The 122068-nt window shown below is 43.0% G+C and overlaps 2 protein-coding genes across 3 annotated transcripts in view; both read left to right on the top strand.

Annotated features, from left to right (window-relative positions):
• The first annotated feature begins 21333 nt into the window (after positions 1-21333).
• LOC147889138 (uncharacterized) lies at positions 21334-96244 on the top strand. Of its 2 annotated transcripts, none has more exons than XM_087391699.1 (12): positions 21334-21580; positions 31176-31408; positions 51258-51303; positions 71240-71433; positions 71531-71714; positions 71838-71978; positions 72237-72316; positions 81174-81246; positions 81424-81506; positions 81677-81721; positions 81822-81890; positions 94861-96244. In XM_087391699.1, exons 1-12 carry the CDS (start codon positions 21526-21528, stop codon positions 95851-95853), a joined length of 2196 nt encoding a protein of 731 aa, XP_087247825.1. In that variant the 5' UTR covers positions 21334-21525; the 3' UTR covers positions 95854-96244. The 2 variants fall into 2 exon arrangements, with proteins under 2 accessions (XP_087247825.1, XP_087247824.1); XM_087391698.1 differs by having other exon boundaries at positions 71838-71985; positions 72220-72316; positions 81439-81506.
• A 23260-nt stretch (positions 96245-119504) lies between these two features.
• LOC147889137 (protein TORNADO 2-like) overlaps positions 119505-122068 on the top strand; it is a 6741-nt gene continuing 4177 nt past the window's right edge. Inside the window, exon 1 of the mRNA XM_087391555.1 lies at positions 119505-120316. Within this exon, the coding sequence (XP_087247681.1) occupies positions 119828-120316 (489 nt within the window). The 5' untranslated portion in view covers positions 119505-119827. The remainder of the gene's footprint in view (positions 120317-122068) is intronic.

The following is a 122068-nucleotide window of genomic DNA, read 5'->3' as shown; positions in this document are numbered from 1 at the left end:
GTTAAAAGTATGGCTAATGGCTAAGAGCCTATATACTATATTTCTCGTTTGAAAATTCAGATTAATATGTTTAGGGAGATCCTTTGAGCCTTTGCTTTAGAGCCTTTCATTTTTATTCGCTTAAAGGGAGAGGGGTATACATTAATCTTTCAAGTGTAGAATAGTGTTTGACCTGAGACTCACTTTCTTTCACACATGAGCCTTACCACTAGCAGAAGAGCATTATGTTGATCCTAATCGTGCCTACATTGGTTACATTTGAAAACATTACATGGGAACCTTCTTCAATGGTCCCCACTTCTCTTCCCTACTTAATAGCCTTCACCCTCTCTTAATCCTTCTCCCCCTCCTCTCCCACTCATTATAAGATATAGCCCCTCATCATTATAGCATTCACCCTCTCTTAATCCCCCTCCCCCTCCTTTTCTCTTTTGCCCACTCATTATAAGCTATAGCCCCTCCTCCCATTTCTAGAAATCTCCCCCATTATTACTTTAATGCCCCCCCCCCCTCATTGATCCCCCCTCCCCTCTGTTCACATTGGATTAATTGATCCCTCCTCTCACTCTCTTCACCCCCCTATGTCAAATTATGTCCTTTCATGTATCTCAATGTGTACTACATGTGTGAGAAAAGTGCAACACTTGGAAAGTTCATTACACCTTAAAAGAACTTGATAAACCATTGCATGGTAGTCTCTATAATAAAATGGTTTCTCTTGCTTTGGTCGATCATCATTACCATATTCCAGACACCCTATCTACATCATTATGCAAGCTTTATAGAGGTTATGCAGGTATTTAAAAACTTACACTTGTGAGGCATGATGAAATGTCGCCTATGCCTTGCAAAACGAATTCATATTGATAGTTAGGGAGGGTTATACCCACTTGAGTTTCTACATCATTACCCGTTATCAGCTCATATTGAGAGACGGGATTATAACTAAAAAATTAGGTCATGTTGTAGCTATAGGATGGAGTTGAGATATAATGGAAAGGAATGTTGCTTGGTTTTACGATAAATTCCAATGATGTTGCATGTATTTTTGCTTTGAGATTACTGATTAGGATGGATAACCATTTTTGTAATGTTTATATAAGTCTCTGCTTTAAGCTCAGTTCTTACACAACTTATCCTGCAACGATTCGTGTTTAGCATTTTTATGCTTCATGGTATGAAAGCAAGTGTGATCCTCTAATCTTGTTTGGCATTTCCAAGTTTGTTTTGTTCACATCAACATGGAAGCTAAGAAGAGTACAACAATGATGGAGGATTGTGAAACTAGTTGTAATAAGTGCATCGACAAAGGTTGATATCACCAAACCTTTGCATTATTGCATGGTTTGTTGAAAATTTTTTATAAATTAGTGGTGATGCTACATACACACACACACACACACACACACACACACACACGCATACATGCATACATACATGCATACATACACATGTGTACACACACACACACACACATACATGCATACATACGCACACACACACACACACACATATAGGAAATTGAAAGGAAAACATCAATCTTGATGATGTATGTGCAAAAACCACAGAGGAGGAGATGAGGAAAAATTGTAGTGCATCAAAAGGAGATATGTTGATGTACACTGTATTGGAAAAGTGAGTGTTAAACTATGGATTTAGTTAATTAATCCATCCTTGCGGTGATTTTAGGTTTTTTTGAAACTATGTATTTAGTTGATTAATTCACCTTGGGTGATTTGAGGTTATGATTATTAAAAGATCAAATCAAACTTCACGTCCTGGCTTAGGGCACCTACGATTTCATATTATTGGTAGGTGGTTAGAGACGTTTAAGGGGTCACATGAAGTGGCATTCCCCACATGTATCCATTGTATCATTGATCGAATTGATGTGGCTAAACACGTTCCTTGGTAGGTGGTTAGGGAGTTTGAAGGGGCCATATGAGGTGGCATACCCCCACATGCATCCACCACGGATGGAGGGGATGCCTGTCATGTGGCACCATATCTTTAGTCTAATTGGTGTGGATTTGCCAACATGCAACTGCATACCACCTTACAAACTCTAGGGTTGTATTACGTGTGTTTTTTAAAGGATTTTCATTGGATATACTATGTTAATGCCACATGGGAAGCTTGAGCTTTACCCTTCTAAGAGATCAAAGGGTGGCTTCTCTCTCCATTTTAATTGTGCAATGCATGGGTCCATTGTGTGTTTGCAATTATTTGTTGCATTTTCAGTTGCATCTTGTAGCCAATGATTGGCATTTCCATTTGTAGCAATTCAGTCAATGTGTGTGCATGATTCATCCTACTATGTGTGGGGGGAAATATGTCTAGCATACCTCCCTTGATTTGTTTCATTTATTAGAGCCAACTGATATGAAGGTTCAAATATTGGGCAACCTTGTAGTGCATGCACACATGAAAAGCTTTGGGCAATCTTCTAGTTCATGCACACATGAAAAGTTTTAAGGGACTATGAAACCATGGAGTAAGTGTTTTCACCCTCACAAGTGAGTTTGGGCATTGGAGCCCTGTCAAGGGTTCCCTATCAACTTAAAATAAAACCTATAGTAGGAAGAGTATGTTATACAAAGGCAATGTAAAACATGTACTCTTAAAGAACAGGGTCTAACACACCTATGAAAGATTGTAGGAAATATCCAGCAAATAATATTTGTAGAAATAAGAAGGTCACGTGATAGAAAGGTCCTTTACAAAAAGGGCAAATAATAGATGGCACAACCTATAAAGCAATGGAAATTGCCAATCATAATCATAAGCAAATCTTAGTAAGCAACTGACCCTTTGATAAATTCAAGGTAAAAACATAAAGTAGTTGAGGAAGTGAATAAATCAGGCAAGCATACATCATTAGCATTGATTCAAAGCTCAAAAGCTTGGGGTATAGTGGAAGGGACATAATTACAACCAAAAGAGAAGTCAGAAGTGGAAAACACTTCAAATTTAGAAGGTACAACATATATGTATATAAATATAATCCTTATATTATCAAAGTACAAATCGTGCCAAATTTGTACCTAGACCTGCAACAAACTTCGAGATAGCCTACTTGGTGCTCTCACTAATTTGTGGCACATCTACATCAAGGTAGAATAGCAATTAGTGTGGCATTGAAGGAGGAGCATTGAAGGCAATTAGTGTGGCATTGAAGGAGGAGCATATAATCTCAACCTTTGTAGCTAGGGACCCCTATTCTCTTCATACTTAGAGATGATCTACAAGATGTGCACTAATGAATGGACGGAACCCCAAATGGTAGCTACTTAAAAGGAGATGGAGATCGACTTAGATAGGCCTAACTGACCCACCTAGTAGACAACTTAGTGGCCCACTTTCAATATCACTAAGTCTATGTCTTGCTTTCTTCCCCAACCTATTGCAGCTGACCAAATCCATAGCCAATCATTGGTTGGCCAAAACAAGCCAATTAGGCTACCTTTGAGGCCTATAAATTGGCTACTAGCACCATTCTCTCCCATATGAGGGTCTATACCTATTGGAAAATTCAAGTATGTACCTCTAGTTTAGATACCATGTTAGAATCAATGGGGACTCTTATTGTTGAGCCAAGCTCTACCAATGCACAATAAAAGATTTCCCAAAAATACTCACACAGTGCTTTATCATATCACACTCTGACTTTATGTGCACATAAGAAGTAGAATAAAATTCAAGTTTGGAGAAAGTACACAAATATACAACCAAATAGAATATATAATATATATCAAATCCAAGTACAAGACTTGTCAAATCCTATAGCATACAATTGTGGAGGTATGGCACCAAACTGGCTTTGTATGCTAAATCTCTTGATGTAAACACTTCCTAGACCAAACACAAGGTGAGTCCACATGCTCCAACGTGAGGAAGACAACTAGATGGACTTGTTGGTGCTTGGGTATCTCAAAGACTTTGGCATATTCGAGACTTGGATGGACAATGCCAATAGCTGGTGTTGCTGGAATGGTACCATTGTCCCAAACTAGATTCAATTGTACATGTGCAATGTGAAGTAGTTTTGGAGGCACTGAGGGTGCAAGCTCATGGACCTTCTTCAAAGCTTTTGAATGGAAGAGGGAGCATCTCTTTGACAAAGTGTGTATCAAACCATGGTGGCTTGAGAGGGAGTATTGGTAAGTAAGGGTCAACTCTCCACTGGTGAGCCTCGGCCCCCATATGAGGGGAATAAGGGGGAGTGAGACCAAAGTTGATAGGCTAGCACATGGGCAAAAATAGTCTTAGTTTTTGGATAGCCCATGGGACCACCCTAGTCAACCAAGTGTACTTAGTGACCAATATCTATGTGCTCTACCCCAATCCTTTAACCCTATCCATGGGATCTTCCCACAATCAAAACTTAATCAGGGCAAACAATCTACCTCAAATGATGACATGAGTAGCCCATTTGGCTACCTTAAGGCTTGGTTCACACCACCCATCGGTCATCCTCCAAAAGGTGGCTTGAAATGTTATTGTCTGAGTTGGCCTAATAGTAGGGACGGGCCTAGACATTATTTGTGTCTACTGACCCGTGATGTCCATCCACTCCATGGCCATCCTCCAAATGCTAGATGATTGGCGCATTTTATCTCCTTGACCCTTTACACCAATCACATGGTGGTGGCATAAATGTACAACCTAATGACCGTCGACTAGTGTGAACCACCACACTCAAGGGCCATCCTCCAATTCTATTTCCTCATCCATAGTGGCCGTGGTCTGAACCCACCACTCTAAAACGACATTAAGAGGCATCTCTTTCTATTGTCCTTGTAGCAACCATCATGTTGTCACATGGTAGCCTCATCCATTCCCCTACTAATGCATCTACCCAATGAAATTATATCATGATACTTTGGGTTCTCCTTTTCTTTGATTATGGCTTACGAGGTCTTAAGGCATTATTTTCAAATTTTCAATGGTGGTCCATCAGTGAAGAGTGAATGAATCCCATACATAAGTTTCTAGAAATATGCATTAGTAGGCTCATGCTTGAAGTGGTGGTATTCAATCACGACCAAACTTTGTAGATGCATTCATTTGAGTGAGTTCATGTACTTGCAAATTTTGATGTCATTTGTATGGTAAAGCATACATATTTCTTCATTTAAGGCCATGCATGTGTGGTGCATGGATGTATAAAAATGTGCATTTGTATGCTCATACCATATGTATCTATATTTCATGGGGAAAAAACTTTGTAAATCACTTCATTTGAGTAGTTGCATGTACTTTCAACGTTTGCTATGGGTTTTACATCATTTGTATGATTGGACATGTGTATTTTCTCATATTGGTCCATATATGGTGCATACGTGTTAAGAAAATGCACATCGATAGGCTTATAACATAGTATGTATATTTGATGGAGATGTAGAGGCATTCATTTGAGTACGGTCCATACACTTTCAAGCTTTGTTATTTTTGGGCATCATTTGTATGGCCTTTCATGTGCATTTCCTTATTTTTGTCTATGTATGGTGCATGAGTGCCATCTCAACATGTGCATCAATAGGCTTATGCCATGTGTGTGTGTGTGTGTGCATGCATGCACACACACATGCACACACACACATATGACGATAAAGGCTTTCATTTGAGTCATTTCTATGTACTTGTAAATTTTGATATAGGTCATGTATCCTTTGTTTGGCTAGACATGCGATTTCCTCATTCTGGACCATGCATGGCGCAGAAGTGTCTAAAGATGTACATTGGTATGATTATACCATATGTATTCTATTTGATGGGATTGCAAGACAATCTATTCTTTTACCCTTTCACCCATTGTCACCCATTGTATGTAAGGACGTATGAAATGGTGGGAGAAAGGTTTGTATAAGGTCAATTTACCATGGGAATCTTTTAATCTTTAAAACTATCCCTTTCTAGATTTCTCGCGCCTTACCAAGCATTTAATAAATGGTCAGCTTGGAGTGAATTATTGGGATGACTAGGGCTTGGGTAATTGAAGGATAAAGGTAGTATGTGATAAAATTGTTTTCAAGGAAAAATGATGGAAATCTTATAGTTGCCCCCTAATCTCGATGAAAATGGCTCTTTTTTAGTTTTCACAATATATCGAGTAGTTGTCCAGAAAGAGTTGGCTAATAGAGTGTAGTTGGCCCATTGGTGTGCAAGGCCCCTTGGAGTCCATTTGGCCCTTAATCCCTATTAAATGTCCCTTTTATGTAGTTTTCACTCCACACCAAACATGTTTTCATAACAGTTAGTGGGTTAATGGGTCTATTTTTTGGAATACAAGGAGTCAAAGGAGATTTTGTACTAGGAATAAAAGTACAAGTTTATGATTTTATGATAATCTGAGCATCAGACGATGAATGTCAAAATGTGAGGTTCGGTCAGCTGTAAGTAGGGATGAAAGTTGAAGTGTAGCAACCTATGGTATGGTACAGACCAAGAGCAAAATATGGACGATAACATGTTTGATAATGTATGAGAAAATAAATGTTCATAATGTCTTGAAAAAAAATGCTAAGAAAATCAAGAAGTATATGGGCACAATATGTATGTTGGAAGAGGAAGAAAATATTAGAGTACTGCATAGGATAAATACAAGAGTTTGAATGCTTTCCAAGAAGGAAGTGGAAGGGTATAATAACATAACTATATAGACCCCTAAAGCAATAGTACAACATAAAGATTATGTAGCTTCTCGTTCACTTTAACTTTAAGAACATGGTGTTCCCATGTTAATTCCATGAACTTGTATGTATAGTTTGCATAAGGAGAAGATTGCTTATTGACTTGTTAACATCAAATGTTGATAGGGATATGTTTTGTAGTTCAAGGATTACATAAAATTTGGATACATGACTTTTTATGTTTTAAGTATTTATAATTAAAATTTTAAAATTGGAGTGCAATTTCTCCATTTTTTTGAATCATCATGATTTCATAATGTCAATTGAAGTACTAGGATTCCACTTGATATTTGCTCTTAGTGCTCTTCCTACAGATTGCATCAAGCTACATGGTTACATGGTTGTTTGGTAGGGATGGGGCGGTGATCCCCACATGATCCACCCTTACCTCCCTTTGCTAGCTCTGAATAAATTTATGGCATGTATAGGCACTGGTTAATGTTGATAATATAAAATTTTACATTGTTCTCCTTTGGATGGGGGTCTCAATTGATGCTTCATGGCTTCTTACTGATGTTGCTTGTCTTGTGTTGAGATGATCCTTAATGATGGGATTGCTTGCTCTCTCTCCCACGTTGTTCTGCCTTCATTAATCATGGCATGATGTGACAGGCCACTAAGAAATATGTAAGATAGCACGTGCAATCAACAAAAGGGGTTTTATATTTTTATGGAGTTATAGAAAATATACATACATAAGGGGTTTTTTAATTCAAAAAGCAAAAATTTCCATACATAAGGGATACTTTAATTATCTCAAAATTTACGGAAAGGGTGTATATAGGTTTGTAAAAATCTGTAAGAAGGGGTTCTTTTAAATACCCCTTGATCGCACCTGCTCTATGGGGTTTTAACATAGTGGCCCTCTCATGGGTTTGTATCCATTTCTTTGCTTCTGGCTCATTGGTGGGTCTTACATTATCTTTCTCTTTCACTTTCTCTTATTTCCCCCATAGTATATGATTGATTGCCTATAATGATTGGCTTCTTATAATGTGTCTCCTTTTCCATGGTTCCAAACAATAATGATTCCAAAATGGATAGTATTGCTTATGTTTTCACTCATAGAGGTCTTGTTATGAGTAGTCATTCCAAAATAATAGACTTGAGAACTTTTAATCTTGACTAGCTCCAACCCAGTAGCTGATGTAGTGCTTTGGTAAACTTATGTTGAGCACAGTTGGCAACACTCTAATCCTATCTCCTATATTGTGTAACCGTGTCTCTACATTTGTAGAATACTAATGAAATCTTTGCATTTGTTTGTTGCATGATTTCTTGATTGGATCCATCATGATAGCTAACCCTTGGATATCTGATGAATTGGTTCTCTAATTTTACCATTATTTTTTAAATGGCACGTCCTTATGACATCCCCTTCCTACCTTGTGTGGGATTTTTCATTTTAATATATTAAGAGCTTGCTTAAGAGTTTGTTGTCTCACCCTTGTAAGCTCAACTTCATACCATGATCAACTTTATTTTTTCAAAAATTAGTATGATATAATTCTCATTTTCTTCAAGTGCTCTATAGTTATTTTTTAAGATTAATGTGTGTGCTTCATATTTCTTTTGTGTATTACTAATATAAATGTGTTTTAGTGAATCTTTGACTGACCTTGAATGGTGGGCTATATCACAACTAGTGGTTTACACATTCTAGGACATAGATGATATTGTGTTACATGCTTTTGATTTCAATAATCATTGATGGAAATGTATCTCATGATTAAATTCTAGTTGTATGGATGTTCAGAATTTAGCACATTAGTAAGACTACTTGTGATATCACAAAAGGTATAATTATAGGATCACTTTTTGACTGGTGGTATTATTGATTTGCTAACAGCTCCTTTCATTGTGTTATTGTTAACTTATAATTTGAGTTTTAGGCCTGCCGCCCCCCCATTAGCAAAGTTGCCAAACTGATCCCTCTGGGCTGGATAAAACTGTGGTCTGATCTATATGTCACACTCTACCCACTCGTCCAACCACCCTGATCCTCTACCACTCTATATTCTCTAAGGCTATCAGCTCCTCTACCTTTCTCTCTGACTCATCCTGAAGAAAGCGACCTGGTCCCACACTATAAAACCTACGTAGGATGAATCCCAGGTGCTCTCTGGAAAATGGGCCCTGAGAGGTCCTCTCATCCATGAGAACTGCCCATCCCAGCAGTGAGGAGTCTAGGGGCTACATAGCCCCTCCCACCACGACTCAGGGATCGATGTGTCGAACATGTGCATGCCTATGCCTCGCCGGTGAGCAAGTGGCTCTGATCTAGCCTCTGTATCCCTGGGGAGCTAGCTTTAGGACCTAAAGATATCATTTGGCCGCTATGCCCAACTGATGTGTGTCCTCTGTCTGAGCATCCTACCATCGGCATCTCTAACCTCATGGTGCCAGAGAATAGGCTGTCTCTTGAACTCCTCTCTGCACGATGGGCTGGTTTGGGTGAGCCCTCCTGACACTGTGCACCACACCCTAATCAAACTCCTCATGAAGGGGGATCCTCTCCTTGTGAGTAGTCCCTTTGAGACAATCCACCTATAGAACTACTACCACTGACCACCTGTCCGATGGGTGTTCCTGAGAAGTCTCCTCTATAGGAGGAGCTTCCAGGGCTCAGTGCCCAATGTGAGCCCGTGGACCACTAGCTTGCTTAGGAGGGGCCAGATCTGCATCCTTGAGTCTATAATTCCCAAACCCACCCAAGCCAGTGGAAGGATCATTGTCTGCATACATTGCTCTAGCCTTGGTATTTTGTGTGCCATCCGAGCCCCCCCAAAGAAAATTACCCACCAGTCGTCTTCCCATGTAGCCCCTATGAAAGCACTAGCAAGATGTAATGTATCAGGACGTCATGAGTAAAACTTGCTTGAAAACAACGAGGGCACTGCCTAGTAGGGAGAGTTTGACTGAGCTCTAATATAGAAGCTTGCACTAAAGGCTCTCTAGATCCAAGGCGTCAATCTACTGCTCTACCGTGATATCTAACCCCACCCGATAACCTAGGTACCTCGTAGTCTATTTGTGTGGGACCCACCTAAAACCAAGAATTACCTCCCAGTCGCGGATCTCTTAGACCTCCTCCATGCCCATGAAGAAGCCTATAGATTTGGTCCAATTGATCTGTGCCATGGAAGCCTCGTAATAGATGGCCAAAGCCCCCTTGACTGCTGTCTTTAGGCTCGCCACTGACCCCTCCACATACAACATTGTGTCGTCTGCAAACTCTGAGTCGAATAACTCATCCTCTTGTCAAATTGGGAGCCTCATGCCTGAAAGACCAGTAGCCTAAGAGTGTAGGAAATTACCCATGGCCTCTGCCATGAAAAGGAAGAAGAAAGGCGCAAGAGGGCAACCATGTCAAACCAATTGGGATAAAGGAATTGCCTCCTCTGTGTGGCCACCAATTGCCACCTGGCTAGAATTCCCTACATAAAGTGCTGAGACCCCCGAAGCCACTACTCTGAGAAACCCAATCTTCTCATCATTCCCTCAAGGAAGGACCACTCCACTCTATCATGCGCCTTCTCAAAATCTAAGAGAAGGATAGCGAGGGGCTCAGTTTCCTCTCTAGCCCAATCCACTGCCTCCCACAGATTATATCTAGCTAGTGCGGTAGGGACACACAAACATAGTAGAGGAGGTACCTTTCTTTTCTTATACGACCCACATTGATAGACATATCCAGTTGGAGGTAGCGACATGGATCCCATCAAGGGAGTGACATTGGTTGGAGTAGGAGGTTCACAAGGAGGTGGTTAGCCAATTTTGGCCACGTCTATGGTCTAGCCTACATCCATAAAAGATCTCCTATTTCTTTTAGATGGTGGCTCACGAGGGCTTACCTATAGGTCCCTTGCTAGAGCTAATGAGGGTAGATGGCAGGTGTGCTAGATGCATGGAGGGTGAGCTAGAGACTATCCCTCACTGTCTATGCAGCTGTTCTATGGCACATAGCATTTGGAAGGTAGCACTTCGAATTGTGGCTAGGACACAGAGGATGCAGATGGACTTTAGGGGGGGATTGTGTCATGGAGAGGGACATCATGCTTTAGGTGTTGATCCCCTATCATCGACACAATATTCATGGTGATCAAGTTTCCTGGATGGACCTCCTTGATTTAGTACCACCATTCCTCACTTGCCCATAGCCATTATCAATGGATAGCATGTGAGAGACAGTGGCCAGCATCACTGCCGGGAACATCTGTGTTGCCTGTCGTAGTCAAGTGATGGGGAGGTAGTAGGTTGCATTGGTGTCTACACTCGGTGTTGTAGCCATTTGGCAGGACATCATATTCACTGTGCACGCCTACTAGGAGCACGGGGTCATAGGCTCATGAGGTACCACCAAGTGATGAGAGCATTTTGCATGGCCTGGCCAGCATGCATATTCTACACCTTCTCAATAAGAGATATTCGATGGATATATAAGCCTCCTTCCTGGCTGCTAGCCCTTGTTTTGGATAGTCCCTAGGCAATGGGCCGGGATTACCAGCCGACTAGTCTAAGTCAATTAGTTTTCTCTCTTGTATTGACCATCACAAGCCCTATTTTTGGTAGCTAATTTGTATGGGGGTTTTCAAGCATTAATAGAAGTTTTATTTCTTTGCAAAATAGAAATAAATAATAAGTTTTAACTCTTTAATGCTAGTAACATGAAGAATTATTAGTTCATGCTTTGGGCAATCAGAGTTGTTCGATTTATTAAGATTAATATAGCTCATGGTATTTCCAATCTCTTACTAGCTTTGTATTGTAATCATTTGTAGATGTAATAGAATTATTGGTTGGTTCCAAAAGGTTATGATAGCTTCTTAAACTTACATATGGCAAAAAAAATTACTTAAATTTTTTTAGCATGTTCACCTAGCTTAAATCCATTTTCAATTATCTTCTCCAATTTCTTAACCCAATTTGTGATTGTAAAGGATGGAGTAATTATTGAGTGGCCTCTTTTAAAATCAGCTAACACATAAAAATAGCCAGCATTAAACTTACAATCATTTCTCCCTGTATGTCACATGGTGCATCTCACATGATATGTGTCATGATCATTCTCCTATACATCACATGATCTGTCTCATGCTGAATGCTCTTAACATAGGGTGATTTCATTTGAAAACATGCTTACAAAATATTGATATCTAGAAAGGTAGGTATAAATATCTTTATAGCTTGGAAATCTCTTTGTGAGTAGCTTATGACATGAACTTGAGATCATCATGTATGTAGTTTCCTAAAATTATTGACCTTTCCCTTGGGTTGTTATTAATTTGCTAACTATTCACTAACCAATTCAACATAATTTTCTTAAGGATATCTATTGTGATACGCCTTGTTGCACTTATTAAGTTTTTATACTTATGTTCTTCACCACAGCTCCAACAAAGGATGATATATGCAAACTAGCATAATTCACAATATGGGTGGTCTTGATTTCTATCTAATGTTTCCCTCCTTTTCCAAAGAATACCTAGCTCTAGTTCTTTTGGTAGGTTGCTTGAGTGTACTTCTTATTGTGACAAAAAGTAGTCAAGATTAATAACTCTTACATTGCAATGTTATGAGATCTTCGTGTTTTAACATTTGGATGTATACAAGTAACAAACCTTGTATGCTTTTGGAGCACTAATAAAAAGATATTTCTCTCACACTTGACCATATCGTCCCCATTTAATCCTTAAAAATCCATTTTAATATATATTATTATAATGACCTCTTGATGGAATCTCCTTTAGTTCATAAAAATATCAAATTTGTACACAAGAGTCTTTTTCTAAACATTGAAACAACACACACACACACAGGTATGCGAGCATGCATGCACATGCACACACACACATATTGATGCGCATGAGTACTCACCTGCACACACACACACATTAATTTACTTATAATTTGATTTGTATGAGCTTGGATTCACACTGAAGAAAAGATGCTTGCACATATAATGAGATTAATTTTGAAAGAAGAAGGATACTTGCTCCCGAGGTTTGGCTCTACTTGTTTCAGGTTCGTAGGTTTTGGGCTTTGGTTTATTTGCACTTGTTTTGAGTTCACGTGTATCTAGTTTTGGGTTTTGACTTCACTTATTTCTGGTTCACTTATTTTCATGCCAGTTTGACATGGTTCCCTTGTTCCAAGTTTTGAGCTCTTGGTTTTGGGTTCATTCATTTCAATTTTTGGGTTTACATATTCTAAGTTCTTGGTTTACTTGTTTCAAGTTTTGGGTTCATAGGCTCTAGGCCTGATTTAGGTTCACTTATGTATTTTACTAAGTTGATATGATATAATATGTATCTCATTTTCCCTACCAAGAAAAAGAAAAGAAAAGCACCACTATCATCACAAATTATGACTAATACCTAAGCATTGAAAACCTAGGTACAAACTATGAGAGCAACATTTAATAACTATTAGACCTCCCTAAATACACATCATGATACTATGATTCCATCATATGATTAGGCACATTACATACTATAATGATGGGAAGTATAGAGAGGCGATGACCTCCAAATAAGGGAGAAATCTTCAAAAAGTAGCTAGGATGCATTGTTAGAATAGCATTAAAAATATGGAAGGATGCTCATATCAACCACCACGATAAAATGAGACCTCTATAGGATTCTATATCTCCAATGAACTTTACAAAAAATTTGATCTAGTTATGATTCCACTAAATGAAGTAGAGTAGAAAGAGAGCAATGGAGGACAAGGAAAGTCCTTAAACTTAGAATCCAAGTTAACCGGCCAATGCAACAAGCTTCTTAGGCAAAGTTAAGCTAAGAAATGATGGCAGCAACATCAATAACCTACCCTATGCTTTGAACAAAAACTAGCTACCCTATTTACATGATGTTACTTGCTAAACATATGCAACACAATCTTGAACGAGCAATCTCGATTAAAAAAAGGACAATCTAAGATGTAAGGACATCAAATTTTCAATTCTTCCTTATATTAGATAAACATTGATGAGTCTAGTAGAATTATTCATTTAAATGTATTTATAACAATTTGAGTCTCAAAGAGCAACTAGGGTGGCCCTTTACAAATAGCTTTGCAACAATAGTACATATTGACCATAGAGTTTTTTGTTCTTTGGTAAGTTTCAAATACTGCTCCATGGAAGTGGTTGCAATCTTGCAAAATCCTTTATAGACTATCTTTATATTTTTGATGGTGCATAAAGGTGCTATTTGAGTCTCTCCAAATCTTGATATCAAGACAATAATTCATAAATCCAAGATCTTTCATGTCGAAATTTGCAAATAAGTCTTGTTTTAGCATGATGATGAAGCTAATCTGAATTGTACTTGACCCATTTGTTTGCAATTTCTCTCTTTCCTAGTGGCAAGTTACATAAATCCCAAGTGTTCTTATACAATGCATCCTTGATCATGACGAACATTTTATAAAGACATGATTTTGAGCTTTACAAAGATGCATGGATGACACATGGCATCCTAAAGTAGAAACTCTCTATTTTTCTTGAAAGGATTTGATAGGAAGATAATTGGATGAAGAAGAGAGAAGGGACTTTATGATGTAGGCACTAGGTTGAGAAGGATGAAATTTGTGCACGTCCATCAAATGCCCTTACACATTTCTTGTAATAATAACTAATATGATAAGAATCCCAAAAGCAATTGTAAGCAAGTAATCAACTAGATCAATGATGATTCATTGCAAAAATACATGACATCCCTCCTTGAGAATGGTTTGCTTGAACTAAAAGGGACTTCCCCGCATGTTAAGCAACGGTTTACTTTCACTAATAAAGAAACCTCTAGGAAATATAGATAGAAAATCGACTTTTGATTTGAAGTTTGACAATTTACTTTCACTATTAAAGGAAACTCTATATAATATAGACAAAAGATTGATTTTAAATCTTAGAACAATAACATCAATAATTATTTTTGCAATATCTTATAATTCTATGTTTTATAGAATTACCAAAATTAGAAAATAACATACATACTAGAAAGATATCTCTGATATTGCCACCGATACAAAGAACAAGATGTAACACCAATGGTTCCTTTGCATCAAAAGTTGTTACGTAGACTCTTGATCTAATGGGAGGCTCATTGATTACTATTATCATTAGCATATTTATACAAATGGAGGAGCATGTATATCTACATGTGCATCATATAAATGTATGACGTCATTTCTAGTCGTGAGTATGAACTCTGTCGATAATGAACTACCATGAGTTTACAAGAATACAGGATAACATGAATACTTATATGATATCCACTCAAAATGAACCATATGACATAGTCATCGATAAATGACGTTAACACATGTTGATCAACAAATACTGGGGATCCAAAGAAAAATATGTTGGTCCCCAATATTGCCCTCCAAACAACTTAAATTAGATAGAAACAATGGTACAAAATTGGCTTTGTGTATGCGTATTATGTATACATGTGCATTTACATGCCCTCATGTGCATGTTTAAATCTTAAGAGTCAATGGGAAACTCTAGATAATGATGTTGCAAAAAGGAAAGGAGCGTTGAGTATTTGAGACTATCCCATTGCTACATGTCAACAAAAGCATGGTCAAACATCCAGAGCCTTCCTCACAAGTGAGTATATATATATAGAGAGAGAGAGAGAGAGAGAGAACTATATACAAATTCGAAGAGAGAGAGAGAGGGACAGAGGGACAGAGGGGGAGAGAGAGAGAGAGAGAGAGAGAGAGAGAGAGAGAGAGAGAGAGAGAGAGAGAGAAAGAGATTATCAAACAAAGAGTAATGATTCCATTTTGTACTCTTTTACAACAAACATTTAGACCCCCTTTAGAAGGGCCAACCAAAGTCATGGCTTTCTCCAAAGCCTCTAACATAAGGGCATTGTAGTGTGAATGTCTAAATACTAACCCTCGATTTCAAAGGGATCCAAATGCAAAGATGAAAAGATGAAAGTCAAACCTCTTAGCACATAATGCTGTGAAATGGGACCCTACAAGTAGCATCATTAATGATAGAGAGAAGGCCATAAATGTGAAGCACAAACTCTCGACCACCATGAGTATGAATTTACCCTATCTTCCATACATAACCTCCATACGCTATCCCTATAGTGGTAGCATGTTTGTATGCAAATATCTTTCTCCTACATGAAAACATAGATGTACTGAGCTTAGTATATGTGCTTCACCTATTTTTCATCACTAATTGATGGACCAATTACTAAAGCACATAGTGAAATTAAGGTAAGATACAAAAGAAACAACTTTAAAGCCCACTATAGAGACAGGCAACATATAGTATGAAATTCTATGTTTTTTATTGTACAACAGAAAGGATCCCCTTCCTTCTGTATGTTTTGAGACTCATACCCGTCTCTCCATGAATAGCCCAAATCAGATGCAATAGTAACATTTTTGCTCACCAACCAACAATACAAAAGATGCCATCAAATATGAGATTTACATTATAATACCTATGTGCTTGTGAACTCTCATATGATTCTATTGCTTGTTCGAATGTTGTTTTACAATGTACTTCATTCATTCAAAACTAATAAAGGTAGCTTATCAATATCCTTCAAGAGATTATTCAGCCCATGTTCCATACAAGGGGTGAAGGTAAGGTGAGGGTACTTCTCTTCAATAATGTCCATGTGGCCGTCTTGGAGTTCTCACCATCAGAAACAAACTAAATAATGTTATCTGCCCCCCCCCACGTACTAAATGTTATCTTGGCTGAATTTTCCTCCTTTGAATTATTGGTAGCTTTAATGAAAAAGCTGATACCTCTAGAGTATGCAATGATGCCCTGAATAGAGTGGCTCACTGTGTCACTCCATCCATCTCTTGTTAATATGGCACCACATTTCATCCATGTGTCTTTAATGGGAGTCAAAGCCTACTCTATGGTGATGGTATTTGTTGCCAAAATTGTGGTGTGTAGGGCCTCATATGAGGGAGGAGTGTAAGATATTCCACAGGCTACAATCTCCTTCACCATATCAAGGATTGTAGGTTTTTACACTGGGTACATCTACACCATAAAAGAATCAGCACATTACTACATGTACCTGTGCCCTCCTCCTAAGATTGACATAAGGCCACAAGGCTAGATTGGATAGCTCTCGAGGTTGATGAAGTGGGAGTCCCATCTGCATGTGTGGATGAAGCGCCACTCATAAAGGAGGAGGTAGAAATGGAAGCAAAGGTAGAAGTAGTTGTGCTACCACACATGGAAGCTATTGCACACATAGGGCGGGCGATGCTAGACCTTGAGGATCAAGAATGATAGGTCGTGATGCCACACTATCCAATCTCTCTACACGTGCTCGAAAATGTGCGATGAACTAAAGGGAAATGCTGATGCCTTTCTATTGTATTTCCAATAAATGAGCTCGTCCTTAGTCTACGCTTCCACTTTTGGGTGCTTTACAAATTTGACAAACCACTTACGTGCTTCTTCTTTTGCATTATCATACAAGGCTTGCGGATTCACCCCATTGCACCACAAAGGTCTGTGGTCCATCTCAATGCCACGTGAAGGAGCCAGTGAGTGAAGGGGGGGCTTAGAGAAGGGGGAGACATAACTTCTGTGAGCATCCTTTTTTTGTATAGGTGTTTGTTTTCTGAACGTGTCTACACTCCAAATTTGTCTCCAATCTCTAGTGGACCTGTGACCTAAGCCACATACAGTTTAGACTACGTGTGGTTGTCCATGAAGATGCCATCTACCCCGTTGACTATACCGTCGACTATGTTCATGTTTCCGAAAAAGATCTCTACGATCATGCTCGCTTTGAGGTGCAATTAACCGTGCAGATCGGCCATCATCCTAGAGTCCACTGGTGTTTTGATGGACTTGTTGCATGATTTGTCTTGTGTCTTTCGCCTTAAGGATGTGGGCAGGTGTTTGCAACCTGTTGAATACGTACTCGTTGCGACTACCCTTAGAAGCGTTTAAGTAAAACATGTGGGGGATTTTTTCTTTATGCTGTGGTTCTTTGAGGCATAGCTTATTGAGGAATCAAAGATCCTCATTGGATTGCACCTAGGTCTTGATCCTGTTGAGGATGGCAAGGAAGGTTCCATTTTCTTGTCGCATTGGTTGGCATAGCTCGTAGTACAACAACTTTGAGGAACACCCAAGAGTCTTTGGTAGGGCCTACTTGGCAAAGGTCTTCACATAGCAGGACATCTACGCCGCCGAATGGTTGGCTGTGGTTATGTTTTATCTCACGCAAACGGGAGTTCGCTGCAACAAAGGTGTTTAGCCCAACGAGGGAGATCTCTTCTATCACCAACAGTTGGACCTCCTTGTACCTTTCAAATAGAGTCTGTAGTTTCTCTGCAGATAGCGATGTGTAAGTCAACGTGTAAGTCAACGAGAGCTGAGTGCTGAGTGCAAAGTCATGCACTGACCGCGTGTGCAGCTCTCCTTGTGTAGGCGAGCAACATCTGAAGTTTCCATGTGCGTGTAAAAGCATAGCAACACTTGCACCAGTAGCATAAGCATGAAAGTTTTCCCTATCCCTGCTTCCGAAAAGGAGAAGATGGAACGGTGTTTGAGGCGCCTTAACTTTTTTGAGCATGATGTCTTCTAGTGTTACACACTACTTGTAGTTCATTTCCCGGAGCAACCCATAGTATTTGTTGTTTGGCATGATTGCGTCGTGCTACTGTTGTTGCTTGCGGCTTGGCTTGTTTCTCTGGTGCATGTTCATGTCCAAGCCTAAGTCGAAGCTTTGTCTTTGCATAGGAGTAGCAGGTCCGGTGCTACGATTGGTGGTTGAGGTGGACAAAGAGTTGTCGAGCAGCACTGGGCAGGAGTAGTTTTTGTCAAATAGAGCACGGTTTGTCTCAATCTCTTCAATGTGGAAGCAGTACATGTTGTACCACGTGAAGATGTCAGTGGAGAGGAAATGCTCTTTGTCCATGAAGGGTAGGTACAACAAGCATAGCTCCCTGTAATGATTCTCGGGGTCCTTCACCTCACTGTAGTTATTGAATCGAATAATTCTCTCTCGTCTCCTTGCACGGTTTTGTCGGTTATCATGTACTCACTTTCGCGAAGCACGCCAGGCAAATGTGTTCACATGACAAGTCTTGGTCCATGTACTTCTTGATTATATCACCCAAAAAAAAAGTTTGTGCTCCTTGGCTCCAGCTTCTCTAGGTGCATCCTTCTCTTGAGTAGTAGCATCCGCTCTTTTGCTAGGCTTGTGTTGATGTAGGTGAAATCCATGCTTGCATTTGTCAAGGGTAAGGATAGGCAAAGGTAAACGGCTTGTTGCGCGTTGATGTGCTATGTGTTCAGGATTGCATTTTTGATGTTGCGCAAGCGCTCATTCGCGCAAGGGAGACATTGCTCAAACTCCCGGGGCAAGAGTGCTTCACAGCCTGAGTAGTCTCTTTATCCACTTTTGTCATGTACGATGTGCAGTAAGTTGCAGCCGCATGTGGGTTCAAGACAGATTTAATATCTATGTTGGCTCCCCAAAGTTTCGATATAGTCGAGTTAAAGTTGTTGGTGTACAAATCCTTAGGATCTCTTTTAATAAATATTGTGGGCCGAGAGATGCTGCTTTGCACGGCAGTAATGTAATCGGGCAGTGACATTTTGATCTACTTGAAGAACATGTCAAAATTAAGTGTCACTGTACTTGTCTCCTCCAGGGTCTATGAAATTTTCTTGAGGCTCTTCCTAGTGCCACGACTCAGTATTATTAGGTAGTGGATGTAGTATCTGGGTTTTGGTCATTGGGGCCGACCCTGCAACCTTTCCCCCACCTTCTTTTGCATGTTTTGTATTTCTTTTTCCAAAAGGTTAAAGAGACAGAGGTCTGGCATGATGTGTCAGTCAATATATGTTGCAATGGCATCGTCTGTCTCAATCCCAAAAGCTAGTGCACCTTTGCAGCATAGCAACCCTGGTCATGCTACGTGCCCTTATTTGGAACTCCATCATGAAGAAATAGTCTAGCGGGGGGACCCAGTATGGAGTGGTTGTTTAACAAACATTTGAGCACTTGGAACATGTGGACATAGTAACGGGGTCAGAATGGATCAAATTCATGAGTTGTTAATGGCTTTGCGCTTAACAGGTTGCATCTTCCTGTTAGTGCAATGCATGAACTGAGAGTTCTTGCCTTTATCTCAATATGTACCTCCTTTCTGTGGAAACATGGAGCAGAATGGATGCAGGATGCAAGGAAAATGAAAAGACCAGGATTTGTGGAGATTGGTGATGATACTGCATATCCTATTGTGTAGATTGGTAAAATTCCTTTGTCTATGCAGGATGGGAAAAAGAAATACCTGTATGATGTATTTCATGTTCCGAATATCACTGGACACCAATACTTCAGGTCACTCGTGAGTTCCAGATTGGAAATAACAACTTGGACATGGTCTCACGAATGCAATTCCCCCTGCAACTTGCAGTTGCCTGAACCGTCCACCATCGATCGCAGGGACTGACAATGGAAGCGCTTGCATTCGATCCAGCCAACATACAGGCACATGGGCTAGTCTACACTGCTCTCTCACATGTCCTGTGACCCTTCCAAGCTCTTCCTCATGTATAAGTTAGAACATAAACACGTCAAAGTCGACCCAAGGATGCAACAAGACATTTCCAGATTAAGGTCTTCTTGTTCGTGGGTGTTCGAAGAAAACAACTCCTCAAGCGCATGCGAAGAATGTCATACCTTGCAAAGCTTGAACACACGCTCATTGGCTCATTCGATGCAAGACGTAGAAAGCTCAACCACTATACCCGATGCAACCATACTATGCCTTCAAGAAACACGCACTCACGAAAATAATGGGGATGAACTACCGATACTACTCACCATCGCAAGGACATCGGCGTTGGGATTGCGACGTACTACAAGAGACATACAACTTCTTTACCATCAACAAACTTACAATGCTGGTTCCCAATGCCTCCTCACCATATTCTACCATGAAGACATTGATGAGGTCGCAATAATAAACTTGTACACCATCCTCCAAAACTCAACAGCTCCATCATATGTTGTAGCTCTTGCCGCCATCAACGCCGACGTACGCACTGGGACATCAACTTCCACCATCGCTCTCCGGACATTTATGCTCCATCATAATATGAGACAGCTCGTCGATGCACCGATAGCAATCTACGGGTCCACGATAGACCACATCTGGACCAACTCAAATGCATGCATAGCACATGCAATAGTAAGGTTCGTGTGGTGGTCCTGACATACAAACTCCAACAAACGCTCTTGAGCAGGCCCAATGAATGGAATTCACCTTGTTTTTGGCCTGCCCTCATAGGGGAAGGTCATAGTAACGAATCCACTCCTACGAATTGAAATTGGGTAGTTGTTTTATTTAATTACCATTTTATTGTGTGCCATCCGACCATTGGTTATTAGTGGAGATTTGGGTCAAGTGTGCATGTGAAGTGCTGTTGTGAATTGCAGTTTCTGCACGGCCCATATTCGTTTCTGCACGGCCCATATTCGTCAAGACTGAGTTAGAGTCCACGCACATCAATTTAATTCGAGAGAGATCCTTACATATCTTCAAAAGGGCAGGCCCAATGAATGGAATTCACCTTGTTTTTAAACTAGTCTTTCACTCTAGTCTATTCCATTTATGGAAGTCCTGTTAAAGTGTTCTTTTCTTTTATATGTATCTTGAGATTAACGCATATGCCTCGCACGAAAAAGAAGGGATAACTTACAATGGAGAAAGTTCACTTCTCGGGTGCTTGATTTGCACACCTTAGAGAACACGTTGAAGCTCATTTCGGTTGGCTTCCGGATGGCGGAATAGCAGGTCAGCTATGGCAGAAACAAGCACCCCTCACCAACTCATACAGCCTGTTTCAGGTGCTGTTCGTTTGTCAGCTCAGCGTCTTCCAAATCTGCACTTCTGATTGCATGTCCATGGAATTGATTTAGCAGCGTCGCTAAATTTATCGCACATTGCGAATTTGTTTTGAGTGAGATGATCTTTTAAGTTATTGCCGGTCTACACAAATTAGCTTTCGATGTTTTTTGGTGTGCCCATCTCAACATGTGGATGTGAATCACAAGTGCGTGATGTGCGTGCTTGCCTTTCTATACCTTTCAAATTTGGATCGACACTCGGATACTATGTCGTGGCGTTGTTGAAGTATTTGAACTTTTCTCTTAACTAAGATGTTCCTTGAGATTAAGCAATATCGTCTTGAGATTGTCAGGATCATTATGCTGAGTTGATGCTTTCTTATCAGGTTCGTAGTGAAGTTAGGCCCAATACATGCGGACTGTAGTAACGGTACTTAGAAAGAATTGGATTACGTCAAAGGAAATTCTGTTTTTTTACAGAAAAAAAGCGTTCCTCGTATGGTTGAGGATCTTACCTGTAGGCTAGGTTTCACAGAAATGTGCATGACGCTCAAATGGTCTTTTGGAGACAACCTCGCTCAAGGCAGATATGTTAGGTTGCGATGCTGGCCGTTGTCTTCTAGACATCATCTTGGGGTGTAGATGGGTGCTACCTGGGAGCGGAGTGCCCTGCATCTATTGAGTTCCACTCACTGAATAGGCCAGAAGGCATAAACTGAGATTTTATCGCTACTATGACACAACATAACTCGGGAGATGGTAGCTTGAGGGATGCATGCGAAATAGTTCAAGGTTACTCCTAGTGGGCAGTGACATCTTTCTATTTGCTCTAGCCATGAGCCGATAGGGAGAGAATAGATTGGTCCTAGGATTAGTAGTGTTAGTAGGCTTGCATAGGGTTTGCCACGTGGCAACTCTGCTGCCAATCGTGTGCTGCCCCACTTTCCTAGACTTATAAAAGGGGGCACAGCTGTACCTTGCAATTCATTCAAGGTCGTTACACTTCAGATTCCATTCTATGATTGTTTGGTACTTTCAAGCATCAGCCTTAGAGCTGCACATGCAAGAGGTTGAAGCTATCGGATCACTGGAGGATTCACAATGCTTTCCATGTGAGTCTCTTTAAACCTTTCAAGGGTGATGTGCCAGAGGATTTGCTTGATGAGATGCAACCAGAGGTTGAGGAATTGGATGAGATCCTAGTTCCAGAACAGATTTTGGCACATAAGGAAAAGAAGATCAGAGGTAGAGTTTCCCGCCGCTACTTGGTAAAATTCGTTGCTATCCTAGGTTATGAACAATCATATATGCTGTCTTTAATGGTAATACATGCTTTCATGATGGTATATTCCCATGTATTTCAGTTACTACATATCCTTATAACATCCAAATGCAATCGAGGTTGCTTGCCATGTTTCAAGTTAGGGGTATGTCACGAGGGCATGAGTTTTGATACTCGTTTGTAGCCTCGACCCCAGGAATCAAGTGGAGGTCACGGGATGAGGGTGTGCAAGTTCCCCTCTAGGAAATTGCACCTTGGGGGCAAATGAAAGGTCTAGGGCCAAGAGGGCCAAGAAGTTGCTGCTAGAGTGGTTCAGCCTTGGCTGTTGAAGCTGTACGACAGTACGGACTATTCCGTACAAACAGTACGGACGTTGCACGGAAGCTGTACGGCCTGACTGCGCGGGAGCTGTACGGATGGCAGACAGTGCTGATGAATGAGATGTACCGTCGGGTACGGTGCACGCTGTACGGTTGGGTACGGTGCATGGACGGGGGCCAATGTATGGAAATCCACGTGCTGCCCGTACGGCCATGTACGGGCTGTGGTACAGAGCACCTGCAGCCTCAAGTACGGATTGCTCACGGGTGAGTAAATGCATGGGAGAGCTCATTATTATAAATAGATGAGTAAGGGTAGGCTGGTTGTTCCTTTGGGCAGCTTGCAGGAACGAGGTGGATAAGCTGGTTGTTGCCTCGGGCTGTGTACTCATGGTTGGGCGGAAATAAATGCCAACTACCCAGGAGTGAGCAAAGCAATGACCAGCATAGTATATGCCTGGTAAAAGGAATGCACATAGAGGTTATGATTGGGGGGTCATGTTGGTCAATGAGCAGTGGGCTGTGTTTTTGAAGAGGCTTGCTCGGCAGGGTGAACACGATGAATGCTTGCAAAGATTGTTTGTGCTCATGAGCACCGGGGGTGGCTCAGTTATGCTTTCACTCATTGTTGGGTATTCCAGTGATCAGTGAACACTTGGGATTTTCTGGGGGAGCGTGTGGCCTTGCTTGGGCTGAAGATAATAGCTCCCCATGTTAAATGCATGTGTTTGCACTGAGTATGGATGCCTATGGTCACATGGGTGTGATAGCAGAGCCTCGCAGGGCTAATGGGTTGTGATACTGATGCCTACTGAGTGAAGGAAGAGCTGTGGTACTCTCAATTAATATAGCCCAGACCATGGCAGAAGGGTGGGGCCTGGTTGGGCTGGTCTAACCAGGCTGTTTTGTACCTGGAAAGGGGCTGACCCCACTCGGCTATTTTTAGCCTGGCTGTTCAGCCCTATAAAAGGGGCCATTTGAACCCCATTCCTCATCAGTTGGAGCAGCCCTCGGACAGCAGATAGGAGCAGCAGAAGGACCTACCTTGGCCAGGTGAAGGTGACCTAGAAGAAGCTGCAGACTAAGCAAGAGGTGCTTCCCACCTAGGCTGGCTATCCGAACAGCAAGGTGGAAGGGATCACCGGACAGAGAGTCTACAGAAGCTTAGAGGAGCACGTGGGCTCGGAGATCTGGAGGTGCCAGGCAGAGAGTAGGAGAACATTTTGGTAAGATCGGAGGACCACAGTTTGGTGGGACTCCACATCTCCTTTTGTATTGTGTCCAGTTTGTGGACAGACGGAAATATATAACTGTTGCTTCTATATTTGTCTATTCTGGCTTGCATATACACATCATTGATTGTGAAGTACAGATGTTATGAAGTTGAAACACTTCTGCGTGTAATTCCTGGGCTCATCTATCTGTCTTCTGCTGCAGGATACCCTCTAGTGGGATTTCCAATTTCTGACAAGAATAGTTCCAAAATTGTAGATTGCAGCCAAAAGCCCCAAGGAACCAAAGAGCCTATGAGGGGTAGAAATTTATAAAAGTGTACCTGGATTGCAAGTAATACCAGAATTTCTTGGTAGATTGCAGAACATAAAATCATCATCAAACTTTATCAGCTGCATCCAAGGAGCTGGGCAACCATGTGCACTCAAGCTGATGTATAATGGAATTGTAAATCTGTAAATTGTAGCAGTTCTTGAATTGCAGCCAGTCGAATCTGCTCAAATCTCCCTCATATTTAGGAGCAGCCTCTAGAGCTTAGGGCGACCAGGACAAGCTAAATAGGACATGATTCGGTGCATTCAAACAGTAGATCGTTGACTAACTACAGTCCACCTGCGTAAGACACAAGGCTACAATGTGGGGTCAAACCCTGATAATTTTGTGACTCCAACATATAGGGAGAATCTGAGAATCAAGCGCTCTCCATTCAAAATAGAGATGAAATTTGGCACACAGGTAGCCCTTGGGTTCAAAATATGATGCTCCAAATTTCAGAACAAATGGATCACAAAATCCCCTTGAAATCTGCTCTGATACAACTGAAACAAGACTTCTACTAAAGACTGCTAGCATTAACTAGTTTTAGGGAAAACTGAGGGACTGGATAGCAGGAATAGCAGAAATAGAAGGGAAAGAAAAGGATAAATCACTCTTACTAGGAAGAGGGCATGGGATGTGACAGCTCCCAGGATGTTGGCTGGCTTAATGCTAGATTTAGTCCTTGTAAGCTACATCACTTAGCTTCTCTGAAACGTGAAAAGGCCCATAATATCTCATGCTGAGTTTGGGAAACAACCGGTCTTTGCCCCTTTTCTTTTGCAGCTTTGCCTTTTCAAAGCACAAAAGAACCCAATCACCTTCATTAAATATCAATTCACGACGGCGACGATCAGCCTTCTTTTGCTTTGCGTGAGTCTTTAGGAGAGCCTGCTTCACTTATATGCCACATCCATGCTTTCAACATACCTATCAGCTTCAAAAATCTTATCCTTTGTAAGCAAGATAGGTGGAACTTTCCTGCGTCCTTCCGCTATTTCAAAAGGAGCTTTCCCAGTGGAAGTTTGCATAGTATTGTTAGCAAATTCTACTAAGGGCAGAAACTGCTCCCATTGTGTCTTATGCTCAGACACATAACATTTCAGCAAATCAAGAGCAGTCAAATTAGCCTCTTCGGACTGCCCATCTGACTGAGGATGAAAAGAAGATGAAAATCTCAACGTAGTGCCCATATTCTCAAAGAGCCCTCTCGAAAAGAGACTGGTCATGCGCGGATCTCTGTCACTTGCGATAGACTGAGGCATCCCGTGATATTTGAAAATGTTTTGTATGAACAACTTTGCCATATGATCCGCTGTAATTTTCTTCTTTACTGGAATGAAGTGTGCTGCTTACTGAACTGGCATATAATAGTCTAGAGACCATCATTCCCTGTAGGCGTCCTAGGAAGATCAAATATAAAATCCATGGCAATGCTCTCCCACGGTCTATCTAGGATTGGAATGGCTGCAACAATTCAGGTGTCTTTTGACTGTTAAACTTGACCTTTTGGCAGATGATGCATGTTCTGACAAAGGCATCCACATTCTGTCTCAAAGCTGGCCAATAGAAAAAGTGTTCCACTGCCTTAACCGTAGCATTAATGCCTCTTTGTCCTGCATACAGTGGAGCATGACTTTCTATCAGAACCTTTGACCTTAGTTGTTTTGTGACACAAAGGCATCCATGCATCATAATGAAGCCATCTCTGAGAGTATAAGGTCATGCCGCTGATTATTAGACAGCTGGTCATAAATTTTTGAGAAATCCTCATCCCAAGCATACTGGTCCTTCATTGCATCCAACTCAATGTGGTAAGCAATGGATACTGCGGGAACCTGAGGCTTCCTTGACAATGCATCGGCCACTACATTCTTTTTACCTTCCACATGCACTATCTGGAAGTGAAATATGGATAAGAAATTAGCCCATCGCGTATTCTTCTCAGATAACTTCGTCTGAGTAAGGAAATATTTCAGAGACTGATGATTTGTCTGCACTGTGAAATCAGCCCCAAGCAAATAGTGCTTCCACGTGGCAAGGGCATGAATTACGCCAGCAATTCTTTCTTATAAATGCCCAGATGTCTCTCATCATTTTGCGAACTTCTACACTCATAGGCCACTACCCGCCCTTCCTGCACAATGACCGCTCCAAGGCATTCTTTCCACACGCATCAGCTTGGATGTGACAAGCTTTCCGAAAATCTGGTAACATCAGGACTGGGTCTTTTTCTTTTAGCATCTTAAATGCTGCAATTTGTTTTTCAGCCCACACGAAGGATGCTCCCTTCTTCTGCATAGCATAGAGTGGTGAAGCAATTTCAGCAAAATGGCGTATAAAGCGCCTGCAGTATGAGCATAAGCCCAAAAAGATTTATACTTCATGCAAATTCTTAAGCTATGGCCAGCTGCGAATTGCTTCAATCTTTGCAGGATCCATGCGCACTCCATCCTTAGAGATAATGTGCCCCAGAAAGTGAATCTCAAGCATAAAGAATTCACTTTTCTTTGCATTTACAATCAGCCTATGCTTGCTGAGTTCTGCAAACGCAATTGCCAGATGCTTCCCGTGCTGTGCCTCATCTTTTGAGTACACAATCATGTCATCGAAGAAAGTGCCCACAAAAGCCCTATGCTCACGGAAGATTTTGTCCATCATCCGATTAAAAGTGGCAGGAGCATGTGTAAGCCCAAATGGCATAACTAAGAACTCCCGAAGGCTGTCTTGGACACATCCTTTGGACGAATGCGTATCTAATGATACCCACTCTTGAGATCTATGCGACTAAAAATGCCTACCCTTCCAATCTATCCAAGATATCCTCAATCCTTGGAATTGGAAGTCTGTTTTTAATGGTTATCTTGTTGAGTGCACGATAAGAAATGCACATTCTCGAAGAACCATTGCTCTTTTGCACCAACAGAACCAGTGAAAAATAAGGGGAAGAATTGGGCTGAATCAGCCCCTTATCCAAAAGGTCCTTCACCTGGCTCATGATTTCTTCTTGTTGGGCTGCACTCACCCTATAAGATGACCTATTTGGTGGACTACTGCTTGGCACTATATCAATTGCATGATCCTCAGGCCTCTCAGGTGGAAGTTCATCCGGCAACGAGTCAGAAAAACACTCTCCAAATTGATTAAGAAAACTTGTGCAATAGCAAAAAGTCAAATGAAGGGCAAAGAAGGATTACCAGCACACTTGAAGGTCGCCCACGGCAGCAACTATCTTGTTTATCCGGAGACGTATGTGCAGAACCTGGTGGTGGTGGACGTAAGGAAGGTGAGGTGTTGAATGTGCAACTCAAAATATTGTGTATTGTGTTCACTGAGCAGGGGCATTCTAGCCTCCCTATTGTTGTTGTCGAAGTTCATTTCTAAGCTTTATTAGTTGGTTGAATTGATTGCAGCTTGCATTGTGGCTATTTGTGAGGTTTATGACTGAGTAGACGAGGTTTATTGCCCTTTAGTTTCTTGAAGGCTGGTCACACCGTCCATCCCCATCACAGGTCTAGCAATTTTGCATACATATGCATGCTTCCTCTATGATGTCCTGGGTCAGACACCACCTGAACCCGCACAAAATATACGAGCCGTCCTTCGGCTTCATAACTAGAGATCACCAGATCATGAGGGACTATGCATTGAGCACTTTGCACATGGGCAGGAGGTCTGGACCTTGGTTCTAGCGCAGCTGTTCAATCATGCTTTATGCCATGGCTTCCGGCCTACCTGGAGCACTACCACCACAGTACCGATACACATCCCATGGACACTGGGAACTACTGTACTCTTATGATTGGACATACTCTGGCTAAGATATATGGTTCAGTACTTAAATCATATCTTCACTTTGAGGGCTATCATTGAGGAGGCGAGATCTCGACACCAGAAGGTCTATACATTTTCTAGACTTTCAGAAGGCTTTTGACACTATCCCACGATCCTGCATGATTAATAGACTACAAGAGCTGCAGATTCCAGAGACACTGATATGGGGGATGATGAGCCTATCAGAGGCAGAGTTCATGCCCCGGGTGGTCTATTTGATTGTGTCAGGAGTATGATCGGAGTGAAGCCAGGCTGCCCCCTCTCATCGGCCCTTTTCGGGCTTTACATTGATGAGATCGCTTCCTTCATCGATCGCCTAGGAGCAAAGGATCATGACTGGTCGATCTCATGATACAGATATTGCTATATGCTGATGACATAGTCCTTATCTTATCCTCAACGGAGGGGCTGCAGAGACATTTGGAGGCCTTGGAGGTTTTCTACAGAGAGAGAGAGACCTGATAATCAACCTTGGGAAGACCAAGGTTATTGTCTTCAATACCTCACATGCAGTGCTTCATCGACTCAGCTTCACCTATCGAGACGAGCCATTGGAGATGGTGCAGTCCTACACATATTTGGGAGCAATCTTACAAGACCTCTTTTCACTATGACACACGCAGCCCATGCATGACTCACGTGCTCTGGCATGATTGGAGAGAGACAGTGCTTCCAGGCACACTTTCAAGATCCACCTACTAAGTGATGGCTCTTCGATACGCTAGTGCGACCGACTGCCATGTATGCAGCACCCTTTTAGGGTTGTGATCTACTAATAGCAAAGTGGAGGAGATTTGAGTGGCTACAGGTGACAACGGGATCTAGGATGATTCGGAGCAAGCCCTCAGTCCCTCATGAGATAGTACATGTAGAGTGCGCCATGATACCGCTACAAACTGATGCCATCTTCCAGACCGTGACATTCATTCATAGAGTCTAGGACCTACCCTACTGGAGACTACCGAGGCTAGCTCTGGAGCCATCCAGAAGACTAGCTGAGAGCAGGGTGAACACATGGTATGCACGTATATCCACATGGTTTGCCAGACAAGGGATTTAGATGGACAGGCTCCCTCCCTTTCAGTATAGTATGGATGCACCCCCTGAGTCGATCCCGTGAGTTGAGATTAACCATATCATGTGGTTACAACTCCACACGTCTCAGACTTGGAAGGAGATCAAGAGCTACCCACCAAGACCCAATTCTACCGCGACCACTTCCTGAGCATCTCGAAGGAGGGATTCATCATGAGACTCCAGTATCTTGAGGACCGAGGAGTCTCACATGCACTGAGGATCGCTATTAGGCAGATGCGGGTTTCATCCCTTCAGTTGAGGAATGAGACTGGGAGAGCAACACGTATACCCAGAGAGCAGCAGATTCGCATGCTATGCACACTAGGAGTGATTGAGACAGAGGAGCACTTTCTCTGCGCCTGCCTAGCCTACTACGAGATCCGGGGGCAATACCACTGTCTTTATTAGGATGGGAGTGGCTTCGGTCTACTATCATGACGACTGATCCACTTCCATGACCAGGTATTGCATTGGGCTCTATTTGCTTGAGATGTGCTAGCACAGGGAGACCGTGCTACAACAAATCAGGGAGCAGCAAGAGGCGATCAGACCACAGGATACAGAGGCTGATTAGACGCAGCGGTGAGCATGAGAAGACATGAGGGCAGCATGGATCAACGAGAAGAGACGACGCTGAACAGTGGAGTGGCACCACAGAGGATGATCAAAGAGGTCCAGCCCATCGCTGCTCTACTCAGAGATCGACCACTCGAGGTGTCACTCTTCATGTGGCTCATCGTATACAGAGATCTCGGAGACCATGCCCCCCGCCATGGCGAGATATAGGTCGACAACTATATATACATGACATCTTTGCGTCTCATCTCATTGGGGGCATATCACGACTCCCGGATATGTCCTCAGAGCTTTCGCACTACTATTGGAGTATCTTGAGAGCTTCTGAGTGTGTGTTTAGAGTTTTTGAGATCATCAGCTTAGCTTAGCACTCAGCAAGGGTCTTAGTGAGCCCTTTGCTTCAGCTCAAGGTGGTGATTGCACTTTGTCTCATAGGCCCGTGATGCCTCCCGAAGACGTTAATACAACTCTCTCTCTCTCTCTCTCTCTCTCTCTCTCTCTGGCTCTCTTTGTGACACACACACACACACGCACGCGTATGCCTGCATGTTCCCCCCCCCCGGGCGGCCCTCCCCCTCCCCTTCCTGGTCCCTCCTCCCTCAATTAATAAAGTGGGAAAGGAAAAAATATGCATATGCCTTGATTTTGGATGTGTGGACATGGGTGCATGTGCGTGAGCATATTTTCATACAATGGCTTGCACCCCCTTTTGGAGGCTGAAAATATTGGTAGGGATATCTAAGTAGACAATGCCCTTATATGCGTGATGGGGCTGCTGGCTTTTAAATGTTTGGTATGCTTTTTACAAGGCTCAAAACTTCTCATGAAGCTGAGTGCGTCTGCCTTTGTTTTAAAGTTAAAAAAGGGCACAAGGAAAGCACATGGTGCACATAGTTTTCAGGTTTGCCAAATATTAAGTGCCAGCTGAGTTCAATTCTTATATTGATGATATGTGTCATTTTGAAAGATGATACAAAGCTAGATGGGAAGGGAGAAATGGAAGCGGAGGCACAAAAGGATGAAAGGAAGAATTGGGCATATGTTGAGTCACAAGCCTTGCGTGAGGATCAAGTGCTGAATGCAGTGAAATTTCTATCACATCCAAGTGTCAGGGGTTCTCCTATCGTGCATCGTCGCTCGTTCTTGGAGAAAAAAGGCTTGTCTAACAAGGAGATAGATGAAGCATTTCACCGAGTTCCGGTAACGTCTAGTGCATAATTTTGTGTAGATTTCAGCTCAAAAGTTTACTTAATGTTGGGGGACTAAGGCTTATTCAGAGTGAAGGCTTTGTAGTGTCTCTGTTTTTGAGGCTACGTTTGATAGATGATGTTGAGAGTTATGTATTAACTACAGTCAACATAGAGATTACAAGGTATATGTTCGCCAAATTGTAGAGTAATTGCATGCTAATTGGAAAGCCTTCTATTTTGTGTGTGCTTGGTGTATTTTCTCTCTTATGTTTTTGTGCAGAGGGTGTATAAAACAGCTGTCATTCTATAAGACTCTACTTGATGGTGATCGATAAACTCACAAGGATCTAGAACAAAATCCAAATCTTTATTTGTCAAACTCTAGTAACTCTAATCATTGGAGAAAATCTAAAATCATAAAGAATGCTTATGAGAAGGTTAGAACATGGAAGATGGGATTGACAAGATCATATCACGAGACCACAGATTATTGTAGAAAGAACGACTTGATTTGTATGATAAACACGATTCTCGTTTTGCTTTGTAGAGCTTCAAGCATGTTTTGACCAACACAGCAAGAATCTTAAACTGAACAATATATTTATATCTTTGGCAATCATATGCAATTAGTTGTGATAATCTGCCAAGCCACATCAGTGTAGACTTCCATTCAATATGTGAGCTTCACTCAAAGAGCAATCAATCTATGCTATTATACTTGGGCTGTTCATTTTGGACAAATTTATACACCGTACACACATGCATTGACAAAGCCTTTATATGGTTTTATATGACTATGTTGATAAGGTATGAAGAACAAAGGCTAAAGCTAAGAGTACAAAATGATATGTAGGTTTGAAGAACAATATAATTACAAAGTGATATGAATGTTGGAATGTGGACTCAAGGAATGCCAGGAGGTGCCAAGACTGGAGGGTGTTTTTGGGCCAGTTTCAACCTGTACATGCAGGGGCTTCAATGTCAGAGAATAGAGGTCTAAACAACTCAAACCTTACATGCAGCTGTAGAACTCTTTCCAAACACTCTAGATGCACTCACAAACTGAAAGCCTCACTCAAAGAATAGACAGCAAAGAGAAGAGAAGAAGAGAGAGAGAACTCAGACTTTATTCATCCATTGATGTGGGAGCACAAGACATCCCACGAAGGGGCTGGGCATAAAACAGTAATCAACGATGATTACACTGCTGAGTTCACAGAAGAGCTCTCTACACAATCTCAAGTCGACATTGCTAGTAGAAATGGCTTCAGTGCTGCACAACATGGTGATAAGTTTTAAGCTTATTCTTGCATTACATATGAAACATTACTTCAAATGATGGTAGTGTACCTCGTGTTACTATTGCGGTCTCACATTGTTCCTAGATTACTTAATGCAATTCGAATCAGTCTGTCTTGTTATGCTCAAGCTGAGGTAACATGACCTTGGAAGGGTTAGTTGGAATTTTCCCTTTGGAGGACCAACAATTGTAAATAATCTGTATTGCGCTTTATGTGTAAGGTCAAAGGGATTTAATATATGGGCCGTTGGTAAGAGTGAATGGCACGGACTACAGGGGGTCTAAGATCCAAGACCAAGCTGCTTTTAATCATGGAAATGTGCCTAGGGAGGAATGAATTAGTTGTTCATCCAAGTGGGGGTAGAAGAGTGCTTTAAGAGTGGTCTTAAATAATGTAATACATGGCATCTAGATCCCTCTAGGGAACTGTGGGTTCTGCAGCAAGCTTCGAAAAAAACCCAATGGATATGTATGTGGTTGTGCACTGTAGGAGTTGCTTTTTGTGTTTCATTTGATATCAGAGCGTCAGGTTCATGGAAGGATCTTATGTGGTTGCCTCTCAAAGCAGCAAACAATAGAGCAACGGGTGGATTTTCTGATTGGCCTGTTCGGATTGCTGGTCTTTGGCCATGCCGCCTTCTTAACTATCAATGATGTCAAAGCATAACAACCTGTACGAGTTTGGCGATTTCCAATGCTTTGACGGGTTATGAGCATCGGCTAAAAAGTGAGGGAAGACGGTGGTCACGACCTGCATGTGATGGTTGAAGTGTTTGCTTCAGGCATGGTGATTTTGTATTTACGTGGGATTTAATAGGCTGCCGTTTTGGTCTCCAGGCTTGTTGTTGTTTGAGAAAAGGTATCGTTTTTTGGGAGCTGCTACCAGGCACATTGATTTCATTCTCCTTCAAGGCCTTGACCTCAATATGCAGCGTAGTTCTGCCATTATACCCAACTTTTGGTGAGGATCACGCTGCGGGGAGACTTGGGAAAGAAAAAAAAACGTGTCTATTTTGTGGTGAATCGATCATTGCACACTCAGGTTTGGCTGCATATATGGCGTGAGCTTTGTACATACATGTGGTAGGACCCTAGAAAACCGGGGGGTAGGGCCTTGGGATGTGTGTGTGCAAGTTTTTCCCCTAGGGGTTAGTGCCTTGGGGGTGAACTAGTGAATAAGTTCAAAGAGGTGGCAAAGTACCCTTAGGACCCAAGTTGGCCATTGGTTTGGCCCCACTAGAAGGGGCAAGGGGCAGATTAAAATTTAAGTTGGTCATTGGTTTGATCCCATAGGGCATAGGGACAAATTAAAGACCTTGGGGGAAATCCAAAACGTGGGCTGCCACATAATTGGTAAGGAACTCCATGGAAGGACTTGGGCTGGTTGACGGGCGTACGAGGGAGGGGGAGAGCTCTGGGGCAGAGTCATTATGCACGGGAGTAAAGGTGCAGGTCGACTGTGTGTACGGATGATGCATGGAGCTTGTGCAGTAGTAGTACGGCCGCCATGCGGATTTGAGCGTGTGGGTTGTGTATGGATTGGCGCACGGAGGAGAGCAGGTTGGCGCTGTACGGATGGAGCAGTAGACTGGTTGTACACAGTCGTTTAATTGCACTTGTATGGCCTGTATGGAAGGGTTTGGCTGATGCTGCATCGGCTCTTTGATGAGCATGGACTGTGGGGTTTTGTAAGGTCGTATGGGGTTGTACGGCTCTTATCCAGTGCATTTGTACGGGCTCTGAGTGAGAAGGTTTCAGCTTGGCAGGGTGTGCATTAGCTCCTGGATGAGCTTGGCTGAGCTTCGGACTGGTGAAGAGATCACACAGGCCTTGATGTGATTGCTATTTGCTGTGAGCTGTGTTGGAGAGACTTGCTTGGCAGGGTGATACACAATGAATGCTTGCAGAGCAAGTTCATACTTCTAAGGATTGTGGGTAGGCTAACTATGCTTTCACCCATTGCTTGGGTATTCCAGTGAGTCAGTGGACACTTGTGGCAGTTTGGGGAGTTGTGTGACCCCGTATGGGCTGCTAGCTACAGCTCCTTGGTCATTGGTTTGACCCCATAGGGCATAGGGGCAAATCAAAGACCTTGGGGGCAATCCAAAACGTGGGCTGCCACGTGGCATGCTAAATTGGCAAGGAACCCCATGGAAGGACTTGGGCTGGTTGACAGGCATAGGACGAGAGCGTTGGGGCAGAGTCATTACGCACGGGAGTAAAGGCATAGGTTGGCTCTGTATACAAACGACGGATGGAGCTTGTGCACTAGCAGTACAGCCACCGTATGGATCTGAGCGTGTAGGCTGTTTGTATGGACTGGCGCACGGAGGAGAGCAGGCTGGTGATGTACGGAGGGAGCAGTACGGACTGTACGGATAGTCCGTACAGTCATTCAATTACACCTGTACGGGCTGTACAGAAGGGTTTGGCTGATGCTGTACATGCTGGGCTGTGAGATTATGTAGCTGTATGGCTCTTATCCCGCACTTGTACGGGCTGCTGCCAGTGTGGATGAGTGAGAAGGTTTCAGCTTGGCAAGGTGTGCATTAGCTCTTGGATGAGCTTGGCTGAGCTCCAGGTTGGTGAAGAGATTACGCGGCCTTGATGTGATTGCTATTTGCTGTGAGTTGTGTTGGAGAGACTTGCTTGGCAGGGTGATACACAGTGAATGCTTGCCGAGCAACTTCATGCTTCTAAGGATTGTGGGCAGGCTAACTATGCTTTCACCCATTGCTTGGGTGCTCCAGTGAGTCAGTGGACACTTGTGGCAGTTTGGGGAGTTGTGTGACCCCGTATGGGCTGCTAGCAACAGCTCCAAGGTATTATGCAAGTGTTTGCACTGAAATGGATGCCTATTGTCATTTGGGTGTGAGAGCTAGGCCCAACAGGGCTCATCTTTGGGATACTGATGCCTATTGAGAGTGGGAAGAGCACTGAATGCAAGTGAGATTGAACTCATTGTGTAATCTATTTGCTGGACTCTCTAATTATGAAGAAATACCGGAAGGGGCGCCAAGAGTTAAGGGCCAATCTGTGTGCTTGTTATTGAGCAGGAGCACTTTAGCTCCCCCAATAAGTGTTTGAGTTACTTGCTGAATATTCTTGTGTGAAGTCTTTTGCTGGTTAGTTGTCTTTACCGTCCTCTTGTTGGTCTTGAGGCTGGTTTCGGCGCCCTTTTAACATAGCTAGACCTTTGCCAGGTCTCATGTTCATTTGCATCCTCACTAATACACACGTTAGTGAAGGTGTGGTTTCTAAACTGTTTATTGGCATGCCCCATGGGAAGGTCTAATTAGAGGTTCCAATTTTAAAAATGTTGATTTTTAGAAATTTGCATTTGGATTTTTATGATTGGGCTAAGTTACGCTTGCTATTTGTATCCCTGGATCCTCCATCTTTTTCTCCCCCTTTTTCTTTTGTTGTTGTTGTTGTTCTTCTTCTTCTCTCTCGCTTTCTCTCTCTCTCTCGCTCTTTCTAAGCCCCCTTTTCTGAGCAGAAAAGGGGTGATAAGGACCTGAAGTATAGCCTCATCTGGACGAAGGCAGAGAAAATAGAAGACCCGAGCGCCAAGGCTTGCATATGAACACTATGTAAGATGCAAGACACAAAAATTGAATGCCTACGCAAGAAGCTAAGAGAGACCAGAGAAGATGAGCTCTCAAACCTCCGAGTTCAAATGCAAGATGAAATGAAGAATGGCAAGAGGAGATGCAAAACAAATGGACATGTGAGAAAGGTAAAATCATGCAGGACATGACTCGTGCTCTAGATGAAAAAAACAGTAATTTGATCTCAAAAATTGAGACATTGGGAGCCCATGTTGCTGCCCTCCAAAGTGAGAATGACAAACTGAAGGCAAGTGCACATTTGGAAGAAGGGGAGTTTCAGCCACCTTTTAATGAGGAGTTGAACACCATTAAAGAGCAAATGCAGCAGCTCAAAAATGCAAAGGGGACGTCAGAGGAATGGTGCAAGATCATTGATATGCTGACATCAGAGAATGAACAACTCAAAAAGGAAATGGCAGCTTCGCAAACCACGGTACAAGGGAAACATGCCGAGTTCACACAACAAATCACGAAGGGGAAAGCAGATATGCTTGCATGGAAAGATGTCCTAAAGGAACAGGGAGCTCATTTCTGAAACAATTGAGGAAGAAAAACAACGGGGCAGCAAGAGTTTGAATGTGCTGGTCAGAGGCCTAACAATAGATGATAGCCCCATGTCAGATGCCAAAATCCCTCTTTGACAAGATGGGAGTAAACCTCAATTGTGAATCAGCCTGGAGAGTGGGTAAAACAGATGCACCAACAAGGCCTTTGGTTGTAAAGCTGCGAACAGCCACAGATCCACCCTTATGAGTACACGGGCAGCACTGAAGGGGACCAAGATCTTTCTAGATGAAGATCTCACACTCCTACAGCAGGAACATAGAAGGGCAGGAATGGTACGGGTGATGGCTGCAAGACGAGGGGAAATGGGCAGTTTACAGAGATGGTAGGGTGATCATTCGAGAGAGGGTAGAAAAAGAAGTACGAGATGCAGCAGGAGAAGGGGACAGCACATGACGGTGTCTGAATGATGGGGTGAGTATGCAAAACAAATTGAGAATGGCAGTGTGGAATTGTAATGGCACCCTATGGTCTGACCCAGGGGAGTTCTTGGAGACACACCATAACAAAGATGTGATCTTCTACATTGAGACACATGAGAGCCCAGAGAGAGGGCTACCCACAGTGACAGGATACACATCGGAGTGTGCCCATAGGAGGGAACTGAGGAGAGATAGTGGGGTACGAGGATTCGGAGGTGTGGCTGTTCTCTTCATATCACATCTGAGGCCACTCCTCTCTACAATATGGAGGGAGGAGCATGCACAACACGTGGATTTGGGTCCAGTTACTAGACACACAACTGACCTTCATTGCAGTATGTTACTTTACCCTAGACACATCATCCTATTCGCGAGAGGTCACCACTGAGGGGCACAACTCATATGAGACTATTCATGATGATATCACGGAGTTCTCCAGACACGGGGACACTCTACTCCTTGGTGACTTCAATGCACGTATTGGGAACAAATAGGTGGGCATGTTCCGATATTAGCACAACTGTTCAACCATGTCGTATGCCATGGCTTCCCACCTACCTGGAGCACCACCACCATAGTTCCGATACACAAGGTAGGTGATCCCATGGACACTTGGAACTACCGTACTCTTATGATTGGCCACACTTTTGCTAGGTCGGTACTAGAGAGGGAGATCAGCAGCCACACAGAGGGTCACGGACAGCGGGCACTTGGGCAGGCAGGATCCGGAGACATCACTCCACCTTGGATCACATTTTCACCCTGAGGGCTATTATTGAGGAGGCGAAGTCGAGGCATTAGAAAGTCTACACTTGCTTCGCAGATTTTCTTAAGGCATTTAAAATTGTCCCACGCTCTCGATACTGATGTATGCCGATGACATAGTCCTCATATCATCCTCAGCAGAGGGGCTGCATAAACATCTAGAGGCTTTGGAGATGTTCTGTAGGGAGAGAGACTTGACAGTTAGCCTTGGAGAGACCAAGGTTATGAACTTCAACACCTTGCGAGCAGTGTCCCGTCACCATAGTTTCACATACCGTGGCGAGCTTGTGGAGATAGTGTAGTCCTACACATATTTGGGGATAGTGTTCATTGGACCAGGTTTCACGATGTTCCATGCGGGTACGGCACAACTCACACGAGGACGGGGGGCTCTGGCCCGACTAGAGAGGCGATGCTTCCAGGCACACTTTCAGGACCCCCCGACGAAGGGCTGGCTCTTTGACACGCTGGTGAGACCGACTGCCATGTACGCATCATCTTTTTGGGGGAGTGATATTTCAGCGACGGAGTGGAAGAGATTTGAGAGACTACACGTGACCATGGGATCCAGGATGATTCGGAGTAAACCCTCAGTCCCTCATCAGATTATACAGGCAGAGTTCACCATGACCCCTCTCCAGGTTGATGCTATCTTTCAGACGGTGACGTTCCTCCACAGAGTTTGGTCCTTACCCCAGTGGAGACTACCGACCCCCTTTTTTGCGCACCATCTCGGGCAGACACATGAATGAATTCCATTTTTCTCTTTTTGGATTTTGGGCAGGCCTTATGAATGATTGACTATAATTCACCTTGTTTATTTGGCGTGGAATCAAGAGGGTCTGAAGGGAGTAGTCTCTCCTATTTTGTGGAGTACAATTTTGGATATAGAGCTGAGCCCATGTGAGGCGTAGTGAATTGAGGGATGGTCACTCCAGGCAAGAAATAAAATTCAAAGACAGGCCCTTTTGTGGTGATCATTTACGTGCACAGATGGTATATAGCTAATGGATAGATTGGAGCTCATCTTATCAAGGCTGATGGGTTTTTGTATAGAAAAAAGGAACTTCCTGGTTGAAAGAAGATCAACCTGTTTCTAGAGAACCTAGCTCTAACAACTAGGGAGGAGGACTATACAATCATCGAATTTCTCGCAGCTTGAACATGTAAAAAGTGCCTGCAGGCAATGCCTTGTAGAACTGCTCCTGACTTTTGACAGTCGCTCTAGAATCAGATGTCGAGGAATTTCCTATTCTAATCACTAGTGGGGGCTTTCCAATGACCCACTCTCCCAAGTGGTGCGCAAGGTGTAGATGATATCCTGCTATATAGCGACCAGAGTGGCCACGGGTGGAACACAGTGCTCACACTTCACTAGGTTGTATTGTGCAACCCAGATGTTCCACACCATGATGCTGGCCACGGTCTTCCACATGCTGTCATGTGGAGAAGAAAGATAATGATGCCAAGCGGGTGGGGTCACCTCATGCAACTCGATACGGTGGATGCTCTGTCCATGTATCCTGTATGGTGGGGAAACCTCATCGATATGGAAGTCATGCCCCTCCTCTATCAACCAGGCCGCCATGCTCTAGGTGAAATCTCGTTGAATACTTTGCATTTGGGTCACAAGCTGAAGGGATCCTAGCTAGATCCTCTAGGTGCTAGGGCAATTCCGTAGGCAGTGTGGGATCGTCACCCAAACTCCATCCATGACTGTCATGTGCACGGATTGGTATCCGACGTGTATTGGGTACACAAGACTAGCTCAGGTAGCCTGGGGAGGCTTAGAGCTAGGCAGGCTTGATTCTTGGGTTGAGTGGCAAGGGTACGAACCAGTTTGAGGTCTTCGCTATTTTTGGCGCTTGGGGCCCGAGTCTATATAAGGGGCCCAGAGGTTCAGTTCTCAGGGAGCCGACGGGAGCAAGTTTCGTTCCCAGGTGCTAGGTCTGATCTTGGATTGAGTCGCGGACGCGCGCCTGCATCATAGCGTAGCCCAAGGCCCAGTAGCAGATCCCATGCTTCACAGCGTCACCTGGTGGTATGGGACACCAGGTTGGTTAGGATCTGGTTGGGAGTTCGTGCCAGTAGCTCAGCTTGTGGCTCGCAGGGGACATCTCATGATTCGGGATCACATCTCGTAGATGTCATGGTTGGGTGGTGAGCAGCCTGCTCAGTTTCCTCATGTTGGTGTGTTCTTGTGTTTGCTTGCAGATCAGAGGTTTTCAGGAGTGCTGGGGATGTGTCAATGACATGGTAGCAGTGCCCATCCAATCGCATCTGCTTTAGCCAAGGGCCTATGGGTGAAGCCTCGTGGGCAACCAATTAGAAGAAATACGACATCTTCCGTTGTCGAAGACTAGACCATAGTTGTGTCTAGAATCGAGATCTGGCCTTTTGGGCACATGTTGCTCGGTCCAGTGTCTCTCTCTCAAAGGTGTTCGTTGATGCCTCCATCTAGAGCCGCTGTCCTATCCGTATCGTGTAGGTGGTGTGGATTGAAATGAGGCAGGAGCCGTACTAGTGTGAAGTGACATCTTCTTGGCATAGAAGGAGAGAAGATTACAATATGCATGCCGCACAAAGAGAAAGAAAAGATGCAACGAGAGGTCACAACATTATCTCCCTCGAAGAGGGCCACTACTACATTTTGGAGTTTGCTACTACTACAGTTTCTTTTTCTATGAGTGCACATGTTCTTGAAGCTACAGCTCCTGCTGCATCTCATTCACCTCTCACGTGCATGTAGGCAAAGTACCCTTTACACTACATGGCACACGAAGGCACAGGTAGATGCAACTGTAGCCCCTCTTTTTTACTCAAATGGGATTAGTTTTGCTAGTGTGATCTGCTTATTTCACGGAGATGGTGTCTAGAATTACAGCATTTGGGCCACATTTACCCCTCCCAAGTGAGGAAAAGCTTCTAGATGATGAGGCGATGGCAATTAATGAAGCCATTCAACATGTGAAGGAGAAATGACGTAAGTATGGGGTGACTTTTGTTGCAGATGGTTGAAGTGATGCGGGAAGTCAATTACTTTAGGGCATTCAGGCATATTATAGAGGATCTACATCATAGTTACCAAGGAACGGCGTTCCGACATCCGGAACATCTGAAACGCCGTTCCAAGAAGTAGACCGGGAATGGCCCCGGAATGGCCCCCCCCCCAAAAAAAAAAAAAAAAAAACACTTTGAAAGTTTCAAATGGGTATTTTAGAACTTATGTAGAAAGTTTAAAGCTGTAAAATGTTAGTTTCTTTGATTTTCTAACATAGTTTTATGTCATATGATGATGTGTTGTGTATGACGTGGCGTCTCGATTCCTTTTCTCGCGTTCCCTCGTCTCGAAATATTCCCGTTCCGACACCCTGAATTTTCGGAACATTCCCGTTCCCTGGTAACTATGATCTATACACTCCATAGAGTGTGGAGTGCAGCAAACAACAACGAATGTTTCGGTGCAAGTGGGGGTAGATGCAATGGAATATGTGGGTTCATCCAATGTTGTACAGCTTGTTTTAGATGGTGAAAATACCAACAAGGCACCAAGTTCATTATTGGATTAGAGATATCGTCATATTCCGTGGAGTGCTTGTGCTGCACATTGTTTAAATAATTTATTGAAAGACATTGGCAAATTGGATTGGATGAAGAATGTTATTGAAAGTAAGAGAGATATGGTTGGACTTATCATATGCCATCATTTTTCTCTTTCGTTGTACCGCAAGTTTGCAAGGAAGGAGCTTTTGATGTATGTAGAGACAAGGTTTGCATACAATTTTTTGATGCTTTGAACACTTGTTCAAATGAGACTACACTCAAACACGTTGTGCCAAGCCCACAATGGAATGCAAGTCCCACTACTAAGTAGGCCCTTGGGATATATTGCTGTGACTTGTGTATAGGCAGCAATGATTTTTGGGGTGATGCATCACACACCTCATTGCTTTGTATAAGGGATTTGTGAAGTTGCTGAAAAAGGTTGATGGAGATATGCCTTTTATTGTTTGTAAGGTATATGAGGAGATGGATCGCATGATGGAAAACACCAAAGAAAGATCCTCAAAGGTGGAGAGACTTGGAAAAGTTGGCCGTGAGTAGGTGAAACCAATACTACTCTCCCATTTGTGCGGCTTTGTTTGTGTTGGACCTGTAGTTTCAACACAACGCACGTCCAGAGCACAGTGTTGCAGAGGTGGTCTGTGGTTGGAACGTCATTCTTCATAGGATGGTGCCAACTTCGGATGCTAGGCAGACAATGAAGTTCTAGCTTGCCAATTGTTACAATAAGGAGGGCATGTTTCGATGGCCAGATGCACAGCATGACATGTAATCTTAACTCATTCCAATTTTCAGATTTTAGTAGTACATAATTTATTACACATAGTAATAACTTCTAACTTCTAAGTGCAACGTACATTTGAAACTTATGAGTTTTGCAATTTCAGATTTTGAGTTGGGGCTGTTACATGGTGGGAGGATTATGGAACTGAGTCACTTGAGCTGCAATTGCTTGCCATTCCAATTAAGGCCTTGGTTGTAGTTCCTCTTCTAGTGAGCGCTTGTGGAGCAGCTTTGCCCACATCCATACAAAGAAGAGGAACCGTCTCAAAGCACAAAGGGCCAATGATCTTGTCTTCTTTAATGCAAACTTTAACTGGAGTATACCATGACAAATTATTGGTTCCTGAACTTATCATTCAGGGGGGGTGCAAATCCTCTCACTTTTCATGAGTTGATAGGACTTATGCTTCAGGAAGAGCAGACCAGGAAAAACTTGGCTTCACGTGCAGGTGAACAAGCTATGCTCTCAAAGTTCAAGTAAAAAACAAAGGGACAGGCAAAGACATCAGTAAATCAGCCTTCCAGTGGGTCAGGACAGCCTTCACAAAAGGCTAGAAATGATGCAAGTAAGCCCAAAAAGAAGGGTTTTTGTCATCACTGCAAAAAGCCAGGTCATCACATTGCAGAATGCAGGAAAAGGCTTGCAAAAGAGAAGAAAAACAGCTCCGGTATGGCTGTTTCAGATTCAGCTCCTCATGCGTCTGATAGTGGGGATGCTGCAGCCAACTTTGTTGGACAGGATTATGCCTTTTTATCCTGCATTTCAGATTCTAGGCTGGCTGTTCCAGATGCTCGGGATAGTACAGCCACTTGTAATGATGATACATATGCATTTTTGACTTGCAGTTATGACTCTTCTGCGGATGCATCTGCTTTCAGTGTCAATGAAACACTGAACACTTGGTATTTTGACAGCGGTGCATCCAAGCATATCACTTCTAGAAAGTGTCTCTTTACTTCCTTGCATCCACCTCCCGTTGGTAAGAAAGTCACTTGTGCCAATAACTCGTCATATTCAGTACGTGGCACAGGAGAAGTTGAGCTTACTGCCATTGATGGCTCAGTTTTCAGACTTTCAGATGTCTTATATGTGCCTGGTATTACCAAGAATCTTCTTTCAGTTTCCACTCTTAACAAGGCTGGATTTCAGGTCATCTTTGAGGATGACAAATGTGCTGTCTGAGACAGGAAAAGTGATTATGCCTTGAGATTATCTGGTACTCTGCTGCGTGGTCAGCTTGATCTTTTTGAGAAAAGAGCAGCCCATGCTCTTGTAGTTTCTACTCCTACTGCTGCCATGCAGAATGCAGAATTATGGCATGCCTGATATGGCCACATGCATTACGACAGCTTGATGACACTTCAGAAGCACTCTATGGTTGATGCATTGCCACCTCTTGAGATACCTCCTCCACATGCCTGTGAAGGTTGCATTTTAGGCAAGATGCATAGATTCCCCTTCAAAAAGGATGGTTCAGTTAAAGCTGTACGCAAATTACAGCTTATACACAGTGATGTCTGTGGTCCCATGAGGACTCCATCATTGGGTGGTCATCTCTACTTTGTTACTTTTATTGATGATTACTCCAATTTCACTTGGGTCTTTGGGCTGAAGCGCAAATCAGAAGTGTTCATGGTGTTTAAACACTTTTCAGCCATGGTTGAAAATGAAACCGGACTCAAGATACAGACATTGCGCACAGATAGAGGTGGGGAATACTTGTCTGTAGATTTTGATGCTTTTTTGAAAGGCAAGGGTATTGTGCATCAGCTCACAGTGAGGCTGATCCCTCAGCAAAATGGCAAAGCTGAGAGGAAAAATAGAACTCTTATGGAGATGGACAGATGTATGCTGAAAAGCAAACATATGCCTCACAAATTCTGGCTTGAAGGTTTGATGTGTGCCAACTACATTTTAAATCGGGCTCCCACTAAGGCTTTGAAAATGGAATGGGAGAAAGCCTTCAGTGGATCATTTCCGAGTCTTTGGATGCCTTGCATATGCTCATGTGCCAATTGAATTTAGGCACAAGTTGTCAGATAAGGCAATTAAGTGCATATTTGTTGGGTACAGTGCAGAAAGCAAGGGGTACCGTCTCTACAATCCTGCTACACGCAAGATCATTGTTAGTAGAGATGTGATATTTGCAGAAAATTCAGCTCACACTCAGGCTGAATTTCATATGCCTTCTTCTTCAGAGGATGTTTTTGAGGGGTTACTACCCATTGCTTTGGATTTCCCTGCTGATATTTCTGATGCAAATCAGAATTTACAGCCACCTCCCGATGCTCCAGTTCAGCCACAAGATGTCTTGCCACCTCCACAGGCAGTGGAACAGGTGGTTCAGCAAGAAATTGCAGACATACATGCAGCAAAAACAGTCCCAAACTGGCTGTTACAGGCTCTCAGAGAGAGTAAGATTGATGCTCCATTACCTGGCAGGACTCGCAGTGCAGCAAGGCACATGGAAGGTGCTAATTCAGTGGAATCAGCATATGCAGGTACTCTTCTCGATGAGGAGGAGCCTACAACATTCGAAGAAGCAAAGGACAATGTGCATTGGATGAATGCCATGCACGATGAGTTGCAGTCCATTAAGAAAAATCGGACTTGGGATGTTGTAGACTTGCCACCAAGTAAACATGCCATTGGCACACGATGGGTTTTCAAGGTGAAACGGAAGCCTTATGGCTCCATTGACAGATACAAGGCAAGGCGGGTTGCTAAAGGCTATGCTCAGAAAAAGGGCATAGATTATGAGGAGACTTTTGCTCCTACATCCCGGATGACCACCATCCGATCTGTTATTGCAATGGCTGCACATTTTGAGTGGAATGTTCATCAGTTGGACATAAAAACAGCCTTCTTAAATGGAGACTTGCTGGAAGAGATTTATGTGAAACAACCTCTAGGCTTTGAAATTACAGCAAATGCACTTCAGGTATGCAAGCTAAACAAAGCTTTGTATGGGCTGAAACAGGCCCCTCGTGCATGGTATGCAAAGATTCATCAGCAAGGGGCTGCACAATAGTCCTACTGAGAGCACCCTTTACATCAAGCTGGATGGGGGGGAAATTTTAGTCATCCTTCTTTATGTCGATGACTTATTGCTCACAGGGTCCAATGAAGATAATATTGCAGATTTCAAAGCTGATTTGCAGACCACCTTTGACATGTCAGATTTGGGGCTGCTTCACTTTTATTTGGGGATCCAGTTCTCTCAAGAGAGACGTGGCACTGTTATGTCTCAGTCCAAGTATGTGCAGAAACTCTTGGACAGATTTAACATGCATGATTGTAAGCCCATAGCCACTCCCATGGAGCCGGGGCTGAAACTCACAATGCATGATGCAGGAGAATCAGTCGATGCCACATCTTACAGTCAGGCTGTTGGATGCCTCATATATCTCTGCAACACTAGACTTGATATTCAGTTTGCAGTATCTCAGGTGAGCAAGTATATGCACAGCCCAAAAACTATGCATTGGCAGGCAGTTAAGCGCATCTTTCGTTATTTGCAGGGCACGAAGTCTGTTGGCTTGTTATTTCCCAGGGGGGTGACTTGCAGATGCATGCCTACAGTGATTCAGATTGGGCTGGTGATTATGACACTAGGCAGTCCACTAGTGGCAATTGTTTCTTTTTGGGTAAATCTTGCATTTCCTGGCTTAGCAAGAAACAATCACCATAAAGTCTGCACCCAAAAGATAATGCTTCCATGTATGGATGGAATGAATTACTCCCAACAACTCTTTCTCATAGATTCCAAAATATCATTCTGCATCCCGAAAGTCTCTTGCTCTCATAGGCCACTACATGACCATTCTGATGCAATGCACCCCCAACACACTCCCCACAGGCATCACAATCTACATCAAAATGCCTTATACAAATCTGCAATTATCAAAATTGGCTCTGTGGTTAGCTTCTCTTTGAATGCTTTTATCTGTAAAATACCCCATCTGAAAGCTGTACTTTGCTTGGTAAGATCGTGAATTGGAGCGGCTATATCCACAAAATGCCTGATAAATCTTTTGTAGTAAGAACACAAGCCTAGGACACTATGGACTTCATGCATAGTCTTGAGGTTTGGGCATTCCTGAATGGCTTGGATCTTTGCCCGATCCGTCCGTATCCTATTTTTGGATATTATAATGGATCTCTTCTAGAAAGAATTCACTATTCTTGCTATTTGCATAGAGTTGATGATGTTGCAGCTCTCAGAAAATTGTAGCAAGATGTTTCTTGTGCTCTGCCTCGAACTCAGAGAAAACAATGATGTCATCGAAGAAGGTTCCTATGAACTGTCTATAAGGTCGGAAGATACGAACCATCATTCTATTAAAAGTAGCTGAGGCATTTTTCAATCCAAAAGGCATCATAAGAACCCAAGGCTGATCACCTTGCAGAAATTGCAGCAACATTTTCCCCCTGTGGGCAAAAATATGCACACTGGCACGAGTTGTGATTGCAATACACCTCTTGTTGAGGTATTCTTCTCAGGAAAGAAAAGGCGGAGTGCATCAGTTGCATACACGGTGAAAACTCTTGTTTCACTTTGCTGTGACCCATCAGCTATAGTGGAGGGTATCCCTTTGTTCTGCCTTCCTTTTCACACAGCAGCGGGCTAATTGCTTTTTTATGAAGATCAACCTTGACCGTGACCCTTGGTCTAGCAAGAGGGGCTCAAATGGGAGCACATTCGACTCCCAATACTATTAAGGTTTTGCTCTCGCCAGAGGATAAGCAACAGGTTTAAAGTGCAGTGGAGGCTCTTCAAGACAGGGCCTTGGTAGTCCGGATTGTTGGGCTCACCCCCTCGAGGCAACAGATTCGGGATTGGCCTCAGGCGATTTTAGCCCTAGGGGATGACCACATCCAAGAGGTCACCATCTATGGGAGGGGGGTCTTCCTTCTCCAGCTCAGCTCTCTAGAGACCACCTTGTCACTTGTAAAGCAAAGCCCTATCTTTCTTGGTCCTCACATCTGGTCTTGGCTTCACGGTGGCGAACATGGACACGACTCACCACATACCTCGCTTCTCCAGTCTATCAGAGGATGTTTTGGTACAGTGTTGGAGTCTCCTCCTCCCTCAGTAGCCACAGTGGTCGCAAATGATGGGGTCCCCAGGCTCGGAGTGGTTGTGGACTCCCCCAAGATGCTTCCTGAGGAAATCCTTCTGCAGACCTTGGATGGAGGCGAACTACGTCCAAGAGTTGAGGTCTCTGGGCTTCCATACCAGTGCCTCTGATGCAGACAGATGGGACACTTAGCTCGGGACTCCATGAGAGGCCAGGGTAGGGATCCTCCTCAGCCTAGGCAGGAGCAGGAGGCTCCCTCTCAGCTCAGGCCGGAATAGAGGGCTCTTCAGCATCGTACCAGGCAGTCATATCGTCATCAGCAGCACTCGCAAACACCTTGGGTCGAGCCCTCTCAAGGAACTTGGACCAAGGTTGAACACAAGAAGCCTAGCAAGGCAGCGCTCAAGCGTCGCAGGTATCGGGCTAGGGTTAGAGAGCGAGAGAGAGCCCGATCGGCGATCCCCTAGCCTCAAGAGAAGCTAGCAGAGGTTGCCCCTATGGAACGAGAGGAGGAGACCTTCTTCGATCTCCCGAGTGAGCCATAGGCGCCAACAGAGCAGAGCGCCCAAGTCCCTTCGCAGCAGGAGCTTGGAGCCACCGCTAAGGAGGTCTCGCTGGACCCTCCATCGGGGCCGCCCCCCGCCTTCGCGCCCCCCCCCCCCCTCAATCCCCCCCCCCCCTGAACATGTAGTCACCCGTACCACCCGCCCCCTGAAAGTCTTGGAGAGAGAGAGAGAGCAAGAGAGTGAGCTTGAGAGCTGAAAGCTTGATAGCTTGGTTGCAATAGAAGAGTGTGAGAGTACAACTGAAAGAGTGAGAGATAAGGTTTTGTCCTAGTGACAAAACCTTAGTAGTCACTAACCATAGTTAGTGAACTAACTGCGGTTAGGGGAAAAAACCTCTTAAAGAGGGAAAAGTGCCCCTAACTAGCTTATTAAAATACATTGGTCACTGCTGAATTATATCTATAATTCTAACACCCCCCTGCAGTGCCAATGTCATGTACAAGGCTGATCAATCACCAAACGGATATAAGTTCAGGGCACTGCGAAATGCCTCAAACTTTTCACGTGGTAGTGCTTTGGTGAAAATATCTGCAACGTTGTCATGTGTGGACACAAAGATCATACTGATCTCTCCTGCTTGCAACTTCTCTCTAACGTAGTGATAGTGAACCTCAATGTGCTTCGTGCGAGCATGAAACACTAGATTCTTTGCCACTGCAATGGCACTCTAACTATCAGTGAGAATTGGAGAAGGACCCTCCAAAGACAGATGAAGATCAGCAAATAGACGTCGCAGCGAGACACATTCAACTGTCGCTGTGAAAGCTGCCTTGTACTCAGCTTCACATGATGAGGTAGCCACTGTAATAGATTGATCACCAAAGTGTGAGATATTTCTTGACTCAGACTAAGCTCTTTGAGAAGCACATGAAATGGACAAACATGCTGTCAATGTATCATTTTCAGATTGTCCATACTCCGGCAGCTCAGAATAGAGTGGCAAATGCCTTGTCTCGAAACCCCAGGTGAATAGTGTAACTATTGCTTATCATAGGGATCTGGAAGATATGAGGGAGCAATACGCTAATGATGTAGATTATGGTGAGATTTTACAGCAAGTGCAAGAGGGGCATTCCATTAGTAACTATTCTTTGAAAGATGGGTATCTAATGAAAGATGACTGCTTATGCATCACCCAGGAGATGAGAAAAAAGATTTTGGAGGAATGTTATGTATCTCCCTATGCTGGGCATAGAGGAATTACAGCAACAACTCAAGCACTAGAGAGGTATTTCTTTTGGCCAGCGATGCGGAAAGATATACATCAGTTTGTTAGAGAGTCAGAAGGTTAAATATGACAGACGGAAGGAGCCTGGCCTACCTATGCCTCTTCCCGTGCCTCAGGCACCATGGGAAAGTATCGCAATGGACTTCATTTTTGATTTGCCAAGGTCAAAGTCAGGGAATGATGGGATTTGGACTATCATTGATAGATTAGCAAGCAACCTCATTTCATCCCGGTACACAAAACTATAAAGGCAGATCATATGGCTAAACTTTTCATGGCACAAATCTTTAATCACCATGGTATGACCAAGTCCATTGTCAATGACTGTGATCCTAGAATGACCAGACTATTGTGGAGAGCTCTATTTGATAATATGGGGACGAATCTTATTTCTTCTTCTTCTTTCCATACCAGACAGATGGTTAAAGTGAGATAGCAAATTCTACAGTGTTAGATTTATTGAAATGCTATGTGGATGACCAAAGTTCAGACTGGGAAAAGAACCTACGACTGGTGGAGTTTGTATATAATAATATAGTTCACAGCTCCACAAGGAAAGTCCCCTTTGAGGTCATCTATGGGAAGGTGATTTTGCCACCTATCCTAAGGACCAAAGATGAAATATTTGCAGCTGCAATAAGCATAGGAGACATTTAGATCTCAAAAAAGGGGATTGGGTGCTTTTGAAGTCCGAGAAAGCTAGGCTCCGCAAGTTAAAGGGCAAGCAAAAGGTGTATGCAAAGTTCTCTCCCAGATAGTATGGCCCTTTCAGGGTTACTGAAGAGATTAATGAGGTTGCATACAGGTTGGCACTGCTAGAGCATTGGAGGATTCACAATGCCTTTCATGTGAGTCTTCTAAAAAAAATTCAGGGATCTGAGCCTACAGAGCTAGTAATAGAGGATCGACCAGAAGTGGATGAGCTGGAGGAGGTCCTTTAGCCAAAACAAATTGTGTATCATACTGTACGTAAAGGCTCTCAGGGCAAGGAATTTTACAGGTATCTTGTAAAGTTCAAAAACTATTTGGCATTGGATGCCAAGTCCATAGCTTTTGGATATTTACCAGGAAGCTTTTAAGTTGAGGTCAATTGAATAGAAGCCGAGGGGATGTCACCAAGCTGTAAATATTCTAAAGTCAAAGTTTCAGTTGACCATTTATTGACGACAATCAATGAGTTCTTCATTTATTTAATTATGTTCAAAAAGTTATATTTATTTGTTCAAAGTATTGACTTTGGTCAAAGATACTTAACTCCGGTTAAGTAAGCCTAACCCTGGTTAGGAAGACTTGGCTTAGGCCAAGATGGTTAACTATGGTTAACCAAAGAACCAAAGCGCTGACTTCGGTCATAGAGTGTTGACTTCGGTCAACGAGACTTGGCTTGTGCCAAGAGGGTTAACTTCAGTTAACCAAGATGTGCCAACCTTGGTTGGAGAGACTTGGCCATGATTAAGGCGCTTCGACTGATGTTCCTTTTGGAAGCCTTATCCAATTGGGCTATTTATATGAAGGTTTCTCTTGTTTATTCAATTTATATGAAGCCTTATTCAATTGGGCTATTTATATGATGGTTTCTCTTGTTTGCTGTCCTCAACATTCCCACACCTGTGCAAGTAAATTAGTTCCATCAGCTGACTTCTTCCGTCCATTCTCAATGTCCTCCACTGTTAGGTTGGAAGAGCAGGATGACAGAGCACTCGCGCTTATTGGTGTGAGGTTGGTCAACAAATTGCTTCATCAATATAGCTTTGCTCCCTAGGTTTTTAGCAAACGTGACTGTGTCTCCTCAACTCGCTTCCCCTTTTTGCATGAACATTCTGAAGACATTGCTTCGTTATTCTTAACAGTTGCGAGAGAGAGAGAGAGAGAGAGAGAGAGAGAGGCTTTCCAGCTGCATGTTTCTGTATGGGTATGTTGAATAACACAAAAGCTACAAGTGAGATAACGTTGATATTATCAATTTTGACTCAGGATCCTCCTTCGAAAAACTTTCCTGGTACTGTGGCAGCTACAGAAGGTGAGGATGTTTGTTTTTGGTCCTCAGCTACATGAGAATATGATTACTTCTGCAGTTTGGTGTTTGATTGGCCCAAGGCAGCCTTTGTGACACAGTTAGCATGTTAGAAACGCTGTTATTTGCAACTTAGCATGTATTGTGTTTCACCCTAAGAAAACTTGGTTCTGTTTCGGAGGGCAATATATAAGAGGGGTCCCTGTGTTAATAATTCAAAGGGACAGCGTCGCACTACTTACATCATAGTTTGATCTAAAGAGGTGATTGATGGACTGTTTTCTGATCAATTTCGGAGCCGAATGTTTTTAGGGGAACAACTAACACTAATAATTACTGAGAGATAGCTGTGAAACATTGCGATAATATGCAACAGCAGGTGACTACACAGATTAAAAAAGTACCCCTGCAATTGTTGAAACTGTAAACAGCGGAGGGTGGCTGTTATACTGGGTTCACATGTGGGATTTTCCAGACGTCTTGTACAGCTACAAGGGGTGATACACAGGTGTTTTTCAGGCTTTAGGTCGCCGGTGCATGAGATGCATAGTTTTGATTATCCTTATTAATTTATTTGCCTTGAACTTGAAAGATCCATAATATGGAAGCACATTTGTTTGGGGTGGTCTTAGGCTGGGAAGAAAACTGTATGTCATGATTTTGAAGTAGGCTGATTCAAATATGAGAGCATTAATTTGTCCTGAACAATGGATGAATTAACATATTGCACAAGTCGTTGAAAGGCTGACTTACCACACATTTTCAAGTTTAATAAGAGATTTGCAAGTTGGTTTTTCCTGCTAGCCTATCAAGCTTATTTTATCTATATGGGAGCCAACCTGGTACTGGAAAGCTAATCAGAGAAATGGTTAATACCTCTGTCTAGGTCTAATCCATGGAAAATGTTTGTTTTCGTACACACTTTTCTTTGCTTTGCTCCGGCACTATACTTGTTCTTGTGGGGATCCTCTTCAGAAACCAAATTGATTTCAAGCATGTGCATCATCATCTTTGCTCAAAATCTTCCAAAATTATCAATCAAAATGATTGTCTTTATTGTTCCCTCAATCATGCATTTCGTCTTATCTTCATGGATATTGCAACTGTCTTGTGATGCATGATTTTTACTGCAGGAGTACTCTGTCCTTTTCTTCCGGGAACAAGAGGGCTTGTCTGTCATCTGAAAGAAGGTTGAATATTATCACAATTGCATCAGAGGAATGGAGTACAGAATAATCACACAATCTCAATCAACATCCTCCTCCTCTTGAAAAAGAAATGTGGTCATGCCTTTAAAAAAGGGCCTATGTACGCCCTCCACCTTTTCTTGCAGTTGCTTTGCAGCTTATCTAGATGTATATCCTTTGTGGACTTACCTAGTTCCAGCATAGGGATTAGAACCGCCAAAGATCTAGGAGTACTTCGTTTGACTAACCATTTGTGAAGTACAAAGAATATGATTAGTGCACTGATCCAAAGAGTCTTCATAACTTTTTGCAGCAGCCAAGTTCCAACCCATAGGCTAGACCAAACATATTAACTTTAGGAGAGCTCCTTCAAGAATAGGGACACAAGCCATCCCATGGTGTTGAGGTATGGGGACACATATGTGTGATTCATTTATGAGGATAAAAGCAATTACGTTAGAGTTGGTTGGCTTACCAAAAGTTGATTTTGGGGTGTTTCAAATGGACATTAATAATTCTCTTGATTCCAGTTTAGAGCCCAGATCTAGCATGAAACTGGCAGCTGAGCCTGTTCTACTAGAGGATATGCATCATTGACTAGATTGGAAAGGCAGTGCTTCCAAGTTGAATCAGCAGGGCTATATCTGGGAGCCTTCTAAGGGGTAGATCTTAATTCTTAGAGTGGCTAATGAGTGGGTTGGATTAGAGCGTTTGTAGTTGATGATGCTATCACACGTGATTCGTGAAACCGGCCTTCAAGAAACTAAAGGGCAGTGAACCTCTGCTAAACTGTCAAATGCCTCAAATACAGCCACAATGCATGCCAGACACTTCCTTTACTTAAATTCATTTAGAAACAAACTGAATAACAACTGTGTGGAGGCTAGAATGCCCCTGCTCAATGAAAACAGTACAAAAGACACCCACTGGCCCCAAATGCCTTGGTGTCCCTTTTGGTATTTATCTTCTGAATGGAAATGCTTTACACGAGGGGGCTGACCCCTGCACTGTTTCTCTTGCAATTACTCTATCTTTTGGGCATCGATTCCATAGTGCACCACTAAGATCCAACTGGCAAGGCAATCTTAGGCATTCACTTCTGACTTGACCCAACTAAAAGCATCAAAGCATCCAAACCAATTGCAAATTGTGCTCAAAGTAGCCTCAAGGCTTTCACATGCATCAACACTGTCCTCTGGCCTTTCCCAGGCACACCCTTGCTTCTGAGTGCTTGCTTGAGCCTGTGGGAACCAAAAAGGACTCTGAACACAAGAAATGCATTGCAAATAGCTTCAAATCAAGAAATGGCAATCAAAAGGAAGACAAACACCAAATACCCGCTGTCCGTGGCAGAGGGGCGAGCTCTGTCCCATTTTGCTCTCTCTCTAATGATCACTTTCCCGTCTCTGTAGACAGCCCATTTATTTGCATCTCTTGCTGCCATAATACCCACCATTCCCTCTCTCCAATGCTCCTGTTGTAGCAATGTGAGGTCATCATTCAAGTATGTTCTTGTCCCTTTCAAGGTGAAAGGTTTCTGTCATGCTCATGAGGGTAGACCTGTCCATTGCTGTCCTGAGTTTCATTATGTGAGAGAGAGAGAGAGAGAGAGAGAGAGAGAGAGAGAGAGAGAGAGAGATGTATTAACGTCTGCAGGAGGCCGCGGGCCTAGGAGACAAAGTACAAAACCAAAAATGTAACTCATACAAGCCGCTATGGGCTGAAGCAAAGGGCTTACCTAAGGCCCTTGCTGAAAGCTAAAGTGCTAAACTACTGAGCAAAATAGCAGAAGAGTATTAGGTGCTCAGAGCTAGCGCTCCAAGTACACGCCCAGGTTCCATATATCTAGGTATCCTGGTGGCTTTCTGATGGGATGTGAGGAGCTCTCGTATCTGTGTCTATGGAGCTGTCTGTCGATGTGGTGGAGGGCGTGGTCTCCGTGATCTCTGTATCTGATGGGCTACATCAAGGGTGATGCCTCATCTCTGGCGGACTCATTTGAGGAGGGCTGAAATAGACCGGACCTCGATCGTGCGTGCTCTGGTCACTCTCCGTGTAGCATCTGAACTGCGTGCCTCTCGTCTGGCAGCATCGTGGCAGAGACTCTCACTACTAATCCATGATGCTTTCATCTCATCAAGCTCCTCTCCCTTAGCCTCCTCGGCAGTTGACTGAAATCTGTAACCCGTGTCTGTGCTCTGTTGATTTTGGTGACCTGTGGCATCGCTTTCGAGTCTCTCGCATCAGTATATCTCTCTGTCGTCACATCTTGATCAGATAGAGCCCAACACAAACTTGGTCAGCCGTGTAAGCCACGCCCCTCCTAAAAGAGTCAGTGATATTGCCCTCGGATCTCATAGTAGATTGGGCAGACACATAGACAGTGCTCCTTTGTCTCGACCTCCTCCATTCTGCATAGTGTGCAGATCCTCTGTTCTCTGGGTATGCTTGCAGCTCTCCTTGCCTCAATCCTTAGCTGATGTGACGAGACTCGCAACTGCCCGATGGCGATCCTCAATGCATGTGAGACTGTCCTATCCTCGAGGTACTGAGGTCTGAGAACGAGACCATGCTCTGAGACCCTCAGGAAGTGGTCATGGTAGAATTGGATCTTGGTGGGGAACTCCTCTCCCTCCCAAGCCCTAGACATATGGAATTGGAGGAGGTCCAACCTATATGATACGATTGAGTGGGATCATCTCGGGTGGTGCATCCATGCTGTATTGAAAGGGGGGAAGTCTGTCCATCTGAATGCTGTGACTACCAAACCATGTGGATACCCGTGCGTACCATGCTGTATCAACACCGCTCTTTGCCAGTTGTGTGGAAGACTCCAATGCTAGCGTCGGTAATGTCCTTTGTGGAGGAATGTCACTATCTGAAAGATGGCATCAATTGGGAGATGCTTGTATAATTTGATGGGGGTCCGAGGGCTTACTTCGAATGATAGAGAGTCACGAAAGACAAAAGGATGTATGAGACTGAAAAGAAACCAGATACCTAAGGGTGGGGGCCACTGAAATAGAAACCCTTGTCCAAGGCTGATGCTTGTTATGAGAAATGAAAGTAGTACATCGCACTATCGTTGTGAGAGAAACCCACAATGGGAGAAGCAAAGCACCAAGGAGAATCCCATGGTTGTCTATCAATTGATCACTTGGACCTAAATGGCTAGACCTATGTATGTTGTTTGTGGGACCCACACGATTGGATGACTGAGACAAGAGGAGCTCGTCTGACATGGCTCAAGATCTAGTGACGGCTGATGTTGAAAGAGAAAATCAGTGATAGAACTCTGCTGTCAGTTGGCCTGTCTGGGTTCATCACTCCCCCTCTGTAGTCTTCGTGATGTGGCCACCTGTTTGACAAGTGCTATCGTCACTCGAATGGTAAGTGTCTACTTAGGGTCGGATCTAGCGATTTGTCTCTTGATCTCTCTTGCATGCTATTCCTAGCTTGAGTCAGCGAAGAAGCATCCATGATCGTGCTTTGAATGGGCTCGATTGGTCGCGCAGGTGCTCTCCTCCGCTCATGTGCTCTCCTCATTGCTCGTATGAGCATTTACAAATAATAGCTTAGGGTTGTCATGGCCTTAATCCAAGCTCATCTACTACGGATGACACTGCTTGAGACCTAAACCTAAACTTAACCATTAATTCTTTTTATATGGAGACTTTCTATTAAGGTGTACAAGTCTCATATCTTAGCATATTGTATGGGAAAAGCATAATATGTAGTTGAGAATGTTCTTCGTAGAGAGTTTTGATTGCTTTCTTAGAGTAGAAGGAAGGAATTTTGAGCATTTTTCTATAACATTGTTGATAAGGAGAAGATTGAATGGTCTACAAGCTAGCAAAATATGTTGCAAAAATATAGTGCTTAAGGCTTGAAGAAGAGCATGTTTTTTTATGTGTACTAACTAATAGGTAGTTAATATTGACTTAAAAGTAGACCATCTAATAGAACCTTCCCCAAGTTACTGTGTCTTTGGGCCACCAACGGGTGATCTGGATGTGCTAGGAACTCTCTGAGTGGGCTGAAACCAGTTCTGAAAAGACAGTGATGCCGTCCATGGATCTCATAGCATACAGGGCATTAGTGATCCTTTGTCTTGGTCTCTTGTATATCACATAAAGTGCAGTTCCGTCTCTCGCGTGGGATTACCTCTGTCATTGTGTCTCAACCCGTAGCCTATGTAAAGATACTCGAAACTGAGCCATTGAGATCCTCAATGCATGTGGGAGATGAATCTGGGTGTAGCCCGACGGTTCGATGAACACCTCCTTTAAGATGCGTAAGCAATGATCTTTGTTGAAGCTGAGTTTCATCGAAAGCTCAGTAGGTGCTAACCAGGTCCTGAATGTGGAGAGTTGCAAGAGATCCTCTTTGATGACTTGGTTCACCTCCTGACAGGCAAGCATAATGGATGGAGCCTCAAGCTCAAGGCTATACTGAAACAGTGGCAACCTATCCATCTGTAGCCCAAGCCTACAAACCATTTGCATGTCCGAGCATACCAGCTCCTCTGATCCGCCTCCACCTCCAATGCTATAAATGAAGTCAGGGCTATCCATGGCAATCTGTGTTGTCTAGCTGTCATGGTACCAAAGTCCTTGACCCTGTGATCACGTGGAAGACTACATCACGCTATAGAGGGGTGGCCCCAAACTCTGCAAGTATGATCTGATGTGGGACCGATGGCTTACTGCGGATCCTCCGAGCGAGAAGTAGAACTTGAAGTTTCTTTATGTGGGAACATTTTGGGTCCGATATGTTTGTCCCTTAAAGCGGACTACTATACATCGTTGCCGGGCGGACCATTGAGTAAAAAAGAAGAGACTTGGTTTTGGGATCCTGAAAATGTGAGTAGAAGCACTGGTGCTTGTGTGTGACTAGTGCGGAATGTCGCTGCACAAACAGTTGTTACCAAATGTGTAATATTTCAAGCAGTCAATAAAGAAAATATATTTTGACTTCTGCCCAAGAGCATTGCATTGACCCCACTTAAAGAACCTTGGCCATGGTCAAGGAGGTTTGACCAAAGAATTAAGTAGCCTCGGTTAGAGACATTAGTCAAAGTGACTTGGCCTTGGTCAAGATGGTCTGACCACGGTCAAGCGGGGTTGACTGCGATCAAGCAGAGTACTTATTTATTTTTGCATTGATTTGCATGGCAGGGACAGAATGGGAATAGTCTAGAATATCTATTTGCATGCAAAAGGCTAACACTTAATGGGTGCATTTGTTGTGTTCCTTCACTTAAATGTTGTAGGATTTGGAGAGTGGTTTATTCTCCCTATTTTAAGGAGGGGCTACCATTACATTCGTGGAGGCGTGGCTCTTGGAAGTAGCCCTTGGTTTAAAATGTTCCAGAACTTGGTCAAAGGCACGAATTGTATTGGATTTTAGGGGAAGGGATGGGCAAACATAGCTACTATTTTTCGAGCAGCACATGATCCAATTCTGGTTGAGGCTTGTTCAGCCTAGAACCTAGAAAAGATGCCTGAAGCTCTGTAATCATTTTCCAAGTTTTTGTTGGAAGCTGTAATAAATTCCTTTGGGGGTTCCAGCCTTTTTTCTTGGCCCTTGTCTGGTGTATTGTGTGGACGATTAGTCTTTTCTCTCAGTCGTCTGTCAAGCTCGACCTGTATGTAAATTTGTCGTCTCCAACAATCCTAATCAACGAAAAAATTGTTGTGTAAGAAGGCTGTAATTTTACAACCGGCCTGCATAGCTGGTTGCATTATGAAAATCGGATTTGAAAAGAGGACACCTAGATATGTGCAGGATATCTCGCAGGCACATACATACATACATATGTGATGATTTTGATGCTTTATATTACACAGTAGCTTCCCTTGAATGAGGAGCTCAAAAGTACATCAGCAGAAGATCTCACTATATGACAAGTATACATTATACTCTATGTAATGAGTTTGCAGATAATCAAAGGAAGATTGCTGCAGAGATCGATAGAAAAAAGAGATAGTGGAAAAAGTAGGATCACCAAAGACTCTATGATTTCTATCCTCCCATAGAGTCCAAAGTGCCCACTAACGAACCCAAATGAAAACAACTCAAACCCCTTTTTGTGTGGGTGAATCCCAAAAAGCCAGAAATGCTTCCCAAAGGTAGCAGTAGGAAATCTAGTCCAAAGTGCCCAGTAACAAACCCAACTGAAAAACAACTCAAAACCCTTTCTACGTGGGTGAATCCCAAAAAGCCAGAAATGCTTCCCAAAGGTAGCAGTAGGAAATCTAGCTCTCAAACGCTGCTGAAGAAGACCCAAGTTGTAACCTGTATTCTCTGTCCTAGCCTCTATTGCAGATCACGGGAGTAGCACCTTTCGTTTCCACCCAGCCAAACTGCCAAAGCTTCAAGCATGAGAGAGAGAGCTGTATCAAAATCACGTAAATCCCATTCTTCCATTCTCTCACAAGCCTTGACAGACCCCAATTCCCTAGATAGATCTAGATGCCACATGTCATCCATATAGGGCCTTTCTAATGCAACATTTCACCCCTCTCTTGGGATGCATTTAATTCCTTGCCCCTAGGCACATTCTTTGCACTAGGCCCCTGGTCTCAGATCTATCTAGTCTGGTGCTATCAGCCCTCACCTAGGACCTTGACATTAATCCCTCCCGATCATTTACATAAAGCGCAAACACATATATTACAAAGATAGATCCTATAAGGAAAATGTCGACTGATTCTTCCGAGGTCATGCTACCTCGGCTAGAGCGTAACATTCCTTCCCTCTTCAGACATCAGCGTCCTCGATGATAAAGTCTGGGAACACTCTCCGCAACTGATATACGGATTCCCAGGTAGCTTCGGATAGAGGCTGACCATGCCATGCAACCAACACCGTGGGTATCTTCCGATTTCGTATTTGCATTGTTCCTCGGTCCAGGATTCTTGTTGGTTTGCGCCTTGCAATATCCTCTATCTCCTGAAACAAAACCACACCTTCGATTAGTGAGTCACCAGTATGTAAAAATTTCTTTAAACGTGAAACATGAAAAACCGGGTGCACCTTACACCCCTGTGGCAATTCTAATTTATAGGCTACACTGCCTATTCTCTTTAGAATTAACCACGGCCCACAGTATCGAGGTGATAACTTAGCACACTCTCCTGAAGTCAACGACTTCGAGTGCGAAGGAATTCTGAGAAAAACTTTTTCTCCTTCAAATACTCTTATAGACCGATTTTCATCCGCATACACCTTGGCTCTATCCATAGCCTGGCGGATGTTAGCTTTCGCAAGTGCTAGCATCTCCCGCATCTGAACTACAAAGTTCGCGGCACTAGGCACTTTCTGAGGTACTCCAACTATAGTTGGATTGGCTGGTCTATAACCATAGTTAAGCTCAAACGGACTGAACCCAGTAGATGAATGTTTCCTATCATTGTAGGCAAACTCCAACAATGGCAACCACTTGTCCCATGTATGTTGCCTCAATGACACATATGCTCTCAGCATATCCTCTAAAGTCTGGTTGACTCTCTCCGTCTGACCATCCGTCTCAGGATGATCCCCACTACTCATTCCCAACTCAGTCCTTAGTGTCTCAAATACCGCTGTCCAAAAGTGACCGGTAAACCTGACATCTCTGTCTGACACTATGGATCTAGGCAATCCATGCAGACGAAATATGTGTCTAATAAACAAATCCGCTACTTGCGGGGCACTAATAGACTCTCTAGTCGGAATGAAGTGAGCCATCTTGGTTAGACGATCAACCACCACAAGGATAGAATTATAGCCTCCTTGTGTTGCAGGTAGCCCTACAATAAAATCCATGGAAATGCTCTCCCACTTACTTAGTGGTATTTCCAAGGGCTGTAAAAGTCCGGGTGGCTTCACCCGCTCGGCCTTACTTACCTGACACGAGAAACACCGTGTCACATATTCATGAATATGCTTTTTCATCTTTGGCCAAAAAAAATCTCGCTTCACGAGATCATATGTCTTCTCGACCCCTGGATGTCCCGCACACGGGCTATCATGGCATTGTCGAATGACTCTCTGCCTGAGATCATTCTGACCAGGTACTACAACCTTGCCATTTCTAACTAGCATACCATCCCTTATGGTATATCTTGCATAAGTTTGGCCTTTTCTGGATGCCAGGTCATCCTTTTCACTTTCCCCGGGTTTTAACACATGAGCCTTAGGCCATAAGCTCTGGACAAACTCGTCCACCTTCTGAGTTTCTCTGATCTCGGTCATTAGAGCACTCTCTAATACCGTGAAACTCAGGTTGTGCATAATGCGAGACAACGCATCAGCTATCTTATTGTCTTTTCCTCTTCGGTACCGAATCGTTAAATTAAACTCCTGCATGAGCTCTGCCCACCTAGCTTGGCGGCCCCTCAAGTCAGGCTGTTTACAGAAATGTTTCAGAGTATCATGATCCACATCCACATAAAACTCTGAACCATACAGATAATGCCTCCATGTTTTCAAAGCATGGATAACTGCATACAACTCCAATTCATGAGTTGGCCAATTCCTTTGAGAGGGAGAAAGCTTCTTGCTTTCGAAGGCTACTGGCCTTCCCTCTTGAAGGAGGACTGCTCCTACCGCAATGCCACTTGCATCGGTTTCTAGGAACAACGGTTTCTGGGGATCAACTATCTTTAACACCGGTCCTGAGACCACAGCTTGTTTTATGGTGTTAAAACTTTCTTGTTGATTCTGTCCCCAAATAAAAGGTACTTTATCTGAGGTCAGATCAGTCAATGGCGATACTATTCCGGAATATCCTTTGATATGCCTTCTATAAAACTGGACAAATCCCAAGAATGATCGCAACGCGGTCAGACTCTGAGGGATTGGCCAAGTTAGTATCGCAGCCACTTTCTTCGGATCCATTTCTACCCCCTGTGGAGTAATTATGAACCCTAGATACTCAAGCCTAACCATACACAGTATAGTTTTCTTTTTATTCACATAAAGACTGGCTTTCCTCAAAGTACTGAACACTATCCTTAAGTGTTCACGATGTTCAGTAAGACTTTTACTGAATATCAAAATGTCGTCAATAAAATGTACTACGAACTTTCCGATATACGGACGTAGTAAATCGTTCATAAGCATGACGAAGGTCGCTGGAGCATTGGTAAGTCCGAAGGGCATTACCAAAAACTCATAATGACCAAACCTGCTCCTAAAAGCGGTTTTATGCACATCCTCGGCTCTAATCCGGATCTGATGATAGCCGCACTAAAGATCTATCTTGCTGAAAATCACGGCTCCATGTAATGCATCTAGCAAATCATCAATCCGAGCCATCGGATACCTGTGCTTGACAGTGATATTATTTAATGCTCTGTAATCTATACAGAGGCGAAACGTATCATCCTTTTTCCTCTTTAATATCACTGGCGAAGCAAAAGGTGAGAAACTTGGTTGAATCTGCCCCAACTTGAGGTATTCTTCCAGTTGCCTACGCACCTCCGCTTCCTCAGTAAAACTCATTCTATAGGGAGGTCTATTTACAGGCTCTGCCCCCGGGATCAGTTCAATCTTATGCTGAACTTTCCGCTCTGGAGGTAACCCATAAGGTAGTTCATCCCTAAAGCATTCAGAGAACTCCTCTGTTATAAGATTAGCCAGCTTGGCCATCTCATCACTTTGCGTAACATCAGTGCTAGTCGAAGAATCATTCACCGATTCTACCGATGCGGTGCAAAGGTATAAAAACTCTACTTGAGCCTTTCTGATTTCCATCACGGAAACCAACGGTCCCTGAGGTATATCTCTTTCACCTCGCAAGACATAAAGCACATCATTCATCTTGAATTGATATACGTGCTTTTTCCAATCAATGGCTGGATTCTTCCTAGAATGCCACGCCATTCCCAGGGCTATATCTGCATGAGCAAGCTTAGTCATTTCAAAATCAAGCTTCTCAGCATAGTCCTGAATCCGAAGCTCCAACTGGGTAACCCTTTGGTCCCATACTTCAGTTGAACTTCCATCTGCCATCCTGACTGTGTACGCATAGTCAGATGGACTTGTCTTTAATTTCAGCCTCTTCACGAGCTTGGAGTTAATCACATTGTGAGTTGACGCTGAGTCAAACAACACAATGACATCATGACTGGCCACTTGCCCTTTCATTTTAATTAACTCCGTATCATTGAAGGCTGTATACCCCGTTGCTGCGGGCTTAGATAGGATGTTATCAGGTGCACTCGTCACTAACTTAGTAACAGACACACAGAACAAACAAGGTACTAATCTCTGAGAAGATCCCGCTAGCTGAATCTGCATCTCTTCCGCTCTGGGACTTCCCTGCATCTCCACGTCGCACTCTGAGATCACCATCTCAGCCATCCGACGATCTTTATTACGTGGACAATCTCTCCACTGATGAGGTTGAAGGCAACCAAAGCATAAGCCTTCTCTCCTCGCTTTTTCCCTTTGTTCCGGGTTCAAGGGAGACTTAGACCAAGCCCGGGCTGCCATTGGAGTTACTTTTCTCTTCACTCCAATGGTGGTACTTGGTTTAGGAGTTTCAGCCGGTCTCGCCTGCTTGGCTTGACCACTCGGCTGCGAACCACTCCCTTTACTAGTCCACTTCTTTTTAAACCCAGATTTCTTCGGATACCCATACTGGGTTCCGACCTGTGCAAACCCACTTGGCTTGCTGCCCTTGGCATCCTCGTAGTTCAAGGCTATAGCTATTGCATCATCTAGCGTGTTCGCGTACTTAGCCCGAACTTCCATTTTTATTCGGTCATTCAATCCAAATATGAAATCTTTCACTTGGATTGATTGAGGCAGGGGTTCGTCAACCTTCATTACACTCTCTCGAAACTTATCAGTGTACTCTGCCACTGATAAATTTCTCTGACGCAGGTTCCTATATTGATCCCAAGCTCGGGATGCCTCGTCAGGAGGTAAGAAGTGTTTCCTAAACTCTCTTTTAAACCCCTCCCAGGTAGTGGATGCTATACCGTCTTTTTGTTGTTTAATCCACCACCGATCCGCCGCCTCACTAAACATATGGGTGGCCTCGCGGATCTTTTTGATGTCATTTCTGATCTCACAAATGGCGAACGCCTCGTCCCATTTGTGTAGCCAGGTCTCAATGACATCGGAGCTACGGTCGTTCATCCGACCAGAATACTTTTCCGGTCTGTAATTAGCAATATTTGGCACTTTAGCCTTCCTAGGCTCGACCGTATGGACACTAGACTCCGGTTCCATTGGAGCCTTTCCCTTCTCCTCTCGAGAAGGTCTGGCAGACATACTCTGAAGTGCTCTCCTAAGTTCGGATTGCCTTGCATTGGCTTGTAACTGCTGTGCTAACAACTGTTGCAAGGCATCTTCCAGTAATGCAATCCTGCCAGATAACGTATGAGCTACTGGGCGCGATCCCTGCTGGGTCGGCCGGACTCCTGATTCACCAGGGTCCCTCCTGGAAGCTCCTTCTTCTGCTTCCATTTGTTCAGTAGGTGTTTTGTTTTGGGGTTTTTTTTAAAAAAAAAAAAAAAAAAAAAACACCCTTAGAACACTGTAATCACAAACTGACACTCTGAACACAATTCCCTATACTAGGGAATTCCTGCAACCTGACATGCACACTAATTACGTATCTGACACAGGCATATATATTCAATCCCGCCTTTCCCTATACTAGGGAAATTTCTGCAAATAACTCAAGTATACCGGCATAGTCTCAAGCACAATCTGTCCTTGTTACAACATCATATTCTATGCACACTTGTCACTTTTCACGCAAACGGAGTATCAGCAAACCAAACCAGGGAAAAAAAACATAGAATCGACAGAAATGACAAAGAGCCTTCCTGGTCTATGAATTCTGATCCAAACCCAAAAGGGAAAATAGATAGAAGGCCCCCTGGAATTCGAATCCTGCTGCTTGCAGCCTGCACGTACGGCCTGCACGTACGGTCTGCTATCAACCTACGGGCTTGGTCTACCCTTTGTAGTCTGTAATTCACCGATCGGCGCCGTGCCTTCAGCGATGCCCACACCAATGTTACCCGAGCCAATCGTCAGCCACCACGTCTCCGTTAAATCCACGAAGGGCATCGTGATATGGGTCTGCGCTCCACGCCTTGTCTTCGTTTGGTCGGGAGACAAAGGTATTCTCGGAGGAGGATGGCGATGAAAATCCTCTCGTCTTAACCCAATGAAGGAATGAGAAAAGCAAGCAAGAGATGATCGCGATGATGATCGTCTCGCCTTAGAACTGAGATCTTCCGTGAGGGTATCCGGAGACTTACACTTCCAGACATTCACCCGTCACTTGCTTGCAGGCGTCGCCGAATCACCACCTACGGGACCCAGGCTAAGACTACTTGCTGGCAGGCGTCGCCGAATCACCACCTACGGGACCCAGGCTAAAACTTCAATTCCGAAAGCCTGCGTTCTCCAATTCGTAGGTCCACACGAACGCCACGATTGCTCCGTCACCACCAACGATCGTCGACAGGCCTTCCTACGGCCCCTGCTCCGTCACCACGCTTCAGCCCGTTAACTTGCGCTGCCCACGGGGCTTACGCTCCATGCCTTACCCCTACACAACCCGGTGCTCTGATACCAAATGTAACCTGTATTCTCTGTCCTAGCCTCTATTGCAGATCACGGGAGTAGCACCTTTCGTTTCCACCCAGCCAAACTGCCAAAGCTTCAAGCATGAGAGAGAGAGCTGTATCAAAATCACGTAAATCCCATTCTTCCATTCTCTCACAAGCCTTGACAGACCCCAATTCCCTAGATAGATCTAGATGCCACATGTCATCCATATAGGGCCTTTCTAATGCAACATTTCACCCCTCTCTTGGGATGCATTTAATTCCTTGCCCCTAGGCACATTCTTTGCACTAGGCCCCTGGTCTCAGATCTATCTAGTTTGGTGCTATCAGCCCTCACCTAGGACCTTGACATTAATCCCTCCCGATCATTTACATAAAGCGCAAACACATATATTACAAAGATAGATCCTATAAGGAAAATGTCGACTGATTCTTCCGAGGTCATGCTACCTCGGCTAGAGCGTAACACAAGTAGTCACGGGTGTGTGGACAGCGCCAAAGGAGATGAGTCATGGATTCCTATGGAGCCTATCACGAGGGCGTGATTATTGGCGCATGCATGTTGGCCTGCATGTGGTTAGGACCTTGGGAAAACAAGGAGCGTGGTCAAGGGTTCCTTGATGTGCAAGATTTTCCCTAGGGATTGGTGCCTTGGGGGTAAACTAGTGCTTTGGTAAACTATCATTTGATTACAAAGGTTTGTCCACGTGGGTGCGTTGGGAGCTGGTCTAGTCACAAGTAGTTGACTATGAGTCTCTCTGAAGAGCAAGTGCGCACGCAAGGTACCTTAGCCTGTTTGGGGGCTGCAATTGGTATGGGCTGTACGACAGCCTCCCATTTGCCTTTGAATATGGGCTGTTGCCAAACTAGCTGAGTGGGAGTGCCTTTTAGCTCGATAGGCAGGTATTGAGTCCATGAAGGTGTGCAAATAGCTCATGAATGAGCTTGATTGAGCTTCTGGTTGGTAAAAGGGTGCACTTATGCCTTTCTAGTGCTTGCATGTGAGAATTGGGCTATGTTTTTGAAGAGACTTGCTTTACAGTGAATGCTTGCAGACATTGTTTGTGCTTCTCAGCATCGGGTGCAGCTCAGTTATGCTTTCACCCATTGTTTGGGTATCCTAGTGGATCAGTGAACACTTGTGATTGATTGGGGAGCGTGTGGCCTTGCTTGGGCTGTAAATAATGGCTCCCATGTTAAATGTAGGTGTTTGCACTGAGTATGGATGCCTATGGTCACACAGGTGTGAGAGCAGAGCCCCATAGGGCTAATGTGTTGTAATACTGATGTCTATTGAGTGTGGGAAGAGCACTGAATGCGAGTGGGTTCAAATTCATTGTATATCCTACTTGCTGGCCTTGGCAAGTAGCATGTTCTGTGTGGGAATATGTTGTTAGTTTCTCTAGGAGATGGGTCACTTGCAGGCAGTGATTGCTAGGCAGACGGCACATCTTTGGTACAGCCTCGTTGCTGAGTAGGCAGGGGTCGGGAATCCATGCTTGGAATGGGAAGTATCCCTGGAACCTCGAGAGGGATGGTACAGTTGTGACTGCCATAGTGTTTGCTATATTGTGATGCTAGTTCAATTTTTGGGAAACAAGTTATTGTGTCAGGATATGGCGACCCATAGGGTGAGAGACTGTTGGTCATGGCAGTCTTGGACAGTGGAGAAAGCCCTTGTATGCTTTCTTTCTCTGCTTTGAGAATATGGATGACTAATTGGGCACTCGTGACAGCTGTGGGGAACTGAGTGGCTGAGTGGGCTGCTAGTAACAGTTCTGGGTTGTGTGCAAGCTTCCTGGACTAGGGATGGAGACCTATTGCCAGGAGTGGTGAGAGCAGTGAACAGTAAAGGCTTTGCAGGGTATGTGGATGCCCACTGGAATGTGGAATGGCCCAGTTGTAAGAAGGACTGTATCCTTTATGTAGCCTGGATCACTTAATTAAAGAAATACCGCAAGGGGCGCCAAGGTTTGGGGCCAATCCGTGTCTTTGTCTTGGTGCAGGGGCAGTCTAGCTCCCGGTCTGCTGGTAATACTTTTGCTGAATTGTTAATGTAACAGTGTTGACTGGTTACTTGTTAGTTGTACTGCCCTTTGATTTATTGAAGGCCGGTTTCAGAGCCAAACATTTGTAACAGACAGCTAGTGCAATATGTATGGGTGCCAAGAGCTGCCCAAACAGAAAAGCCCCAGCATCACCTGCCACAAAAAAACTTGCTGTCGAAGAGGAACTTTGGATCTCTAAAGCTGCCGCAATCTCTTCCTCCACCACTTTGCCAAGCGATTAGAGTTGATTTGCCTTATCTGAAACCCAAGGTGGGGGTAGCAAAACTTTATACAAGGAAGATACCGTAATGTGAGATAGCGTCAAAGAACGGGCTGATGAACCTAGGGAATGAAGAGTTTGGCAGAATGTGAGAAATGTTTTGCCACAAAGGGCGATGATGCATCCCTAGACCATACTGTCTGGTAGCCAAAGGAAAAGATATCATGGTACCATCATGATGAATCACATCAGCCACATAGCGGATCCCTTTGAAACTAATAAAGTTGGAACGTTTGGGTTCTTTCTGAGCCAAGGAGGGTCAAAGACCTTTAACCAATGTATACTTTCAGCCCTTAAAGAATTGCCCTGCAAAGAGTCGCGGCCATGACATTCCAATTGAGAAAGGATATGCTTTCAATCAAATAACATTTTGGAGACTAGCGGACAGGCTTTGATCTTGCCATCAATACAACCAAGCAAATAAAAATCCCACTGAGTTGGCTGCCAATAACCAAAAGCAGAAGTGGTGATTTGCAAAAGCAAATAGCGCATGATGGCAGCCCAAGGTGATCTCCTTGCATAAATTGCAGCATCATTGTGTCCTTATGAGCAAGGATATGCACGCGAATGTTGAGAATATTTAAACCCCCATGCATCTTTGGTGAATAGAGATGTTGCACTGAAAGTAATCTCAAACTTTTTCGGCCATGCTTAGAACGCCAAAAAAGTTTCCATAATGGTTGACATAAAGCTTGTAAGATCTCATTTGCCAAACATGATCAATGGCAGGTAAACTGAATGTATGCCACCAAAATAGATTGACTATCTTTGGGCGAACATGCAATGGCCAAGTTGCCAATTTCCAGTATTCAAGTTTTTTCTTTAATTTTGCAAGTACCCAGTCAGTTTGTTGACGATGACTAATCCTCTAGCTCCAAGGATAACCAAGATGGCGAACTAAATGAGTAGGCAAAACCATTTCCTGCGGCCATAAAAGACTATTCGAGTCTTTAGAATGCAATGGTAAGAGCTTGGACTTCTGAAAATTCACATGTAGACCAGCAGCCAGGCCATATAACGATAGAGCATGCATAAGGGAAGAAAGATCCCTCTCAGTATTTTTTGGAGTAAAAAATGAATCATCAGCATATGCTTGAGCAACCATAGTGCGACTTCCATGAATTTCCAATCCATGCAATATGCCTGCAGCCACAAGATGATCCATGCATTTGCATTGGATGTGTGGCTATCGCATATACAACAATGCACTAAGTGGGCATCCCTGGTGAACCGAACAACGGAGAGTCCAATTTTCAGAAATATCCCTAGACAATATACATGCAGCTTTACTTTCATTGTACAACCAGTAAATAATATGCTGCATTTTGTGCCAAAACCCAAAGCTTGCATGGTTTGCAAGACGAAATCCCATTGAACCGTGTCAAAAGCCTTGGCAATATCAACTTGCAGCAATGCCCGGTGTATTTTGCTTATTCTATCCGAGGCATTTGCCTGCATCACGGGTCTCATGGTGAAGATAGGTCCAGAGAAGATAACACCAAGGTATGTATATGACGAAACAATCTCAACAGGTGACCCGTCAAAGGTGAACTACTCCTGGCGCATAACGGCTCGAGATGTATTGAAGGTCATGACCTTGGTTTTACCAAGGTTGACCTTCAAATCATGCAAAGAGAGAGAGAGAGAGAGAGAGAGAGAGAGAGAGAGAGAGAGAGAGAGAGAGAGTCTACAAAAAGTGCACCCAAATTGTCATTTTGAGGCAAATACAGGGATATATATTGAATTCTCAAGACTGAACTATAGAATGATATGTTGTGATAATGTTATAAGAAATTTACACTGTAAAAATAAAAACTGGCACAGTTTTTATCACACAGTGAAAGCTATTGTGACGTGCCATGATGATGTGACATTTTGATCCGTATGTGTGTCATCTCCTAGATGGATGTGCATTGATATTCAAAACCTATCTACTTGTGTATGTCCAAGCATCTACCATGTACTTTGCATTGTGCTATGATGATGTGACATTTGATCGGTTATGCTTTCGTGATTTTCCAAATTTATACGAACATGTAAAACCTTGCCTTTGGGATTGCAGACAGGCGAGAATTATATGGAAGGGGATTGCAAGACTTTTCAGCACTTTTGTTCGCCTCCCCTTCTATATGACTTGGGGATTAGTGGCTTGGCTCACTCTTTCAGGGCCCCAGGTTTTCTTTGAGAGACATGACTCGTCTTGGGCTCTACACATCCGACGACACTTTATGGAGTCATGCTCTTTAGAGGATGTTCTGGCCACTCTCTTCAGGGCTGCTTATTCCTCGGTTGACTCTCCATGGGAGGTTTTAGCTAGCATTGCAACATGGCACATTTGGAGAGCCAGATGCACTGAGGCTATGGAGGGTTCTCAGGTTCACCCTTCTTAGATCTTGGCCAGTACTTAGACAGATACGGTACACACTCTGATGGCCATATGGACGACCATGCAGGGATTCTATCGAGCAGCCTCCTCCAGGAGAGTTACTTTTCTCATGGATTGGAGAGACTCTCCCTTCCTTGCTGAGACTTCTACAGGGTTGAGTTGGCATTTTCAGCTTCAGCCTTGGTTTCTTTCTACCTCATTTTTATGAGGTGTTTTTATTACATGCTTAGCATGATGTCTTTCCGCTCAGAGCTTGCTCTAGCGAGTTTCCTTCTTACTTAATAGAAGTCTCTTTTTTGAAAAAAAAAAAAACATGTAAAAACTTTAGAGGGTACTTGGGCAACTGATTGTTTAGAATTATGGATCATGCAGTTCATGGTGATCATAGTTGATGATATATTTTAGGTGCATGTGCACCTTAATTGTGAATATCATAGGGCTCCTTATCTGTGCAGTGGTCATTTAGGGGGACTGTATTGAGTGGCTCGGCCACTTAAAAAGTGGTGTATCCTGGAAGTGCACTAGACATGAGCAGGTGCAAGGATTGGAGGTAAACGAAGTAGAAAGAAGTCGCGACAGAGTTCAGGTTCCATTCCTTCATGTGAAGGATAGAGAAGCAATAATATTTGCAAGCTACTTGGTATTGAACTGCAAAGGGTTAAATGGTAGCTAGGTTCCTCTCATTGGTGTGCTTCTTTGTATCATAAATAGTGGGCACAATCAGTGCATCATGTTGGCTGATTTGACACGTCACATTACACCAGCTTGGTTGCATTTAGGTTGTGCTTCAGCTCTCAAATCATCTTGGTTGCAATCAGGTGGCAATTAGATTGTGCTTCAGCTCTCAAATCGTTCTACATTCGAAATTTCAGGGGAAGCTTGAGTATGTTCATAAGACCTTGAGCTTCGTTTTGGTTTCAGAGAGTATGCATTTTATAAAACAAAGGTCCCTATTCCTTCAGGCAAGATGCTCAGAGTATTGACATAAATAATATAGAGAAGCTGTGATAGAGTAGGCTTTTGGAAGTTGACGTGTCTTATGGGTCATACAAATGAAGCGTCAACTGATTTTACCATATTCTCTGCAGGAGTCTTTATGCTTACAGTTTGACTATGCCATAGTTCTGTCTATATATGATTTGCAGAACTCTTCCTTGATAAGAATACATCATTTTATCTTCCAATGCTGATGTAATTTTATAACTCTGAATTTTGGACCAGGATTCTTTCATATTAATATTTTGTTTTTCTTCTACAAATGCTAATTCAATTTTACATTAATCTGCATTTTTGGCCTCTTTTAAAAGGATGTGATAGGTTAGTGCAACTGTGGTGTGCCTTTAAAAGCTTCAAATTTCATTACGGCAGCTATAATATAATGTCTTCATATGATACTTGTACAAGCTTGTTTTGCAGTTCCAGTGCTCACAACTACGTTATGGTCTTTATCAACTGTTCAGAAAAGCCTTTCAGTCAAGGGCGACAAAATGTAACTGCTCCAACCTCAAGTGCAGCTGTCATTTCAACACAGCAACCAATGTCACAGCAGCTTGTGCCTCTTGTTAAAGCTCGGTCCCGTTCCTATTGGTCACAAATGGTTTTGGCATTGAGCTTTTTGGTGGCAGCTGGTACTGGCGCTGGATTTCTCATAAAGGTCTCTTCTTTGATTTGGCTATGCAACTGTGATTTGATTTTGATGTGTACTGCTTGATGAGAACAAAAGTAAAGGGTGAAAGTTTGGGTTGGTGCAGAGATTTCTTCTTCAGAAACTGAAATTATGGATACGGAGGGTGGTTCTTGAAGGTGATGCTGCTAGGATTCTCCTGCCTAGAAAGAACTCAACTGAAGAGGCTGCAATGGCAGCTCAAACTGCATCTGTTGCAGCCACTGAGATTGCCAGTGCAACTCGGGAAATGATGAAGCTACACACTCAGGGTATGATCATACTGTTGTCAAGTGGAATGGAATTTTCAGTACTATGAAGGAGGTTCTTTTGTCTTTCTTCCATGCCCCATTTTTCATGCTCACCCAAAAATCAACTTTTCATGTTTTGGGCAGAAAGGCATTATCTTAGCAGCATCATTGAGGCTCTGGAAGCGCACACTCTTGAGATCACAAAAGCTATGATAACAATGAAGTTGGCAATGGAGGCTGTAGATAAATCAAGGCAACAAGGACCTGCAGCAGGCGCACCATTAGGTGATGAGTCTTACACGGACCTCAACAATGATTCTATTACTTTCGAATAATAGTAGGGACCCCATCGTGTAGCTTTACAGAAGGATGAATATTAAGGACCATGAGCCAGTGAATATGCTCATTGATAATTTTGAATTAGTGCGCTATGCGCTGGTTTGCAGCCAGATGAATTGCCAAGTCCAGTCTTGTGTAAATTTTGATCAATTACAATTAATCCTGTCATTATTTTAAAATACGACAGAACCTTTTATTTTGCAGTCCAATCGAATTATAAATGGCGCAGTCCATCACCAATGGGACAGGAGAAGTCATTGGAAGACATCCAAACTGCAGTGAGGGTGGGCATCTTCATCTGAGCTTTGCCATTGATTTTGTATAGGCTGGGCAGTACAGAAGGCCATTATTTGGTCACATTAAAGTGTCAAAGTATGCTTTCAAATGAGACCTAGAAATCAAAGGCAGTCGCTATATTTTGTAACAAATGTGCTATCTGTACTGATGATATTGAAATATAACTTGTATATGCCGTTTTTCTCAGAAAATTGTGGGCATGCTAGGCAAAATTTGACAGTTCTGGAAGGTCTTATTTTGTGGGTACTTTCATGTTTTCATTCAGTTGTCAAATCATGTGGAGAAGTGTTAGACCTCTTATTAGATTTGTCTTGCCCCACCTCACACGGGAGTGGGCCTTGGGTCACCTGATGTCATTTGAGGCGTAGAGGATCTTTCGACAATTGACACGTCGTAAGAGGCGGGCCTTTGTTACACACAGGATGGATGAGATTGCTAGAACTTTTTGAGGAGAAGACCTGACCACTTGATTGTGGTTTTTATTGGAGGGGAAGCCACCTATCCCCATCATTGACCCAGGTGTGTGGCACACGTATGCATGTTCCCTCTAAGATGCCAAGATGCAGACACCACCGGACATGTCCTCCATGCACAGGCCCGCTTGTCACTTGTTTACCTCACAGAATGCACGGGCTGCACTCCGTCGACTACACAATTGGAGAGCACGGGATCATGAGGGCCTACGGACTGAGTGCTTTGCACATGGGCAAGAGGTCTTAGCTCCGATCCTAGCATAGATGTTCAACAAGGCTGAATCCCACGGCTTCTCACCCGCTTGGAGCACAACCACTATTATGCCGATACACAAAGCCGGGGACCCTCCTCATGATTGGCCAAGACTTATGAGTCGGTATTAGAGAGCAAGCTCAACAGTCATACAGAGGCACTGGGGCAGCGGACACTAGGATAGGCAGGATTCTGGAGGCAACATTCTACTCTAGATAACATCTTCACTCTGAGGGCTATCATTGAGGAGACGAGGTCTAGACACCAAAAAGTCTACACATGCTTTCTAAACTTTCGAAAGGCCTTCGACATTGTCTCACGTCCCGCATGATTAGGAGACTACAAGAGATGCGGATTCCAGAGACGCTGATCTAGGGTGTGATGAGCCTATATGAGTTGGTTAGAGTCGGAGTTCGTGCCCCAAGTGGTTTATCGGTTTGGGTCAAGAGCACGATCGAGGTGAAGCAGGGCTGACCACTCTTACCGAACCCTCTTTGGACTTTACATCGATGAGATCACATCCTTCATAGACCGCCTAGGAGGCGAGGGATCACTACTGGCTGACCTCATGATTCAGATATTGCTATACACTGATGACATAGTCCTTATATTATCTTCACCAAAGGGGTTGTAGAGACATCTGGAGGCCCTAGGGGTGTTTTGCAAAGAGAGAGACCTAACTGTCAACCTTCTTCAACACCTCACGCATAGTGCTTTGTCGACTCAGCTTCAGTTACCGTGATGAGCCAGTGGAGATAATGTAGTCCTACACATATTGGGGAGCAGTCTTTAGAGGGCCCATTTTCACGATGACCCATGCAGCCCAAGCACGACTCACACGGAGCGGAGCGCTTTGACTCGGCTAGAGAGACAGTGCTTCCAGGCACACTTCTAGGACCCAACGACGAAGGGTTGAGCGGTATAGGTGATTATGGGGTCCAAGATGATTCGGAGTAAGTCCTCAGTTCCACATGAGATAGTAGAGGCAGAGTTCGCCATGACACCTCTACAGGTTGATGTCATCTTTTTGAAAGTGACATTCATCCATGGAGTTTGGGACTTTACCTCGATCGAGACTACTGAGGCTGTGGCCTTGGAGTCATTCAGATGACTAGAAGAGAGTGGAGCAGACACGTGGTATGCACGTATATCCACATGGTTTGCCAGGCATGGTATTCAGATGGACAGCCTTCCCCCCTTTCAGTACAGCACGGATGCACCCCTTGAATTGATTATGCAAGATGAGATTAACTGTATCATACGGTTAGATCTCCTCCAGCTTCATATATCTCGGTCTTGGGAGGGGAATCATGAGCTCCGAACCAAGTCTCAGTTCTATCGTGACCACTTCTTGAGGGTATCGGAGGAGAGATTCATCCAATATCTGGAGGACAGAGGAGTCTTGCATGCACTGAGGATCGCCATTGGACAGATGTGTGTTTCATCCCATCAGTTGAGGATTCAGATGGGGAGAGCAGCTGGTATATCCAGAGAGCAGATTTGTATGCTATGCACATTGGGAGTGGTGTGGATAGAGGAACATTTTCTAGGTGCCTGCCCAGCTTTCTATGAGATTAGGAGACAATTGCCTCTACTAGGAGAGCAGCGGCTTCGGCCCACTCTCACGATTGATCCACTTCCATGACAAGGTTTGCATTGGCCTTTATCTGCTTGAGATGCGCCAACATAGGGAGACTCTACTATGATAGATTAGAGAGCAGCAGGAGGTGGCCGGACCATAGGATATAGAGGCTGACACGAGTAACGACATGTCACAGATCTTTATGCATTTGAGTCAGCTGCAGGACACAGCGTGGTGGATGAGGAGGAGCTAGCCGATATGCGAGCAGCCTGGATCACTGAGAGAGGGACGCAGGGACTACTTGCGGCACGGAGAACCTATCATTGTTTTCCTCAGGGAAGACTGCCCGAGACAAGGGGTTACTCTGAACATAGTCCAGCGGGTTCAGAGATCGAGGAGCCCTCCCCTGCCACCACAGCGTGAGACAACCCAACAGACGTAGATTCGAGATATTTTTTCCACTCATAGACGAGCCACCACGGTGCTGGGCTTTGGTTTATGAGTCCCAGGTCTTAGTCTACTTTAGTTAATTTCTGATTTATATTTGATTTTCCTTGAGCTATCGAGCTCTGCAGATTAGTTTAGCACTCAGCAAGGGCCCTAGCGTGGTTGAGGTTTGTATGAGTTTTTCCTTTTTGGTGTACTTTGTACTTCGTCCCATAGGCCTGCGAGGCCTTGTGCGGACGTTAATACATCTTTCTTTCTTTCTTTCTCAGGATACCCAGCCAGACTCCTCTCAGAGCATGATCACAGCTCTTCCAGTCAGATAGTACAGATTGTACCGATTAGCAGGACTTTCAGTAGGACTTATGGAGACGACGGGTAGGAGGGCCCAAGCCAGAGATACAATAGACTCGCCAACAGGTTGAGATGCAAATCGTATCGGGGGACCTTTCTTGTATGCTCACTACATTGGAGGTACAACCCACAAGCATGACAATAGCCCTTGTTTCTCTGTAAGGCCACGGCTAGGAGACCACAACTGGCCCCGCACATTGGTAGACGCCAACGCTCTATCACTGGTTTTATGTTACCACAGCAGCCTCACACAGTGATGCCCCCTTCCCGAGATTGACACCTCTTCTCAGAGAGCCTCTCTCTCTCTTTGGAGCACCACCACTATTGTACTGATATACAAAGCTAGTGACCCTATGGAGACTAGGAATTAGCGCACCCTCATGATTGGTCATACACTAGCCAAGATTTATGGATCGGTTCTAGAGAGGGAGCTCTCAGTAGTCATACGGAGACTTGAGTGCAGCGAGCACTAGGACAGGCAGGATTCCGAAGGCAACATTCTGCCTTAGACCACGTATTCACTTTGAGAGCTGTCATAAAGGAGGCGAGATCTAGACACCAAAAAGTCTGCTTTGTAGACTTTCGGAAGGCTTTTGACATGGTCCCGCGTTCCTGCATGGTCAGGAGACTACAGGAGATGAATATTCTAGAGACGCTGATTTGGGGTGTGGTGAGCTTATATGAGTCAGTCAGAGACAGAGTACGTGTCCTAGGCGGTCTATCGGACTAGGTCGAGAAAACGATTAGAGTGAAGCAGGGCTGTTCACTCTCACCGATTCTCTTCGTACTTTACATGATGAGATCACATCTTTCATGGATCGCCTAGAGGGTTCACTCTTGGGTGATGTCATGATACAAATATTCTTATACGCTGATGACATAGTGCTCATATCATCCTTAGTGGTGCCAAGGCATTGATCACCAAGATGAGTGTTAACTCCACCTTCGAAGGAGCATGGAGAGTAGGCAAGGATGACACACCATCGATACCTATGATTATGAGTTTCTGGATAGTGGCAGATAGGTCCATTTTATGAGCATGAGGGCGGCCTTGAAGGGGACAAGGACATATCTAGATGATGATCTCACTCTTTTGCAGCAAGAAAGGGATGGTTTGAGTTATGGCAGCAAAGCGAATTGGGATGTATATAGAGATGGCAAAGTCGTCATAAGAAGAAAGGGATGCAAGCAGCACATGACGGTGTCGGACTAATAGGATGAAGAGGAAAGATTGCTGTGTGGAACTGCAATGGAACTCTTTGGTCTGACCCAGGAGGGTGCTCAGAGACATACACTGATAGAGAGATGATTTTCTACACTGAGACACACGAGAGCCCATAGAAAGGGATGCCTACAGTAATAGGGTACACATGGGAGTCAGCTTATAGGAAAGCATTGATGAGACTCTCCGATTATGTGATTTCAATGCATGTACGGAAAGTAGACAAGTTAAACTGTTTGATTTCGGAATTGATCCCTTCAAAGTACCAGAGATTGACCCAATAGAGCTCGGAATAGTGAGGCACTTAGAGGATACACAACTCACTGGAGATGACAGACTCTTAGTTGAAATGGGAGCAATACATGATCTGATCATATATAACGGGCTTTTGAGAAGGCCGTCATTCGGAGGATTCATTTACTTCCCGCATGGAGGAGGGACGAGCACATTGGATTACTTGATGGGTTCCCCGGCCTTTGTGACACATGTACATGAACTCATGGTCCCTCCCCCCCCCCACTTGGTGCAAACCACTCCTATTTGGCATGTAGCATGTCGACCTCCATGCTTGCAGTAGGAGGGGACTGCCAAATTCCACCGGTACTTGGATACACTTTGACCATGCCCTGGATGCAGTACATATGAGCCATTTGTCTATGAGTTACCGCCCACCTTGGAGATGATGCAGACCTTGCCCATGCCTCATATACTTTGGTCTCAGTGGTCCGGGATGCCGCTACCAGGTCTTTTCCCACGACTCGCTCTATAGCCCGTTCTTCAACCGGGAGATGTCCCAGAGTCCATGGTTTGATGATGAGTGCCAGGGGATGAGATATTGTCTCATACGAGAGCAGACTCTGGGACACCTGGCAAAGCTAGAGGCGATCATTCCTTTCACGCAAGATGGATGAGGTTATAAGATCCTTTCGAGGAGGTGATTCCATCTTTGCATGGGGACTTTTGTCTGAGATGGAAATCACCTATTCCGATCACGGACCCTACATTTATGTGACACCCCAATGCAGATGCTGCCGCCCTTCCCAAACCCACTACTTGCAGTTTGTTCACAGCACTGAATGTGCGAGCTGCGTTATGCAAGCTTCACAATTGGAGAGTCCAGGATCATGAGGGGCCACACAATGACCATTTCACACATGGACAGGAGAGTTGGCCCCCATCCTATCACATATGTTTAATCATGCTATGTGCCACGGTTTCCCCCGCTTGGAGTATTATCACCATTGTGTCGATACACAAAGTAGGGGATTCCATGGATACCGAAAATTATCGCACACTCATGATTGGTCATACGCTAGCCAAGATCTATGGGTCAGTATTGGGGAGAGAGATCAGCTCCTATACAGGGCACATGGACAGCGGGCACTAGGTCAGGTGGCAGCATTCTGCTCTTGACCACATCTTCACGCTGCAGGTAGTCATTGAGGAGGCGAGATCGAGATCCCAGAAAGTCTATGCTTGTTTTGTAGACTTCCGAAAGGCCTTTGGCACAATTCCACGATCCCGCATGATCAAACGACTTTTTCAAGAGATGCAGATCCGAGGAGCCATGATCTGGGGGGTGGTGAGATTATGAGTTAGTCAGAGGGAGAGTATGAGCTCTTGGAGGTCTATCCGATTGGATCGAGAGCACAATAGGGGTGAAGCTGGGATGCCCTCTCTCACCGACACTATTTGTGCTATACATTGTGTGTGTGTGTGTGTGTAAGCTCCACACTTTAGGAGTATATGCTGGTCGTTTTCTACCCTCTATGGGATTTTGCAGGGGGATTTTGGGTCTTGCTCACCTGCCCCTCTTCACCTCTAGATCATTTGAACTTGTTCTAATTTTGCAGATTAGATGCCTTTTAAATATTGACATGTCTTTCCCGAGGTTTTTTTTGCTGTCCATTGAGTTAATTTCCTGTTTGTAAAACTGCCCCGGGTTTTGCCATAGCTTTTGTAGCATTTTGTGCGTCACTATCTTACTAGTTTCACATGCACCTTCTGGTACATCAGCACCTGTTATACCCCATGATTCCATCCTCTTCCTCCCCTCCCTATGCCATCTCATGCTTTGTGTAGCTTCTATCGCCTTTTGTGGTATCCTACTGGAGTCCATCTTCACAACTTTGTTGAGGTAAGCCATGAATTGACACATTGCCTCTCCTTCTAGAGGTATTATACCTGTTTCAGCCAGTAGGATGGGGTAGCGTCTCTGTGCTTTAACCCCTAACTCCTCTATTAGGAAACGTTCATGGAACATTTCTATTCTTCCCCAGTAGATCCTAGAGAGTCCAGGCCCAAGTTAGGTATCCGTAAAGGATTACTGTCTGCACAAGCATGGTGTATAAGGATTCTCATTTCCCAATTCCACAGATGTGATTTTCTGCATTTATTTTGGAAGCTATATAAGGCTTTCAAACCTCCTAGTAGTCTCCTCTCCACACATGCATTCTATTTGTAGTTGTCCATGAAATCCAGCCCTTGATATTTATATGTATTGACTGTTTCGAGGGACTCTCCTTTTAAGGTGACATCCACCTATTTTTGTTTTATCGATGTTGACCTGCATTTTTGAGTGTTTGCAAAATTCTCTCAATGCATCGAAATGTGCTTGCAAGTTCTCCTTGGTCTTTACGAAGAATACTACATTGTCTGCGTAGATAAGCATTATCAAAGCATATCCTGCAATCTGTACACCCTCCCTGCTATATGCATTTTCATCCATTTCTTATGACAGCTTTTCTCTTGGAGCATGATCCATCTACTAGTGGATGTGCTGGCTCTGCTCATAGAGTCGGTGTTACTTCTCTAAGCTCAAGAGTGAGTTGAAGTTTTTGCAGCCTTTCCCACAATTTCTTATGTGGGACTGTATCGAATGCTTTCTTGAAATCAAGAAAGCAACAATAGACAACCTCTTTCTTAGGTTTGTCTCCTTTTACTGCAGCTCTAATGGCCACTAAATGATCAACCGTCGAGTGTTTAGGACGAAACCTTGTTGAGGATTGTGCTTTGACTCCTTATTTCTCCGCCCATTTACTGATTTTTTGCTTAAGTATAGTGCCATGTACCTTTGCCATTAAACTACTCGGTAGGCATTTTGTTTGTCTTCTCGCCGCCCCATGTCAGTTTTTGCTACTAGCCCTTGCGTGTCTGGACCTTTCCTTTATTTAGCTTTTTTAGGCCTTTACCCATGCCCTCCTTAGTTATAATTGCATTGGATGCTTTGATAGTGTAATTGTATTTGATTTTTTCTTCCCCATCTTTTTTTAAAGGCTTTTGAAAACCATATCATTTCCTACCGAGGCTTATTGCCATGCAAAAAAGAACTTCCCGGGATTTTGTTTCAGCTTCTCAAAGCTCTCAAGCTGCTTGGTTTTGATTCCTGACTACCTATTTATATGTTCGTGCTTTGCCTTCTTTCTCTGCTGCTTTTGCTTGTTTTCCAGGCTCTATTTGCATCCTTACAATCCTGGTCATACCAGTGATTATATTGCATTCCTGCACGTATGCCTTGCTTTTAGTGAAGCACTTTTGGGCTGTTTTATGCATTTGTCTTGACATGTAGAAGGCATTTGTCCATGTGCCATTGCTGCCTCTATCTCCCTTTCGTAGATATGAGCCTTTAAGACATTCCCCCTTTCAATCGTGTGCGTTGTATGCAGGTTTGTGATCACATAGTTAACTACGCTTGATCCTCGCATCCACATAGTTTGAGGAATTGCCTTCTCGTATGGGTGATTTCCCAGGCATCGTTTGATGTTGTTTTCCGTCCTCTTCCACTTCCTCCATCTATATGGGGTCTCTCCCCTCCATTGTTATGATGCCTTGCATTGATCCTATTCATGCATTAAAATCTCCTGCAAGAATGATTGTATTATGTATAGAGAATCTATCTATATCCTCCCATAATTGATGAAAGGGTCCTCTCGCTATTATTTTTGTGGATGGGTGATTGTGGGGGTGTAAAATCGCATGCTGTCAATCTGATATTCCCTTGCCTTGCCATTATTTCTATCCACATATATTGTTTATGTGGGTCTTCTTTATATCTTCTGCTGTTTTCTCCCATGTCATGTACTGTTGCTGGTGCGCAGCACGGCCAATCTGTCCGGTCCCTCCCCTTCTCTGTAATCTCCATAAGGTAGCTCATCGTTTGAAAGTGCTACCATCACTCCAGTGGTCTGTCTCCCCACATCAAATAGCAGAGAGGAGATGTCTGTGGTCCTCATGTGTTTCCAGTGGCTCCTACGTTTCTATTCTGAAACCTTTTAAACAAGGAAAACAGTGTTAACGTTTAGATGCATAAATTCATGTTTGGGTGGAGTTTTACCTTCCCTTATCATGTATATACTAAGTCTGAGACAAGCTATTGATGTGCTCTTCCGTCCCCTTTGTTTTCTGAGTCCTAGGACATTTCGCTTTTTATCAAGGATGACATTTGAATGGCTTCCTTTTGTAACTTGTATTTTAAAGTATGATGGTACTGATGTTTTCCCTCTGTTTGTGCATATAGCTTTCAAATCAAACAGTGACTCCAACTGGGACTTATAGCTACATTGATGCAGTTGTGAGGAAAGAGGATACAGGTGCTTCTTAGTAGTTTATAAAGAACTGTATCTCAATTTCTGTGTGCTGATTGCAAATGTCTTGTTTTGCTGTAATTGGTTCTTATACACTGAGGAAAAGGTTGTGCTTCTGAATATTAGTACATTTTTCTTAGCTGGATGTCGGTAGATATTTGGGATTCTGCTGATCGAATGCAGGACTGGTCAGTGCAGTGCGACCTTTAGAGGTGCCTCCATCCAGTAGATCAGATGGTGCTCCTCATTCTGCATCTTACCTGAAGGTAGGAGACTGCATAGCTAATGTATGCCATAGTGCAGGAGAAGATAGAATAATGAACATCATTCCTCTGTAATAATCGATTTGCAACCACTGCCATCAGTTGGCAGATCATATAACAGTACTGTTGCTAATTTCTCAAATTTGTATGGATGGGCTTCTGATTGGACATAGGTTATGGAGATGCTGGAACGTGGCGAGACTCCTCCAGGAATCCAGGTAGTAGACCTAAAAATTTTGAAAATGCTCCAGAGTTCGGGTGTTTATGCATTGCTATTTGAGGGTGAAATACGTTCTAATCTAGCTGATTTACACACAGGAAGTCAATGACAAACCTCCAAACCCAGATCAGCCTCCCTCAATCTCACGTTTGCAGCCGAAACCAAAGGTAGCATTCTCAGCCTCTTATTGGTAGCCCAAGCAAAGCATATTCGTTGAGAAAGTTGTCATTCTTATGGTTAATGTTGATATTATCCCTTATGATTTTCTTGCCCTTCTTGTGTGGTTGTCCTTGTTGCGAGATTTTTTTGTTGTTTTGGGTTGAGCTGGTGCGCAAGACTTGAGTTTTTGTAGCTCAAAAAGAGAGACCTTTTAGGAAGTTTCCTTGCACTTCGCTCCAATGTTCAGCAAGACCTACTTTATTGCACAAAATACTGGGGATAGGCATCTGGCCTTTTACGGGTCCAGATAATGTAGAACTCTTCACCCACTAAAACTCTGCTTGTCCTTTGAATGAAGTCTTCCCTACCCCTTTGGTGCATTGGGTCTGAATTAAGATTATGTTGTTTGTGATGTTTTTTTATATGATTCTGATAATTAGGTGGTAAATGGCTCGTTTGAAGCATAACATTGATTGAATCCATGTGTAGTGGTAATATAGTGAGTGCAATCCATACAGGCACCACGCAATTCACAGTAGCAACATACCATTCTTATGTTGCCATTGATAGTCACAGGCATAGATGTTAGGACTACTGATTATTTGCAAAATCAATTGGCCAACATCAAGCCTAGTTGGACTACTGATAAAATCCTATAATGTATGATCATAGTCTTTAGGGTTTTTGGAAGATGGTGCTAGAGCATCCTTCAGGTGAATGAAATGCAAACATCTAGCTTAAAGAAGATACAAGCAAGAAGCTTGTCAATGGATAAGATATATATATGAGCTGATTGGAAAGCTTAGTGAAACCAAGAGTATTGTCGAATCAATACAAATCTAGAATGATTATTTTTACGCACTATATCGGTGTGATGAACCTCAAGTAGACTGCTCTCCTGGCCTTGAACTCTGCTGCAAGTGGCCATGAGGGCGTGTATAATATCCTGACAGACCTGTAGGATTGATTGAGAGAGAGAGAGTCCAGGTAGCAAAGTGTCGCACACGTCTTAGCCGTCACGTCAAACTTGGATAATGGAAAAGGAGGAGTACAAGGTACAAGTACCTAGACCTAGGACTAAGTGTCCTATGTGGCCTAAAAGGCACTAACACTACAAGTGCCTAAATTTATGCCTACAAGGCACATACCATGGCCTATAGGGCATCACTAGAACCACCAGGAGATGGCCTACAAACCCCACTCCATGGGATGGGCTGAAGTACTTTGGAAACGTCTTAGAATACCTGGTATTTTCTGGTCATGGTGGCACATGTTCATCCAAAAGGATATAGCCACCTATGAATGTATAAGGGATGTCAGATCATGTAACAAAGGGAACCAAGTGTAAAGCTTGTCGAAAGACTTCGAACTTGGGATGAGGAAGTGCCTTTGTAAACATATCTGCTTTGTTGTCCTCTGTGGGAAGATAGGACAACTCTATGTCTCCTGCTGACAACCGCTCCCGAACATAATGATAATGAACTTCAATATGCTTGGTACGCGCATGAAACACTGGGTTACGTGCAATGGCCAAAGCACTCTGGCTGTCAGTGTAGACAATAGTGTAGGATGTCTGGCGAATACCAAGATCTGTAAGTAACTGTCGAAGCCAAACACACTCTACTGTAGCGGTGAAAGCTACCCTGTACTCAGCCTCACAGCTAGATGTGGCAACTGTTGGTTGCTTCTTGCTGAGCCAGGAGATACATGAATTGCCAAGCAAAAAACAATTGCCAGTATGTGACACTCTGGTGTCGGAACATCCTGCCCAGTCACTATCCGTGTAAGCATGCATGGTAAGTGAACCCTGATCACCATAGAAGAGGGCTAAATCCTGAGTGCCTCTGAGATATCTGAAGACTCTCTTCACTGCCTGCCAATGCTGTGAACTGGGCATGTGCATGAATCTGCTAAGCTGAGATACTGCATACTGTAAGTCAGGTCTGGTGTGACATAAATAAATAAGGCATCCAACAGCCTGCTGATAAAGAGTGATATCACATGGTGGGCTTCCATCATGAGCTGAGAATTTGAAGCCAAGGTCCACTGGAGTAGAGATTGGCTTGCAATCCTCGAACTGAAAACGATCAAGGAGCTGTCCAATATACTTGGAGATTGGCTTGCAATCCTCGAACTGAAAACGATCAAGGAGCTGTCCAATATACTTGGACTGAGACATCATGATACCCCCCTCAACATGAGCAAACTGAATGCCCAAATAATAATGGAGCTGTCCCATGTCTGACATGTCAAAAACCTGCTGCAAATCAGCCTTGAAAGCTGCAATTTGCTGAGTATCTGGGCCCGTGATGAGCATATCATCCACATATAAAATCCGCACTAAAAAATCAGATCCACTCCCACGGACATAAAGAGTGGGTTCTGTGGGACTATTCTGAAAACCAAGGGATAATAAGTGTGCATGAATTTTGGCATACCATGCCCTGGGGGCCTACTTCAAACCATAAAGGGCTTTTCTAAGCCGGCATACCTTATTTTCAGAATTAACAACCTCAAAGCCAGGAGGTTGTGTCACATATACTTCTTCCTGCAGATCCCCATGAAGAAAAGCAGTCTTGATGTCAAGTTGGTGCACTTGCCAATGATGATGGGCTGCAATGGCAATGACACATCTAATGGTAGTAATCCTGGATGTGGGAGCAAATGTCTCCTCAAAGTCAATGCCTTGTTGTTGGGCATACCCTTTTGCAACAAGATGGGCTTTGTATCGATCTATGCTGCCATCAGATTTTCTTTTTAATTTGTAGACCCACCGGGTTCCAATGGCATACTTGCCGGGAGGGAGATCTACTAATTCCCATGTGTAATTTTTAGCAATGGAATGTAACTCAGCCCTCATTGCATCCATCCACTCTTTGCTGTCAAAAGCATCTTTATAGCACAGAGGCTCTTCATTTCAAGCTGTAGCAAGTAGTGCAAAGTTAAGAAAGTGACCATGCTGTCTATTCCCTGATCTTGTCCGGGCAGCAAAAGGCTGATCTTGTTTGTTGTCCCTCAATGTATCAAGAAGCCATGTGGGAACTTGCCTTTGCTGTCTATTGACAGCTCTTTCTTCAATGACTGCATCATGAATAGTGGGATCATTTTGTGCCAGAAGAGAAACCTGCAAATCAGCATGAGGTAGTGACTGCATCATGAATAGTGGGATCATTTTGTGCCAGAAGAGAAACCTGCAAATCAGCATGAGGTAGTGGCTGATTATTGCTTGGTGGAGGGCCTGCAGGAGGCTCATGTTGCTGGTCAAAGTCCTCTTCTGAGGATGGCAGAGATAACCAAGATGATTCAAAGGCATCAAACATGTCAACATCTGGCTTAACTTTGCAGTCCACAAGAGGAGAAGCTGAATGGTCAGCAAAGATTACATCTCTACTGACAATAATGTTCCCAGTATTTGGTTGGTATAACCGATACCCTTTGCTCTCCTGGCTGTAACCAATAAATATGTATTTGATTGCCTTGTCATCAAGCTTATGTCTCAGCTGAGATGGTACATGAACATATGCAAGAGACCCAAAAACTCTCATGTGTGAAAGTGAAGGCTTCCTGTCTTTCCATGCTTCATAAGGTGTAACAGTCTGCAATGCCCGTGTAGGTGATCTATTCAGCACATAGTTGGCACACATCACTGCATCAAGCCAAAATTTATTGGGCAAAGACTTGGCCTTAAGCATGCATCTGGCCATCTCCATTGTGGACCTGTTTTTCCTTTCAGAAAGAGGATTCTGTTGAGGAGTGTAAGGAGTAGTACATGAGTGAATAATGCTGCGTGAAGACAGAAATGCATCAAACTCCTTTGACATATACTCTCCCCCCCTATGTGTGTTGAGGGTGACAAGCTTGCATCTTGATTCATTCTCAACCATATTCAGCCATCTCTGAAAGCGTAAGAAAACTTCAGATTTGGCCTTTAAAGGATATACCCAGCAATATCTTGTGAAATCATCAATGAGAGTCGTAAAATATTTGTACCCCCCAATGGCATTTGTTCTCATGGGGCCACAGACATCACTGTGTACTAGCTGTAATTTCCTTTGTGAGAGTTTTGGACAATTCTTTTGAAAAGGAAACCGATGCATCTTACCCAAAAGACTACCCTCACACACATGTTTGGAAACTGTGTGAGTTTAAGGTTCTATAATTGAGATGACCCATTCTCTCATGCCAAAGATGAGTTTCAGCAAGCTGTGAATCTGAAATAGCAAATGCTTCAATAGAAAGTGCAGCTGAGTGATGATGAAGGTGATAAAGCCCCTTTTGCAAAGTGCTAGTGAGAACTATGGCATTGTCATCACGAAGATCATAAACTAGGCATCTGTAGCCATCAAAAATAACTCTGAAACCTGAAGTGGCAATTGCTGAAATTGAAATCAAGTTGACTTTAATTCCAGGCACAAAAAGAACAGTTGTCAGAGTAACATGATGGTTTGAAATGGATGTGAGCTGCACATCTCCAATTCCTTTACAGCATATGAAGCACTATTAGCACATGTGACAGTCCCCCCTCGAGTGTATCAGTTAAAGAATGAAACAGCTGTCTACAAGATGTGACATGCTTGGAAGCACCACTATCAAAGTACCAGGACTGAGCATCATTAATGCATCAGCTTTGGAGGGATCAAATCAGCAATGGACAGCCCATGCCCAATCATCCTGAAGAGCATGTGCATGTGAAGCATCTTCTGGCTCATGGGATTCAATAGCATGAGAGGCATTAAGTGTCAATCTTGCTTTCTTTTTCTCCGAAGCAATGCGCTTCCTGCATTCTGAAATGTCATGTCCAGGCTTGCGACAATAGTTGCATCTTTTCTTCTTTGAATTATCTGCTGTATTTTTAGCTGCATGGGAGGAATCGCAGCTGCTATGCGCAGATTTTGGCTTGCCCATAGGCTTGGAAGCCTTGCCTCTTCCTGTCTGCTGTGAAGCAAATGCATGATCAGGAATAATGGCTTGTCTATTAGCTCTACTTTGCTCTTCCTGCAAAAGCAAAGTAACTAGCTGATCAAAAGAATAGTGGTCTGGATTACCCATGGCCACTAATCGAAGGGTTGTAGCAAACCCTTGATATGTATCTGGCAGTCCATTCAATGTGGTACTGACAAGCTGTGAATTTGGCACCACCTCATCATTGTTGGCAAGTTGTTCCATGAGGTCCTTGACCTTTGTTAGGTATGCATCCATAGAGTCACCTTCATTCATGCTGACTTCCTGTAATTGCCTTCTCAAATATGCAACACGTGCCTCATTGCGAATCTGATAGAGAGAATACAATTTATCCCAAGCATCCTTTGCTGTCCTGCAAGACCAGATGTGTGGAGTAATGATTCTCTTGCATGATAAAGCAATACATGAATGTGCATTTGCATCTCTTGCATATCATCTTGTTTGATCTCGAGTTGGAAGAGTAGTAGCAGGAGTGCTAGAAGATGAGGCATCAGGAGGAGTACCTCCGGCAGAGGGACCAGCAGTAGAGGTAACCACTGTAGCATTGGCTGGCCTCAGATCAACCCCAGAAACAATATTCCACAAATGCTTTGCAACAAGAATATGTTTCATGAGATAAGACCACACCGGATAATTGGTGCCATCCAACTTATCATCTTCACGAAGAACACCAAATAGATCCTGATTGTTCCCAGCGATAGCAAATGTGATACCCTGAAAGAGACCTGAAAACCCAAAAGCCTCAAGGCTATCACTGCAAAAAGCTGGCTGTCCAAAAAAGACAGCAAATATCTGCAAATTTTCGACCCAAATCAAAGGGCAAATGCAGATCTGACCCAAATGTGACTGTGGCAGGCAATGTTCACTGCAAAAACAGCAAATCTGGCAAAAGCCCCAAATCTATTGAGGGCAAATAGGCCCAAAAGAGGGCAAATGCAGAAAAGCCCCAAATTTTGCTGATTTTTTTTTTTGCAAATGTGACCCAATGTATGCGAATCTGACCCAATGTATAGCCTCAAGGCTTGAAACTGCAAAAATATGAGTTACTGTCCCAAACACCAGTTGAAATTGAGCTCCCAACACAAAAGCCCCAAATTATTGTTGACTTGAGTGATGACGTGGCACAATGTGACAGTCCTGAACCTGAAATTAACTGAAAACTTCAAATTTTGGAAGCATTTCAGTGGTAACCTTGTCAAAAGTATTGTATCCTTGTCAAAAGTATTGTATTGACAGGTTGAAGGTCCAGATGTCAGAAGCCCTAAATTTTTTTGTTGGAAATTAGGGTTGACAGTAAAAAACTGTCAAAAAACAGTAAAAGACTGCAAAAAATTTAACACATGCCAAATGCTGTACCAAATCCTGGAGTAAACACAACTGTATGGATGCCAGTACGGTAACAGGTACTATGCCTGTACGGAGGTTGTACGATGCTTGTACGGACGATGTACTGAATGCAGTATGAAGCAGATAACTGAATCCAACATATGGAAGTACGGATGCAGTTACAAGGTAAGTACGGTGTACTGAATAGGTACAGCGTTGGTACACTGTACGAAAAATTGTACAACGCAGTACTGTAAGCAGGTACGGATGTACGGAAGGTGCAGCGCAAGGGAGCACAGTACGGCACAATACTATATGTAGGTACGGGTGTACGACACAGGTACGTTGTACGACAACACATGCACATCAATGTACGGCGAGTGGACGGATCGTAGGTACGACGTTGAGCAAGTACGGCAGATGTACAAGCAGCTGGTACGGAAATGTACGGGGCAGTTGTACGGACTGTACGGGGACAGGAAGCAGATCCGTGCTCTGATACCACTGTAGGATCGATTGAGAGAGAGAGAGTGCAGGTAGCAAAGTGTCGCACACGTCTTAGCCGTCACGTCAAACTTGGATAATGAAAAAGGAGTACAAGGTACAAGTACCTAGACCTAGGACTAAGTGTCCTATGTGGCCTAAAAGGCACTAACACTACAAGTGCCTATATTTATGTCTACAAGGCACATACCATGGCCTATAGGGCATCACTAGAACCACTAGGAGATGGCCTACAAGACCACTGAGAATGACTGAGAAGCAAATCCATCAAGTCTCCGTATTGCTTTCGACAGCCTCACCTTTTCTCTAGTTTTTTCTTTCATAGGATTCTTTCTGTTTCCATGTATTTGGTCATACTTAATTTGTTGTTCACTTTTTTCTTTTCTTTTTTTGGGGGGTAGGGGGACACAAGGAAGAAAAAACGTACCGTATTACCTTGACCTCACTTATAGTTCTCCAAAACTGGCAAGCAGTGAGACCGGCATTGATCTCCCAAGCTGATTGTGAGGTTATGCCATGGATTTCTTTGAAGAGCAGGGAAAACTTAGGGAGTGGGTGGAACCGATTCTCCATTGATTCTTAGGATTTGAGGGTAGGATACTTTTTCCTTTTCTTTGAAGTACGATACGAGGTGACATCAACAAACCTCCTCAGAGATTTGATTTAGTTGAGACTTGCTTTTGGACCTTCTCTTGAGGTAGCTTGCACGCATGTGTGCTTGTGTACACACATTTTGAAATTCAGATAATTATATTAAGAGAAGTCGTCTCCAAGAAGGAGAGCAATTACATGTTTAGAAAACTTGCATATATGCTAGGTACATCCAACTGGTTCACATGCAGACAATCATTTAAGGACTGCCTGAGGGACGCTCTGAAAAAAGAGAACTTGTTTAGAGAAAGATCACCAAAAACCCAATGGTTTCGGTCCTTCAAAAGAGTCCATAGGGCGCGCGGGCGCGTACACACACAAAGATGCACAGATGTACATATATACATGTGTATATCAGGGTCTAAACTTTGTAAGACTAACTAATACCTGATGTGTTGACAGATATACATATATGCATGTATGTATAAGGGTCTAAATTTTGTAAGACTAACTAACTAACTATACGTACGTACATACATACGTACATACATATGTATGTATGTTTATATATGTATATGTATTTTATAAATATATCCCTGGACAGTGTTTGAGAACTTGGCATGATGTTGGCTAGCTCCTTGTAGTGTGAGTTGTGGTATTGGACACATGGGGCTATGGCCGAAAAAACCATATCAAAACACTGGCCTTTATTCATACGAACTCAGAAAACATATTTTAGATTCTGATCTTATTCCGTTCCTAACATACCCAAGGTTTGCACTAGACTTGCCCCTTGAAGATAGTCCCCTCATAAAATTGCCACCATTCAACAGAGTCATGAGTTACAATGTTATGTATAGTCATAACCCATGCATCCAATACCACAACTCACACTACAAGTTTTAGCGAAGGTGATATGATTGGTTTTCATCATTATGGGTTTATATAATAATTTTGTCTCCTCAGTTTTGCATTTGCCGAGCTCCCATGCAAGGTATTTGCTTTTCATTTTGCATCTTAGATAATAATGAAGTGATAAAAATGTCTCTCTGTACAAATACTTGTGGTCTGATAACATAGTACTGAATAAGTTAGTTGTACTGTTCAATGCCCCCTTTGTCATTGCTGAATCCTGCCGATTCCCTCTTTTGAATGGAAAAAACTCGGCCTTGTTATGTGTACAAATGTATAGATACTAGAATGGATGTATCTTACTGCACCACCGTTGAATACATGTGACATAAGTAGGTAACCTAGTTTTCAATGCCATATTTTAGACATGAAGTTTCTCTTGCACTAATCGTCCAAGTTGTAGTTGCTAATGCAGGCCAATTCATTTCAATCTTAGCTTTGGGTTTGTCTAAAAGGTCCCTCTTGATAGTGATTGAATTAGGGTTTAGGGTTATGAGCATGCTTGATTCTTGAAATATAACAGTTGTGGTTGATGTAACAAAGGAATCACAGGGCTAGTATAGCTGGATTTAGAAGAGTGCTAGTGTTGTCTGTATTACACTTGGAACCATTCATTTCACAAGCTTCTGTACCGTATGTCTATCCTATTTAATCTTTCTCGAGTGTTTTTATTCGAGTCCATCCCCTAGAGCTAGTGTCTTGTACTTGATTTAGAGCCTTTATCATGTTGTCTTTGTGGCATTTATTAAGAGCGCCTTTCTCGGGTGGGCTTTACTGCAACATTGTTGCTTTCAAGCCTTTTGAGCTCTTTGTAAAGGCACAAGTAGGAGCATGAAGCATGCCGTGTGTTTTCATATTTCAAACCTATGCGAAGCTTCAAACAATGTTGGTTGCACCAAAAGTTCATTCATAAACAACTGGCGTTAGAGAAATAACACAATTGTTCTACCAATGTCAATCATTGCTACCTATATAGACTTAACATGTTATTGTCTACACCTTTGTTGTAGGCAATGTCATTGTATGTTATCGACTAAGAGTATGATTGCACCCCATGCAAGGGACTTCTGTGAAATTGGACGGTTGGACTTTCTCACAATCTATAGGATGTACAAACAATATGGATGGAAACATATATACGTACGAAGCAAAGGGAGGTTTTATGGAAATTTCTCCAACTTGCTTGGCTTTCGTAGTACATTTAATTTTTGTAGAGCCATTATGGAGTATTTCGAGAGTACAACAAATTGTTGTGCAATTGTGGGTAACAGGATACTAAAATTGAGGAAGAATTCGTATGCAACAAATTGTTATGTCTCTAATAGGATTAACCAAGTGTTAACCACATTGGAATTTTAGGGTTAAAACCAAGATTTGGTTAGATCTAGGGTTTAGGGGCATCTAAGCGAGGGGCAGGAAATGACTAACCCAATATCGATTGTGGTCGAGGGTTTTGGTGCAGTCTAACCTTGGGTGAGGAATAACCTGAAGCTGGGGCTTGAGCTAGCATGGATGAGGTTTAGATCTTGTGGACTAGGATAATTTAGGAAAAGTGAGGGTTTATGGAGAAGCAAGGTCATTTAAGAGATAACTCTCAAATAGGAGTTAGGTGCTAAAGATAGAGGAGCCATGCTTATAAATACAAGTGAGGGGTTCAATATATGGGTGTCTAAGGAGCCTACGGATTAGTACACGCATGACCTAGCCCTTAGTTGGACTGGCTTCCTTGGTGGTCTAGATCTGAAGCTTGGGGGAGACTCTTGCCTCATTACAAGCTTGATACATATGTTCCAAAATATCCCAGGCTGCTTTAGCAGTCCGGTAGGACCTAATATGAGGGACAATAAACCTCTTGATATTCATGTGAAATCAAAGACAAGGCTTGATCATTACGAGTTTCCCACCTCCTTTGCTCAGGAGTAATACCTGCAGGTGCTTGCCCAACCGGAGCAGCTTGTTGTCCTTGTTGCTCAGGACCTGCACCACCACCATGACCCCCCCCTTGCTGTGGAGGAGTACCTGGTGCTATAGGACCGGGACGGGCCTCATCACCCATAACATAATCCGAGACGCCCTTGGCAACTTACAAATTGCGAATCAAAAAACTCCAAAGAGGGTAGTTGATGCCATCCAACCAATCCTTCTAGGCAAGCAACTGAAAGTCATCATTCGGATTTTGCTATGCCATTTGAGCAAACAAAAAAAGGCAATAATCTCAACAAAGTTCACTTGCTGTGATTCGTGAACACCCTGCTCAAGTAATAGATATCACTGCCAAAGCCTATACTAGGCTTGAGGATGCTCCTCAAATACACCAGAAAGATCTTGTGCTGGGATATGTGTTGCAATCTCAAAGTTTCCCCTAAAACACCAGCAGCTCAACAAGGCATAAACCCAACTGAATGCTTGATTGTACTTGCAAAGGCAAACCCCAGTGGCACGAGGGCCAACAATGCAAGCAATTGAGAGGGAAAAGAGCTCCCAATGCAACCAGAAAGATCCTGTGCTGGGATATGTGCTGCAATCTCAAAGTTTCCCCTAAAACACTAGCAGCTCAACAAGGCTAAAACCCAACTGAATGCTTGATTGTACCTGCAAAGGCAAACCCCAGTGGCACAAGGGCCAACAATGCGAGCAATTGAGAGGGAAAGGAGCTCCCAATGCAAGCAGTAATAGAACTGAAAGTTTATCAAACTAAAACCCAAGCAAATGGGCTGCAAAATGCCTCCAAAAAGAGGTCCAAGATGAACTAAAAATGATCTCCCACGAAATATTAGCCGATTCATGCACCAACATTGTTTACAAGAACTTCCTCATTCCCACTCCACAAGTGCGACTGGAAGCTATATACGGCCTTCAGGCCTCCCATATCTATTTTTTCCATGCATGTCTTCCATTTATAAGTGCTTTCCAACCCTAGACCCTAATATTTGTGTGATGAGACCACTTAGTTCCTTCCCTTAGAAATCTGCTTGTCCTGTGTCCCAATGATCATGAGCTTTGTCCTCGCAATGTTCACCTCCATCCTTTCCCATAGTTTCTTGCAGGGTACCATTCTTGTTCTTACCTTTAGCTCCTTTTGTTGCGCTCGTATCGTGACAAGGTGGTCAACCTTGGAGTGTTTAGGTATAAAACCAACTTGTGAGACAATACTTATATTCTGGTTTCTTCTGCCCATGTGCTGAATGTTTACTCCAAGAAGGTTCCATAGACCTTGGCCATTAAGCTACTTACCGTAAAGATCCTATTGTGCTTTGTATTTGAGAATCGAAACTATTGTATTGATCTGCCCCTCTTTCTGAAAACCTTCCTCCAAGGCCTTATTTGCTATGAGTGTTAGCATTTCTTTGGTTTTCTGCCCTCCCTATGTCAGCATTTCTATTAAGAGGCACTGTATGCTGGGGGACTTGTCCGCTTGCTAATTTCTTTAGCCCTATTCCATCTATGGCCTTTTTAGAGGTCTTCCCTTTCGTTAGCCCTATTCCATTTGTGGCCTTTGTAGAGATCTTCTGGCTCTCTTCCCCTCCCCTTCTCTTTCATAGAGTTCTTTAACAAACATTGTCCTTCCTGATTTTTTTTTTGAATATAGCTTCTTGAAGAACTTCCTAGGATTTTTCTTCAGCTCCTTTGATTATTCAAACCGTTTATGCTCTTTATCTGACCATTTTTCTATAGTCTCTTTTCCTTATGGTTAATCAGCTGTTGCTGCTGATTTCCATGCTCTATTGGCATTTTAGCATTCTTCATTGTACCAACTATCACATTACATTCCTTTGCTTTTGCTACCTTCTGTGAAGCATATATGGGTGTTCTTTGTAAGATTTCTTGTCAAGCATCTAGTGAGAATTTCATGGCAAGGGGCCTATTTGAGTCCATCTTTTTCAAATTGCTGTGCTGCTCCTTCTAGAGGGAGCATTGCTGAATCTGCCAGCAAAGTTGGGTAAGGAGTTTGTGCTTTGGCTCCTAGTTTTTCCTCTATGAACCTCGTTTGGATTGATTCAATTGTTTTCCATGCTTGACTAGCCTCAAGGTCCCTTAGCTCCCAGACAAAACAACTGATTGTACAAAGGTAGCAAATTAGAAACTCTCTTATCTTCTCCATGTCTCTTTCCACGTTCCTTATGCATGTTAAAGAGAGTGAGATAGGGAGGAGCAAAGATCCCAATAACTATTAAGATTAAATAGATTACATCTGATTATATTTCTGTTGCTCTTGGATTTACTAGACAAACTCTTAGGTATGAGTTACCTTTTTCCTACAGCTGGCATCCCAAGGGCTCAAATAATGGTAATAATAAATCCTTGTTTGGGGTTAGATTCACATATGTCTCCTCGAGCTACAAGAAAGAAGACTGGCTAATCACAGCAAAGGTGCTATATTAGAAAGAGAATAATCATTATCTCATCATTTCTGCTTTGCCCTATGTTTATGAAGATCATAAACACAATATTCAAGGACTGACTTGTGGAATGGGTAAATAATGTGTGTTAAAATTTTGTTTGTGGATGTGTCCTGAATAGACGTTGCTATCTTTTTCACCTAATTAATCGTTGTAACACTCCGAGATGGGACTAAATGGCAGATTTGCAATTGCATGTCTCTTAATGTTATTTTTAGAAAAGTCGTAAGTTATTCCTCTTGTTTGAAGGACCTACCAATAATGAAATATTTACTTCCTGCAGCCTTGGGAGACTGTCAAGATTGAGAATAACAACAGCCCATCCAAATCAAGGATGTACACCTCAAGGTCCATTGCAGATCACAGCACAAAATCTATTCCATTACAAGAGGATGATGCTTCACATGTTCAGAAAATTTCTGTATCACCAAAAAGTTCTGATTCAGGGAGAAGAGCGGTGGATGTAATGCCATGGTGGAGACAAAAGAAAACTGAACCAGCACTATATAGTCTTCCTAGCAGGTCTCCTGAAACTACAGGAAAGTCCATTGACGTGGAACATTTAACTGATGGCAACATAAATGGCATGGGAAGCACATCTCTATCCGGTAGCCAAGGGGAAGCTGATTTAGATGGTACTACTGTTGATGGCCGAGTGAGGCGCACAAGCTGGGTGCCACCTCCTATCCCTCCAACTGTGATGCCTGGAGCTGCTGCTGCGATTAAATATCAGAAGGCAGGACTGCAAGATGAGGAAAAGCCCTCCCTCAGCATGCAGGAGTCAGTATCAATTCAAGCGGAAGATAAGCCATTGCATTCAGTAGCTCCGGCAACCAATTTGGAGGATATGGTGCCACCAGTTTCATATTCATTTCAACATCCTGAAAGAAACAACCAGGAGTGTTCATCCCATCAGAATGTCCCACCAGTGTCTCCTGCAACCAAATCAGGAAATGTGCTGATACCGGTTTCACAGTCATTTCAGCATCTGGATACGAACAACCAAGGATCTGAGAAACAGCCTATGGAACTTCCATCACATCAGAATGTCCCAGTCGTGGCTCCAACAACTGAATCGGGAAATGTGCTTATATCAGCTTCACAATCATTTCAACATCCTGAAGGAAACAACAAAGGTTCCCAGGAGCATCCTATGGAACTGCCACCCCATCCAAACTTCCCACCAGTAGCTCCAACAATCAAATTGGAAAATATGCTGATAGCAGCTTCAAAGTCACATGAACATCCTGTAGAAAATGCCATAGAGTCTGAGTAAGTCAAATGACGATTCTATGAAGTTGTGGAACCTGAAGTGCAGCAAGAATGTTGAAGACTCCATATCTCGTCAAGCTGCAGAACCTGAAGTGTAGCAGGAGAACCTTGAAGATTTTGATAGTAGAGGCAACCTAGAAATCTCATCTATTGGTTTTCTTTTCTTCCCCCTCATTAGAGTATCCTCCATTAATGTTTCACTGCTTCCAAAGGTGGGTTCCCTGTTGGACAGGTGGGTAGAGACAAGGTGGGTTGCATGGTAGAAACACTTGCAAGGGTAAACTGTTGACAGCACATGGGCATTGTTAGTGCAAAGCAGTAATCAAAGCCTTACAAGCTATATATTCAAGCATGGATTCTTGCTGCCATAAACCTGTGCGACCTCAAGAATTGTGAATAGCACTGGATGTCTTGTCAAAGGATACAAATGTGCTATACTTTCTATCTCATATGCCCAATCATATTGGATATACTAGACATTTCAATTTGTAATTAATAAATTTGAAAGTCTTGAGATTACACTTATTTCTTTATATCAATTCTTGTTTGTTGTCTGCACATGAAATTGTAACTCTGGTTTTAGTAGAACGTAAGGTTGTGGACTTTTGGATATGGAAACAGTATGCAGAAATGAGCCTAACACTTACATATGGTGACACCTGAATGATACATAGGTTACACTGCTATGCATAGCTTGTTTAATATTTTCATTACGAGTCTCACATACACACATAAACTCACCAACATATGCATCAGCAGCATTGATGTTTAAAACTATAGTATAATCATGGAAAACTTACATGGAGAGAGTGAGAATCATGGCTGCCCTCATTCAACGCATGGAACGTTCCGTACGATCCGTACGTTATGTATGTTTCTTTTTAAAAAAAATTTAAAATAAAATATAAATTCCTGTTCGTTTGTTTTGGATGACTGGTTTTGTTATTGGTGGTGGTTTTGCCAAACAGATTTTGGGCCTCCCAAATGGCAAGGTTCCATATAAATCCCCTCTCTCTCGAGTCCTCACTATGATCTCACACTAAGCATCTACCTCCGACTTTGAGTCTCGACTCTCCCCTCTGTATCTCCAACAAGGGACGGGCTCAAGCTGCATCAAGCATCTTCATCTCTCTCCCTCTTTATCTCCATCAAGCACCTATATTACATGTTTGTGCAAGTTTTAAAGCTTGTACAAGTATCTACTCCAAAACTCTAAAATCTGTCTTTTTTGTGGTATCGAATGTACGATCGGATGTACGCCTAAGATTTTTTAGTTCGTTTAGTACTGCACTAATATCAAATGGTACGCATCGAACGTGATTGCACGTGTCAACCATGGTGAGAATCAAAGAGATGGAGACAATGTGGAGGCAAATGCTAAAGTTGATTGATTGTGATAGCCAAGTAACAATCTTAATTTTATAGCCTTGTCTTTGGCACACACTATACGTCGTTGACGATGTGAGTGAGTAGAATCTCACTAACATCATAGATGGTCACACAAATCTAATAAAATCTAATGTACTCTCAAAGGTCAAGTGACCCTTCAAACTTACACATCACAAACCTAAAACCTTCTCACACTAAAGACTCTGAAAACACCAACAAACCCCTCCTTGGAGCGAAAGGTATCGTAAAATGTAATTGATCTCCTACTCCACTGCAATACTACAAGAGACGGTCTCGTTGTATGCGTCTCTAATGCCACAACTATCCCCTCAATCAATTTGCAACCAATAGCGGAGACTGTTATTATGTCACCCCCCTTGAGTCTATGGTATAGGAACTCTCTCGAAACCTTTTATAGAACCAAGGCTTCACAAGATAAGAAATACAATCACTTTAGGGGGACTACCCAGGGTAGAGGACCTGTATGGATTGACACACTTAAAAATAGGGAACTCTGAAAACACAGTCTTCATCTTGAAGATTAAGATCTTGAATGGTGTTAGCATTGGCTTCAAATTTGTTAATGTTTGATTGTTCTGTCTCACCTTTTGCAATAGGTCCACATGGGCTCTTGTTGCTCTTTTTCTTTCTTGAAACAAAAAGCTTCTTTGTGACCAAACCTCTTGTAATACTGGAATTGTTTCCACCCCTCCAATTTGACAAGGAAGATACAAGGGCAGTATTGTTGTACTCATCTCTATTGGAGGTTTCATCCATAATTCTATGATCTTCTGCGCCACCATGTCTTTGAACGTGGTAGATGCAAATGATGAGAACAAAATGACAATCCTCATTAAAAGCGTGATGATACTTCAAGCATTTTCACAATCCACTCTACATAAAAGCAACAAGCTATTACCTTAGTTGTCATAGTTGGGTCAAGGCACAAAGGTCAAACATTATTAAGTTGCAATCCTTGTACTTCATTACTCTACAGCAAGACATAGCCTCAACAAGTGTAAAAGCTTGCAATGGAACCCGTATGGGATCAGATTGTAGAAGACTACACCCAATACCTTGACATGTGTACTAATAATACAACCCACAAGAACTTGACATGCAAAATGATCCACTTGCTTACATGCCTCTAATCTGAATCAAGTATTTCCTCATCTCCAGGAAACAAACTCCCAAAGGCCCTCTTGCATCAAGATATCATCTGCTAGGTTGGGAACTTGGTCCCTGAGAATCTCTCCAAGGTATTTAGTGGAAGAGAAGATGCAGAGAGAGCCATCACAAGAAACAGAAGTAAAACTGCTAATCAATGGCTAGTGCATTTTTGTCAAGCGTGAAAAAGAGAAGAGGATAGAGCTAGCCACTATTGGTTGGAGTCAAAATAAGAGAGCTGTATGGAAGGAAACAATCAGGAAAAAATAATGTAGATTAGCTTTAGAACATCATCCAAGTATGGGCAATCTGTACAATCAGATTCATGGGAGATTAGAGATAGCATGGGTCTTGTTGAGTTGGCCAATCAAAAGAAATAGTAGTACAGATTTCCTCATGTAGCAACATTCAGGTTTTTGGTGGCAACATGTGCAACATGAAAACCTGGCAGAGAAAAGCAGTGTGATGACCTAATTCTAAGCAGTGGCTTCTCTTGGAGGATAGCAATAGCAAATCAATCATCAATAAAGAACAATTGTTCAAACTACCTTTGAAAAATGAGATAGAAGTAGCATTACATCGACCATCTGCAGCAAAGAAATGTTCCCTCCAGTGGCGGCCTGAAAGTAAGTTGATGAGGAGCTCCCAAATGACGCGATGCAGCAGGTTGGCTTGTTTAGCAATAATAGTCATCTCTAAATTTGGTCGAATTCCCTAAATCTTGAGAGAAAAATTTAGCATAAGCATGGCAGGTGGATCTCGAGCCGTTAACTAGGAGAATCAAAGAGACAAAGACAATTTGCATGCAGATGTTGAAGTTGTACAAGCCTCGTTTTATAGTCAAGAGGTAGCCATGTCTTCCACTGATGATGTTAATGAGTAGAATCTCACTGACATCATAGATGATGTTGACATCATAGATGATGTCACACAATCTAATCTAATCTAATCACCTTGCAAAGGTCAAGTGACCTTTCAAACTCACACAAGTCACAAACGCAAAACCCTTCACACTAAAGACTCCGAAAACACCCCAAGGGATCATTCATTAAGAAATCAAAGGACATTTGTACATGCTAGAACCCTAAACCCTCTTGGTCTTCTTGACCACAAGATGCACTCTGTGGGAAGGGGGAAAAAGGGGGGGGAGGGGATATATATATATATATATAGAATTATAGACATCCCCATAGAATGCGGAATATTTGTTAACAAGCTATCTACCATGAGTATGACCTAGGTAATCCACAAAATCATAGTCTATTTGCTCCCTCCATAACCGTGATAGTAAGTACCTTGCTTTGCTTAAACACCACATCTTAGGAAGTAAACATCCTGTGAGTTGCAAGATGATACAAACTTATATAAGCTTTGTATTCTTCTACATAACGAATAAATCACTATGTAAACTAGTTCTACCTAATGCATCTTAGGCATGTTCTTAGTTTGCACCATGCCACACAATCAACAATGATGTGGCTCTTTCTTTTTACCACACCATTTTGTTACTATGTCTTAGGCAAATACAACTATCCATAGATTTATGATTGTTGTCTACGAAACTAATTCAACTGAATTTTCACCATTGTGTTGAACTCTTGAAAGCTGTCAAGTAGTTCAAACCTTTGCTTCACGGAGTAGACAAATACTTTTTTGGTATAAGCATCAGTGAAGATAGCAAAGTATTTTCTATCACCAACGAAAGGAAGGCATATTTGTCATTACCATACAATATCACTATGCACCATCATCATCTAGTCTTTTGGCTATAGTCTCTTGATTCCAGGAAAAAGACTATGTCGTTTCCCATAAAGGCATCCTTCACATAAATTGCACTCGTTGACAATTGGGAGTCCTTGATCGTGTTCATATAATTTTGCAATTGCAATGGATTTTAAAGTAAGGATGACCAAATCTCTAGTGCCACAGTTGAGAGTCAATATGTGCAAGCATACACGTATTTTGTCGAGGGGGGAGCATTGCTACCGTGTAGAAAATGCCATGACTTAGTCCATGTCCAATGGTTCCTTCTTTTATGAACAAAGCCACTTTTTTGTCATCCCAAACATGTCCAAATCTATTAGTCTATTACATATTATATGATTGAGAGTAGATTCATTGCAAGTTGTCTTGGCATGTAGAGCACTCATGGATGGATCAAATATTTTGAACTAATCTTGTCTAAGACACATGTTGTGAAGCACCTGAGTTCCAATTGACATGGTTAGAATTATTTTGTGTTAGCAAACTTATGATAGCTTGATGTTCTTGAGGTGTCCATGATCTCTACATGGCTTTTTTGGCTTAGTTAGCCCTTTCAATATTGTATAGCACATCTTTTGAGGTGCATAATGTTTACTTGACCCTTCAAAAGCATGCTCCACTTTAGCTACAAATTGTTTCTTTCCTTTACTACATTGCCACCCTTGGGCTTGTGGATCACGTGCATGTGCATGCGTGTGTTTCTATGTGTGTATCTAAATTTCCTTGGGTTTTAAAAGGGCAATGATTGACGTATTTTGTGCACGCACGCTAGTGTGTGTGTATTTTAAGACAAACATTATCCATCTTAGTCTTATCAATCAAGACAGTACATGACAAATAGTTTTACATAGAGGGATTAGATTTTACAAAATTACAAAATTATAAATACTGAATGATATTGAGGGAGCTCCACTCACCTACATCCATCCACAAGAAGGACAAGTTAGAACAAGAACCCTTACTTGTGGGACTGTAGTCTTCAATATGTAGCTCCACTTGTTATCGATGTCCCAATATCCTACGCTATTTATAATAGCAAATTTAGTCAACCTTGGATGGAAGTGCATCGTGTGGCACCCCAATATTTGATTCACAGGTATCCAAATGCTATATATGTATGGTGAAAAGTTCTTCACTCCTTTTTGAATCATAATTACCCCAAGAGAGGGGAAAAGAGAGGGTGAGAGAGATATAATAAATTCATGACCAAAGGTCAATTAATGAAAATCATCCACTGATCTTTCTGTTCTAGCTAGTGAAAGAATCAATAGTGTCATTAGAGGAGCGTGGTCGTACATTTCAAACCTTGTTTAATACTCCGAAGGTATTACGACCCCGATTTTTCATGTTCAAGTCATTCTTATAATCACACACACTACTACAGGCCATTCTTGCTAAAAGTATAGAGCCATGATGTTCCAACTAATCAATCCATGAAAAGTAGAGTTTCATGTGATATTGTAGCATACCTAAAAAAGGTCCAAGTGATGCGCAGTCTATAACAAGTCCTCAATTCAACCTCTATGTATAAAGAACTATTTCTTGTTGCCATTACTATTCATCTCCGATCACCACCTTGTCAAGCATAAAAGTTCACGTATGCATATACTAGATCAAGAGGCAAGGAGTGTCAAAAAGCCAGTCGTGATGACCGTAACTCACTAGAGTATTTATAGCATGTATTTACTACAAATATGGTAGATAGTGCTAACCCTAATGAATGTCACCTCAGCTATATCGTGCTTCTTCCCTTAGTTTACATAAGTTTCAAGGGCCATGCTTGTTTATACCAGCCAGTTCCGGTGATAATTGGACGTGACTTTAGCTTGTTGGCAAAAATACCACATAGCAGCCATCACGTAGTTTACCAGGCAGCCATTTGCATGGGATTTAGAATTTATAAATTGATGGCAGGCTATAGAGGAGCGACTATCGTCAAGAAGGTTTCAATCAAGCTACGGCAAAGTGTATGCAAAGATTGTTGCTTATAAAGAATGTCTTACCTTTGTAAAAGACTAGTTCATGAATGAAGATATATGAGTTGTAGATCCTGTTCACGTCTTGCTAGCTAGTCCTTTAGCCTTTGCAGAATCCTTCCTATAGCCATGACTTTTCGCTTACTGATCCCTCCGTGTCTTTTATATGCTTAGCTTTTACGTCAAGGAGGTTGTAAGTCCGTCCGTGAGCTTGGGAGTCCTTGTGGATGCTTCCAAAGGACGAGTAGAAGACCCACGCTTTAGAAGATTCGAGCTTGGCTCAACGCAGCGCATAAGAAGAAGAGTAGTGGAAGACCTGTATTGGCATTTAGATGCAGTATTAGGATACCATCGGCTGTGGCTATGAATAGAGAGAGATGAGCGTTTATCACTGGCAAAAAGCTTAGTAGGAGACTTTATCCCTAGCAACAAGCTTACTAGGAGACTGCGCAATGAGCAGCAAATGTATGGGTGGCTTTTATAGCCATTTTGGGCACCAAGCCGACCCAGTCGTTTCATTGCGATGGGTCGTTTCATTCCCACGTGAGTATTTCCACGTAAAATTATTTATAATTCTCATGCATTTCTTCCATGAAAACCATGTAAATATATGAGCCCTTTTTCGATAGTCTTCCAATGTAGTTTGGAAAAAAGAAGAAGAAGAACCTCATAGTATAATCATCCATAGGCTCCCATCCAATATACCATAGAGATGACTATGTATAAATGTCGTTGGTAGTGATACGTGACTTCCATACGGGTTGCAATACTTGTTCCAATTATTTACCATTGATAAGGGAGAATCCCCCTCCATTATTGTCAAGATCCAGTAGTGAGTGCTAGTTCAACACTATACTACACTGTGTGTGTGCACGTGCACCCAATCATCCGCCCGCACAATCACAAACCGGCACCCTACGAGGGTCACCATGCCTCCTCGTAGGGAGGGGATCATGGTGCCGACCTTTAGAATTGCATGACATTCGAACAAGCCTGATTAGATCATGAGTGTTGATCAATGTTTCAGAAACAACTATTTATGAGAAAGTCAGTTATAATCCCTATTGTTATCAATCTCTTATGAATATTGATGCTTTATAACGGTAGAATTTATATAAATTTTATTAGGTCCTCAGTCTTGATCAAAGTGCCAAGAAAATCACCCTTGAGAAAGTTACACACAATCCTTTTGAGTCTCACGCTATTGCATTCATTATCAGAAAAGTATCTGAACAATTCATATATAAAATACCTAGCCTGCTTAGGATTGTTACAAATGTAAAGGATAGGCATAATTTGAGAGCATATACCCATATAACATAGCTTTGATGGTCTATTGCTGTCCACTTTGTTGAATCTTGATACTTTAAAAGGGAGGGAATCCTTCTTATCATATTTGAGGATGATGAACATCCCATTATGTATGGATGTGATAATGATCTCTGTGCTAAGAAATTTAGCGCTGGTACCAATTATGCAGCCATTCTCTAATCGGCAAAATGTTGTGGTGTCAACGAATAATCTCCACAAAATCCAGAGGGTAAAATATAGTAATCCCAGGGGAGCAGAACCTCATCAGGTTAGGTATATTGATCATGCAAATGTCATCGATATATCTAAAGGGATATTGAAACCATTTTAGAATATCCCATCTACCTTGTCTAGCAAGATTAATGCAAAATTTGTACTCAAAGTAAAATAGGTATAGATTGTGCCAAATAGGTGAGCATGATAAGCCCATAGAAATCCCCATCTTTTGCCTCCATGTCATGTTGTCTAGTTGAACGTACATGTTTAAGCCATGAATTAATCTTAACGACAGTTTCCATATCATAGTTTAGATCAAGTCCATTAGTAATGGTACAACTTCCTTCGATGGGAGAATGAGCATCTTTCAAAAAGAGATGAATTTGCAATTACTATCCCTGAATGCCATAGTGATTATTTCCCTAATGATGTTAACTATACCATTTTCATCTTCTAGAGGAATGTTTTCATAGCATTGTGCTATGTCGGCAGAAAAAATACTGAATATTTTATCGGGAAGATTTAGAGTAGTCATAAAGGGATTCAATCCCCCACCAAAAAGAACATTTAACGCCACTTTTGAGAAAGAGCTCATGTTGAGTTTTAGCACATTTATTTTTAGGTTGTGAGACACATGTTTTTAGTAAGCATGTATTGATTGTTAGATATCAATGCTCCACTCTCGTGTAACTACGCGGGAACCAGCTAACTCTACTTGTAAGCCCCCCCATATGAGGAGAAGGCATTTGAGTAGCTTGGTTATCCGGTAGGTCCTGGTTTGGACACCAGATGGGGGCCATGTGTGGCCTGATGGCTTAATGGCTTCAGATCGAGTTGGCACACTGCCAACTAGGCTACATGCAAGTGTAGGAAGGCATCCCATGACTGACCACACTGAGGGTAGATGGAGCATTTCTTGGGGCAGCCCACTCTCGGGTTACAGGGCCCGTTTGGAGCCCCAGATGATCTCGAATGGCCCTGGGCCAATCGGCAACCTGTAGGTTAGTTGCTCTATTCTGTGTCATGGTTCTAACGTGTGGTCGGTGGCCTATTTTGGGACCGACCTCCAGTCGGCCGTTTTGGGCCAACTGGGTCGGTCTCCCAATTGGGTCTAACTGACTACGACGGGTGGCTATATAAGAGCAATCCCGTGAAGCCCATATTCATCACGGGCTAGAGCAACCCTGATTCCTTAGCATCCAGCCTCCGTCCTCTACTGTTTCCAGCATGCCATCGAAGCTTCTCACACAAGAGTGCACGGCTGGGAGGCAGTGCCATCTATTGTATCAATTTTACAGTTTTGATTCTCCATACTATCTGCTTTTCTCTCTTGCATGCGAGATCCTGTTATCTGTTGAGCACAGACGTTGTATTGTTTTCTTACATGGTATCAGAGCTTGGGCTCTAGCAAGAAGATTTGGTAGTGTTTTTCTATTTGCAAGCAGATTGTGAGAGATGGCCTAGCCTGCAAGACTGCGAATCCCACCTGCTCGGCGAAAGCGAAAAGTTGAACGGCATTAACTATCCACTCTGGAAGTTCAAGATGAAGACCATCCTAAGCACATATGAGCTTTGCGGTATTGCTACTGGGGTGGACGGGAAGCCGGTTGCGAGACCGGATCCAACCAAAGCAGGACAACAGATAGTACCAAATGCAGATAAGATTCTCGCATGGATAAGAAGAAATGCAGATGCGATGTGTTCTATTGTCTGCAGTGTAAGTGATTCTGTCATGGCGTTAATTCAACATGTCACCATAGCGGAGGAGGCATGGACGGTCTTAAAAAATTAGTATGAGACCATGAATCAGACGCAGATTCAGAATCTGGAGACTCAACTCGCGAATGAGAAACTATCTGAGTCTGAAACGGCAGAGAAGTTCATCACCAGGGTGAAGAATCTGCGCGATCAGATGACTGCGATTGGCATCACCATCACCAGTGAGAATCTAGCACGAAGGTGCATACGGATTCTCCCACCAAAGTATGATGCTCTTGTTACAGCACTGAATACGCAGAACATAAATCCACCCCTCAACTTTGAGGATTTCAGCGCGATGCTTCTGGAGGAGTAGATGCCTCAAAAGATGAGGATTGGAGAAGATTCGGCTTTCTCAGCTGGATCAAAGAAAGGTAAGGGTAAGGACTCTGGTAACCCATCTTCTTCTAATGATAAAAAGAGAAAGAAGAAGATCAAGTGCTTCTATTGCAACAAGGTAGGGCACAAGCAGAATGAGTGCCGAAAGAAGATTGCAAATGAGAAGAACGGAGTAAAGAAAGAGTCCAGCAACAGCGCACAGGCAATAACAGTAGAGCTATTCGTAGCAATTGAGGAGATTTACACGGAGGCAGTTCATGTACTTGCGGATGAGCCTTGGATTATTGATAGTGGTGCATCCCGCCACATGACCAATTGGAAGGATTGGTATACCTCTCTACATCCGGAATGACATCTTGGTAGCAATCGGCAATGATGCAAAATGTCCAGCAAAAGGAAAAGGTACGATTGCTCTCAAGAAAGATGGAGTTGTAAAACAGTTGTCCGATGTTCTTTATGTGCCAGATATCAAGAGGAACTTGTTGTCCATTTCTGTAATCACGGATCGGGACCTCAAAGTTCAATTCGATAAGAATGGTGCACAGATTTTGGATCTTCAAGGGAAGGTCATTGGTAAAGGTACACGGCACAACAACATCTACGAACTCTCAGCTTTTAGTGCTCGAGCTGATGTGAGCAACACTAAGCTGTGGCATGAGAGGTTTGGTCATCTAAACCTTAGTTCTTTAAAGGAGATGCATAAAAGTGGAATGATTGTAGACCTACTAGAAATTACAGATCTGCCCAATGTATGTGACTCTTGCATGATGAGGGCAAGCAGCATCGGCAACCCTTTCCTAAAGAGGCCAGCAGGGCAAAGGCTCCTCTAGAGCTCGTTCACACGAACCTCTGCGGAAAGATGGAGATGGAAGCTTTGGGTGGTTCCTACTACTTCATGATGCTTATCAATGACTACAGTAGAAGGATATGGATATACTTCCTGAAGACTAAAGATGAGGCTTTTAGTAAGTTCAAAGAATGGCATGTAATGGTCAAGAAAGAAACGTGGAGGAAGGTGAAGAAGTTAAGATCAGACAGAGATGGTGAGTTCACATCAAGTGAATTCGAAAGTTATTGCAAAAGTCAAGGGATCAAGAAACAGAAACCCCCGCCACATACATCACAGCAAAATGGAGTAGCAGAGCGCAAGATGCGCGTCATCTGCGAAATGGGCAGGAGTATGATGAAAGGGAAAGATTTGCCGAAGACTTTCTGGGCTAAAGCATGTAACACGGCAGTTTACATTTTGAATCGTAGCTACATGAAGGATGTGAACGGGATGACTCCACTGCAGGCCTTTTCTAGTAAGAAAGCTTCAGCTGCACATTTCAGAGTTTTTGGATGTGACTGTTTTGTGCATGTCCCTGATGCTAACAGGACCAAAATGGGAATCGAAGAGCCGAAAGTGTATTTTCTTGCGCTACAGTGAAGAGTGAAGGGTTACCGTCTCTATAATCTTGTTATCAAGAAGATAATAGTAAGTCGCGATGTGGTCTTCTTAGAACAGCTGCATCAATTGGAGGAGGGTGCTTCCTTCCCAGACAATAAGGACCAGGATATCCATCCAGTACAACCATCAACAATAGATCGAACTCCCCCAACGGTGCTTGGGAGGATTCAAGATAAAGAAGAGGAAGAAGAGCCTACAGAACCACAACGGCAACGGGCATTCCCGAAGTCGGTAAAGCAGCTTTTGGATGGCAGAGAACCTCTAGCCATTGAGGAGGAATCATCCGAACACCGCCGGTCCAAGACATTAGAGGAGCAAAGAAGGGCGCAGGAACACTTGGTCAACTACGTGATCCGTGCTAAAAGGACCCAAGTGTCTTGAAGAGGCACATGGTGATGATAGGTGGATGGAGGCTATGTAGTCGGAGTATGGCTCCATAATGAAGAACAACACTTGGGACCTTGTGGATTGACAAACAAAACGCAAGGTCATCGGCACCAAGTGGGTGTACAAGACCAAGTATAAGTCCGACGGCACGTTGGATAAGTACAAGGCTCGGCTCGTGGCAAAAGGATTCGCATAGGTACATGGTTTTGATTATCAAGATACTTTTGCTCCCACAACTCGACTAACCACAATTCGCAGTGTTTTGGCTTTAGCAGCACAGGGTTTCAGATGGATGTAAAATCTGCCTTTTCGAATGGAGATCTCAAGGAGGACGTATACGTGGAACAACCATCAGGTTTTGTGATCCCCGGTTCAGAAGGTAAAGTTTGTAAACTGAAGAAAGCACTTTACGGGATGAAACATGCCCCACGAGTGTGGTACCAGTGGATTGATGCCTACTTTCTACAAACCGGGTTCAGGAGGAGCCCATCTGATGCAAATTTGTATATCTACAGAGAAGGAGGCAGGTGTATGATCGTGGTCCTTTATGTGGACGACCTTGTCATAACAGGGAACCATGAAGAAAAGATCTCGCAGACAAAGCAGTTACTAGGAAGAGAGTTTGAAATGACTAGACCTCGGATTGATGCATTTCTATTTGGGGATTGAAGTTTGGCAAGAGCCAAAACAGATCTTCATCTCATAGCTAAAGTATGATGGAGAGATACTAAAGGCATTTGGCATGGCTGAGTGCAAGACAGTTGGCACCCCTATGGAGGTTGACGTGAAGCTCTCAAATGAGGATTCATCACCACTGGTGGATGAAGTGAAGTACAGAAGGCTTGTGGGAAGTTTGATTTACTTGTGCAACACATGGCCGGACATCAGCTTTGTGACTGGTGTACCAAGCAGGTTTTCCAATAAGCCCCCATTGGAGGGTAGGGATGCGGGTGCTGAAATACATCAAAGGCACACTTGATTATGGCATCACCTATACCAAGGGAAACATCTTGACTAGATTTTGTGACTCGGATTGGGCAGGAGACGTGGATAGTAGGAGATCAGTGACAGGTTGCTGTTTTCTCACTTGGATCTGGAGCTGTGTCATGGGTCAGTAAGAAGCAACCTACAGTTGCTCTTTCTTCTACCAAGGCTGAGTACAAATCAGCATGTTTTGCTTCTTGTGAGGCAGTGTGGTTGAGGAGGATTTTAGGGGACATGGGTGCAGTGCAGAACAAGCCTACGTAGTTATCATCTGATAATCAGAGTTGTGTTCCACGCTCGCACAAAACACATTGAGATTCAATATCACTTTGTATGCGAGCTCATCGTGGGATGTAGAGGTCGACTTGGTGTATTGTCCGACTATAAAGAATGCTGCGGACATCTTCACGAAGGCTCTTGGAAGAGACTTGCTGGAGAGGCATCTTCATCGACTTAGCATTGGGCTGAAAAAGTAAGTTACTTGCAGGTGGACATTGAGGGGGGGTGTTAGATATCAATGCTCCGCTCTCGTGTAACTATGCGGGAACCAGCTAACTCTACTTATAAGCCCCCCCATATGAGGAGAAGGCATTTGAGTAGCTCGGTTATCCGATAGGTCCTGGTTCGGACACCAGCTGGGGGCCATGTGTGGCCTGATGGCGGGATGGCTTTAGATAGAGTTGGCACACTGCCAACTAGGCTACATGCAAGTGCAAGAAGGCATCCCATGACTAACCGCACTGAGGGTGGATGGAGCATTTCCTGGGGCTGCCCTCTCTCGGGTTACGGGGCCCATTTGGAGCCCCAGATGATCCTGAATGGCCCTGGGCCGATCGGCAACCCATAGGTTAGTTGCTCTATTCTGCGTCACGGTTCTAACGTGTGGTCGGTGGCCTATTTTGGGACCGACCTCCAATCGGCCATTTTGGGCCGACTGGGTCGGTCTCCCAATTGGGTCTAACCGACTACGACTGGTGGCTATATAAGAGCAAGCCTGTGAAGCCCATGTTCATCACTAGCTACAGCAACCCTAATTCCTTAGCATCCAGCCTCCGTCCTCTACTGCTTCTAGCACACCATCGAAGCTTCTCACATAGGAGCGCACGGCTGGGAGGCAGCGCCATCTATTGTATCAGTTTTACAATAATCAAAAATTTGATTCTCCATACTATCTGCTTTTCTCTCTTGCATACGGGATCTTGTTATCTGTTGAGCACAGATGTTGTATTGTTTTCTTACATTGATAAGTCCGATTTCATCATATGTGCATCCTGTAGCATTGGTGATCCATCTAAAATTGTTTTTATGGGCTTTGTATATACCCATAATAAATGGAAAATTTGTGGATAAAGGTGTCATGGAAAATGAATGGAGTTCGGCCTCTATCTTAATCTCTAAATTCAGTGTATTTTTAATTTCAAAATATCCATCATTAAGTCTCCTATACGTCGAGTCGTCATGGGCAAAATTTTGACAAACCAATGCCAAATTATTAGAAGCTTTGTTGATTCCATACATGAAAAAATGTTCTTTACGATTACTTAAAATTTCCCAAAAGTGTTTATCACTTTGGTTGGGTAACTTTCTAGATTAGTTCCACAGCCAATCATACGAGAATTTTTTGAAAATTTGTAAAGTAGCATGTAGGGATATGCCAAGTATGTGGCACGATTTTTTCCAAGCTTGTTCAAGAGCTTTATGGGCATCTTGGACACAAGGTCTTTTAACCGATATGTGGTTTAATCCCTTTATGAGCTCACGTCTTAATGGTTCGTAATCAATAATAATTAAATCACAAGTGACCACATGGTAGGGGGAGATGCATCTGTGGATAGTTTTAGTAGCAATGGCATTTTGTACATGAATGTAAGGGAAAAAGTTTTAGATGACAACTATGACATTTTCTCTATGTATACATGTCAAAGTTCTGCGTGCCTTTGAAGTAAGTAAGAATTGTCTCATCATTTTGTATATCATTCAGGTATATCAAATTTCTTTTATCGTATATGATTAGGTTTTTTGCATAGAATCTATTACAATAGATGAATTAACTTAGGTACAGATCAACTATTGATTGTGTGTTGCAAGATAGTCATACAAAAATTTTACTGGAAGATATTATGGGCTATAAAAATGTTATTTGCTCACTTTTATATTGATGAAAGAAAGCTAGGTTGGACTATGATTTTCTATATTTATGTTACTTTGATTTAATGAAAAATATATGTTCAAATATATAGTAGTACTTTTGTAATGATTGCAACATTATATCATATTTAGGTGCTACTTGCAAAGAAATACTTATGTAAACAAACAATAAAAATGACAATGCAAACCTTGAAAAGAACTTTAAAGTGTGATTTGACAACCTTAAAGTCCATGAGCATACATTGAGCCATTATATGACCTCAAACAACCTACAATTATATGGATCCATACAGACCCACAATGACACATACCGATGCATTGGATTATAAAGGCCTATTACCATCTTGTAAGTACTAGAAGAGGGAATGAATGTGTAAGGTACAAAAATGGGTTTGCAAGATCCCCTAAGGAGCTATAAATGATTATAAGGTCCCATAAGGATTTATTGGGTAGCATATGAGAGTTTAGGATCCCATAAGGACCCATAAAGCACCAAATGAGACTATAATTTAGAACTTGTGAGGCTATAAGATGTCTATATCAAGCATTGGCCAAGAATCTAGTATATCACTCCAAGACAAAGCACATTGATGTTAGAGAGCACTTCATCAGAGAAAGAGTATTACTTGGTGACGTCACACTACAGCATTGTGATAGCAAAGAGAATGTTGCAGACATCTTTACCAAACCACTCGGTAAAGAGCTATTCGAGAAACACTGACTAGCTCTTGGTTTGACGTAGAGGAAGGACATTCCCATTAAAGGGGTGTGATGGAATGTAATGCTCAGTCCTTCTTCGATTCCCTAGAATCATCATCTTGAGGGAAGGCCTACTTCATGATGTTGATCTTGAGGGAAGGTGTTGAGAGTTCATGCTCAGCATCATGTGATCACGTGTGCATCGCATCATCATGTGATAATATGTGCATAGCACTAACCTTATAGAGTGCTATAAAGGAAAGGGTTAGATCCCCTAACCCTAACCCTAAATGGGTTTTTATATATTCTATTTTTTCAACTAAATCTAGTGTACAGTTAGTCATTTGTGGTGTGCTCTCTAGTTGTGCCCTCTCTCCTCATCTCCACTCTTCTCCTCTCCCCTCTTCATATTTTGTCATCGTTTTCCAAAGGAAGTAAAGACACCATTTAAGTTATGCATGTATCCGGTTGGGGTTTGCATACCCACGATAACGATCTTCACCCAAGTCTCCTCTGTTTTTGTCAAAACCTAGGATGCCTTTGGTGCAATCACCTTGCCTGCATGGTTTTCTCTTGGCCATAAGGCTCTTTTGGCTTTCATCTCTTTCAAGCCAGCACGTGCATTTGGGGGGTCTCTATTCCCAATCATATGTTTCCACAAACTTTGACACATTTTTGAATACATGCATTAGGTCCAATAGATATGTGGCTTTGTGTTGCCTCTCCAGTAAAGAAGAGTATAAAATATGGAGAGACGTTGCATGCCAAGTGGAGGTGTTTAGATTTCTGAATCATGCCAAAGTTGCTCCTAATCTCTGTACCTCATGACTGGAGGAATAGGAGCTGATTTTGGCACCCCAAAAGATGGATCCACATGATACGGATGGTCCATAGGAAGAAATGTCATGTACTTCCCATATACCACGTTGTTTAGACCTTTTTAGTGCTGACGGCACAAACTATCTCCACGATTTGGAAGTGCAAAGTATCATAACACTTGGAGACCTATTGCAAGGTCACAAGTTACATCTTATAGAAGAGAAGGACCACCAAGACAAAGAGCATCAACAGAAGTTACATCTTGCATTTTAATAGGCAGAAGAGAATTGAGAGGAATAGAAATTTGGTACTTGAGCAATCATGCAACTCAGGATAATCATGCATGGTCCACATTAGAATTCCTTTCACTTGAAAATGAAATTGAACCAAAGGCTTTGAAATGTCATAAACTTGCATGCCATTCCATAATATTTGCAACTCATCCACTAAAGGGGCTAGATACACATCCATGTTTTTCGCCTTGTGCTTGCCTGGCACAATGAGTGCCAACATCAAATGCCCCTTCTTTATGATCATCCAAGGAGGAAAATTGTATATTGTGACTACTACTGGCCACGTGGATCACGATGTGGACCGATGTCTAAAGGGATTAACACCATCTATAGCTAGCCCAAGATGCAAATGATGAAGCTCAAGCCCAAACTCTAGCCACCTCTTCTCTATGTGTCTCCATGCCTTTCCATCCACAGGAACCCTCAATATTCCATTCGTCGAGCGATTGCAAGAATGCCAATCCATAAGTCTAGCTAAAGATCCACAACAAAACAAGTGCGTGATGCGTGTTAGGATTGGCATGTGTCACAATACCTTTATCCAAATCTCGTCTCCTTGTGTGTCTTGTTGGTTTCGAGATGCACCACATTGTGGATAGCTTACACAATGCTCATATGTTCCTCTCTAAAGGATGCAATCATTGGGACATGCATGAATTGACTTGTAATCTATTCCTAATGATGACAACATCTTGTAATCCATTCCTAATGATGCCAACATCTTTGAAACCTTTCTACACCACCGTGGCATTATTTCAAAAAGCAGTAGAGGGGATGCATGGGAAAAAACATGGACATGTTTGTTCTTGACCATACAAATGGGGTTCAATGGCCATGATACTTTGCACAGGATTCAAACTAGGTGAGTTTGAGTCTCTTTCAAAGTATCATGGCCATTGGGTCCCATTTGCATGACTAGAACACCACTAGTGCATTATTTTGAACCATGCATGGGCATTGTTCATTCTTGACCATGTAAATGGCATCCAATGGCCATGATACTTTGCACAAGCCTCAAAATAGACGATTTTGAGTCCCTTGCAAAGTATCGTAACCATCGGGTCCATTTTGCATGACTAGAACACCACCGAACCGTTATTTCGAAGGAAAAAAGGGATGCATGGGCAAAAACATGGACATGTTCATTCTTGACCATGAAAATGGGATCTGATGGTTGTGATACTTTGCATGGGCCTCAAAATAGTTGAGTTTGAGTCCCTTGCAAAGTATCATGGCCAAATCATGGCCAACGGGTCCCATTTGGATTCCTAGAATACTATCGGTGCATTATTTTGAACTAGAAGAGGCAAAAACATGGAAATGTTCATTTCTTGTCCATGCAAATGGGATCCGATTTTGCACAGGCCTCAAAATAGGCGAGTTTGAGTCCCTTACAAAGTATTGTGGCCATTGGGTCCCATGTGCATGACTAGTACACCACCGGTGCATGACTAGTACACCATCGGTGCATTATTTCAAAGTAGAAGCAGGGATGCATGGACAAAATAGGTGAATTTGAGTCCCTTGCAAAGTATTATGGCCATTGGGTCCCATGTGCATGACTAGTACACCACCGGTGCATTATTTCGAAGTAGAAGAGGGGATGCATGGGCAAAAACATGGACATGTTCGTTCTTGACCATGCAAATGGGATCTGATGGCCATGATACTTTGCGCGGGCCTCAAACTAGGTGAGTTTGAGTCCTTTGCAAAGTATCCTTGTCATCGGGTTCCATTTGCACCACCAAGGCATTATTTCAAACTAGAAGAGGGGATGCATGGGCTGACGCCCAGTATGGGTATTGCAGCTCTAGATCAAGCCTCAAACTAGGTGACTTTGAGTCCCTTGCAAAGTATCATGGCCATCAGGTCCCATTTGCATGACTAAAACACCACCGGTGCATTATTTCGAGCCAAAAGAGGAGATGCATGAGCAAAAACATGGAAATGTTCGTTCTTGAACATGAAAATGGGATCCGATGGCCATGATACTTTGCATGGCCTCAATCTAGGTGAGTTTGAGTCCCTTACAAAGTATCGTGGCCATTGAGTCCCATTTGCATGACTAGAAGACCATTATGTGGTGAAAAAGTGATACGGATCCTTAAAAATAACACATTTTCTTACACCAAATGCAATAGTACCTAGCAAGAATATTTGTACCATTGTGAATTAGAGGACTGCCAACTTTCATCCTGTTTCGCAAATGGATGCCAATATGGCCATGGAAAACCGACATCTTCGATCGACAATGTCCCGGTTCAATTAAAACGGTAACGGACCCCAAAACAATGGCCATAGGTTTTAAAACTTCACTTACTATTTCATGCTATCCCCTTACCAACACTATAAAGACCTGGAATAGGGATTTGCAATTAAATTTTGAGACAATATACCCTAAACCCAGAAAATAAATTTTAATTTATTTTTCACACTTTTAGCAACGGTAATATCGATGCTTTTATCAACGATGTGAGAAGTAAAACTCAATCCCGAATCACGTCGCTTTCATTCTTCTCTTACATCCTTCACTAATCCTCTACAGCTTGTCTAGACCTCCATAGCTTGGAAGCACCTCTCCACCACTAAGGACAGCCACCATAGCTTGCAAGCATCCCTTTCCACCAGGTATGTTGATTTTCTTTGGTTTTCTTAAGTTTTTCTTTCCTTTCCAATTCCCCTTTCCCTTCCCTTCCCCTTCCCTTTCCCTTTCCCTTTCCCTTTCCTTTTCCTTCCCTTTCCCTTTCCTTCCCCTTCCCTTTCCCTTCCCCATCCCTTCCCTTCTGTTTTCCTTTTCTTGTGTTTTCTCCCTTTCTCTCTTGTTTTCTCTCCTTCTTCTATTTGTCCCTTTTTTCATTTTCTCTCTTCTTCCCTCTCCCTTTCCTTCTTCCCTTTTCCCCTTCTCTTTTCTCTTTTCTCCCTTCACTCCCTTCCCTTTTCACTTTTCTCTCGTCCCTTTTGTCCCTTTTTCTCTTTCCTTTTTTCTCCCTTTCTCCCTTCCCTCTCTTTTCCTTTTCTCTTTTCTCCTTTTCCTCCCTTTGTTTCAAAATGTATGTATGTTTAATTAATTGAATTTACAAACGAGTGTTAGGCTTTATGAATGTATGTTTTTTCGAAATAGGCTTGAAACTTATGCTTTCTCTTTCTTTCAAAATGAATGTGTGTTTAATAAGTTGAATTTGCAAGGCCGTAAAGTATCGAAGCATATGCATTTGCATATGCTTAAACGTTAAAGCATATGCATAAGCATATGATTTAAAGCTTTAAGCATATGCTCAAAGCTTTAAAGCTTTAGGTATATGATTCAAAGCTTTAAGCTATTTGCTTCAAACCTATTGCTTCCCGAGGCTTGAAGCATATGCTTTAAAGCTTTATTCAGGGGCGGGGATTCCAAGAAACATAGCGTTGAAGTGGATGGAGACTTCACCATTGTGATGACTTGGAATCCTCGCCCTTCCTGAAAACATGCTTCCCTTTTCCTTCCCTAAAAATAAGCATATCCTTCAAAGCTTTAAGCTTTATGCACATGCATAAAGCTCTAAGATAAGACATGATGCATATCCCTCAAAGCTTTAAGCTTTCTTTGAGGCCAAGTATGAAAAAGTTTCCATCATCACTTGTTTCTCTTTATATTCTTGAATGGACTCGCTTCCTCCCTTGATATTTTAATTGACAGATTATCTTAATCTTCATCTTCCTAGTGCTCGAGCACCAACCATCCCACCAACACAATGCACACAAGGAGAGGAATACAAAAGACACTCTCCATTAAGATAGCAAGGTAGGAAGCCCGAGTCCATTCAAGAATATCAAGAGAAACAAGTGATGATGAAAACTTTTTCATGCTTAGCCTCTGTTTTCTTATATTTTCTCCCTTGAAGCTTTATGCCCAGTTTGAAGCATATGCTTCAAGCTTTAAGCTTTATGCATATGCTTCAAAGCTTTAAGCATATGCTTCTCCCCTTTAAGCATATGCATGTTTAATTAGAGTGCATGTTTAATTAGAATGCATTCTAAATTTTAAATAAAATCTTTTCAAAAGTTCAAATAAACCCTCCCATTTCGTTTCATGAAGGATGACAAGTGGAGGATCAAGTGGCAAAAAGTGACCCTCCTTCGATAATACTACCTAGGGTAGTAGTATGTTGAAGGCTTGCAAACTAGATCCCAATACTAGGGAAACACTCCTGCACAAGTGGGACGAGGAGAGACAACGAATGTCAGGTCCACCGGCCTTCGTAGAGATCTCCCAGGGCACCATCAAAGGTGGCCCTAAGGAAAGAGAGAGAGCCATCGTCGATGTAGACGATCAGGCTCTGGTATAGGCAGTGTCGTTGGGGGGAGTCAAGCTGACTCCCAAACTTCCACCACCCTCCCCTATGAGGTTAATAGGGAGTATGGAATAATAATGGATTCCAGAGGTACCCAGGTTCTAAATCAAATGCACGGGCATGTATCCTTTGAATTCAAGAGGGTGGTGATGAATTTTCACAAGCAGCCACAAAAGAGAAAGGAGATTATGTCCTTAATACATTAAAGGCGGAGTTCCCTGTGCCATTTGAGACCTTGAGTTTGGTTTAATTGTTGGATACTGAATAAAATGGCTCAGGTTCTGAAGTCACAAAAAGATCAAATCCGCAAGAAGGCTAAGGTTGGGGAATCCAAGCCTACTTGGGTCCATGCAGAAGATTGGAAACTTGTTAAAAAGGAGTTAAAGACCTATAAAAATATGCTCAACAAAAGAAGGCACTGGCGACGAGGAAGAGTAAAGTGGGTGAATCCCACTTGGGCTCTGGCGTCAGGGTCGCGCTTGAAAACTATTTTGTTAGTACCTCTTTTTTCACTCTTTTATTGTATAATTTTGGATAGCATGTCAATAACTAAAACTAACGTGTATTCTTATGATGTTAGTTTATGAAAATGGACCAGGAATGTATGGATGAGGAGTACAAGTATGCATACAACAAGAACACAGAAGCTCTAATGAACCTACTTGCGAAGAGATGAGAATTTGTACTTTTCCTTAATGTAAGCCCTTATTACATTTATTTTTTAAGAAATGCTCTCAAAGATATATATACTAACCATGCAAATTGTGTGCCGATTGGTTGAACATGAGGACGAAGATGAATACTTATTGAACAGGAGGATGAAGATGAATAGATGCTCACCGGGAGGATGCTATAGCATGTGGAGAGGGCGCCAGTGGGGGTGACGATAATGGAGAGGCTGCTAGTGGGAGTGGAGAGAACGAGGACGAGGATGGGAGTAGCAACGAGTTAGTACATTCTACCCATGTGCCTACTGATGATAGGCATATGGAGACAGTGCAGACCTATATATAGTGTCAATATTTTACCTCATATGATGTAATAGGACAATTTTGTAATGAACAATTCTAAAAAATACAATACAATGGCCACTACAGTATAATACATACTTTTATAAAAGGGTAGATTAGGGCTTGGCCAAGCACTAATTTGCCCTAAAATTTTTTAGCATTGATAAGGCTTTGAGAATTTTTAACAGCGTCGGTATTGTCGGCGAAACTTGTGTCCCAGAATCGATATTACCATTAAAAAAAAGCATCGAAAGGGACCTACAGAAAACTCAGTATGAACGTCGATATAAACGTCGCTATTACCATCGAAAGTTACATATCGATGGAGATTTTGACTTAAATAACAACGTTAATTTTGATGCTTCCTTATCGACGCTAATATAGACGTCATTTTTGACATATATCAGAGTTTGAAAAAAAAATTAGTGTATTTTCCGTCGAAATGTAGAGAGGTGCACAGTGCCATTACGTTCACCGTTGATGATGGTGATTACGTTCACCCATTGTAGAGAGGTGCACAGTGCCATTTCGTTCACCTGTTGATGATGGTCAATATTGCCGGGAAGATCATGGTCATTGCTTCATGAACATATTCAGGTTGCTGGCTTTTCGACCTCCAATGGGTTTGCGGCAAAATAAATATTCATATAGGATAAATCACTGGGTGTGCGACAAAATGAATATTCATATAGTTTTGGTAGAACCAATCAAAGCGGCAACGTCTGCTGCCTGGTGTAATATTTCTCTTCCTTGCTTTGTACTAACCTACTTGATCACATGATGTTGAGATTCTTATCGAGTGCAAAGGAGCGATTTTCTCTTCATCAATTTGGACTTTGCAATTCCTCTTCATTAGTTTGGGTTAGAACGTATCGAGAGTTGTGGGTTGCCCGTCTGAATGCGTAATTGCAAACATTGTTTTAAAAGAACTTGAACTGCAAACATTTGAATGCCAAACGTTGCTGCCAAGCAAACTTCGAACGAATTGCTAACATGTGGCAATATCTTCTCCTCGAAGCTGGGAGGCATCCTTGTTCCCCCCCCCCCTTGGAATAGACTCTAGTAGGACGGAGACGTGAATGCCGTTGGATGTGCTACGAAATTGAATGTGGACAAGGGTAGGGGGCAAGCTCATGTGATGGTGTTCCATCATCCATGTGTAGATTTATGTCTCCATTTTCCATGTGTTGATAGCGAGGTGAATAGTCAATAAGTGTGAACTCGAGACTTGGGTCATGAGTAGTTCACGAGGAGTCTTGCCTTTCGGTATTGGTGCCTAATAAGAGTTCCAAGGCATCTTTAAGCGTAATTTGAGTTGAGTCATGAACACTCTCACTTTAAGCATAATTTGTGGCGTGAATTTGTGCGAAACACAATTTGTCTATTTCTTGGGCTTGCAAGTTTCTTAGAGTAAAGTGGAGAGTGTATACGGAAATTAGTATTATTATTATTATTATTATTACAATATTGCAGCGCCCCTTGAGTTTGATTTGTCGTGTTCCTCAGTGGTCATCGTCATCTCGTCGGCTCTTCAAAGTTGACCCATCATCCGTCACACCCGCACTTGTCTGCCCTGGGGCCTGCACTGCCACCTGCCGCCTCTCTTGCTCTGCTTCGGTCATCATGATGCTTGATGCGTTGCGGAGATATCCGTCGTGACTCACTTAAAGCTGCTGTAGCGTCGCGGTCAAGCATTGGAAAGCATCTCCTCCCTCACCACTTAGTTACTCAAGCTGAAATGAGCGAGCAGATTCCTTGACCTTGCCTTCGCTTGTCTTGCTCAGAGCATCCCAGGATTTGGCGCGCCTCTTGCCCACCCGCAGTGAGCCGCTGTAACTGCTGCTCCCAGCTACATCTATGCGTGTCATTGGCTGCCCAATCGACCTCCAACAGCATTTCGACCCACAGCACGATACACCCAACAGAAAAGAAGCCTCATGGCGGTCAGCAATGTCATCACTGGAATCGTAAATCTCATCACTTTTCTGCTTTCCATTCCTCTCATCGGAGCTGGAATCTGGCTAGCCACCAAGCTCAATACAGAGTGTGTGAGATTTTTGGAATGGCCAATTATCGCCATTGGCGTGGTTATTTTGTTGGTCTCTTTGGCAGGCTTCATAGGGGCTTTCTGGAGGATACCATGGCTGCTATATGTGTATCTTCTGGTGATGTTCCTCATTATACTGTTGCTTCTGGTTTTTATCATTTTTGCTTTCGTGGTCACCAAAGACGGGCCGAGCATGAAAGCTACCACAAGAAATTATCGACTCCAAGATTACTCGTCCTGGCTTCAAAAGCAAGTGGAGAATACCAATAACTGGGGAAAGATCGAAAGCTGCATCAGAGATTCCAAGGTCTGCAGCACCTTAAACAATGAGTACACAACATACTCCGCTTTTGCCAATGCCGACCTCTCCCCTGTTCAGGTACCGTGCTTCATACTCTCTACTGCGCTTGCTACTCTCTGTTCTCTACTGTGTTTCCTTCACTCTGTATATGGACATACAGCGACACGCCAAAGTCTGGCTCAGCATCGATTCATAATAATGCGTCTGAAACCACCATCACGCTAGATTTGGCCTCGTTATGCACATAGCGCCGAACCACGTTTGGCCTATTACTGAGAGCAATTGAACTAGTGTTTCACCCAGCCCGCTTATATCCCCTATGTTTAGGCCAGTGCACAAGCTCTAGGTGAAGCTTGGCCAGGTCGAGAGATCAGTTTTTCATGGAAGGCTATTAGTAGGGGACTTTGCGATCGTGCGCGGTAGTCCAAGAGCTCATGGTAGTTCTAGAGTCGAAGGGTAGTAGTCCAAGGGCCCGTAGTAGCATAAGAGTCCAAGGGCCATTGTGGGGAGAGAGAGCTATAAGATATTCACATGCATAGTCGCAATATATAGGTGCACCTCATCTATCTGCATTCATATGTGTGTTTGCATGTGTGTGCGCGCACACGTGCGTGCGTATATGCATATATGTGAACACACACGTGTATACACATGTATGTGTGTTGCATACATGCATGCATATGTATATGTGTGTGTATGTATGTGTGGTATGTGTGTCCCATGTGTATGTACATGTCCATGTGTGAATGTGCACTAGTGTGTGTGCGTGCGCACACTTGCATTTGTGTTTGTGTGTGCATCCATCTGCACGTGTGAGAGTGTGTTTACAGATAACTTGCATGTGTGTGTGCATGCTTGCACATGTGCATGTGTATGTGTTTGCTCCCCTCCCTAGGAGTGTGTTGTGTACACATGTGCGTGTGTGTGTGTGTGTGTGCATGTGTATGTGTGAGCGCATAAATGTGTGTTTTTGTGTGCATGTATGGATGTGTGTATATGTGTTGTGTACGCATATGCATGTGTATATGTGTGGTTTGTACACATTTGCATGTATATGTGTGGTGTGTGCATTCATATATGTAGGCTCATGTTAGGCCAAGAGTCCAAGGATGGCAGTCCAAGAGCCCGTGGTAGTCTAAGAGTCTAAGGGTGGTAGTCCAAGGGGTGATGCTCTAATAATCCAAGGGCGGTAGTCCAAGAGCACCTAAGGGTGGTAGACCAGGAGCTTGTGGTTGTTAATGAGTCCGTAAAAGTCCAAAGAGTCCAAGTATGGTAATCCAAGAGGTAGGGATAGTTTGATAGTCCAAGGGTGGCACCTTGCACCATTTCCTAAGCTCTTCTTCTCTAAGCCGTCATGCCTGCAAAAACTTGTTTACGTGTTTCTTTTGTTCTTAGAATAGATAGATAGAGAGCGAGGATGGAAACGCAGAGTCGAGGGGTCCTTTCAACCAAGAAGTCTACCAATCAAAAGGAACTTTAAAGGATATAAAACTCATGAAGGCAACTTGTACCCGTTGGGCCCGCGCCCAAAATCAAAGCTCACCTTGAGGCTTGCAAGTGTAACCAGTCTTTTTGAAGTAGGGAAAGGGGGGAGGGACTTGTCATTTTTTGAGCGGGAAAGGCCTCCTGCCGCATCTTTCCCGGACGTCAAAGAATCGGGCAGAATCAGCGTACGAACATGATTGAGACACGTGTGATTTGGGCATTTTGAAAGTGGATGGTGGAGATTAAAACTCGACGACCCAAGCCATGGTTGAGAAGCATTTATGCAGCTGCCCACCACGAATGGGAGGATCCCGAACCCGTTTCAGCTTGCCACATCTGGGACAT

Source organism: Dipteris shenzhenensis, chromosome 20 (assembly GCF_047967505.1).
Source record: "Dipteris shenzhenensis isolate YYH24624 ecotype China chromosome 20, Dip_SZ_1.0, whole genome shotgun sequence".
NCBI lineage: Eukaryota > Viridiplantae > Streptophyta > Polypodiopsida > Gleicheniales > Dipteridaceae > Dipteris > Dipteris shenzhenensis.
Note: the sequence above shows the minus strand (reverse complement) of the source record. Positions and strands in the feature narration are given on the sequence as shown.

Excerpts from the sequence above, each read along its gene's own strand:
- LOC147889138 (XM_087391698.1), top strand. The coding sequence starts at position 21,526 with ATGGCAGAAACAAGCACCCCTCACCAACTCATACAGCCTGTTTCAGGT. Across the intron at positions 71,715-71,837 it reads GATGAAGCTACACACTCAGG|AAAGGCATTATCTTAGCAGC; the intron begins GTATGATCATAC and ends TGTTTTGGGCAG. Across the intron at positions 71,986-72,219 it reads GGCGCACCATTAGGTGATGA|AACCTTTTATTTTGCAGTCC; the intron begins GTCTTACACGGA and ends AAAATACGACAG.